The sequence below is a fragment of the Chlorocebus sabaeus genome, chromosome 5, assembly GCF_047675955.1.
Source record: "Chlorocebus sabaeus isolate Y175 chromosome 5, mChlSab1.0.hap1, whole genome shotgun sequence".
In the NCBI taxonomy this organism is placed as follows: domain Eukaryota; kingdom Metazoa; phylum Chordata; class Mammalia; order Primates; family Cercopithecidae; genus Chlorocebus; species Chlorocebus sabaeus.
Window position 1 is genome coordinate 49259664 of NC_132908.1, and position 144179 is coordinate 49403842.

Consider the following 144179-nt stretch of genomic DNA (forward strand, 5'->3'; position numbering starts at 1 on the left):
ACAAATGAGTGGTAGCATGCACTGCACTTAGTAGGAGGCATGTGGTCTCAGAAATTGAGTGGTAACTCATGGAGCAGTGTACAGTGTTGTTGCTGCATAATTCCTGGGAAGATACATCCCCTATACTGTCTTAGATTTTTCATGCTCAACATTGGAGCGGTTCATTGGATTCCATAAATAATATACAACAATGAACACCTACCCGATGCTCACCCATCTCAAGCTTCCTTAAATCTTGTTTCTCTTTTTAAACATATAGAAGGATACTATGCCTTGGCACTTTTGTAGTACCTCCAGTGATAACACTTGAACCCCACAAATCAAAGCTGTTTGCTTGAATATAAAAGAATGACAGAGAGGTAGAGAAAATAGACTGGAAAGCATTCACACCAAAAAAAGTGCCATGTGGCATTAAGCCCCCTTTGAGAACGTTGGCTACTACTTGTGGCACTCACTCTACCTTACTGCCTGCCTCGCCATGAGGAAAGCAGAGGAATGTTTCTGTTCAGTGTTGTGATGGATATGTCATCTAGCTAGCTACACACACAAACATATATTTACACATCTTACATACAAATATATGATAGGCATAAATCTGTATCAAATACATATGTCATACACACACGAATATTTGACCTAGAGCGAGGACATATCCATTCCATTTCTGGTTATCCCTCTTAAAAACAAAGAGATATTGAAACAAGCCGCCACCACCCCCTCTGTGCCTCAGTTTCCTAATTTGTTACATGAGGTTAACTCTGCCCTATCTAGAAAGGGAACCAAATGAAGTAATACACAGAAAACTGCTTTGAAAAGTCCAGAGTGCTATACACATGCCAGGGATAATGATATGTTTCACAAAAGAGCATTATTCCTTTGCTAAGAAGGGTATATCCACATTCACATTTTCTATCTGTGAAGGTTCTTCTTTGAAATTAAATTGAGACCGTAACCAACATCTCTCCCAGTGCTGCCTGAGGTTTTACTCAGCAACAAAGCAAGGGCTTCTTTCATCCTTCATCACATTTGAGTTCAAGCACCAAGAGGTACTTTTTACCAGTGGTGAAAATAGCTTTCTTTTCACAGCAGAAACACAGAAATGATCTCTCTCGATGCTAATGGAAGGATAAGGCTTGTTCTACAGTTGCCACCACACACACACACACACACACACGAAAAAAACACCTTGATTTGGCTTTGTTGATGGTGTGTTTCTGCACCAGGAAGATGGGAGTGGCATGAGAAAGAGGAGAAAGTACATGAAGCGATGGCTTCATTTATGCATATGAATAATTAAATATTGACATACATTTTCAAGTGGTCATCTTGTTCCATTTTTCTTTCAGCTTTCAGTGCCCCCTGGACGCTCCCCTCTAAAAAAAGTAGATTAAACCCTTCAGCCTTCATGCATTCAATTAATTCTCATCATACCTGCCTTATTTGGATGCCTTCAGTGCTTTTTGAGTTCATCATAATTCCCCAGCAGATCTTCTATAAATCTGACCCCTCACTTCCTCTCCAGTGCTTTTCCTGCTCACCTCCACAAAAGCTGTGTGTCCAATTTTGTTTGATTTTCTTCTGCTGTTTTGAGGTGCCCATGCTTTCAACCTGAATGGATTTTCTCTGCTCTCCCCTTGGCTGGAGATGTCTTCTACTTCTACCAGGATAACTTTTATCTTGGCCTGTTGAGATCCTACACAACCTCCAAGGCACATCTTAAATGCCCATAATTTCATGTAGCTTTCCAATAGCAGTCTCTCCCCTTTCTAAATACATTTTAACTTTCTCAGATTAAAAAACACACCTTTAAAATGGCTCTTAGAGGCACACAAATCATTGTGTCTGGTGGGTATCTTTTCCACCCCAATAAAAAATGAAAGCTCCTAAAGTTCAGAATGGCTTTGTTCTTTTATTATTTTATTTTTTAAACATTTGTTATGAAAAATTTCAAACATATACAAAATAAACAGAAGGCACTGTTTGTTTTTGCATCTCTCTGGGACCTATCACAGTGTTTTGCATGTAGCAGAGGTAAATTTAAGTAATTCAGGCCTCAGGCAAATGGAGCTGTCTGTCTGCACATCTGACATCATTGTCTCCTGGATGGTTAAGCTTTTCCTCAGTTACACACACTGACACACAACCCACACACCTGTAGGATCACAAACTACAAGGATTAAACCCGCTCATTGGCTTTAAAATTCAGGGAAAGTCTTTATCTTGAGGTCAGTTCAGATAATCAGTAAAGCTAACTATATTCGAGGGGATGGGGAGAAAACATTTATATATTTAAGAATATTTTCTAAGAGAATTCAAGTCTGGTTGTATATCTGTTTGATTTTCTTAGTAAGGCACATTTTTTTTATAAATGTGTAATACCTGAAGAATAACGTACAAATATGAGGGTTTTCTATTAATACCAGGTTTTCTTCACTTTGCATTAACAGTTTTCAATGTCTTCCCTTCTCAAAACCTCAGACTCCTAAAAGTCTATTTTAGATATTTTTTTTAACTTGCGTCTACTTAGCCCATTTTTTGCTACTACTGAGTGTGTGTGTGTGTGTGTGTGTGTGTGTGTGTGTGTGTGTGTGTATTTGGGAGAGCAGTCAGATCCTTAAAGCAAACCAGAATTCTGGAGTGATAGATTACATGTCCATGCTGTGTCATATCCAATTATCTCAAATTGACTGTACACTGCATTATTCTGTTAGTGCATGGAAGATCAATAAATATGGGGAAAATCCAGCCCAGCTCTCCACTTTCCCATCCGATTCTAGTAGGTCTGAGACGGATCATGCTACTGTGATGTGTACGCCACAGCTAAGGCAGGCAGGTGGTGCATAGACACCATTCAAACTTGGCCTATTCAATCCCAACTCCTCTAACTCTCCATTCATGCATAGCAAAACACCATCTGGTCCTATTTTGCCTCCAGCAATCACAGCTGACCAAAAACGATAATAACAGCTGTTGCAAAACAAAAGCCAAACAAAGGGGGTGGGGGGGGGGGGGGGAAGGAAAGGTTATATTGAAGTCCAGTGCTGAAAAATGCTCCATGAAGTGAGAAATGGGAAAGAAACCATTCAAATGTCTAAAGCTCACTGAATGGACACAGTGGAGGACTTCTACTTAAACTTGAGATATTAATCCATCTGTCTAGAAAGCCTTCAAACCTCCGTCAGGTGGTAATATATTGCAGAAATTATGCTCCATGAAGGCATTTAAGCTTTTGTTCTTTGAGTCGGGAACTCATGACCCCATGTCAGCTAAAAATGAAAATGCCTTATGTTCTTTCATCATACAGCAGTACAGGTTAATGCAAAAAGGGAACATGTTTAGCCAGAGTAATAAAATAATGTCTACATGGCATTGGGAGAGACAAGGGGTGTGTGTGTGCACGTGTGGTTGTGTGTGTCTGTGTGTGTGTGTGATGGAGGTGGTGGGGGTGAGGGGGGTGTCTGTAGACCACTTAAGAGGGAAGGCATTTAGGCCACTTAGGTGTGACACTAATCAGATACCACATTTCTCATGTCTATTTTTCATTATCCTGATTTATTTCTGACCTCTAACAAAAGAAAAAGTGCACCAAGTACTTACTTAAGTCTTAGGAATAGAAACCAGTCATACGTATAAACTGAAAAGTAAATGGATACATAACATGCTTTGTGAATCCTGAAAACAATAATATGGTAACAAGGTTGAGGGATTCTTTTCATGATTCTAGCCTTTTGACATTTTAAATATATAGTTTTGTCTGGTGATTAATTTTATAAACTGTAGTCATTAAGCTTTTTTTTTTTCCCTCTGGAATTGACCGTCACTGGCTTAGCAGCATTTAATCAAATGTGATAAAACCTAAGATTTATAAAAATCATTTAATAGATGTTACAACACCTGCTTCTAACTGCAAACAGTTGAAAACAGACTTCACTTGCAATTAAGTCTTATCACTAGTGACATTTTTTTCCAAGCAATACTTCATGGGTTTTCAAAATGACAATTACAGAACTAATACACAATTACTGTCACATGTAGTTTAGCAATTCATTTTGAAGACATTTGTCTAAAGGTTTCACAACAGAATATAAAATGGTTATTGTTATGTAATGTTAGTTTCAATTCACAGAAAATCTTTTACCATTCGAGCCCTACTTCTGCTGGGTCTGATGCTAGCAGATCATTTCTTTGTGGAATACAATCACTGCCTTGTAGCTGTAATTAGGCATCATTCTAAGGCTGTTTGAACACTGATACCTGTCAACTAATACATCTTATGAAAAGCTTCAATTTAGACATAAATTTTTCTACAGCAAGAAATCCATAAATTTATAATTAGAATCTCTTGCTGTTCAATATGTGTACATAATACAGAGTAGGAGAGGATTATGAAATATTGAAAGCTGAATTCATTATTCATAACCCACAACATACAGTAAATATTCTCTGAAATACAACAACTTTGAGGGATCCATATTCCATTATTTTTGAATGTCTCACACACAGCAGCTATGGAGCGCACCACGCACACCCTCATTCTTTCCAGATTAGGATTCTGGTCAGGGTTGACACTTGCTGTTTATAATTTTCATTTTATCATAAGCAGTTTAAGACTGTTGCCAGTGGTAATTTGCAATTTTTATCAAGACCTCTTCATTATAGCTTCTGACAGGACAGATGCTGTAATTAATCATGCAAGACAACTGGGGATAGTGGTCACACTGCTCTCAAAGAGGAACCGCTACAGAGCAAGAAAAGGGGGGAATAAATGGGCACCGAAATAATTATTTTGGCTTAAGAATTAGCATTCACCATCCATTTTAATAGTAATAACATTACAATACCCAGGTAGTTCTAGCCCCCCTGCCAAAAAAACAATTACTTTTTTCTCGCTATACTTACCTTGTACTTGCATCTTTTAAAAAAGACAATGACACAAATATTCCCAATGGGTTGTTTTGCTTTTTTTCAAGGATCTTCATTTCAGGCTATGCATTGCGTATTCTTGGCCATAAATATCATATTTCCAATTGAAAAATGGAAGATGATGCTTGGGCTGAAATGAAACTTGGTATGTGGCATATTTCCCCATCTTACATGTATTCAAGGAACCAAAAATGAAATCTGACATATCATTTTATTTGAAAAGTGAACAGTTTCCTTGTTGTTGCATTAAAATACAGTCCACAGTTTTTACTGAAATGTGTTTATTCTATAGCAAGATAAAAGCATTTTTGTTTTAGTTAAGCAAAATACAAACAACTTAATTGCTGCTATCATAACTCATAAAAAAGTATAAAACAGCATAAAAACACAATAAGCAACGTAGCAATGAATGGTTTATGTCACCAGTGTTTACGTTAAAGCCTCATTTAGGAAAACTTTACAGCACATGATATGAAAACTTACAACTTTGAAAGAAAATATTTACATTGATTATTCAGATGTGGTGTGCCTTTTAAATAGTCTACTGGTATTACATCATAATAAAAACTCTTGCTTTTTCTTTTTAAATCTTAACTTTTGTAATAACTGTTCTCATTTAAGTGCATTTCCCTTTTAAAAATACAGTGTTTTTATTTTTCGAAACTTGTCACTCAAAACACGGAATATAATATTCACATTTCTTTTCTTCTAATTGGAATGAATATAATGGGCTAACAGTGGCCATAGATATTGTTACAACATATACTGTGGTTTGATTTGGAGAAGTCATGGATAAAAAGTGTGAATAAGTCAATAATTGAATTTAATCACTTGCATTTTTTTTTCTGGAGAGATTTAGGAAAAAAATAAGAGCTTTGGCAAAAGTCTGTGATTTACATTATTTTTTTTCATGACAAAAAAATGCCATCAACTATTCACGTCATACAAATGTTTGTATGAAACTGGATCTTCATATTTCAGGTAGTTACAACTGTGCTTTTTATTTTTAGGGCTTCAGAAGTTCAGATAGCCTGGAAGTGTGGTTTACTCACTTCTAGAGAAATAAGGCCATTTTCTATGACTCAGAGAGGCCAGTTTATAGTCATCAATATGTCCCAGGATTCATTAAACAGTTTGATTCACATATTGTAGGTATAGCCTGAATAAATAAAAAAGGCATCACATAAAAGAGCACAGCTTTTCTCGTTTAAAAACAAAGGGATTTATAGTCAGCTAGAAGATGTTACTCAGCTACACTGTAGTTCTTATTGCCTATCTAATAGACATTTGAGAGGACCGTTTGATCTGTTACACATTTCTGCATAACCAACACCAACTTACAGGTTTCAGCCACATATGCTTTACCCTCCTATGCCACTCTCCTCGGTATACGCAAATCCGTCTACCACATGCGTCTTCAGAAAATACTGACCTGCGATAATACTTGAGTCTGTGTCTGAGACTGTATTTGCGACTGGTGCTGCTGAGAGGCTGGCTGGGGGCTCCCGATGGCAGGGATGGGGGATGTTATCTGAGAGGCGACGGGAGAGTGCTGCCGAGGAGAAGGCTGAGACTGGTGCTGCATGTGTTGCAGCTGCTGCAGCTGGAGGCGCTGCTGCAGCTGCTGCTGCAGCTGCTGTTGATTAATTTGCTGCTGGAGGTGCTGCTGCATGTGGTGCTGGAAATGCTGCTGTTGCATCTGCTGCTGGATTTGCTGATGCATTTGGTGCTGCTGGAGTTGCTGCTGCTGCATCTGTTGCATCTGTTGTTGTTGTTGTTGTTGCTGCTGCTGCTGCTGCTGTAACTGCATCTGATGCTGCTGGGTTTGCACCGAAGGGCTCACTTGGGTGGAGGGTGCTGAGCCAACCATGGTCGTTCCCATGGAGCTTATCAGTGGAGCCCCAATGTTCGAGGGCATGTTGGCTGCAATGGTGACTGATGTGACAATCTGGTTCATGGGGAGTCTCATGGTTAAGGGTTTGGGAGCGATTGACCTAGGGAGGGATTGCTGGAGAGTCTGAGGTGATGCTGACACTGTTCCATGTTGAGACAGTGGAGTGTTGAGAAGGAGGGAGGATGTCAGATTGGTCGACGCCAGGGTCTGCTGAACAGAACGGATGGTCTGGGCTTCTGCTGACTCAGCAGCAGCCTGCATTTTGGGGGAGAAAATTCCAGACTGTTACAATACATAAGTATTTAAAATATTTAAGCATTTTTAGATATTATAAATTGATTTTTTTAATGGCCACCATTATTCATGCCCTCCTGTATCTGTACTCTTTGTCTTGTGACTTTTTCACTCCTCCCAGATGTGGAGTCAAATCCCCTACCTCCTTGAGTCTGGGCTGCTCTAGTGCCTTTGCTTTGGCTGACAGAATGCCATGGCAGTGATACTGCCCCAGTTCCAAGATGAGGCCTCAAGCCTGCCCCTGCCATGTGCATGATGACAGACATGTGGCCCAGTTATCCACCCAAGAGTCAGTTCACTGCCATCCAGCCAACTATGATCAATGTGAATGAGTCCAGCCCCTCCAACATGCAAGATGACCCCAGACAGAAAAGCAAGACTAGCTGATTCTACCAAGCCTGGCCTAGGTCTGAAGAACCAGCCAGCTAACTAGCACTCTCTGAGGATAAATGCTCATCTTGTACCACATCACTGAGCTTTGGGGATGGTTGTTACACAGCACTATTGTGGCAAAAAGATAACTCATACATATATTTAACAGCAAAAATTCTTCTGCATTTACCTCTGTACTAAGGACCTTACCATTGAGTACCATATGTTTAAAGACAACAGAGTACAGGCTGCCTGAGTTCAAATGCAGTTCTCTGACTTAACAACTTTGTGACATTGGACAAGTTAATTTACTCATCTGTTCCTGTTTTCTTATCTGTAACATTGGGTTATATGGTTTCTTTCTTTCCTTCTCTCTCTCTCTCTCTCTTTTTTTTTTTTTTTTTTTTTTTTTTTTTTTTTTTTTTTTTTTTAGATAGAGTCTCACTCTGTCACCCAGGAGTGCAGTGGCACGATCTCGGCTCACTGCAACCTCTGCCTCCCAGGTTTGCGCCATTCTCCTGCCTCAGCCTCCCGAGTAGCTGGGACTACAGGTGCCCACCACCACACCTGGCTAATTTTTTGTATTTTTTAGGAGAGACGGGTTTCACCATGTTAGCCAGGATGGTCTCGATCTCCTGACCTCGTGATCCACCCGTCTCGGCCTCCCAAAGTGCTGGGATTACAGGCATGAGCCACCGCGCCTGGCTGGGTTATATGATATTTTTCTTGTGCAGAGGTCGTGAGAATTAAATGAACTCATATGTTAAGCATTTAAGAAAGTGCCCGGTCCAGTGTGTAGGAATAGCCACCTCTGATGTTTTCTGTTTGAACACATGTCATTATCGTAAGACACTCCCCTTCAGTGGACAGCTCTCCGCATTACAAAACTCAGTGCATGTTCCTGAACGGTCATGTTCTAAGGTCTTAGGGTAAAAAGCAACCTATAAATATTCAAATTTGTCTTCAAAAAACCATTAAATCACCCATAAAGTAGAATACACACAGTAAACATGTACATAATTCTTATATACTCTAGTAGTTAAAAATTAACAAGCTAGTCTTAAAGAAAAAAACACAAAGAAAGTCTGTATTTCAACACCTGGGCAGCTCAGTTGCACAGTTGTGCCTTTAAGATGCTGCCTTAATGGTAAATGGAGATGGGTGGATGATTGCAGAGTTCTTCCTTGCCTGTCTTCTTGCTCTTTTATGGTTTAATAGTAAGCTTCCATGAATTTCTTTGCTTGTTGTAAAGATTAAAAGGGATAGCAGAGTCATATCTTAAGGGGGGAGGTCTGAGGCTCCGCGTGTAGAGGCATAAGTTAAATGTGTATATGATGCAACCCTATTGATGTTTCTGATGCTGGGGCTGAACTCTCGCTCCTGTAAGCTCACCCCTTGGATGAGTTCTCCTCTCTTGGGCACAAAGATCGACTTCATTTCTCTTATATGACAGCCCTTATATTTGAGGACTAAGATCATATGCCTCCAAGTCCTTGCTCCCCTGATTCTTTCAGTTATTCTAACCTGATGTGATTTTCAGTCCTCACCATCGTGGAGGCAACGCTCTAGAGAGACATCAGTTGATTGTCTTCTCTCTTTACATTGTGGGATCCAAATCAGAACCAATTCTTTAGAAGTGGTCTAACAATCACTGTACAATTCGATGCTGCTTCCTGTGCGATCACTATATTAGCAGCTACTTCACACTTTGGGTTCAGGTTGAAATTATTCTAAACTTATACCTAAAGGACCATATTTGTTGCCTCACAGTTCTTTGAACAGAGATTTAGGATCCTCTCAAAGCGCATTTACTGAATTAAAAAACAAACAAACAAAACCCTATTTTAAATTTATTCCTTCTAAATTCTCTCCTATTGATTTTTTTTTCCTTTTTGGTGCCATTGAATTTCGTCTGAAAATATTTCTGAATCCTGATCCTAGCATGCAACGTATAAGTTTTAAGTTATCCCTTCTAAGTCACTCACAGACTTCATGAGCCCAATCATGGTTAATACTCCCTGAATGCCTTTTGAGATACTGGATCTTGGTTTAAATAAATCCATATACAGTCAATTATTCATGCTCTAATGCACAAAATCACCTATACCTGCTCTGGATAAATGAATGAATAAATGATCCACTTAAGAAGTACATGCACACTGTTGCTCTATTCACTTCACTCCATCTAATTAACCACCAACTATACTTTAATTCTTAACATCTGCAGCCCATACAGTCAGCTGTTCTTTGCCAATGTACAAGTCTGAGTACAACATCAGTATATCTTCCAGTATGTGTCTTCCAGAGTCTGAGAAAGAGGTTTCGCTATTGACCTGATAAATGTTTTCTCTATCTAATGAAGTGGGAAGTGTCCTAATAGCCGTCAACAAAGAGAGGAGGACCTCTGTTGATCTGATTCTGAGCAGCTGCAAATGCTAGATCTTGATACAAGTACTTAATACAGATAATAGAAAGAAGAAACAACTCAGGTGAAAAGAGAAAAAAGGGAATGAACCCTTTTAAAACGTCTTTGAGACCCTAGGTTGTACTTGAGACAGCAACAGTGACAATGAAATTGTATCTCTACTTGTCAGAAAAAATGTATCTAGAGCAAAAATATATTATATCAAATTATCCTTTCCAAAACCTCTAAAACCTATAAAGGCAAGAGAAAAAGCTAATTAAATGTTAATATAATGTAACAACTCATATTCCTTTGGATTAAGGTAATTATAATCTACAGTGACATTTGCTTGGGATATTGGTGCATTTTATAACACACCAGGGTCCACTGTATACTCTCTATATAATACATATAGTTTTTGTTTAGTACTTGGAATATAATGTCATTTTAAATGATCATGAGGTTTATTTATTTATAGGATATGGAACAGTTTGGTCAAAAATGCAATGCCCCCCTATCATAGTCATATAACCACAGGAGAATTTATAATATGATGTCAAAAAATGCCTGACAAACATATCTCCCAGTTTAAGCAGAGGACATTAACACAGGTCCCAATCCCTGACCAGAAGAAAGCATAAGAGCCTATGTAAGATTTATGTATATAGCTACATACACATATATAAAGATCAGGGAAATCTTTCAGAAACAACTTAGACTCGGCTGCTTAAGTTAACTCATATTTTCAGATCATCATTTGGGTAATCTCTAATGGAAACACCTAAGTTTACAAGTTGTTCAAGATGCCTTTCCATCAGCTTTTAGGGGAGCTGCAGTTCTGTTTTCAATGCTTGAGGGCTGTTTTCCATGCTGTAACTATTTCAGACCCTGGCCGCCCCTGCCCAGGTTTACCTTAGAAACGAGGCTGGCCCTGTATGCTGCCAGGGCCTTCAGGTATTCTTTTTTGGCAGCTTCTGTTTTCCTTTTATATACCTATTAAAAGACCACAATTAGCACCACCTTTAGCGTATAAATTCTCAGCTATAAAATAACTGCTGCACAAATTAGGTCACATAAACACAACTCACATAAAAAGGTTGGTCTCCTTGGCTTTGATTTTTAAATGTTAGCGTGTGCACACGTGCGCACATATGCGCGCGCACATATGCGCGCGCGCGCACACACACACACACACACGGATATTAAAACAAAACAGAACCCTGCCACCCTCACTGGAGCACAATTTTTATATTTACTATTGCAAATAAGAAAAAGATTTCCAGTTGCAATACGGATTCCTTGAGAATCACTTTTTCCTGAGAACAGCTGAAAACCTCATGCTAAGGCAATAAATAAGGTAGCAAGAAGAATAAGCTTTGCTGCAAATGGCTTACTTTAGAGAAAGTAATGAGTTTCTCCATCAATGTCTTCTTTCCCTCAGATACCTTTCTAAACTATACCAAAACCAGAGGATAAAAACAACAGGTAGAATGATGAAGACAGAAGAGAAAAGAGCAAAGCATTTCAACCTTGGTTTTCTTTTGGAGCAAAATTAAAAGTCAGAAATCATCCAAGCTAGGAGATTTCCATTAGTGACCCCACTGAGTTAAATAAATAAAATTCCAGCATATTAAACATGATTTGGGCTTCTCCTTTTCTTAAGGGGTCTGATAGTTGGGTGTTCGATCAACATGCGTCTTTCTCTCCAGAGTTTAAAAGTTAGGTGTGGCACTTTTCCAGTCCCTCAGAATTATATTTCTGGGACAGAAAATCACTCTGCTGTCCACAGTAATAAACTCAGTGCAAACTAACAAGAAATTTCTAATGTTGCACCATCCCAACAAAACAAGCTCCTAGGAATGAGTTCCTGAAATCAGTTCATGATTTGTAAATAAAAATCAAGGACTTTCCACTCTTCGTTCCTGAAAAATATTATTCTATTTTATCACTCATAAGGGTTGATCTATTCTTCTGTGCATATGTAAAAGTTAACTTCTATTAATGGTAATTGGAGTTTCATGCAAGGAGCAAGTGGGGGGACCGACCCCCAAGGAACCCATTCTTCTCTTCATTTGTGTGGAGGAGTTGCAAGGGGAAGGAGAGGAGACGAAGCCCCTAAGGAAGTATCTCCTACCAGCATGGCTAATTTCTGAATACCTCTCATACTGCCTTGCTTTAAAATGAACTTGGAATAAAATTTCAAATGCCCAGTGACAATAATGAGACACGCACAGGCAGCTTCAAAGTTTGGAAACCCACCAGGACAGCACAAGGGTTCAGAAAGATGATCAATGGAAAGGCAAGCGGGATGGACCTAATCCCTTTGTAGTGCCCTTTTTGAACAAAAGGGGAAACATTCCACATTATTTAAAATGAAAAGATTATCATCAAAAGTTTATGCTTGCAGGATACTGCCTGGATTTCTTCCAGCCTTCCTCTGAATGGGTTCTGAACATGCACCCATAAGCTGACAGAGAAATCAATATAACTGGAGAGTTGTTTAGATTTATACGTCTAGGTTTTTAAATTCCATCGCTTAGAAAAGGCTTTCAAAAGAAGCAATCATATTAAGTGAACACATGCACTCGGAAAAGGTGTGAGGAATATTTTAAATGATCATGAGGTTTATTTATGGAGCCTTGATGGGTCTTTGTCTCACCTGCTTTTGTTCTTCTCCAAGGCTGTCCCACATAGATGCTACAATTTTTGAGACCTCTCCAAAGGTTGCATTGGGGTTTTGACCTTTAATTGCAGCCTGTGTGTCTCTGAAAAACAGGGCATATGCTGACACTGGCTTCTGTGGCTCATTGGGGTCTTTCTTTTTCTTTTTCTTTGGAGTCTTGGGCTTCTTGCCAGAGTCTGGAGCAGCTCTTTTCTCTCCAATGGCCTGCAAAGCAGGAAGAAAATTCACTGCCTAGAATGTACTTGCAGAGAATGCAACAAGACTTAACTCAGATCCATAATTGTTCTTTGAAGGTTTTGTTAGGCATCATCAACAGATGAATCACCACCAAAACCGGGGGAGGGGTAAACTTGCTTGGAGTTAACCAGACAGCAGAGATTAGCATTTAGAACATCGATTAATGAGACCCAGAAGTATCTTCAATACATTCACAACATATGCTCTAAATAGCAATTATGAGTAATGAAAAACAGAACACTCTGTACCAGGCAATGCTATATATACGCTATACTACACATGTATACATCAGCAAAATATTTTGTATTTTCAGAGGTTTTAGAAGTAAAACCTAAATAATATTCAGGATGTTGATCAGATTCAAATATTTTAAATGAGGTCCCTAGCCATAGTCACATGCCATATATGTGATCTGTCTGAATTGATTTGTTTTTTGAGGCTGATTTTATTATTTTACCAGAATGTTACTTTGCTAATGGCTCTCCAGAAACTCAAATGGAAATTAACTCCAATTTCTATACTTGCTCCATAAGGACAAGGTCATCTTTATTTTCTAAAATAACAATAATTTTCTAAATATTAACAGCAAATGTAAAAATGTCAAAACTACTTTAAGTGAAGAAAAAAGTGAAATTGATATTCTCCATAAAATTAAAAACCTGTAAAAAAAACAAAAAACAAAAAGGAGCAATAGTTGATACTTAAAAATCACTAAGAAGACTAAAGAGAAGATGTTTGTTATTTGTGGCAAGTAACCCTGCTCACAAGAATGCTACCACAGAGACTCACACACATTCACCAGATGAACTCTGAGAGATCAGAACCATAAACTGATACGGGTATATTTTCCCAACTTAAAGATAACGCAGCTCCATATTCACCCGCTACCATCATCTAAGTTCACCGATCATTTAATATACTTATCAGAGAAGCAGGGAAATGATTTGTAAATGTTTTATTCCCCTGGATCACAATATCAAAGATAATTTTGCAGTTAACTTCACCAAGAATCCTGCAATGTTTGACAAAATCTGTTCTCAAAGCCAGCCTTGGGCAAGATCAACCAAGATAGATTCAAGTTACTAACAGATTGGCTTTCAATGGCTTGAATTATAATTCAAATTTTTCCTAGAGTATTATTTACTTTCTAAATGAGGGTCATTTGGAATTTTTCCCATTTACTAAAATTCTTAGTAAGGAAATTTTCTTAGAGAGCTCTGAACTCTCAGGGAAGAGTTAAGAAACCACTGGCCTACCTCTAGGGGAGCCTATTGTTTGCACTATTTAAGTGATAACAGCATCCACACTTTATCTGAGCAGTTTATAAGCTTCAGATGGTTTTAAGTCATATCTCTCTTCTCCTCCAAAATGTCATCTTTCATAACTCACACAATTAATTCAATAATTCTCTAGAGCCCATAGTCTTTTTTCTAAATTTTCAAAATAAGTGAGACTTGTTTAATTCTACTTAATGAACGTGAATTTCCAAGACAGTCAGATGCCTTTCAGTTAGAGCTTCACTTGGAGTCAAGTTTAACTTCAATGAAAAACATTATTTAAACAAGAAAAACTATATACAGACACACACATTTTTCTAGTTGAGTCCAACAACTATATTCTTCTCCTGGAAGAAAATCCGGCACTGTTAGTGCCACAATACCCTGACCAATGGCAAGATGCTATTACTTTCCAGAGGAGTTTTTTTTTTTCCAAGTGAGAGGAGTTCAATTTCATTCTCTGTAAAACAATATTCAAACGTCAAACACCTTTGATGTCTTTCTTGGATAACCATGATGTGCCCTAATCATTATTACTTTTTAAGAATAAACCAGAAACGTGGAGTCTCACAATTTAAATAAAAATTCAGAATTAAGTCTCCTAAGGAAATTTTTGTGTCATTGACAAAAGGGTTCGGACAGAATGCTGGAGAAAAAGATTTACCCCAAAGAGACATAATCAATGATAGTTTTAATCTTCCTTTCTCAGCTAACGTTCAATGAAGATAAATTGGCTTTATTGTCGTTACACAAAACCTAGACCCTCGCTTAAAATGGAGGAAGCTAGGAGTCCCATAGGAGGTCCTCTTTAAGACGACAATTTCTGTTTGGTACAGCGACAAGTATGAAGATCCGCGGACGTGTGAGTGTAGGGAAAGAAATCCCTTTGAATTGTAATGGCTAAGCGGTTACCTAACCCCATCTGTTCATATCCCTCAAGAGTCTTTAACCATTACTTCTCAATCCTCTAGACTGAAGTTCTGTGAATGTGAGAAGACTGTCAGTGCATTTACCATTCCTGGGCCCAATGGGGGTGCTAACATTATAGACTAAACCATTCATCTCGAAACCCCTTCAATTTCTGCAGTGTCACTCGAAACTCCCTCCCTGTTCCTCATCATTCTTAATCTTCTCTAGCTCCTCTTCTTCCTTTTGCTACTTAGAAATAAATGATGCTCAGGGTTCTGTCCTTGACAGAAGTCCTGGTTGATTACTTTCACATCTTCTCATCCATGTGCTGATGGTCCCAAAATCTATAGTTCCAGTTCCCATGAACTGAGTTCTAGACTCCAATGCAAGCACCTCAAATTCAACTCTAACATCCCAAACTCTCATGTTCCCCATGGGGGAGAACACTCCTCTCTTTGTGGGTTGCTCCTCTCATTTGCTGATAGCCATTCTGGCTCTCAAACTAAAATCCAATTTGTCTCTTCCCCAAATTCCAGTGGATCACCAAATCCTTAAAATGTTTATGATTCTCACTCCTAAAATGCCTGCTAACCTGGTACCTCCTGTCCATTCTCTCCCTTGATGAAACGAAACATAACAAAAGAGTCTTCTAATTAATTGCATTTTCTTTGGTCCTTTATAAGGCATTCTATATATATAGCCAAAGTTATCTCTTTAAAGCATAAATTACTTATGCCATTCCTTGATGCAAATAATAAATCATCTCTCAGCTACCAACAGAAGAAAGACCACCACATTTAAGCCATTTTATTCTTCAACTTCTATTTCTCTCTTCCCCCATATCAAACTTCATTATACCTACAAATAGGATGTATTTCCACTGTTCCTCACGAGCCCCCACCAAAATGCTGGCCTCTGTCTTCTGCCTCACAAACTTTTATTCATCCTCTTAGACCTAATTCAAATATCACTTTCTCAGTAAAGTCTTCCTCAAATCACTCTCCCAAGCAGAATCGATTAGAATCTCAGCACACCAGATACATCAATTATATCACTAATCACATCTGGAGCTAGTTTTAAACATTGCTATTCATCTCCAGTGGGAGTCTCATGAGCAGTAGTTCTCTTATACATCTCTATATCACAAGAACCAAACAAAATGCCAAGCACAGAGTAGGTATACAGCACATAATTAATGAGTGACTAATGAGTAATTATGTACTATTACAGTACTCTTTTTTATTATTCTAAGCATTTGGAAAAGTCATACCTGGAACGCAGTTTTTATTTCAAACTATGTATCATTTAAAATTACACATTTCCCATGACAAAGGCAAAAATGTAAGATGATGAGAATGAACTTAGAGATAAACATCACTGAAGGTGCAAGGCTGTCAAATGTGGCAGCAGCTTGACCGACACACTGGATGAAACTTGCTTACATGGACATTAATTTAGAACCAGAGCAGTTTAGAATTTCTGGAATGTCTAGAATTTCTAGAAATTTGTAGCAGGGAGTCCAAGCCCTCCTTTTGCAGATTAGAAAAATTGGGCCTACAAGAGTTAAATAACATGTCCAGTGCCTTACAGCTATACTAGGAGAAGCCAGATCTCTCAATTTCCAGTCCAATATACTTTCTACAGAAAATAAATGGAACAGTGAAGAAAAACAACAAACCATCATACATTTAAATGCTACTCCAAATCTATGAAGAAAAATAAGGCAACACCATGAATGAAATTCAAACAGCATGGGGTGATCCCATATTCTCTGGCAGGTTACACACTAAGGCAGTTCTAACTTACTCTGTTGGCTTCATCAGCATCCTCTTCATTGATGGAGCTGGAAGGGGAGGGAGTGGCCGATTTGCTTGCTGGAGGTGAAGGAGATGTGTGAGGCATACTGGTACCTCCCAAATTCAACCCCAACTGGGCGCTCAGCTGAGACTGGTTGATGGTGGTGAGCTGGGCAGGAGGCATGACCCCAGAACGCACAGCATCGGTCATGTGGACGATGGACCGCATGATCAGGGAGGGATCCTGCCGGTACTGGGACACTTGTGTGTGGTTCTGATCCTAGAAAGGCAGCGGCAAAGGGGAAAAAGATATCAGTTTTTCCAGATATCAGGGAACTTATTAGATTAGCATCTCCTTAGATAGGTTTGAACTGTTGCAATGTTGATAGGTCTGACCTATTGCAGGATGATGGTCTCCGTTCATTTATTAAATGTAAGGACCCATGCCAAGAAGTTGAAAGCTGAGAAGCACAAAATCCAAATATCTAGTCCAGAATATTTCATTATAGAACTGCCAGTGGATAAGGAAGGCAGGAAGGAAGGAAGGAGGGAGGGAGGGAGGGAAAAAAGAAGGAAGAAAGGAAATGAGCAAAACTAAATATAATCTTTAGCTCTTATTTCTGATTGAGGAAACTGGTAGCAGAGAAAGGAATGAAGCAGAGACTCCACCCATTCAGGCTCATCCATTAGTTTACCATCCTTCCCACACACATAGCTGTTATGAGAGAAGGCAAAGCCATTCTTTATTTTATTCTCCCAGAAATGCACAAGACATGCAGAGGATGGGCCAGCAAAGCACAGAGCTTTAGTTTCACAGAGCAAACATCTGTTTGCTTTAGGGCACCCTTTCTGTGAAATCCTCTGTGGTTAACCAGACGGTCATTCCGATTCTGAATTACATTGTCAGCGGCATCTGGAAGTCATTCAATGTCTTTTGGTTTGGATATCACTTTTTTCATTTAAACCTACTTTGTTTTCTTTTGTTCAATCCACCATGATTTAATGTACTAATGAGTTTTTTCATAAATAGTATAAGAAAAAAATCATTAAAAAAAAGATGGTAGAGATCATCAGAAATAGCTTTTTCTGAAACTTATTGCAGTTACTTTACATGAAACTTTCTCTGTTCTTGGTAGTCATACAGAAAGGCCTTAGAGTTGTTGCTGCTTGTTCTATTTTTTTTTTTTTTTAATTCCAAAGAATCAAAAAATGAAGACACGCTTTTCAAATGACTTACTTTAAGACATGTTATTTGGAGTGAGTCTGTGATTTTGCTGAAACCAAATTCTCTTGACTCACAGTGACCCAGAATCTAATTTTATACACAAGCCTATGAATTCTTAACTGTTCCTTTTTTGAGTCCTTCTGATAAGGCTTATTTTTGCTCTTTAAAGAAGCAGAATGAATTGTAAATAACTAAATTGGAGCATTTGGTTTCTTCGTATTAAATATATAAATGCCACTCAATAAGAAGATCTATCAAAGAAAACTAGTTAAATAAATCATGGTCTACCCATACGTCAAAGTGCTATGAAGCTTTTAAAAATAATGAATTAGATTTATGTGCATTGACCTAGGGCAGAGTTTCTCAATTTCAGCTCTCTTGACATTTTGGACCAGATAATTTTTATTGTAGGGGCTTGTCCTGCATATTGAGGGGGCTTGTCCTGCATATTGTAGGTACTCAGATGCATCCCCAGCCTCTACCCACTAGATGCTAACGATGTCCCTCCCCGTACCAGTCATGACAATGAAAAATGTCTCCAGACTTTGCCCCCGGCAGAGCAAAACCACTCCCAGTAAAGAACCACTAGCCTACCCAAGATACAGTACATAAAAGGCAAGTTAAAAAATTACTATATGACAGCCTCATTTCCTTTGAGGAAAAAAAAATGTGTATCCTAACATTAACAATGGTTACATTATAAGGGGTAGAATGGGAGGGGCAAGGGGGGGAGAGTTGCAACTTTTTCTATGTACATGTGTATGCCATTTTGATAAGCTGTGACCACAATACAAAAGTAAACAAAAACTAAAACACTTTAATCAGAAAAAAAAAAGAAGATAATGCAAGTGGTTAAAAGAGTCCGTCAACAAGTGTTAGAATATTAAATACATACATTTTCCATTTCTTAATAATTTCTGAATAATTACTGTGAAATCCTGGAGGAAAGTGTCACGAGTATCAGAACACCACACTCCCTTGTATCCCTGGCAATGTTCTCCTTCATTATTCCTACAATATTATGTTCTACTTGCAGGTGTCTTTCTGCAGATTGTGTGGATTTTATGTTATCCGTTCATCCTAATTATTATTTTTTTGATTGGAATTCTACCACATTTACTCATTTCTCCTAGAAAATCTGAGCTATCTGTTCAGTCTTCCATGTTCTCTTAAAGTTTGACCACTGCTCCCTGACATAACTTCCACCCCCAAACTACTGGTAATTATGCCATCTAGCTTATTCTAAATTTTCTTCTTCCTAAATGTCTTTCAGAATGCTTTTATTTTTTGTTTGTTTCTTTTTAGATGGAGTCTCACTCTGTTGTCCAGGCTGGAGTGCAATGGCACGATCTCGGCTCACTGTAACCTCTGCCTCCCAGGTTCAAGTGATTCTCCTGCCTCAGCCTCCTGAGTAGCTGAAACTACAGGCGTGCACCACCACGCCTGCCTAATTTTTGTATTTTCAGTAGAGATGGGGTTTCACCATGTTGGTCAGGCTTGTCTCGAACTCCTGACCTCAAGTGATCTGCCCACCTCGGCCTCCCAAAGTGCTGGGATTACAGGCATGAGGCACCGCACCCGACCCAGAATGCTTTTTAAAAATCTTTCCATCTTATTTAAATCTAGATGTTTTAAAGTATCCATAGGCAAATTCCAGGGCACATTTAAATGAAGTATTTTAATTCTGACTATATAATACTAAATTAGTTAACTGATATGGCCATGGAATGTGATCATCTGATTTCTGCAGTGTTCTCACTAGCAGAGAATTACTTTGCTCTCTTTGCTCCAATGCCTGTGAAAATCTGTACATATAGGTGCTCGACTGACTCACCCCACACCCAGAGCATTTTTTAGATGGCTCTCATGGCCAAACACAAGGCCAAGAAGTGTGTCTCCTCGGCTTCAGCAGCCCTTCCTGAATTCCATCTGCAATTTACACCTTTATTGTGGATCTTGTTGCTGGGGAGCTCCTGTTGATGGACAGCCCAGGTTCACTGCACTAAAAAGGAAGTTTTACTGTGCATTTATTACTATGTGCCAGCATTTGTGCTAAAGCTTCATATGCACTTTCTAATTTAATCCCCTAGATTGCTTTCTGCATTAGATACTAGTACTATACTCATTCTTAGACACATAAGAATGATTCCACAGGCCACCAGGCTAGCTAGTGAATGCTTGACCGAAAACCTGGGCCCTAGAGAGCCATGGTATCTTCATGGTAGAGGTGTGTCCTGGCAGAGAGAGATGAATGAGAGTCTGGGATCTCCACTGCCATCATCCCCCTTTAACAAAATCAACTCCATTTCCATTTGTTTTATAAATTGAGGTTCTGCATAATATTTCATTACAAAAATAAAACAAAACCAAGGTTCTTTTGCAGGGTGACAGTATGGAAACCATTCCTGAAGAGTACTGGTGGTGGGGCCAAGGCTTTGCCAAAACTTAGAATCATCACATAGTCTTCAGATCCAAAAAGATGCCATCTCCCACTGGACAAGATACCAAGGACCTCTAGACTATTTTTAAAGTAACCTCTGACCCACATAATTGATGCATCAAAATGTGCTACCACTCACCATGGTTCACAGTTAGTCAATAATAACTTCCTATGAGTGAAGATTATAGTATAAGAAGATCAATGGCTAAAGTGTCTCTTTGGAAATTCAAACTCCTTTAGGGCCACCAATTATTAACAACTCTCTTGGGGAACTTGAGGATCCTCAACAGCTCCAATCATTTTCCATAAAAGTAACCTTTAAAAGATGTTACCCTTGATCTTAGGACTACCACATAAAAAGAGAAAGATGTCAGCTCAGTATAAAAGTATTTATTGAGCACCTACTATGTATCAGGCCAGAGAATGCAATATATCAAACCTTATATCTTCAAGAACTAGGAAATTGCCATGTGATTATTTTACACATTAAACAAAATCCTGAATGGATGAACAAATTTACTACAACAAAGTGTAGGCCAGAATAATTTTTATATACTCCCACCAAAATTACTCACAATTTTTCCCAGTAGTAGTGACACAATAAGGAAATGTATAACCATGAATATAGCCCAGAGAAATTTAATGTGCTTTTGTTAATATTACTTCTCACTTAGAAAAACTAAGTCCTGAAAGATTTACCAGTGATCATTTAAAGGCAAAGCAGCTACTGGGTTATAAGAGATTGCCCACTATCATAACCAACAGTAAGAGTTGAATGCTGGTAGCTTTTTCAACTCCTTTCACAATTACATTTTATATGTAATCTTCCTTTATATCATTTCCTAAATTTTTCAGTATTTGGGAAAAACTCATTCTCTCTTCCTTGTCTTGTTTTGTCTTCTAATTGGCGATATTCGATAAGAGTTTCTCAACCTGAGTGGTACTGACATTTTGGTCTGGATGATCCTTTGTTGGGGGAGGGATATTCTGTACATCATAGAATATTTAGCAGCATCTCTGGCCTCTACCCCCGATACCAGCAGCCACCCCTGCCCTACCAGGTTGTGACAACCAAAATGTATCCAAACATTGGCAAATGTCAAAATCCCCTTCATTTGCAAACTACTGTATTAGACCTAAAATATCATAAAAATCATCTTCTTACAGGAGGCAGGTAGTGAATATTCAAAGCTTATGTTCTGTTCCTAAAAATAGAAATCATCCACATAAACAAGATTCCAATTTTGACAAATATTGGGAAGAAAATAAATAGGTTATACAAAAAAGAGTTATTGGGGAAGGATGGCTACATTTAATTGGGTCAATAGGAAAGGCCTCTCAAAAAAGATGGCATTTGAGCTGATGCTGAAGGATGAGGAGAAGCCAACTGTGAAGTGAAGGAAAAAGTATGTTCCATGCAGAGGGAACAGCATGTGCAAGGTCTGAAGTGGGAGAGAACTTGACATGCTTGAGAAATGAAAAGGTGAACAGGAAAGCTGGGTGCAGGGTAGGCAAAGTAAAGGGTGAAACACAATAGGCTTGGAGAGATTGGCCTAATTGTGTAAGGTGGGGAAATCATGGGATGCTTCCCCAAGGAGATGACCTACTATGCTGAGGTATAAAGGGAAGTAGAAGCTAACCAAGCCAAGGCATCCCAGACAGAGATGAACATGTACCCAAACCTGGGGCAGGGGCAAACATACCACCAATAAGGAAATGACAGTCCAGTGTGACTGGGCCAGGAAGAGCATGGCCGGCTATGAGGTTGGAACGGCAAGTCATGGCTATAAAGCGACAAGGTTTATTGTCTGGGTTAGGAAGTCTAGATTATTATTCACAGTGTAGAAGGCTGCCATTGGAAGTTTAAAGCATAGTATATATCTAGTGGGACTATTCATTGCAATAAATATTAACTGACCATACCTCATAGGCAACCAACTCATCTAAATCAATTGCAGACATTTCTATTTAGTTTAAATATAAATGTACAGCCTATCACCTCAATCTGTGTCTTGAAGAATACCCCAAGATTAATTTTTGCAGTCACAGAAGTTCACTCAGAATGGGTGGGCCATGGATCTCATAAAATGCTCTCACTAATAGGAGGGGCACTGCCTTCTATCTATTGGCGTGTATGATTCATGCCTGTGGTGTTCAACAAAGCCTTCTGGTTTCTGTATGTCTTGGTGTGGGTAAGGGAGTGTTTGGCTGAGGCTCGCCTCTCTCTCCACCTGATGAAAGAGGCTCTTTGTCTTTTTTAAACAGGAAAAATCCAATGAATGGATATTTTGGGTAGCAATCCCTCATTTTCTTAAATTGCCTGAAACCCAGTCTATTATTGAACATTAATCATTTGAGTGAACGGTTAAAATTTGAATAATGTTATATTAATAAGGAAACTTTAGATCACTAACATAAATGAAAAATTAAAATCACTCATGACCAATGGAATGCCAAATAAACACCAGGAAAAGAAAATAATACTGTTATAGTCAGTGTGGATACTGGGGCCTGCCTAAGGCTCTGGGCCTGAGCTCTGCTTTCTTTAACTTAAGAAGGCTAAAAGAAAGGTGTGAAAGACTTAATTAGCCCCAAACGGAGTCTTTCTCCTGGACTTAATCAAGATTAAAAGAGAACTGAAAGGTGAAAAACTTCCTTACTGTGTAAATCACTGTGTTACAATATCATGTTTGTACTTCATATGAAGGTATGTCTTAGGGTAGGAGGATATGAGAAAAGAATGGATAAAACTTGCTCTAATTTCCTTAAAAGAGAAAACTCTACATATTTAAATCTTTTTCATTCATTTTTTCAGGCCGGGAGCAGTGCCACATTTATCTTTGTGCTGCACACTTAGTAGTACATAGTTATACATACTATGGTCTTGCTTTGTTTTGTTTCTTTTTGCAAATCTAAGATACAAGCTTTCACATTGACATTTTATTTTAAACATTATACATTATTATTCTATATTACCTGTTTATACTTATTACAATGGTACTTACTTCCACTTGGGTTGATTTCATCATTAAAAATTTTTAAATTCTAATATGCAAATATGTTCAATGCATCTTCTATCTATACTTGCACATAAATATTCTCCGTAACGATCCAATATTAGGTTTTCAAAATAGAGCATAACATCCAATTAAGAAGCAACTAACCCAAATATATTAGAGTGTGACTAAATATATTTTCACTGTGCCAGTTTTTTAATCAATATGTCTGGAGAAATGAAGTAATTAAACAATTATCAGCAATAAAAATTATTTTGTATTCATAAGTATCAGAGTTAACTGCAAATAGGAAATGCAGGCCAGTAATTTTATGTTCAATTATTTAGTTATGTCCTATAGCAATGTTAAAATTTTATTTCCAAATTAACAACGATCAAATAGTTACGCATAACTACTACGTTTGTAACTCCAATGAACCCTGACACAGTCATGCCAAATGCATACCAATGATAATTACAGACCTGCGTGCCACAACCTTTATATTCATCAAAATATCTGCACTGAAATAGATCATTTTTACTTAACAACTACTCTCAGGGTTGTAATCAGACATTCCTACCCATGAAAGTTTTGTAAAAAACAGTGTTCCCTAAAGTTAATTAATAGTTTATTGGCAAAATAAAATTTTCAAGAGTTTATTATGAACACTTAATGGTAATTTACTCATGTACCTGTAACTGCTTTTGTTTTACCAAAGGGACAGCTCCACGCTTATTTTATTCAGTTCTAAATTGACATGTTAAAGAGCAATTCCATTTTCATAGCTGTTGATACTTTAAGCCTCCTCCCCTCCATTTTAACTTAGCAGTGTAGGTATGCTCTTAATAACAAGTAAATATCCTTTCATTCTCCTTTTATTCATTCATATATTAAACAAATGAAATGTTTATTGAGAGCCAAGTATATTCCAGGCCCAGGGATGACACCAAACAGACCCAAGGAGCATTTGCCTTCCTAGAGCTTCTATTCTGGTAAGGAGGAGACAAGTGGGAAGCAAGCAAAGGAAACCACTGCAAAGGACGACAAGGGCTGTGAATAAAAGGAACAGGGGTAATGGTATACAGAGTAATTCTCACTTCTCCAAAAAATATTTGAGCCATCATGTCAGTTTTACGTGGGAATCTGAGTGCTGTAAAAGGGTGTCTTTGCTGTCTCTGAACCATTGCTAAGTACTACAGTACTTAACTGTAGATGATCTATGTTAAAAAGAAGATACAGGGAAGTAAACCATGACCAGCTTTCTCATACCACTTTCCTTTAAATGTTATAAACCAAACAAGTAATCATGTGTCACACTGCACAAGGGTTAATTAGGTTTAGTGTAAGTCTGGAACACAGTCCTACTTTGACAGATGACCCTCAGGTTAACTTAGCCCTAAAGACAATTCCTATCTGTTTAGAGTCAGTAGTATGCACAGGACAAGAATAAAGAATCTTTATTTTAAGCCCAGTATGGTACAAGGCTCTACAAAGAAGGCAGCTTGTAAAAGTGTCTGTGGCCTGGGTATTTTTGGCAGACAATTGTCAAGGTATAGTAATAGCTAAATTAAAGTTGGCTTTTGACAATAAGCTTCTTTCAGGCAGCAGTCGGACTGAATCTCTGTAATTCGTTGAGGGGACACTGGTAGTCTAAAAAAGAAAAAAGAAACACAAAACAATTTCACAAACAGTATAATCAAGCTCTAATGATTAAAAACAGGCCAGGTACAGTGGCTCATGCCTCTAATCACAGCACTTTGGGAGGCCAAGACAGGAAAACAGCTGGAAGCCAGGAGTTCAAGACCAGTTTGGCCAACTGACAGCAAGGCCCTGTCTCTAGAAAAAATTTTAAAAACTAGCTGGACATGGTGGCACACACTGTAGTCTCAGCTACTCAGGAAACTGAGGATCACTTGAACACAGGAGATCGAGACTGCAATGAGCTATGATCACACCACTGTACCTCAGCCTGAGTGACAGAGTGAGATCCTCTCTCTAAAAAATATGTAAAATTAAAAAAAGAAAAAGATGTACAGCACCTAGTAGGTGCTCAGTAAATATTCATTGAAGGTTAATATATGGTTTCAGTTTTTAATTTAGACTTCGCGCAGATAGGTCTTATTCCATTCAATGTGTATTTTTGCCTATGTAAGTTGTGACTTTTATATTGTTAATTTATAGTAAAATAGCTTTTGACCACAACTTGACCAAAGTTATTTAATCTGTAAAATAAATTTGTAAGCATTCAATTTGTATGAGAAATTGCTGGTCCCCCCATGGCTAAATAGTCATCATCCTGTGGACTTTAGCTCCGCAGCCTCTATTGACAATGGCAATGAACGCGTTCATAACAATAATAAGGGCTTGTTTTAATAGAACGTTCCATGCATTAAACACATTAATGACCCATGAAATAACTGCTTTATCTGTAACACATTAAAGCAACATTGCTAAAAACAATGCATTAATTGAAAGTCTACTATTTCTCTTAACGTAAGATTTTTTGAAGTATAAAAATGGCATGAAAGTCATTTTCTTAAAAACAAATATAATAATTCAGCTTCAAAATTAGAGCCATGCCAAATGATGGTATAAAAACTTCTAAAATAAGCTTGGTAATTTTAGATGTAATATTCTGATAAATTGCCATTTTTCTATCAGAAATGATATCTGTCTGGACTATGACTTAAGAGTCTTATGAATATTTTAAAAGCTCATAATTTTCTTCTCTGCATAAGTGTCTCCTACAGGACCTTTTCCTCTCTTTTTCTCTTCCCTTTAACAGGTACGAATACTACCATACTCAAACACTTTCCTTACTTCCATCTTTTTCAATTTTCTAATACTCCATTTGATATTGCTAGAGCACCACTATAGCATTTTCTGTAAATATGTGTGATCACAATTAAATCCAAGGTAGTATCAAACAGAAAATGTCAGTCCTCTAAATATGGAAATATAATATATGAAGAAAAGTATGTGAATTATCAGTGTGTTTTATAAATTCTCTTTTGGGGGGCATACAAAATATCAGACCAGAGACAATTATTTTACTGTCTGTTTCTTAGATATCAAAGAGAATTTTGAAATTCATCAAAGCTAACCTTCTGTTATGTACAACAGGCTAAGCTGAAAAGAATGTTAACAAGTTCAATTTTCATTCAATCAGCACTACTGCTCTCTGAAATGTTTCATTGCAGGAAAGAAATAAAAATAATCTATATGGTAATTATGAGGATGAATCCCCCAGTAACTTTCAGCTACATGAAAGGTCAGTTCTATTCAAGATATTTTATCAGTCCCCTGCACATACTCCTGTCCTGTCATTTTAAATCTGAACAGCATTTTATTTTCCCATTTACAGCTACCTGCAGAATTAAGTACTTAAGCCAAATAAGAAAAAAAAAAGAAATGTTGAATGCTGGCAAAGGCTATAATAGCATAGAGATAAATCGTTCATCTGCTCTCTCTCAAGCCTCTGGGGCTGCAGATTTTTCTTCTCCTGGTGCACTGTGGGTATTCAAAACTTGTTCAACATGATTTCATTTCATTTCAGGCACTGCCTGAGAAAACTAAATTACAGAATCAATCATACAGAAGGTCAGAGTGAGACTTCATTACAAGTATTGCATGCTTGCATGAATATCTTTCATTTATGACTGACCCAATATGTCACAATAGCTGTCTAGTAAAAATAATCCACTTTCTGAAATTGATGTACTACTGATGTCAATGCTACTCAGCAGGCCGGGCAGATTATAGAGAGGTGTTAAAAAAAACATACACACACAACCCTTTGGAACGCACATTGTAGATTTTTAGAATTGCAATCTTTTGTAGATTAAAACAATTTCCAGATGATCATCTGAACTGACAATAACGCTTAGAGGTGACAAATTTTTAACCAAAATATACGGTTGATTTTGACTTGCCAACCGCATCCTGTTTTAAGATACACATATTCACGACAAGCAAATCAAGGTTGTTCTTTGAAGTCACAAATGCATCGACATTCAATTTTTCAGCCATTCGCTTTTGAATACTGGGGCATTATTTGCATATTTTGAAATGTGAATGCTAATCACTGGACTCTTTTTAATCCCCCTTTTTTTGTTCCTGCCTTCTGTTTTTAAATATAATGGCATAAATTTAAGGAAGATAAACATGTTGTGCTTGTTGCCAACAATAATGCAGCTAATCAGTAATGTGACAAACTGTCACACTTTCTAAAGGAAAACCGATGAAGCTCTGAAGAAAAGCTGGTTCAATACAACATCAACAAGCTGGCTTTTCTTCTTATATGAGAGTCTTCATTCACCATGGCAATCCTTAACAGACAGCCATATTCATTTGGATAATAAAACTTCTTACTTGCATAAGGTATGAAATATCCACACACACTCAGAAGCTGAATGCATGATGTATAAAGTATTATTTATTATTTTTCTGGTGACCTTCCTAAGGGAAATCTCTGAGGACGCTTCTGTGGAGTGTTATGATGTAGCCAGCCAACTCAGTTCCCGGAGGGAGATAGAGAAGAACCTTGACATAACCAATTTTTAACCATGCCTCTGGCGATTCTGAATTCAAGTTTATAGGTGAACATGTCAGGTAGTACATAGAACAAAACCAACGACACATTGTATTCATCATAATTCTGTCCTAGTACTTTTATTTTTTCCAACGTTTGTGATTTAAAACCCCATGACATTTCTTCAAGGTGAAATTCTACTAGAATTTTCAACAAGATTAGTTTGTTTCAAGCCAAAATAAATATCACTCAGGTTCAGCAAAACTTCAAAAAGGCACCAATAAATGTGATGAGGTCCATGTAAATACCATGACAACAGCCTGGACTTAGCTAAAGTACCTATACTTTTAAAAATCAATGAAATAATTCAACTGCTTTAGTGATTAGCCATACATTACAAAAGAAGCATTAAAAATTGAGTCCTCTTTCCCAACACCAGTCCGTGAAAGCATTGTTCTTTAAGTGTATGTGAACATCATAATTATTTTATGATTCCATCTTTAGTTCTTTCCAATATAGTAAATTCAATTGACCATGAAATGAAATTTCATAGTCAAAATGCCTCCTTTACACTTTTTTATGGCAGCAATAACAGTTTTATAGCTTTAAGGCAAGGTAATTCATCAGATGTTTAATTTAAAGGCAGATTCTTATATTATTAATAAATATTTACCAATTTAATAAAGTACACATTTTAACATACATTTAACTATTTCTGCAACTTAAACAAGCCTCACAGAGCATCTATGAATGACGGTGAACCCTGGCAAACTTCCTTGGTGACTAAACACACCTATTTTATTTTTATTATTTTCTTAGCAAAACACTGCAAGCCTGGCTGTAGAGAAACAGAGAATAGAACTCTCCATTCCACTGTCAAAGGTAAAAAATATAAGAAAGTCCCCAGGAAACAATTATTTGTGATGTCGAGTAACGTTTATGAATACTTAATGACTATTTCCCGACTGTTCACTGAATTCTTTTCTGACAACAACAAAAAAAGTACAAAATAAAAACCCCGATGTTCAGCTCAAACACAAAAGATCACAGGCAAAGAAAATTATGTTGCTGCAATCCTATTTGGGAAAGTAATCTTATATTTCAGAGAGCACATTGAATCTTTGCACCACTAATCCACTACATGTTTTGCAATCATATGTTGTTATCTAGAGAATTAACAATGAAACCAATAAACATCACTGGCATGGTCCTAATGTGCAGAGAAATATGTAAACAAGCAAGAGGATTTGTTTTTTGTTTTACCAACACATCTGTTTCTTTTTATCAGGGTTTTTTAAAAAAGCCCTATAAACTATTAATCTTGTTTTAAAAATGTCGACTTAGTACCTCACCTAGATAGACACAAATGCATTATATGCTATGATGGAAAAGAAAAAAAGAAAAATCCCAGCAGAAGAGTTTAAAATACTTAAGCAGATTTACTCTAGTGATTGCTGACTATAATTGCACACTAAGAAAAATAGAACCAAAATTATTGCATTAGTTATCTTGGCTCTCTGGAGTGCCTTATTCGATGTTTATGACAATAAACAACACAATTAGGTGTATTTCACACAATTGCTTGTTCTATATTTTTCTCTGCTGGGTATAAGCAATTATACTTTTTCCCTTTTTTGGTGCCTCAGTTTGGTATTTCATTTGCAGTAAGAGTAAATCATGTATTGTAAGCATTATAATTCTAAAAATTCAAAAGACCTAGGCACCTGATAAGGACTTCCATTTCTAAAATCTTGCCTGGGCAAACTTTCAACTCAAGCACACCTTTGTGTTAAACCAACAGCAAGGCAAGATTGGCTACTTCCAGACCAATGAATTGGACTTTAAAAAAAAATCATTTTAAATCACCAGTATCTTTTTGGATCATCTTCTTTTTGGTTACTATCAACCAACCCAATACCCTTTTGTTCAATACCAGGCAGCGATCCAGTACCTGCATGTAAATAGCACTAGGATCAATCCACTAGGAACAGGCAAGAGCACGTTTCAGAACATGGACTCTCAGATCTTTACCATGATTTGTGCAAATGATAAAAAATAATTTAAGTAATAAATGTGGGGCCTACCATATGTAACCCACTGCTATGAAGTACGCCATCTTGTTCCACGAGATTTCTTGAGATTGTAATGGAAGGGAGATCCAGGCTTTGAGGGGGAAACTGGGGTGTGAATTCACTTCCCTGGGAAGGCAATGGATCGCTGAGGGCTTGAAAGGGTAGCAGTACATCCGGCATGCCTAGGGCAGGGTCTGACTCTGGAGGAGGTGTGATTGGCGGAATTTCGAATTCCTCGTCCCCAAGGCTTGGTGTATGGAATGTCTGCTAAAAGGAAACAAAATATAGATATCTTCATATTCTGTTCCTATATCTTATTCCTCCTGGGAGGGAAAGAGAAAGACATTGCATGAAAACACTACATACATATCTAAGCCAAATATTTATTTCTCAAATGAAAACATCTTAAACACAGATTTCCGTACATAAAGTTTTGCTGATCATTCTGATTAAAGATTTAAGTCTCGTTATCATATGGTTTTAATGGAGTATCAGTATTAACAGTTTTTTAATGCCTACTTAATTAGCAACATCTGTCTTTGTTGTTAGTTGGAGCATATAACAAATTGCTACTTTATTGATATGTTAGTGAAACAGTTCAAACCACTGACATTATGCACATGCTTTATAAAATGCTGATGATTTTGTGGCATGCACACACACACACACACACACACACACACACATTAATCCAGAAGTGAACATTACATATATTTACTTTCTGCCACAACATATAAAACAAGTAATATTAAATGTGTAGTTTGCTTTTTTAATTTCCTCATTGGTATATTCCCAAGTGCAGTGACTACTTCTATGGAAATTGTTACTATGTGTAATACAATGTTTTATATAGGGATTATCACAGCTCATATTAAAAGATGCCAGCGCTTTTATTTAAACTATAAGGACGGTTATTTTCTTTTACATGAACATTTTAATATGCATTTATCTGAACATTTTCTACCAGCCTTCTACTTTTTAAAGATGATCTAGAAAGCATAGAGCTATATTGATATAGAAATACTAACTAGATTTGATGCTGTTCACCTACTTAGACAAGTATTATATCTCAAGACCTAAATAAGTCTTAATGCATTGTTTTTCTTCACTGATACTGAGATTCTTAAAGGCAGTGTTTTAAAATAGGGCCTCGTGATATAAATCAGGGTTGCTCTACCCAACCACACTAACCATTTTGGGGGGGATTTTTTTTGGTGAGAGGTTCTGGGGGAGTGGCAAGGTCTAGGTTTTTGGGGGTTTTTTTTGTTTCTTTTTCTTTTTCTTTTCTTTTTTTTTTTTTTTTTTTTTTTTGGTCAGGTGAAGGGTTTGGGGGACTACTCGTATTTTTTTATTCCTAGCTCAGAGGGTCAAATGTATAGTTCATTTATTATTAATAGTATTTGAAAGAATGAACTGGTGCAAGATAATTTGAGTCTGCTATTAACAGTTAAGAGGACTAATTAAGTGCTGAAAATCATCATTCTTCAAGCTATCAATCATGATATAACGTAATGACCACTTGAGAGAAAAGAAAAACTCAAGAAAAAAAAAAAGCAACAAAACACATTTCTTACATATAGAACCTGTCAAATGTTATTTGTATCTCACCAGAAAAAAAGAGGTCACGAGCTATGGCAGTCTATGGTGGGACAACTGAACATCTTGAGGTTCTTAGCAGGCTCAATATATGCAAAACATCATAGCAGAATAATACATTTGAATGCTAGACTAAAATATTGGATTTTCTGACACATGCATTCTAATAATGACCCCAAAAGCTGTCAGTTTCTAACTGTGGAACCCCTAGTTCCCAAACACAAAGGGATGAATTGGCCACAAACGTGGTTGGCTAATGAACATAACCCTATGGTTGCATTTGCCGTTATTTTGGCACTAATGTGGTCTAGTAACAGATGCAACTGTAATTTGTGACTCATTTGCTACCCCATTACTGCTTAATGAAATCTAACATATCACATTAACAATACGGATAAACACTCATTCTTGATATGTGGCATTTGGCTGTTTTCATTACCACTGTAATTAACACTTGAAATATTATTTCAATAAATATTTAAAGTACTTTAAAAATGGTCTGGGTAATCATGACACAGACAGAAAACATAAAGCAAATGTGTGAATTTCAAACTCAGAGTATCCTAGTCCCTGTAGTGTTATCTATAGGACAATATCCATGAGAAGGGAATTGGTTTCAGGCACAATTTAGAGTTTACAGCATGCAAACCCAAAGTCTTCCTGAATTAGTTTACACTCATTAAAATGTTAAAAAAAAAAAAAAAAACAAAACAAAAAAACAAGTAAATTTACTTTTAATGCAGTGACTGGGAAATTAGGCACATGCTATAATGTAGCATTAACATTTACTTGGGCTTTTTTGTTCAAGAAAAGATGTACAGAAAAATCATTACATAAGATTACTTCCAAAACTAACATAAAACATGTCTATGCTAAGCAGTCACAATTAGGCAATTAGGAAGGTTTTTATTTTTGTTAAGGAACAGAGAGAGTTGTCATATGCAATATGTCCCTATGGTGTAATTTTTTTAACGACAAATTAATTTCAATTTAGGATATTACAATATCCTAACCTAATATAATAATCCAATGAAATAACCAAGAAAATGTTAAAATGTTAAACTACCTTTAACGACAGATAATATATTAAAGTTTAGCTTTCCTTAGAGAAAAAAGGAATCCAAAATGCTGGATATCTAAGATTATAAAAAAATAACCATACATGGCATCAACAACAACAACAAAAAGACACACTGACTTTGGTAACTGTGCCATCTGACCAATATCAGATTAATCATTTAGAGTTTATGCGATTAGTTTTTACAGATATTGACTTTTCAATGTTTACCTTGAACATGTTAAAGTAGTATGTACATGGTTAAATACCATCTGTACTGAAATGTTCAAAACATTTGTTCCTTTTGATAAAAATGCAAATCTGGAGAACTGTTGTATCAACATATAACAGCCAATGTCTGACACGGTGAATTATCACAGCTGGAATTAAATTGTCTCTGAACAGCTGCTGGCAGTAGAGCTTTCATCAATGTTTGATTCAAATGTAGGGAAAAAAAATCCTACAGAATGAAACATCATGTTGTCCTTACAGATGGGGTTTGTGTTCATTATCACAAACAACACAGCAGCCAGTGCCAAACAATATTCCCTTATCTAAGCTGTCTTCTTGGTTAGAGAGATGATGGTCACTATAAAAATGATTAATCTAGGAATACCCTTAATTCTTGATTCCCCATTTATTCTAATAATTTCTCAAAGTTAATTTCTTTCATAACACTTGCCTCCCTTTACCAAGATCATTTATGAAGCCATTATTATTTTCATTCTCTGGGGTCAAGCTAGTTCAGTTTCCTGTATTTGAATGTATCTGGAAAATGAGGACTTTTTATTACATGAACCGCAAGAGGAAATGTTCCATTTGGGTCAATTTCACTTCTGTTTGTTCTTGTTCTAAAATCTTAAATCTCACACAGTCTACCATTTTTAGGAAACCATTTTTTATCTAATCAAGATCGAGGTTTTTCTGGAGGGCAGGCCAATGAGACCAAACAGCAGTCCAAAATCAATAATAGGAAATGCAGTAAAAACGTCAGCAAGAAGACGATGCTTGTTTCATCTGCACCCATAAACTGAAGACAGAACCAGAGACAATGAGGTGCTGCATTTAGATTCCATCACCCAGTTTCCACAGCTGCAACCAAGTCTTGGAGCATGCCAGCCACTCATTCATTCATTCAATAAATATTTATTGAGCACCTACTACTGCCACGCACTGTAACGGGCTGTGGGGATCTAGCAGCAAATTACAACACTCATTTCACATCACCCCAAGCCCCAAGAAACTAAAATACTCTTCTGTCACATGGTTTCCCAAACCATGGCAACTTAATGACAGTTAATTATCCCTAGATATATGTGAAGGTAAAACAGTTTCCATTAAAAGTCACTTCTAGCCTGGTTTCTAAAAAGGTAACCACTTATCTGCTTAGATACCAACACTGTATGTGTGTGTGTGTGTTAACATATATTCTTATATATATATTTTTTTTTGTTTGCATGTTTTTAAAATTCAAAAGATTTGTATGAAGTTACTATCATTAGTAACAGTCTACAGAAAAGTGATAAAAGACTTATCAGGTTTTCTTTTCCAATAAGCTTTTCTCATTTCTCCTCCAAAGTCGTTACCTTGTGCCACATAAGAGAGAGATAAATTTGATACTTTGTTTTTCCCTCCAAGCCTGTTAAATTATCTCAATAACACAAAAAACAGGAACAAACACATTAAGATAGTCACCTACCTCACTGGCAGTGAAGAACGCATTGTTCGCCTCGGCCATATTCATATAGTTATTATTATTTCCAAACTGAAAGAAAACAGATTGTTTTATGTTAATATGGGGCATAATAAAGCATTCTGGCTGTGATTTGGAAAGAATACTGGTGTTGCTAAATAAAAGAGGGTTTTATCAGCCCAAATGCGAACCACGGCAAAGGCTTCAAGGCACTATGCTATGCTGTCAGCTGGTTCCCTCAGAAAATAAAGCACAGAGTTAAGCTAACTCAATAACTCTATAAAATAGTTTCGTTTCTCACCAAGACTAACTGTGAAGGGAGAGGATTACAAACATTAAGCCAACTGGTCACCAGCGTGTGTTGTTTATTGACCTGGCATTTGTGAGAGGTGAGAAGGGAAAGAGTTTCCAAGAAAATCACCTTGACACATTTTAAAAGCACGTAAGGATTTTATAGCTTACTTTTCAAGAACAGATGTCACAAGTGTGGGTAGGTTAAAATGTGAATTAAAGGGGAATAAAATTCAATTCCCAGGACTCAAATTCTATTTTCTAGTGAATGGGGTGTGGCATGAATATAAATAAATTATAAGACTAAAGAATATTTTTAAAATCTCCAAACAGAGCTTAGAGCAATATCCATATCCATCAGAGTTGCTGAAAACAGTGATATTTAATCTCTCAATGTAACATTAAGTGCAAAGAGGTTTAAAAATAAGCGGGATCTTATGAACACAGCAATTTTTACTTCATTCCCTAACACAATGGGCCATTCATATCACAAATAAGACCGTATCAGTATTTCAGACTTAAGCTCTTTACTTCTAGGGACCTGTTATCAAAATGTAAAACTTGGATTTTGGCAGAAATGTATTTTCAGGTTTGAATGGTCTAAATCGGCACATTTTGTTGCTTTAAACATTCCGTTATCAGTCTGGCAATATGGAAAGGCTCTGTGATCATAATAATCTAGAGCTATATTATTTTCATGATTTTTAACTGGTGAAAGAATTTCCTTTTTATAAAGTTTATTGTTTCCTTCCTTTAATGCATCAAATAAAACATAGGTTTGGTCTCCAAAGGGTGAAATATATATATCTATTCTCTAATGTAAATAAAGCTAGTAATTATTTAAAGATACAATTTTCCCAAGGAGAGCGAGAGATGGGTGGATGGAGATAAACGGGTAGGTACATAGAAAGATACACAGATAAATATAGAGAATACATAGAATATGGAGAGAGACACATAGATATGGAAGACTCATATAATCCTCTTCCTCAATAAACTAACACTTACTTCTTGGGGGCTCTCAATCTCTGAGTCCGAAGGACTTACACCCAGAAGCAGGATTGGCATGCTACACTTTTATCATGTCAGGCATCCAAGAACTAAGCAGGATTTATATGAAAGACTCTAATGGTTCCAGAGTATCCCACAACAGCCAACACACCGAAATACACATACAATGAGCCATCCAAAAAGCTCTCACTGAGCACTCAGCTTCATTTAGGTAAACATCTTTATAAGGATTTCTGAAAGATGAATTGGCGCTTAAGAAAGACTTTTATCTGGTTTCTCTGAAGGCATGTGATGTCACACGCACACTCACACACATATTTTCCCTTGTTTTCCTACAATGTTAAATACATGCAAGAAAAAGTATTATATTTTAAGTATTTTATTTTCTGTCATGAAATTTTTGATGAATGAATGATGCTAGAGTCAAAATCTCAGGTCTCCATGTAAATGTTCCTTTTGGATATTTATGAGAACCTGGGCTCGAGATGAGTATTCCGTGCACCAGTCCTGGCCCCTCCAAACCACCTAACAGCCTATATCACAACTTCAACGTTATTTAAATGTAGGTTTTGTTGGGGAATTAGAAATCCATTTAAAGCAAACAGCTCATTATCAGAGAGTATTTTTTTAAGATTAAACTTACTTATTATCTAGTAGCACCTAAAACAACAAAGAAAAATAAAATGGCTATTAAACTAAAGGCCTAAACAATTGAAAAAACAAATTAAGCTTAGAGTGAAATAAGAACTGGGTTAGAAATCCTCTTCTGAACAGTTAGTATGCGAATGTAATTACTGAAGAAACTACAGCTAATCAGCTGTGAATTGTATCCATTAATTAGTATTTGCCCTGGAGAAATGAGAAAAATCAGTAACAACGCTGGCACCGCGGTGCACACTGATGAGCTGTGCAGGCCACACGGCGTTTAGTCAAGCAGGTGGCTCCAGTGGTCCAGGTAATTTGAAAAGCTCTCACCTGAAGTACTGAGCTAGAATTACAAAGCACTCCTTGCATATCTTTTGTATCTATAGAAGGCCTTAATTAATGGCTTTTAATCTGGAGACACTTGCGGATCAGGCGGGAACAGTTACAAATCATTTCAAATAGAAGTAAAGGTTTCTATTCTGTATTGGGTAAAACAGCCCCTCTACAAAGGGGGCTTTAAATACTGACTTATTGCAGGCAATTGTCTTTCTCCTGCACAGGTACCTGGGATCCTAGTTCAGTGTAGCAAGGTAGTTAGATAACATACAGGACACCCAGTTAAATTTATCAAATAAACAGCAAATGTGCTTTAGTATAAGTATATCCCACACACTATTTGGGGTATACTTACATTAAAAGAACTATATTTTATCTAAGATTCAAATCTAATTGGGTGCTGTGTATTTTTATTTGGTGAATCTGGCCACCCTACCATGGTGGTTAAACAAATCAGAATGAAAGGGTGGCATTTTCATTTGATTACCTTACCTAGTAATGCTAGCTTGATCTTATTTGTTTTCTTTTAAAATGTGACCTATGAATCCTGCTTTAGTCATTTGGTGTAAGAACAGATCTGAGTCTGAGAGAAAAAGTGCTCCTTTGGGGCAGGTCTCTAATATAATGACCTCAGAACAATTAACTTTAAGTGAATTGTGTACAATTAAATTTACTTTATGTTCTAAGAGACAGTGACATCAGTAAACACATTATAGTACAAAAACCCCGTAGGTCCATGGGGAAGGGGCCTTAACTGTGTTCACTGACATCTCCCCCAGAACTAACAATGCCTGGAATATTACAAGCACTGTAGTACTTGTTGAAGGAAGAGAGGGAGAAAGGTTGATCACATATAAACTTCAATGCCTCCTAATCGCCCATCCTAACTGAAGTCATTTTCACTTACTTTTTAAAGATAATAGTAATAAATATTCAGCCCAGTGACACCCTCTACATACTTTATTTCATTTAGTTTTCCAAACTGGGAAAATTTTCCCAATACCCAGTAAGATAATTATCATCCCTATTTTATAGATCAGAGGACTGAAGCTTCTAGGGCTCAAGTAACTTGCTCAAGGTTATAGATTCAGCCACAGAAGTCTGGCCTCCTCCCTACCTCATGATCTCTATCACTTCCATTCCAGTATCCGCGAAAGCTTGAATATTTCACTCAGTGATCAATTCAGTTTTACTTTTTTATCTATTTTACTCAAAGCTAGAATTTCCCAGAGGTACTCAAGTCTAATAAAATGCTCCTCAAGAAATGGTTCCATGGTCCAGTAGGTTTGGGAAAGGCTGACTTCTCTTTGATGAGTCACAATGCTTGCTATAAAGTTAAAGGCTCTGAGAAGTCTCGCAGTTCCTTCATCCAACAAATATTTATGTGCCTATTATGTACAAGGGGCTGTGCTAGGCACTGGAGGCAATATGATGGAAAAGATGACAAGATTTCTACTTGGATGAAGCTTACATTTTTCTTTAAGGGGGAGACAGGAAACAAACAACAAGCTGTGGATCACTTCCTTTTGTTTCCCCTGCAATATCCTGTGAAACCACAGTTTGGGAAGGCTTGTTCTAAGCCTTTTATTGCCAATATTATTTTATTTTCCCTGAATCTTTCTTAGGAAAGCTAATATCCTAATTTTGTACCATGGTAAAATGTATTTGTTTTATTAATAGGAATCAACTAAATACAAATTTTTAATTATTCATTCTAAGTCACCTTAACTTGGTCTATTTCTAAACTTTCTAGCTTATAACCCTCCACTGATGTTCCCTCAAAGATCCCCTACTCAACCATACATGGGGCCATCTCTGCAATTTCAAGAGTCAAAACAAAATATTCCAAATAAACTAAATGAATATCAGGTGAAGTAGTTAATTGTTCTGAAGGTCATATACAAACATTATTAAAGAAATCAGCCAATTCCAACTGTTTTAAAAACACATAAATGGTCACTGGGAATCAGGGGCATTTGGCATTTATGAGGCACACTCGTGGTGATAGGTCCTCTTCCATGCTGATAGGCTGTAATAGATGTGATCCCCAAAGATAGAGTCCCCAAAGATATCATTATAAAGCAGAACTAAATTACTGTGTTGAACTTCTGTATCTTAATAATTTCATAAAATAACATCTTCATTATACTTGGAGGTAGACTTGCTTTTGCTGCTTGATGAGTAATTATAGCTTGGGCAAATACAATTTATGAAGGACGTCAATTAAAAAGGAGCACCATAGGATTTTTTAGAAACTTATTAAGGACCATCGTGTTCATGGCCTGTTTCACCGTGTGAAGTGCCAAAGTAAATTAATGCAGATTGTTAAGTCTAGCTAGTCCAGCAAAGGAGCCGGAAGAAAGTGGAACAGCCCAGACAAAAACCCATCTGTAATCACAAGACGAATACTTCAGCTTGATGCGTCCACACAACATCATTTTCACTGAAATTATTTTGACACCCATGTGAAGAATTGTATAGGCTTCTAATAAAGCAGCATTAACTACAGGGTCTCAAACAGCTAAATGGCACAAACTTAATCCTAAACAAAAAAAGATAATCCTTCGAATTCTCTTTTCTTCTTCTCCCATTAGATTTGTTAGCAGACACCATCCAATTTGATGCCTCACTATGGACATCTGTCAAGTCGCTTACACAAATGAACTGTGCCATGATGGATCAAGTGTGCCAAGCATGGTCACATGCTGGCGGAGGCAGGACTGCAAAGTCCACACACACGTGAAGGCTCGGTTAACTACCCCCTGGAAGAGAACTTAGGAGAGATGATCAAGGTTCAACCATTTTCAGCATTAGTAATCTGTTTCAAGACATAAAGCCCAAAGGAGTGAAAACAAGCCAATACGGCAGATGACGATGAATACTGATGATTATCGCGGATGGGTCTGGAGCACCACATTAGGAAGCAAAGCGTGACTTTGTGACTAAAGACCATCGACACCAAAGGCTGGGGGTTCAACTATACTCTAGAAACAAAACATTGCAAACAACAGGCTGTGAGGTATAATATAGGAATCTATATATAATTATATATAGATATGTATACACACAAGCATATATGCACACAATTCTGCTAATTATATATATACAATTATATAGATTTACACACACACACATACATATAATTACACACACACCCATCCACATGATAAAACTCCTAGATGAGGATCCCCTGAGCCCCACACTCATACATCCAACTGTCTACAGCACTTCCAATTGGAAGTCAGTAGGCATCTTAGACCTATGTCCAAAACTGGACTCCTCATCTCCTCAAAGCCTGCTCCACCCAGTCTTTGATGGGGAAATGACACACTTCTGGTGACTCAGGCCAAATATCATTCTTGAATCCTCTCTCCCTATCTCCCCTTCCTTCATCCAATCATCAGGAGATTCTGTTGGCTTATCTTTCCAACTGTACCCAAAATGGACCATGTGTGCCTGCCTCTCAGGGTCCACCCAGGCCTAAGCCATCCATTCCCTCCTGGACCTCTGCAACTACCTTCCTAGCAAGTCCCTCTGGTTCTACCATACTCCCCAACAGACTATCCCCAACACAGAGACAAAGAGGCCCTTCGAAAATCTAAGTTTAGCCTGGGCAAAATAGTGAGATCCTATCTCTACTAAAAAAAAAATTAGCTGGGCATGATGGCATACATCTGTAGTTCCAGCTACACAGGAGGCTGAAATGGCAGACTCGCTTGAACCCAGGAGTTTGAGGCTGCAATAAGCTATGACTATGCTACTGCACTCTAGCCAGGGTGACAAAGTGAGACGCTGTTTCAAAAAAAAAAGAAGAAGAAGGAAAAGAAAGAGGAAAGGAAGAAAATGAAGGAAAGGAAGAAAGAAGGGAAGGAGACAGGGACAGAGGAAAAGAAAGAGAAAGTAAGGACAGAGGGAAGGAAGAAAAGAACGAAGGAAGGAGGGAAGGAAGGAGGGGAGGGAGGGAGGGAGGAAGAAAATCTAACTCAGACCATGTCACTCTTCTGCTCAAAACTCTCCGGTGGCTTCTGATTCATTCAGGGGAGATGCCCAATCCTTACAATTGCCCCTTTCTTCTTAACTTTTGGCCATCATCCTTCCCCTTGCTCACACTCCTCTAGCCTACTGGCTTCCTATTGTTCCTTCACCACCCCAGACATGTTCTCACCCCAGGGCCTTTGCACTGGCTATTTCTTCTGTCCGGACTATTGTCCCCTTAAATGTTCCCAGGACTCGTTCACTCCCTGCCTTTGGAGTCTTTTCTCAGATGTCACCTTCTCTCTGACTACTCTCCTCCACCCCCAACACTCTCTATCCCTCTTCCCCAAGTCTACTTTTTCCATGAATAGTTTTCAACATCAAATAATATCATTACTGCCTTTCTCCTCCCACTAGAATATAAATTCAATAAAGATAAAAATGTTTTGTCTGTCTTTTACACTGATGTCCCAGTAAGAAGAAGAGTGTTTGGTAAATAGCAGGAGTCCAATAGGCACAAATGAATTTCTGGGTGCAAAATAATGATACTCAGAACTGCCGTCCAAGCCCATCCAGACACAGTACTTGAAATCCAAGTGAAAAAAAGATGTCCAGCAGCCACCACCACTAGTCACTCCCCAAACTACATCTATGGGGAAAACATGGTAACATTAAGTCTTCTGTGTTATAATAAAAGTCCTATTTTGAACCCTAGAACCATCTGCCTAGAAAAAGGCTTTATTCTAGAGAATGCACTAACCTTTTTATAGAGCCCTAGGTGGATGGGGGTTGGGTAATAGGGATAGGTGCCTTCGGTGGCTGAGCACAAACTGCAATGAACAACACAGATTCTGGCCTGCAGGCAAAATGCTGAGAGAAGAGAGAACCAACAGCGTAATGTCAATGGGGGCAAGGATTCAAGTGTTAGATTTGACAGCTAATTTTTTTTCTAATTTAAAATTTCCTCTTCTAAAAACAATTGCTTTCTATTATAGGTCAGGGTTTCTCCAAGTGTTGTGCTAAGGACCACAGAACAACCAGATGGCCGTTAAAAATGCACATTACCCGCTCCCCACTCTGGATTTACCGTAGCAGAAGCTCTAGGCGGTGGGACCCTAATATATGTATTTTTAACCAGCTTCAAAGGAACTCCAAAGCACTCTAATATTTGAGAACGACTAGCCTAGTTCATTTTAGACTAATGTGGAAATTCCTTTTTTTAAAATAAACGTTTCTACACATCTCACAGAAATGCTGATAGAGCACAAGCTGTTTTGTTTATAGCAATGAAGGCTTGGCACACATATTTACAATCTCCTCTCACTTTCCTGGATGACAGGGACATGCAACCATTTGTGAGGTGACCATCCAGCCCCTTCTACCCATATCACCAGGAGGAAGGATGGGAACATCCAAACTTGGATCAAGTAGGAACACAAGTTCCACTGTTGGATTCTTCAACAAGTTCTGTGGACCCACACAAGTAACAACAATGCCTAAACATATGGACTCTGCTCAAACACGGAGGCCTTGGGATTTTCATGATCTGGACACATTTGAGTCTGTGAATCGCATAACCATCTGGACTAGTTAAAAGTGGCAAGAAAGAAAAAACACCCTCTCAAACCCAACTGCACTTGTTTAATATCAGGAAAACAAATATAAGTAGTAGTGGATACTAAGGTTCCAGAATTAAGGGGGCTTTTTTGTTTTGTTTTTGGGGAGTTTTTTGTTGCTTTTTTTTTTTAAGCAAAAATGGGGCCATCTTTGAGATTGGCCAAGCAACCAATCATCACCAATATTCGGAGAACAGGAAGAGAAGGCCTCTGATCTCTGATTTTCTTCAAATACACACCCACAAAAAAAGCCAGTGGTAACACACATGCTGCCAAGTGACTACACCTTTTGTGTTAATTCCAGTTTGTCTTCCTCCCTTCTCCCCGAAAGCCTTACCAACACTTAACTGAGTCCCTATTAAATGCTACTTAATAGGATATATTTAGTGGAATATATTATCTACTTCTCTGTAGATGCAGAGAAGGGGAAAATATGATTATTGATTTTAAGGGATGAAAACTCAATTGGGGTGATGAGACAAAAAAAAATGTATCAAGCTAAGGGCCAACTCAGTGACAAGAGGCTTGCAAATCTAGGAGGAGGAGTCAAAAAGGAATGGCCTTTCAGAGGAACAAGACGTTTTTCAATATATAATTTCAACTTTCCTTTTAGATTCAGGGAGTAGATGTACATGTTTGTTACATGGGTATATTGCATGATGCTGAGGTTTGGGATATGAATGATCTCGTCATCTAGGTACCAAGCGTAGTACCCAATAGTTAGGAACAAGTCTTTAACCAAGAAAGAAGGCAGACAGAGGGGCAATCCCAGGCAAAAAGCAGGGAGTGAGTGAAACCTCAGAGCTACTTGTACACAGCCTGTGTTCAAAGAACAAAGCAGAGAGCAATTTGGCTACAGGAGAAAGGGAAGAAAGCTGGAGGAGATGGTAGGAAGCCAGGCTCTGGTGGGCCTTGAAGGCTCACCTAAATATTTTTAAATATATTAAATAGGAAAGTCCACAAAGGATTTTGTTAGAGGAAGGAGGCAGAGAGAGAGAGAGAGAGAGAGATGTAAAGCCCACACCTGAGCTTCTCAATAGTGTGAGATGCACAAGAGTAGTACTAAGAAAGGCTGGTGCCAAGGAGACCAGTGAAGAACACTTCAAGGCTGGCAGAAGGTTGAAAGTGTCTAGACTGGGCAGAGACAACAGTAGGAAGAACAAAATTCAGAGAGCACTTTACCAGGAGTCAGACTAACTTTGAATTTCAATCCTAGCACCAAACTAGTTGTGGGATGGCAGGCAAGCTGTCTCACTTGTTTTAAGAACAAGTTCAGCTTCCAGCTGAGCTACTTGCTAGCTGTCAGTGTGTACAAGCTGTTTACTCTCCATGTGTTTCAATTTTCCCATCAATAAAACAGGGAAAAGAACAGTATTTGCCACATCACAGGGGTTTTGAGGATTAAATGGGTAAGTGCAAATAACGTCATCTTTTCTTTTTCAAAATTTTTTAAATTTTTTAAGAGACAGAGTCTTGCTCTGTTGCCCAGGATGGAGTGCAATGGTGCTATCATAGCTCACTGTAGCCTCAAACTCCTAGGCTCAAATGATCCTCCCACTTAAGCCTCCCGAGTCACTTGGATGACAGGCATGTGCCACCATGCCAGGCTTAAAGTCACCTTTTGTATCTATACTAATGGCCGGGTGACATTTCAACGAGTTTTGAAGAAACCAACAGAAACCAAGCATATCTGTTTTACAAACTGCTGTAGCTTATACAACAGTGCAAGAGAATTTTACTATTTAGAGAACTCCAATGGCTTCCCAAAGGCACTTAGAGTAAAATTCAAACTTCTTGCCATGGGCTTCGAGTCCCCATATCATCTGGGTGCTGGCTGCTTCTCCAAACTCCCTCCTAAGAGAGCAGCTCCCACCCACTAAGCTCCAGAAACACTGTACTGCCTGGTCCTCAGTTCTTTCTCTGGGTCACTCATTGCACCTGCTGTTCTTGCCTGGGCTGCTCTCCATTATATCCCTATTTTATGTAGGTCTCTGCTCAGTGTTCACTCCTCAGGGAGTCCTCCCAGGTCAGCTTAGCTAAAATGACCTGTACATGCCATTCTCGCCCCTTGCCCATTCTCTTCCTTTATAGCTCATCAGAGATACAAAGTCACTCATCACTGACTAATGTACTAGATTTATTTGTCCATTTACTATTTCTCTCCATTCTGGAATAGACAGTCTATTTGTCTAGTTCAATTCTGTTTCCTTGGAAGAGTATCTGGGCCACAGGAGCTGCTCAGTATGTTTCTATTGAATGCGTAAATGAGTGAGCCAGAAACATCCAAATTCAAAGCCCAGCTCTACCACTTACAAGCTGAGTATCATCAGGTAAGTTGCTTTATGTTACATCTCTGAACTTCTGTTTCCTCATTTCTAAGGAGGAAAGGATAGAACTACATGGGACTGGGCTTTGCAAGAAGAAGGGAGACAACATAAACTCCCAGCAAAGGATCTCATACAGAGAGGCACTTGATAAATGTCAGAGTTGGAAATGAGAATCCTGGGAAGACAGGAGTTCAATGATCTGGGGAAAATGAATGGGTCATTGAAACATTTTGTATAGCATTTATTAAGTGCCTACAGTATAAAAGATACAATGGTAAATATTGGGCTAAAAATAAGACCCAGTTTCTACCCAAGAACAGCTCCAATAGACAAAACAGATATGACTCCCCATGACATGGAGGAGATACTTGAAGTACTCCCCCTGGAAAGTCAGCAGAAGTTTTCAGTAAGAGGAGCCATTGGAGTGGGGTCTTGAAGGATGTGTAGGATCTCACCTGTAAGACAAAAGCACTCTGGTAGATAAAACTACTTGGGCAAAGGGCTACTTAATGTCATCAGAATGAGACTTGCATACCAAGAAATGAAGATGTATGCACTCTAGGCAGGAAGGACAGAGAGAAGGCTGATATAGGAGCCTGCAAGTATACACTGTGCTTAGGAGAGGGTTAGTTTGAACATGCTTATTAATAAAAGGAGACTTGCAAATGTTTGTAGGTAGGGAAGAGACTAAACACAAAGGAGAAGGAAGATCAGACCATGACAGCAGAAGATAGAATTTGAGGCATAATTTTCAGAAGGTAAGAAAAATGTCTATTCTGCATGTCTTCTCTTGTATTTGGCAAACCAGTGGGCATCTCCTATAAAATGACAGCAACTTACAAAAGAGATGTGCTTGGTTTGTTTTGGTTTTTGTGAGAATCACTGAAATGACAGCTAAGAGAATCCATTAGTCCAGATGGAAAAGGTGGTTACTTTCTCTGATGTTGCTGGACTTGAGAAGACCCCTTCTCCATGGACAGATAGGACATGCAAGCTTCTATTACTAGCAGTATCCTCTCTTGGGTTTAGAAAGGCTTGTGACCTGTTATAAATCCTAATATCGCTGGGAGGTATAACAACTTAGGTCTCATCTGCCATGGGCACTTTAGTGTGAATTCATTCATAATAAGTAGTTCTACCGATGCACACAGTAGGTATTCATCTTCAAGGATGCTCAGAAAACAACTCTTCGGAAAAGCCTTCCTTGGCACCAGCTTCCTTTCCCCTAGCTGGACTGGATTCTCCTCCTTTAAGCTCCAAGGCAACCTGTGCATTGCTCTAAACTATGTTAAAATGATCTATTTCAGTGTCTGTCTCCCCGCTAGAGTCCTTGGGAGCACAGGCAATGCCTCATTGGCCATTGCAACTCCAGGGCCAGGCACACAATAGGTACTCAACTGATAATGCAACGGCCTCAGGATCAACCCCAGGGAGGCTTGCACTTGGCAGCTTCAATGTGGTTAAAGACACTTGTTACTAAGCCATTTATTTTTCCGTGCACATGATGCGGTCCACATCAAATTCAGGTGAACCATTGCAATTATGGTTGCCAAAGTACTATCAAGCCTTAAAATAAAATAGAAATAAAAAGTCACATAAGATAAAATTTGAGTTATTTTCCTTGTACTGCCAGACTTTGTAGTTCTTGCTGCAATCCAGTGACTAAGGACCTTAGAGACTTTCTGCTGAAAACAAACTTTCAGGCCTCTAATGACATGACGTATTTATACTAGACACCCTGAGTAAGTCTCCTGGGCATCACTTCTTGCACAACCATGTGAAACTTCAAATGTACAAAAGGAACAAAAAATTAAATAAAATCTTCCTCAGTATTTTTAAATGAAAACCTTTTAACTAATTACAAAATTTCTTTAGTTCAGTAACTGAACTCTTTCACTAACCAATAGTAAAAACACATGCTCTCTAATTTCAATAAATCCCTCTAAGTATGAGTTAGTGTGAATTCCACCAAAACATCAATGACTTCCTATACTGTCTTCCATTCTTTGATTTCTAAAGTATAAAACGTAATGCTCTTAAACCATAATCATGTTCAGGTGCCAAAAATGAATGTCCTAATACACAGATGCAGATAAAGCTATAAACAGTTATAAACAGATAGGTATAAACATCAGTGATTCTCTACCGGGGCAATTTTATTCCTCAAGGGACCTTTGATAATGTCTGGAGAGAGTTTCTTTATCGTTAGGACTTCTGGCATCCAGGGGATAAAGGCCAGGGTGTCACTGAACATCCTACAGTGCACGAGGCAGCCTCCTGCAACAAAGAACTGCCTTATCCAAAACGTCAACAGAGACTGAGAAACTCTGATATAGATCAATCCATACATTACACATAAATTTGAGACTTGAGGCATTTTACAATAAATATTACAGAATCATTGCTTCTACACTATCCAAATACAATGTATTCTTTCTTCAAGAGGGTATTGTGTTGCCTTTGGATATATCTATTTACAAGATTACTGGCTGCAATTAAAGATTCTCTTAAATTTGTTTCAAATATATATCAACTAGTAGGTTCTCAGCAATGAAGTTTTCCATTTATATAAACACCTAGTTGCTTTTTTTGTTCCTGCTGAGAATAAGCCAGGAAACAAATAGTTTAACATGTTCTTTTAAGGCTAACATTTTTAAAAGATCAATAAACCAATAAATTTTTAAGTATTATAAGGGACTGAATGTGTTTATTTTCCAGTCTTAATCATATTTGATAAACCAAATACCTAAAGCCTACTTAACTCACAAATCATCAGTGATAAGAAGTTCATAAGCATATATAACATATAATCATTTAAGCCAAACAGGATTATATCTGAGGTCTATTAATGTCTCTTAATTCACATCTATCATTGTTTAAGAGCAAGTCTAAGACAGCTGATAAGAAATTATGGGAATCTATGAAACCACTGGTACCAGTCTGGCTTTAGAAACATGTCAGGGCTAATGTTTTACTACATAGTGGCAGAAAGCTTTTGCTCACACTGCAAGAATATCTTGATTACTTACATTTTTCTGTGATTTTATGATTGCCAGAATTCTGTAGGGACAACTGTTTACCAGATGGGTGATCATATAGCTTTCATTAGTTCTCTGTATTTTACCAGTTGTGTTTATCTAAAATCTTTTACTAGGAAAGAGCTCACATGAGGCTCTAAATCCCACTTCTGATGAGGTCTTAGGGCAGGAAGGACAGAAATCACATTCCTCCCAACTGACTATTCCAAAATCTGTAACTTAAGATTTTATATCTTATATTTATTTTCAAAGAAGGGTCTTTGCTAAACCTATATTTTAATTAGTTTGAATATGTGGCTAATGTCTTCTTAAACATAACCATAAAATAAAATCCCTTCAAAGTAGGGGCTGTTGGCTTTCATCTTGAAGACAAATAACAGAATTCAGTCAAGATGTAAATTTTAATCTGGTGTTCAGCTACAACTTCTTTTAGCATTTTATATAAAATAACCATGAATTTAAGTATTCCTAAATTAGGGAGGCATTTTCTTCTTGGGATCCCAAAGAGTCACTGTATACTAATACATTTAAGATTACCTTAACATTTCCTTACAAACATTTAAAAAGATGTGATTATTCAGCAATCTGTAAGTAGCTCTTCATAAATCATATATTAAATTTTACTCACCAGCAAAAATCAAATTCTAAAAGAGTGACTCAATTGTATTTAGGTGAATTACATCAAGTTGTAAACGCAAAAGTGACCAAAAGGCAGGTAAAACAGATGTAAAAATTCTTAAAACAACCACAAAAGGGTATCAGTTAGGGTGCATTTTAAGCTAAAGACACTATATATACTTTCTAAATATTTATTAACCCTCTGGATATGCCACAGTTAAAAATGCAGCATATTTGGAGAGAAAATTCTTGCTGAGAAGCTAAAAAAAGGGAGGGGGGCACACTACTTACCTTTAAAGTAAAATGTTAGCACCTTATTTACAGCAACTCTTACACAAAGTGTACATATTACCATACACACTGGCTCCATTTATTCCTAACAAAAAAGAATTATTTTTCTCATCGTTACTAGTGGAAAAATATATATGGCACACAGGAAAAATTACGACACATTCCATAGTGCTGGTTAATAACTGAGGGGAACAGTAGAATCCATCTATAAAGCCAATCTATAAATTTCTTTGGCCATAATAAAAATAAGTTAGAGGTATGATTTTTTTTAAGAACTGCAGCTGCCTTCATATCAAGATTAATATTGAAAATAAACCCCGTATAATAGGGCCCCTGGGATAAGTAACAGATTCCTTGAGGGATGTCCATCTGGCACTAGCCATAAGCCGCTCCCTTTTCCACTGTGCTAAATACTCCAGACCAAAAACATGCCCTCCCAAGAAAACCTCCCAGGAAAACCACGCCTTCAACAACGACGCACATCGCCCACACTGTTTCACTTCCATGTTTTAATGACTTTAATAAGATTATAAGGAGGTGACACCGAATATCTTAATGCATAACTGAAAATAAAAGGGTGCATATCAAAGGAAAGCCCTCGACACAAGGGATCAGAATTCCCCACGGAAAAATAAACCCTCCAGAGAAAACATAAAATATGTTACATTAAGTTGAAGTTCTTGACTCTTGCATTGCCTAGAAGAGGAGAGCTGGGGAAACGCCACGGGCGTACCTCATTCCAGCACTGTACAATTATAAACTCCCTTCATGTGCCTTGGTGAAATGAGCCGAGATGAAACCTACGTGTTGCCTACCCATTCACTGTTGGGTAAAATGGTAAAGTTGCTTCCTCTACTAGATAGGGCAGTTTTTTTGTTTTGTTTTATTTTGTGTTTTTGTTTTTGTTTTTGAGACAGAGTCTCGCTCTGTTGCCCAAGTTGGAGTGCAGCGGGGCGATCTCGGCTTACTTCAACCTCCGCCTCCTGGGTTCAAGTGATTCTCCTGCCTCAGCCTCCCGAGTAGCTGGGATTACAGGTGCCTGCCACCACAGCCGGCAAATTTTTATATTTTTAGTAGAGACAGGGTTTCACCATGTTGGCCAGGCTGGTCTCAAACTCCTGACCTCAAGTGATCCTCCTACCTCGGCCTCCCAAAGTGCTGGGATTACAGGCATGAGATGACCCACAGGACAGTTTTTTTAATACAAGAAAAGTAACTTTGACAAGGAAATATTTAATTCCTAGTGGTAGAACCTGAAGTTAGCACTTAATGTGGTCAACTGGAATTATATACAATGTTGCTTTGTAACAAATACTAACCAAGGAATCCTCACACTATCCTTGAGAAATTGGAATGATGGAAGATCCAGATAATAACATGGGGTTATATAAAGTGGCAGTAGTTACTGAAGCAGAAAACATATTTTTGAACCTAAACAAAATTTAAAAACAATATATTTTAAAAGGAGCCTAAAGTTCATCATACCTTATGGACTACAATACTTTGGGAAAATTTCTTTAAACAAAGTCTTTCCAAGAGTTTTCATTTATCAAAGATAAATATTCTAGAAAGGTTTTGTGTCTCAAATTTGTCAATTTAATTTTAAAACAATTCTGAAGCAGTTTGAATGACAAAGGAAAATAGTCATGGTATAACAGAAAAACATGATTCAAAACCATATCCAGTTTGATAGAATTCTTTTATTCTTTTGCTTTTCTATGCTTTAAGTGCGTTTTAACATTAGGACCTACTAGTTCTGCAATCAAAAAAAAGTATATATTTATTTATAATGAAACTGCCCAAGAAGGATTTAATTAATCTCCATTGGCATAAATCATGTAAATAAACATAAATTCTGAAAATAACAAACAGCAATAAACAAGTTTTACTGTTGATTCATTTACTCATTCTTACAACAAATATATTCTGATTAACTCCTATGTGACAGAAAGTTTGCTAAGGTAGTGAAAAGACATTAGGGAAAAAAAAAAATCTATGCCTTCATGGAGCATCTAGCCCAGTGAAGAGAAATAAGATAACAGTCAAATAACTATAGATATAAGTGAATAAATGAATGAATGTGAGACTTCTCCTGTGAATTATGCCATGAAGGATACAACTGTTTATGAGAATGGAAATTAGTTCAACCTCTATGAAAAACAGTATGGAGATTTCTCAAAGAACTGAAAATAGAGCTACCATTCAACCCAGCAATCCTAGTACCGGATATCTACCCAAAGAAAAAGAAATCATGATATAAAAATTACACCTGTACTTGTTATGTTCACTGCAGCACTATTCACAATAGCAAAGTCATGGAACCAACCTAAGTACACATAAGTGGCTGACTGGATAAAGAAAATGTGAGATGTATATATATATATGTCTCCCATGGAATACTATGGAGTCATAGAAAAGAATGAAATCATGTTCTTTGTAGCAACATAGATAGAGCTGGAGGCCATTCTAAGTAAACTCAACTCAGAAACAGAAAACCAAATACCACATATTGTCACTTAAAAGTGAGAGCTAAACAGTGGGTACACATGGACATAAAAAATGGAAATGACAGACACTGGGGACTCCTAAAGTAAGTCAGGGGGTAGTGAAGGTTGCAGAATTACCTATCAGGTACAATGTTCACTATTTGGGTAACAGGTACACTAGAAGACCAACCCAACCAGTTGGGTTGCAATACATCCATGCAATATAACCATGTAACAAACATGCACCTGTACCCCTTGAATCTAAAATAAAATAAAATTAACAAAAAAGGAAGCATCTAGGGTGGAGAATAAATAAGAGTGGGCACTGTCAGATCAGTTAGGAAAATCATGCATCAGACCAGATGAGAGATGGTGATAGCATGACCCCAGATGGTAATGGAGAGAAGAGAACAAAGATGGGAGAAGCTGAGTCATGGATGGATCCCACGAACTTCCTTAGGAGTGTTTTCCCTGAACTTGATGATGAATTGAGAGGGGTGAGGGAGAAGAACCATCAAGGAAGTTTCTAGGTTTGGGGCTGGCATAACTGGATATGTGGTCATTCATCAACACAGGGGAAGCTGAACAGAATCAGTCTTCCAGCAGTGGGCCAAAGCACGGGTGCATTTTAAACATTGTTGGGGTTGAGGTGCCAAGATATGTCTATCATTTACCAGAAAAGTCTGGAATACAGTGACCTTTTCATGTGAGACTCTGTGAGACACATGGGTGCTGGTGTTCAATGAATGAGGCTCCCCGTACTGAGATTGGGAAGGGAGAACCTCCTAAGTGAGATGAGAAGAGGCCTAGAAGAGAACCCTGTAGAACACCAATGTCTGATGACCAAGACATGGATCCCAAAAAGGAGCCTGAGAACGGGCAGCAGGGATGTGGAAGGGAAGCCTAGCGAGGGTAGGATCCCTGACATCAAGAGAAGACCTCACTAAGGAGAAAGTGATGCCACAAACGCTTGAAGTACAATGAGGCTGAAACAGATCTGTTGGGTTCAATGACATCAAAGACACTTTGGTATTTATCAAAAGCACAGAGCAGAAGCATAAAGGAGGGACGGCACCAGTTGCCCTCCAGGAGTTGTGAAAACAGGACAAACATGCATGTACCTACACAGAACAATATCAAAAATAAATTCAAATACTCAACTCCAGTTTTGGTGGGAGAATGGGAAAGTGGCTGAGAGTAAGAGGGCCTGCTATAGCCAAAGAAGAATTATAGATATAAAGAAATTGTGGGCCAGGTGCAATGCCTCATGCCTGTAATCCCAGCACTTTGGGAGACCTAGGCAGGAGGATCAGTTGAGCCCTGGAATTCGAGACCAGCCTGGGCAACATATTGAGACCCCTGTCTTTCCAAACACATATTTTAAATTAGCAGAGTGTAGTAGTGAACGCCTGTAGTCCCAGCTACTCTGGAGGCTGAGACGGGGGGATCACTTGAGCCCAGGAAGTTGAGAGTGTATTAAGATATGATTGTACCACTGCACTCCATCCAGCCTGAGTGACAAAGCAAGACTCTATGTCTTTAATTAATTAATTAATTGATTTTTAAAAGAAAAGAGAGTGGTGACCATCCACCATATGATCTTGCTTTGTTCTTAGGGGAAAAATAACAAGCATTATGCCTCTAGCATATAAATTGTTCCTCTGTAGATAAAGAGTCCAAAATAGTACATAAATGAAAATCCTTGGAACAAATGGACAAAACTATTTTCTTATAACAAAGCAGAAGATGCATCTTTTGGGATTAGTGAGAAGGCCTTGTGCACCATGGGATGACAACAGTTGTACAACTCAGAAACTGTTGGCTTCTGGTAGTGACATGCATGGCGCCAAGCTCATCGCCCAATCCCACATTCCTCTCCATCAGGGCCACCAGAGCAGCTGAGTCAGATGGAAAAAAAAAGAAAGAGAAAAAGAAAAAGACATCCCTTCATCATGAATGGTGGCAAAATGAAGAAAAATAAGCTTCTTCAATACGCTTTCACTACTAGGGAATGTCATATATCATAGCTCTAAAACAGGGACATTTCAAAACTAAACACACACGTATTGCGCGAGAAACACCTCCATCCCCAATTTTATATACCCACATCCTTTAAGTATGAGAAAGTATCTGAATGTGTTCATAAGAAAATGACATCTACTAAAAGAAACAGGATTAAAGGATAGTTTTTTTCTCTAGGACAACAAAATGTATAAGCCCCAAACTACCGTTGTCCTGTATCTTCTCAATAAGGTCTTGAAAACAAGAGAATCAGACAAGGGTTTGCAGTTAAAATTGACACATGAAATATTAACTGGGAATTTAAGGAAATTTCTGACAAAACTTGAAACCATTGTTCAACATAATTTGGTTCTGATAAATGTTGATGTTAGGATCCTTTGAAACTGACACTTGTGTCTGTGGGGCAATGTGAATTTAAGTCTGTTATTTTGGGAATCAAATATTTAATGACTAATAGGGAAAAGCAAATTCTTCCCCATGATTCTGATACATCTAAAAAAAAATGAAACTGACCTACATTGAATCCTTTCCCCTTTCATCTGAGGTCCTATTAGTTACCTCAAGTAAGCCAAAGGGAAACTTCCAAGGGCCAAAACTTGACAATGAGTAACTAATTCATTGTGCTTTCTGCATATGGATATATCTGCCTATGTATCCTGGTACGTATATTTTATATCTTGACTACATTCCACATTTTCCCAACTTCAGGCTTTCTCTTCCATTGGAAACTCTTCTTGCCACTTCCATTTTAAAACACCCTGCCCCTAGCCAGTGGTCCCCTGCTGAAATTCCATGCCTTCATCAGTGTCCCATGTAAACCACTTCCCCTACTGCAGGAACTTTGCTCAGCTCAAGCTACCAGATTTACTGACCCCCTTCTCTGGAATGTCCAAAGCTCTTCCTTTCCATCTCTTTTGATGACACAGCCTGTGCTGATAATGGTTAATTCTTCCTCTGCTCCATTCCACCACCCCCATGCCCACTACAGTAGAAGCTTCCAAGGGCAATGATCATCTTATTGCCATAACTTTTCTGCAAGTCTAATGCTTTATCCATAGAAAAGACACAAGAAGTGTTTGGATTTAATTCTTCCTTCTTGCATAAACTTTCTTTCTAGTGGAAGAGGCAATACCAAGTATAGAGAAGGAAAACAAAAGTCAGGAAAAAGATTCAAATCTTGGTATTATATTTACTTGGGTTCTAGGAAGCAAATAAAAAAAAATTGTCCACAAATCTATGACTGACTCATTTATTCAACAAATGTGTACTAAGCTCTCATTATGGAATAGACAGACACACAGAGGGAGACAAACAGACACACATACGACTAATATACCTTGGAGACATAAGCATAAAAATGTCTCTCCCAATAGGCATGAGCTTTTTTATTGTTAGGTTTCTGACTCAGCAGAGCCTCTCCAACCACTCAGCACCTGTAACTTTTCCTATCCCATTTCCCCACAGCAGCTCTGCTGAGCTTTCAGCACCAAATCTCACCCACTCCTCGTCTAATGGACTTTGTCCCTCAATGCATAAACAGAGGCCATGAGGTATACAGTTCTTTTGCAACTATCACCCCAAACCAGAACCTCAAATCTTCCCCTTGTTTTCCTTTGCCCAGCAAAACATGTTCTTCATCTGTGTCCTGAATCCCACTCCACAATGGTTTGGTTTGGCTCTGTCAATTTACCTCTCATTTGATTCTTCAATTTTTCCCACTCCACTGTTTCCTCCTAGCAAAATGTTCCAGTCCCATTCACCCTTAGAGTTAGGAGAGCAAACACTGCTGAGCCCCTCTCAAATTAATCTCATACCTCCCTCTCCCAAGCCCACTACCTATGTGTCCATCTCCACATTGTGATCTGTCCCCCTACACCTTTAACCCTCCTAAATCTGTCTTCTTCTATTTAATAAGCTGTGATCATTAAGTCTACTGTGGACTTCTAATCTCCACAGCCCATGGACATGTCTATAGGTCTCTAGTATCTAGGTCTCAAATGATCACTTTTCCCCGTCTGACATTTTCAGCTATCACCCTCTGGAAACAGTTATTTTCACTTGGGAACAGTCACTCTAAGCCAGTGATCTTATCCCCTGGAAAGGTTTTCAGCTTCTTCTTAACACATCCTCTAAAAACTCATCATGTCCCAATGCATCAACCACGAATGAATCTCCAGTTTGAATATCTTTCAGTATACTGAGTTGCAAATTTCTAACTCTTTCTGAATATTGCCTTGGATGACTTACTAACAACTTATATTCAACAAATCAAACACAGAGCTTATCTTATGCTTATGCTCCTATACAGAAATCCATCACTCTATTAAATTTCCTTTCCAAAGCCACCACCTTTGATTCTCTCTTATCCTCCACATGTGGTCATTCAACTACACCAACACATAAACATCTTTCACATCACTGTGTATCTTTCTAATGGTACCACCAATCCTAACCAATCTTCAGATGCCAATTTCCCCCCTTCAAACCCTTCCTCCACACTGCACCTAGAGGTACCTTTTGATATAGTTTAGATTTGTGTCCCTGCCCAAATCTCATGTTGAATTGATGACAGGCGTAAGCTACCGCACCCAGCCTATGATGTGATTTTTTAACGCAGTATGCCAAGGTAGGAGGTGACTGGATCATGGGGGAAGATTTCCCCCTTGCTGTTCTTGTGATAGTGAGTGAGTTCTCAGGAGATCTGATGGTGTAAAAGTGTGTGGCACTTCCCCCTTCACTCTCTCCCTCTCTCCTGCCACAATGTGAAGAAGGTCCTTGCTTCCCCTCTGCCTTCTGCCATGATTATAAGTTTCCTGAGGCCTCCCAGTCATGCTTCCTGTTAAGCCTGTGGAACTGGGAGTCAATTAAACCTCTTTTCTTCATAAATTACCCAGTCTCACGTAGTTCTTTATAGCAGTGTGAGAATGAACTAATACACCTTTATTTCCATTTGTCATTTATATTGCATTGTTTAAAATAACGGAAAATACTGGAAAGCCTGAGGACTAACATAAAAGCCATTTCTCACCCCACCCTCAAGATGAACGCTTCACAAGGGGGAACTAAAAATTATATTTAGTATATTTTTTTAAATTGAAAAGTATTCTGTAATCATTTTCTTCACTGATACCTTCTCAGATGTAATTTTTGTTTGTTTGTTTGTTTGTTTTATTTTGAGACAGGGTCTTGCTCTGTCACCCAGGCTGGAGTGCAGTGGCATGAACATGGCTTACTGCAGCCTTAGCTTCCTGGACTCAATCAATCTTCCCACCTCAGCCTCCTGAGTAGCTGGGACTACAGGTGCACACCACCACATCCAGCTAATTTTTTTATTTTTTGTAGAGACAAGGTCTCTCTATGTTGCCCAGGCTGGTCTCAAACTTCTGGGCTCAAGCGATCCACCCACCTCAGCCTCCCAAAGTGCCAGGATGACAGTTGTAAGCTACCATGCCTGTCCTAAGATGTGATTTTTAACACAATATGCCAAGGCATGGCTACAGCATAATTTACTTAATCGGTTTTTCAGTAGGGTTAGTCTTCCAATATGGAAGTCTGATCATACATATCACTGTCAGGGTTAAAATCCTTCCACAGTTACCCATAGCCTAATTAAAACTCCTTTCCTTATCGAAGGAAAAAGCCATTTACAAATCAACATCACTTTGTTTACACAGCCTTATTCCCTTCTGTTCCTTCTGCTCCTCTACTCCATTGCCAACCTCATCATCTCTACTCTCATAATCCTTCTCTTCTTCTTGGTTCTTCCAGTCCCTTTCATAGAAGGATCCTTTTCTGTTAACATCCAATAGGGTGAGCTCTCCTTCCTCCTGCCCCTACACTGAGGCCCTTTCACACTGCACTATGATTGGTTTCTTTGTCTTTTTTCCTAATTAAGCTGTGAGTGCCCCCAGTAGACATGTAATCTTACCACACAGCTAAAGACTCACAACAGTTCCCCAAATCTGTGTTAAATAAATAGGAGTAATTTTTTTTTCATTTAGATTTATCAGCACAAAAGGACTTATTGTGTAATATTTCTAACAAGAGCTCACACGTATTGAGTGCTAAGTATGTGCTGGTATGTATAACATTGTTTGATCATCAGAATTGCAATTTTACATGTCTTTGGGTAATTAATGGACTAATCTGCTTGTCCCACCCACTGACTGGAAATGTCACAAAGGAATTACATCTCTTTTTGCTCCCTCTTTTGTTCTCAGTATTGGATACACTATGTGGAACACTGTTGACGCTAAATATGTATTTTCTGCATAGATGAAGAAATGGCCCTGTGAGGTCACTCGCAGTGTTATCTCCATCCTTAGAGAGGGGAACTGAAGCAGAAGTACTTTGGTTGGGGTTTCACATCAAAGATGAGAAGATGACACGCCAGTATGTTTCAATATTCTGTTCTAATTTTTCTAATGGCTTCTTGCCTCTCATGAAAGAAAGTACCATGGCCATAGATGAAGTTGTGCTTGGGGCTACACACCACATTGCCAGGAGCAGTAGGAAGCATTGAGCTTTTGCAGGACTCCAAGCTGAACAGCTTTACTAGGCCCCTTGACACAACAAAGGCTGACTCTGAAGCAGTCCTCTTCAGTTGTTCCTGTCTTTGTAAATGAAATCTATTTCTCAAAATGGGTCTGTACAATGAATTCTAACATTAAAATTACTTTGTCAATATTTGGGAAATTTTAATAGTGCTGTGTTGTTGGTCATTTTTCAAACTTATATATATATATAAGTTTGATATATATATATATTAGTTATATATAAATGTGTGTGTGTGTACATATATATGTATCTATATTCCTTAATTTTTTCCTTTCAGGTAGAGTGTTCATGAGAACCTTAATTTTCATATACTGAATCTGAGACCTAAGACAGATGGCCAATCAAAATTAAGTTACTCTTCATTTTCCCAGCTGAGTTAGGGCTCCACATGTTACCAGGTGTTATCAGATATGACAAGAAAAAAAAGGCCCTATCTTTGCTTCTGATTTGCAGGATGATGAAAAGCCCCTTCCTTTTTTTTCCTCAACAGTAGATTCTTTCAACTCCCAATTGTGTTTTCATGAGAGGCACAAGGTAGATCAGAAAACCCAACTGCAAAAAAAAAAAAAGTTCACTCCAGCTTTCATTCTGAGAACAGTCAGATCAAAAGAACTTTTCTGAAGGCAAAACAGGTGGGTTTTTCCCCTTTATACTTACAAGTGAAACAAACATGTACTTTGTACTTTCACTGAACACAGAACAAGTGGACAGAACCAAGCTTTCCTGTGCTTAGTCAATATTCATACCCACAAAGGACTCCAGTCCTACAAAAGAAATAGGCGCCTAGAATCAGTGACTTATAACTGGGGCAATGGGAACAGGATCTCAATAGCAGTATTTCAAGGAACTTGTGCAGAATAAGGTGCATGTGAGAAAGACATGTAAGGTAACACTGAGAACTCTTTCACCTTGGACATGCATATACATATATGGACAGTCATACCTACACGCACATCATATACCCACATACACATCAGCCCTCTTCCTCTCAGAATCCAGCTCTTTGGGAAAGTGAGAGTGCAATCTTTATTCAAGTTCAGCGTATCCATAAATTGGACCATAAAATGAAAGTGGTAATGGTGAGTTCCCAGGGGAGGTTAAAAAATAAATGTGTATATAAACTACAGGGTGATGCAAAGCAATAAAGTACATTTTATGCCAAATATCATCTGAAGAGAATTACTTACTGGCAAGAATAAAGAGAGAAAATTTGTTATAAATATTTGACAAGCCTAAATGTTCTCATTTGTTCTCCCTAGCCCCTTTTTTCTCACAAGAAAATGTCCTCCATATCTACTTCCTTTTATCCTACTGCATCACAGAATCATCTTAAAAACACTGCCTAAAGAACATGGCTTCTCATCTAAACAGCCTTTGCTTCCACCTCTTGAAATCCCACCTTTCCTACAAAGTCTCCCTTTTCATTTGGAGTAAAGGTGGTAATTATTTCCCAAACTCCTACCCATTTAAGCACATAATTACCCAGACAGTTCTTCAGTCACTGCCACACTCCTTATATTCAATGTCAATACTTCAGATGCTTTTCCACTGTTGATAATTCTCCCTGTGGGCACATGCTCTTTAAACATTTATCTTCACCAATATTGAAAGACTTGAATTTCATATCTTAGGAGAACAGATATTTTCTGACTGATAATCCAAAACTCCCCTATAACCCTTTCACCCACAACTGCAATAATAATTTTATTATCTCTTCTTCCAACTCCCCAAAGAATCTTCTAATACTGACAAACAAATCTGCTTGTCATATGTGGCAGCTAGGCTAATTATTTTCTAAGAGTCATGCTCCTTTTACCATGGTATATAATTACGGGCTGTTTCCAACCCCCTTGCATTTTGATGGGGATTGGGGGGCAGGCAATTTAGCTCTTACTAACTAGTGCAATGTGAGCAGAAGGACGTGTCTCACTTTGGGGCCAAAGCAGCTGAGCAGGTGTGGCTTCTCCACCTTCTCTATGTCCCGGTCCACCCCAACTGGGTGTTCGAACCTAAGACAAGATGGCAGGGCCTCCACCAGCCTGGGTCCCTCCTCCACTGCCTACCAGAACAACCTTGATGTTAATACTTGAACAGGAAATACACCTCTATTACATTTACCTCATTATACATGGTGGGTCTATCTGTTAACAGCTGTTATGATATTCTAACCGAGCCAGCATCTCCTATTTATTTATTTCTACTTTCCATATCCTTTAAGGCCATCTCAGTAGTTCTACATTTGTTAGATTATTCTGTGCCCCTCTTGTCCTTCAAGTTTCTGACTAAATCCATCTCTCTAACAAAAACTTGCACTCAAGATCATCCTCTCAACACTTTGAGGATGTTTCTATTATATTCGCTTACATTTGGTTACATCACCCATTCAACCTCTCCATCAATAAATATTGACTCAGCACTCTTACATCAGATGCAAAATTATTTCACCAATCTGATTATATGATTCTAGAGAAGAGAGGTATTTTTTTTCAGTTTGTTTGCTCTTTGGTGACAAACCATCTACATGTGGCATAGGCCAGTAAGTATGAGTTTATGTCAACTGGCTAGTAATTGGCTTGGTTACACCACAATTCTCAGCACCATACAGGTAGGAGAGATCTTCCATGGAGAAGTGACTCTCCTAAAATAGGCGTACTGCCTGCTGTGGGTGAAAGGGCCATCGGTTTGCAGTCTTGGGCACATGGGTTCAAATCCCATCCACTTGCTGGAGTTAGGTAAGTTCTTTATAAGGTCCTTCTCTACATTCTCATTTCCTTATCTATAAAACAAGATAATACTGATGCTAACCTTGCAGAATTGTTGTCCATCAATTGATAAAGCAATGTGAGAAAACCCCTTTTACCTTTAAGACATCATAATACAACTTTGAAGGGAGTTGGGAGCCCAGAACATGCTTATGGAAACAGAAGAGCTTCCTAATTCCTCAAAATGCCCTGATGCCTTATGTTCTCTTCAAAATTCATTTCGTCACAGGATACAGAGAACAGCCATGTGACTTTCCACTAATGATTATCAAATAATTTGCTAGTGAAAGAAAGGTAAGTACCAAAGCTACCACACTGGACCAACTTTTTCAAATCTCACCAGGCCTAAAGTGTGGGGAAGGCAGACCTTAATAACAGTAGCATTTATTGGCATTTCAGTACATTTCACCTTGATCATAACCCTATTGGGGAAGTATTATTTTCTCCTCTGGTTACAGGTGCAGACTCTCAGAGAGGTTTAGTATCTTGTTTTAAAATCACACAGCACATGCACATGTGGTGTATGCAGAATTTGAAGCCAGTCTGTATAATACCAGATGGTATGCTCTTAACTACCACCACGATGTTAACACATAACTCATGCCTTTCCAGAGTACAGTTAACACATATATAATCTCCAAATTCTTCCACTAGGCACTTGATCCTAAAATTTCACCCAAAATTCATCTAGAAATTCTCCAAATTAAGTCATGGTTGAGAGGGAGGAAAAGATTGTCTATAAATCTCTATTTCAGTGTAATGAAATTCGGATATTACATTTTCTTCCATTTATTCTCGCTAGAATTTACTCTCGCCTCCACCCCATCATCAACAATTATCAAATATTACCATCATGAACCATGGAGCAAAAGAAAGAGGTGCTATATCAGTTTTACTAAATGCTGTTCACAGAAAGAGTATCAAATTCTACCTATCAGTTTCTTTTATTCTTTCCTAACTAAAGACTTAAAAGCCAAATAAAATAGTAACCGGGAGCTTAAAAAACATGTAAAATACCATATAATCAAGATTGCTTAAATGTATAAAACTGTCAAGCAGATTATCCTTTATGCAATTCAAATGAGCCTTTGGGAGACAGAATTAACTGAGGGCAAACAAGAGCTTAACTTTAAAAGACAAAGAGTTGGCTTATATCAAGTTGACACTTCCAGATAAGATACTGCATTATACCAGGTTATACTTGCAGTAATAATTTTTGATTGGCATATCATTTGCCACTAACTGCTGCCTGGCTTCCACAGAGCACACGCAACATACTATAAACTGTTATGAAAGATGTCTTTGTATTGTTCAATATTTACAGGGTACGTTATTTTATAAATGCTCCAGTTGGCAGAAGTTTAAAAAGAAAAAGCATTAAAACATTTCAGATCAAAATGATCCCCTTTGCCTTACAAAAGAAGTACTTTCTAAAGACAGGTGACAATTCTGTTCAGAAATTTTCACACCAAGGCTAAGTAAATGTTCAGCGGCAAAAACAGAATTGCTTTGTTCAGCTGCACAAACAGATTTCTACATTGCCTCTATTTGCGTATTCCTGAATATCCTCTTTCAGATCCCACTTTTATGGGAAGCAAAATCAATTTTCTTTTGGACAAAAAAGTGAGATCTGGTCTAATGATTTTAATCTTTTAAATAAACATGAACTGAACTTGGAGCACAAGCTTTTCCCTTAAGAAAAGATCTTTGTTGCTCAGAAAGATCTCTTTCAACCCATGAACAGTTAATGCCCACGACAGTCTAACCTGGGAAAAAAATGGAAAACACGTATTTATACCTATGTTATTTCTTTGTTAAAAAAGAAAAAAAAAAGCAAATGTTTAAAAACAAAAACAAAACCCCTGCAATCATATTATCTTGCCCCAATGTAGACTGATGTTAAGTTTAATTTTTGAAGCAAATTAGGTTCCCCAATTCAATTTTAAACAAATAGAAAATGAGAAACAGAAAACTATAACATAAAACTTTTATTGCTACTTTGCTAAAAAAGCACACTCATGTTTATGAAATAGAGTCTCCCTCAGCCTCAAAAGGGGAATTATTCTGAAAATCGGCAATACTTCAGGATCCTCACAAACACCAGCCCAGTGTAGCCGTTCTAGGCCTGTTTCAGCCCTGCTAATAGTTATTGTTTGTACAACTGTAACTAAGTACATTACCAACCAGTTGTTCAATCTATATAAATTTAAGAAACACACATTGCCAAGGAGTGACTCATATATCAGTCTATTATATGCTACAGGGCTGACTGTATTAAACAAATCACTCTGCCTACAGCTGAAGAATAGAAGCTATATACAGAGCAGAGGTTATTGTCTAATTTAAATCTTGGCTTGCTTCCCAGTGCTGTACAAGATTCCAATTTGTGGAAATGTTGCTCTCTGCTACTGCCAGAAAGGCTGCAGAAAATGGTATTGGGAGCCTTCCAGAAATATGTCTGCAAAATGCCAATCAACAAGTCACTAAAGATTAACAGTATGACTGTACCAAATTAATTTAAATTATAGAAACATATGGCTAGGATGTTTGCTTTGCACTTAAGACAACACCTACCTCACGAAGAGCTAGGTTTATTCCACAGTACAAAATAATAGCCCAATGTTCATATTGCTGCAAAATGTGATCATCAACTAATATCTCAGGAGTTAGATGTTCTTACAGAGTCAGTTTTTCTTTTAATGTGTAGGGCCTTATCTTTAATATATTCAAAACATAGGGGAAAATACTTTTCATAACAAGGTATTTTTCGCCCGCAAAGATATAAAGAAAAAATCAACATTATTCAGCAACTGAAAACAATTTGCTCTATAATGGCAGGAAAATTCTAGCTTTATTGAGATTCTCCATAGAACCCAGAGGATGATGCGATCTACCGCACATTATTCCCCATTCTAAAATATGATATTGGGCTAAGAATTTAATATACGGCCAAGAGAAATTCACCAATTATGTGACCAAATCACGAAAATCAAAAGACAACACAATTTCTACCCCGCCAGCTGCTCTCAATATATATGATATTCATGCTGCCTCTCCATTATTTTCATGGGAATCTTTAATATATACAATCACGTCATCAACCAAAAGGGGGGAAATCAATGGTACTTCAAGCCGTAGTTATACATTAGTGTACACTGTATTTCAACTGAATAGGAAGGGAACTGTTTTATGTTTCTCTCCACCGCTTTTCTATTATTGCCTAGCTAATGGAAATACATCAAACAAATGTTCTACAAGAGCAATAAATATTAAAGTTGACCTATCCATCTGGGAAAAATGAGAACAATACTGCTCACTTTTAGCCCAAATATGACACTGATAAATGAAGCGATGAGATTCCATCACACTTGCAACAACCTGGGCTGGGAGCCCCCGCGTGATCCTGGTACCAGCAATTTTCTTCATTCATCTTCATTAGGCAGTCACTTGACCTGCCTCCCAATATCCCTGTCAAATCAGAACCTTGGTGGGGGGTGTGGGGGAGGTTGTATTTTCTAATAATGTAGCAAAAAAATGTGCTCTTTGAGTTTTTAAAAAGGCCAGAAGGCCTCCATGAGCAAGAAAGGGTGCAAACAAGTCCTCTGGAAACAATGTAACTCATGATTAAAAGGGAAACCACAGGATAAAACTGGTCCATGCACATCCCGCTTCCCCGTGCATCACCACGGTGGCAGGGAGGGCCTCCGAGTGTGCGAACGAGCACACCCCGCGCCATCAAAAGACAATTACGTATTCAAATCAAGGATGTATGCGGGGCCTTATCACAGATGTAGAAATGCTTTCCATTTCCGTCCTCAATCACAGTTTCAAGTGAGCTGGAACAAGAAAGGAGAACATTCTTGCCCTAACACAATGAGCGAGTTTCATCACATTAGCAGTTTTACATTACAGTCCCATTATTTTCTATTTCAACGGCATAATAAGAGAGGTGCTGATTTGATTATTCCGTAATAGTGAAAATGAATACCAATGCAATATAAAATTGCTATTATAACACAAAGCTACTAATATGATTCACAAGACCCCCTGAAAATTAGGTTTTATAACTATGATCACAGGGGAAAAATTAGAAAGCCAGTAAGCAACAGAAGGGAATTAGGTGCTCCACACCAGAGCCTTAGCAATGCAGACAGCTGCTCAGATGAAGCCAGGCAGCATTTACTTCGAAACGACATGCAAAATCCAGTCCTTGCAAATTATTTGAGAGGTTTTCCTTTGTTTTTCTTCATGGCAAGTGTTCCAGATACTCAAAACGTTAACTAAAGCTGCGTTCAAGTACAGTATTAAGGCAAGGTTCTCTGGTTCATAAAATAAATACAAGACAAACAAAAAAAACAAAAAATCATAAATGAGATGACGCTAGGGAAAGTATGAAGAATCTATCACTTCAGGAATCAGATTCTTAGAACCAGATTGATTCTAAAAATCCACAAGGAACAAAATTGCCTGAGGATTTTGGTCAAAGGACTTTTTTTAGACCTGGCCCTCACCCTAAATAACAAGGATGCTAAAACTGGTTGTGATTATTTCTAAACCAATGTCCTCCACAGTAGTCTGGAAAGATCTGAGACCCACCCCAGCATACTCTCACCTGGACGCCATGGTTCTACTGAGCTGAAAATATGTTTTCCCTATGGCTTCAAATACATACCTGCCTAGACAGGCAGAGGGTGAACACAGATGCTGCTGAGCAACTTTCCAGCCACCTTGGTACAAGGAAAGGATGCAAAGCTCTTTATAAAAGCTCTTTCCAAGTCACTTCTCCATCAGGTTCTGAGAGTGCACAATCTGAGATGAGCAGAAAACCAGGACAAGAATCAGTCTTTGACCTGAACACAAGGGTCGCTGGCTACAAAGTGACAACTACGAATTTCTGCTTCTGATCCAATGTAACATAACGTTTATGTTGGCGAGAAGTTGTCCATCTCTGCAGAGACAGGGAGCTCTGATACTGGAAATGAAAATGCTTTTCATGGTTCTCTCCTCCAAATAGAGGAGATTCTGCTATATTTAAGAGATTCTTAAAAACGTATTAATGTTTAATCTGTAAAGGAAGTCACATTGCATCAAATGTTACTCTATATCTCTATGCTTCCTTCTCCTGTGTTTTAAACATTTAGGTTATTAGAGGAGGCAGCACTATGACTGGAGCAAAAACCAAAGAGAATGTAAATAAAACAGGTACATCCCATGCACATCATCTTAGCCTAGGCCTTAACTCCTGGCACAGACTTCTTATCCAAAAATACCCTGTTAATTGAGGAGTATGGGTACCAGCTAATCGGCATCCGATCATATGGAGCAATAATATCACATGGCAGTGTTTCACAGGGTTTCTGGAGAATATTAAAATGTGGCCATATTTCCCAAGCTGGGTACCACAGGAGTATTCCAAGAGTTATAAAGGTGAAAATCTATAATCCTACTAGATATCAAAGGCTGATCAAGACCTTCCTACTATTATCACTGGATTTTGCTTTCTCATTTCCCTCTTAGAATAATGCATATGCCAATATATCTTAATAATAACAACTAATGTTTATTAAACACCATCTATATTCTAGACATTATGCTAACCACTTCCCATTCATCATCTTATTTCTTCCTCACAACAACCTTAGAAAACAGAAACTATCATATTCTAAGACACCATTGATTATAAGAGCTAATCTAATGACAGACATGTTAAAATGTGAAAAATATGTGTGCCTAAGTCAGTAACATGCTACTATTATTACCATGCCCATTTATAGCTAACTTGTCCAAAGTTACACACAAGAAAGTCTGGACTCAAACTAACAACTGTTTGAGTCTGAAGTCTTAAGTGCTAAATAAGTAATCTCCAATTATTTATTACTACACACCTCTGCCAAAGATTTTCATATAAATAATAACAGTTAACACTTAACATATAACTTGCCATGTGCCAGATACAGTTTAAAGCGCTTTCCATATGTTAACTCATTAATTCCTCACAACAGCCTATGAGACAGGTACAATCACTGTACCCATTCTACCGAGGAACAAACTGAGCACTTTGGCCAAGCCTACGTGGTGATGCAGAAAAACAGGTCTCCAAGTCTACACTCTGAGCCACTGTACTGTCTCTTTAATAACATGGGCACCCACTTCCAACATATGCAGGTTTATTTATTTATAAACTATAAACACAGTTACCACCATCCTGATGTATTATGTGTATTTCAGAACATACCAAAAATTATACTTAAAAATGATAAATAAAAACATACAGAGTGCTGGGCATGGTGGCTCATGCCTGTAATCCCAGCATTTTGGGAGGCTGAGGCAGGCGGATCGCCTGAGGCCAGGAGTTCGAGTCCAGCCTGGACAACATGGTGAAACCCTGTCTCTACTAAAAATACAAAAATTAGCCAGGCATGGTGGTGGGCGCCTGTAATCCCAGCTACTCGGGAGGCTGAAGCAGGAGAATCGCTTGAACCCAGGAGGCGGAGGTTGCAATGAGTCGAGATCGCGCCACTGCACTCCAGCCTGGGCGACAAAGCAAGACTTGTCTCGAAAAAAAAAAAAAGAGAGAGAGAGTGTTACTAATATTTTCTTCTCCAATCTTAATGCTCACTTCTTAAGCTATGTGGATTATACTAGTGAAAGTACGGCATTAAGCCACCAATGTAAACAGATTCCTTTTAAGAAGCCTCCCTATTGAGAATGGTCTATAAGAGACTAAGAGACAACCATGTCAATAACTAAAGTTCCTTCTGCCTTCCCTCCTGGGGTGGGCTAAGATGGACTCTTCTCACCATCCCCAGTTACCAGCAGGAAGGCAGCAACAGAATAGGGAAGTAGGGTAACACAGTTTCCTGTACTTTAAATACCCCCACCAAGTAAAACTTGAGCCATGCCAATGACGGAGAAAGTGGCCGCATTTTCCCAGGTGACTTAGTAATACACAGTTTTCTGGCGCACTGCAGCTCCATCCTTTCCTAAAAGTTCCTTCCAAGCCTAGAGTAAGACAAATAGCTAAGTGCTCCTGAGTGCCTACTATTTGCCAGGCTGTATGCAGCACCAGGAACACAAAAATAAAAGCTATGGCCATTCAGGAACAAGATTTCAAAATCAAAAATAGGAGGAAAATCTAATGTGGATGGAAAAAGCCACACTTTTGCATGCTTCAAGTTTAGCTTCCATTTCTAAAATATCTGTCCTCATATGTTAACCAGAAAGCCAGTTTCCAGCAAGACAAGCAGCAATAAACATTATGCAAGTCAAACCTACAAGAATGGGTCTTCAAGAAAGGGAAATAATTTTCAGTCAAAATCTAAAACTATTCTCAACCAAAAAAAGCACAGATTGAGAAACTAATTCAATAGCACAAAAGGAGAATTACCATTGATCCAGGTTGCCATGTTTAATAAAAAGCAGTAAGGTCTTAAAGAACACATTAGCATTGAAGTTCAACCAAATAAATTACTTTGTCATCAAAATGAAGAATCCCAGAAAGTTTTCTGAAATATAATTTTTAACAAAACTAAGAGAGCAGAGGAAGTATTTTTTAATATTACAAATTTTTTGACACCAACATAAGATTCCATGATATCCTAAAGAACAATGAACCCAGGTAATGCAGTTTCTAGAAATTTTAAAACACTGTCAAATAATATTGCTTCTTGCATTAAGTATAACATTAGTTTGCTAGAATAATCCTAACAATGACAATACAAGTTACTTTAAATCAGGGTCAAAAAACTTTTTTCTTAAAGTGCCAGATAGTCAATCATTTAAGCTCTATGGGTCATCCATAGACACACTGCAACTAGAGAAACTATATCACCTCTGTTGCAACTATACAAAAAGCAGCAAAGCAACCACAGAAGACAAACAATACATAAACAAATGAGTGTGACTCTGTTCCAATAAAATTTTATTAATAAAAACAGGTGACTGGCCCATGGGTAGTAATTTGCTGAACCTTGGTTTAAATTCTTATTTGTATCTTTTTTTTAAAGATGATGTTTCCTAGGGTCTTTCCATCACAAAAATTATGTTTTTATTAAAGTGATTTGGGAAGTATTAAAATACAGAATAAAGAGCAAGCCTTGGGCTATGAAGTCAAATAGGAGTGGGTTCCAGGACTGATGTGTGACTTTGGGAAAGTGATCTGCCATCCCCAGGTGTCAGTTTCCTCACTTGTAAAATTAAGATGCTGACAGCCCTCACCTCACAGGGTCACTCACTGCAAGGACCACACAGGTGAATATGCATACAGCACTTAGCATAGTTATGGATAACCCTGCACCTACCCTATTATAGTAATTGCTATCAACTTTCTTCTAGCTTATCGTTAATGATACTATAAAAACACCCAGCATAACGCCAGCATAAGGACATGCTTATGTTGAATGAATGAGCAAATGAAAGGAGGGAGTGCGATGGCAAAATTTTACCTTAGTTTCCAAGCTAAAGTACAACCTGAATTTTTTTAATGCTTTACAAAAAGGAAAGGCAATCAGAACCAATAATTAATATTTAAGCTGTATTGATAGGTTTTCTAGGGAAAATTCCATAGAATTTGTTCTTCTCCAACTTCCTAAAATAAGCAATAAAAATTTTTTTAAAGAGTTGTTATTTTAAGACATTATTGAACCAAAGAATGTGTTTATGGTAAAAACATACATGTTGTAAATTAATCAGTTTCAATATTATAAAATAATACCTCCAAGAATAAATGTATCATATAATCTATGTATATCATGTCAGATAGTTTAAATAAATATATTAAATAAATACATCATTCCGAAGTCCATTTTATCATTGTAAACTCCAATTGTCATATTCTGGTATTTGCTCTCCAAAAGAATCATCATTTTCATATTCACTACAGCATGAGATGAGATATTTAATAAATAATAGGTCTTCATAATCCAGGGGTTAAGTCGTTTCTTTTAGCAAAATTGAATATGAGGGTAGCATATGCCAACCGTTCCTAGTTGTGCAACAATTTTTGTGTTGGGAGAGGATGACAAAGTCAAGTATTTTCCCATAAGAAGTTCACACTCTAAAATGAAGAGAATGAGAAATGCCTGTGTGCACACAACGTCCCACATACACACATTAGTTAAGAGACCACAGCCATGCCCACCCTCCAGATCACATGACATTTCAAAGCAGAGATGAGACTTAAAGGATGGAAGAAATGGGATCACATGACATTTCAAAGCAGAGATGAGACTTAAAGAATGGAAGAAATGGGGTTTGTTTCATGGATGGGGTGAAGGAGGCTCTTAGGGGCCTATGGGAGGACAAGTAAAGGATCAATGAGCTAGAAAGGCAAGGCAAGGGACTCGATCTCGGGAAGTGGAGAGTGGAGATGAAAGAAGTCCAATAGAATGGCAGTCACTGGAGATACATTTAAAGAAAAGGGTCTTTTTGTTTGTTTGCTTGCTTGCTTGTTTGTTTGTTTATTTGTTTGAGACGGAGTCTTGCTCTGTTGCCCAGGCTGGAGAGCAGTAGCATGATGTTGGCTCACTGCAACTTCCGTTTCCCGGGTTCAAGCGATTCTCCTGCCTCAGCCACCCGAGTAACTGGGATTTCAGGCCTGCACCACCATGCCCGGCTAATTTTCGTGTTTTTAGTAGAGACAGGGTTTCACCACGTTGGCCAGACTGGCCTTGAACTCCTAATCTCAAATGATCCTCTCACCTTGGCCCCACAAAGTGCTGGCATTACAGGTGTGAACCACCACGCCCAGCCAAGAAGAAGGTCTTTTAAAGAAGTAAGATAGGAAGATCCGTTAAAGAGAGAACTGCATGGGAAGGAAAAGGCCTGGCTAGGATTCCCTGAATCTTCTCATTTCACTACTCTCTTGTTAGTCATCAATGCAGTTAAGAATCAAGGCAATCAAATCAAATCACGTAGTGATTAATTTGTGCCATCAATAGCTCTAATTTTGTTAACCTCTCATTCCAATAAAAATAATCATCTGGTTAATCCATTTCTTCAGAGGGATTACTTGTTTGCTTGTTTCTTCAGCTATAATAAACTCTGAATGCCAGAGTCACCAAACTAAGCATTAAACAAACTGATTGAGAATTTGGAAGCATAGGAACAATTACAGATGATGCTAGACAATATCACTAGATTGGGTTTTCATGAAGCTCGTGACTGGATTTTGCCACAAAAAGCACTAACTGCTGTGGCTTCCAGAGAATGGCCTCATGGATAAGCCCCAAGTTCCAAAAACTACAAAATAGTCAAAATCACATTCAACTAATTAATAATTTTATATCACAACAAGAATTAGGAATCTCTAGAAGGCTGGGTACAGTGGCTCATGTCTGTAATCCCAGCACTTTGGGAGATCAAGGCAGGCAGATCACTTGAGCCTGGCAGTTCAAGACCAGTCTGGGCAACATAGGGAGACATCATCTCTACAAAAAAATATAAAAATTAGTTGGGCATGGTGGCACATTCCTGTAGTCCCAGCTACCCAGGAGGCTGAGGTGGGAGGATTGATTGAGCCCAGGAGATTGTAGCTGCAGTGAGCCATGATCACACCACTTTACTCCAGCCTGGGTGACAGAGTGAGACCCTGTCTCAAAAAAAGAAAAGAATTTCTAGGAAAGTCTCAATTTTTATCTAAACCTATCTGAAAATTCAATGATGAATTTTATTAACTTAGTCCTGAACTGACAGTCCTGGTCAAAACTGCAATCATTGTAGGACAAGAGCCATCATGCTAAATGCTAAGGCTATTTTATACACATCCAATATTTTGGGAGCACTGCAATTAAAAGTCTTCTCACACTAAAGCCAATGCACGAAGCACCTCTCAGTTTTAAGCTCACTAGGCTGATGCCTGAAACACAGCAAAATGCTCGTGCTCCTTTACACACATGTCCAAAGGTCTAACTACCAAAAGACAGATTAAAAGAGCATTTTCCCCCAACTAATGGAAGCAAGTCCAAGGTGAAGAAAGAGGATAGAATGAGAAGGTAAACCATCTCTCAAAGGTGAGAAATCAACACAGAGTCAACCAATGTCTTCATCTCAACCCAACCCACCAAGCAATGTATCAGATTGGATTGTAGACAGATTAGAGACTCTATGAAAGGACTGGCATGCACAACCCAAGGACCTCCTGGATTCTTGGCCCTTCTTTTAAAGAAGTGGGGTTTCTAGATAGGAATAGAACCCACAGAATCATGGAAGTCAGCCCCCTACCATCAATTGTTCATCACCACAAGCTTATTGGTCAGGTTCATAAAGTGATCCAGACTCTTTAGAGGCTACGGGAAGGGTAGAGATAAGAGGACACTTATGCTGGAGTGGGGAATTATTGGAGAGGCCTCCAGCAATGAGATATCACCTATAATTAAATTAAAGATTTAAAGAGTTCTGACTCTCCTTAGAATGTCCAACATCCACTGCATCTAAGAAGCACTAGTATTTATAATGTAGTATTGTTTATGTTAAATTCTCAAAAAAAAAGTTATCTTGGAGGTTAATGGATTTAAGTAGCTGGAAACCCTGATCAGAGCTGCCCATAGAAATCTGAAAACTGCTCAAACAGCCGAAAGCTGACAACACAACGGTGATGGACTCTCAAAGTGAAGAGACGCATAGAGTTCCCATGTAACGTTAAAATGTGTGGCAGTTCACTTCTCAACTGGGGCACATACACACCTAAGACCTACATCTTAAACGTTTGCAGAGTTACAGAACAAACTGGATTGTGTCTCAGACTGTCAATTGATTCAAAGAATGGGGATAGAAAGGGAGCCATAACAAAAAAAAAAAAAGTGTGTGTGTTGGGGGGGGCTGTTTTGTGTCACAGCAAACAAGGAGATCCTGTGTAAAAGACGTTATCAAAATCATTAATGCCAGAGGGTGGTGGCTCATGCCTGTAATCCCATCATTTTGGTAAGCCAAGGCAGAAGAATCGCTTGAGGTCAGAAATCCAAGACAGGCCTGAGAAACACAGTGAGAGTGAGACTCCATCTCCACATACACAAAAAAATCTTTGCATTAAAAAATGAAACTAGAGGCTTTAAAGAATTGCTGCAGGCTACGTGACTTAAAGAATATAAGTTATCTGCCTTCTTTGTCATCAGGAGTGCTTCTGTGATTACATATAGGAAGGCAAACCTTAAAGGAGGCAACTGAAATCTTTATTTCAACATACTCAATTGTATTCACATGGCTTAGGAAGCAAAATAAGTCACAAATAAGCAATATTGCTTCAAAAACATTTTTTTAGAAAAGATATATAATAAATTATTTTCATATTAATAGAGCAAAGGAATACCATGAATAATCCAAGATACCAGGTAGTCCAGAAGTCAGATACTGAGAAACGAAATACATCAGATAATTTTTAGAGTGTGTCTATGATCTTAATTATATTTTACTAAGCCTAATACTAGTTTTTTTTTTCTCTTTTAGAATTTCTAGATTACATTATTTGAAAGTAAATACTGTCTACAAATCATGTTAGGGAACAGAATTCTGAGGAAGGAGTGAAGGTAAATCAGAAAGCTGAACTATATTACAATTAAGCTATTATGTTTGCATAACTATAACAATATTATAAATGAGCCTGAGGTTTGTTACTGAACATGTTTAATATTTGATCCAAAATATCGAGCAGTTTTGACTAAATGCTATAAGCAAAGAAATACACTATCATAGCAGGACTCCTGTAAGTTTCCATTGTATAAGAAAATGTTTCCTTTGTTTAATTGGAGAGTCAGTTAATCATACAAATATCTGGAGACATTATTATGAAGGCTGATTTGGAGGAAATGTATAATGCAGATACTTTCTGGGTGTGAGTATTGAATTCATACAACCACTCTGGAAAACAATCCAACGTTGCCAAGTCAAGAGCATCCCCTAAAACCCATGAGTTCCACTCCCAAGTAAAGACATGAGAACAATTCTTGCACATGTGCAGCAAAGTGCATACACAAGGGTGTTTGCAGGACCCGCCCATGATAGCAAAGCACTGGTAGCAAATCAAATGTTCAGAGGTAGGATACTCAGACCATGGAATACTATACAGTGGCAAACCAAAAGAAAGACACCTGCATCCACTTAGACGACTATTACAAAACTAATATTGAAGCAGGGAAAAACAAGTCAGAAAATAAAATATATAACATCATTCCACTTATAAAGAAACCAGGAATATGTACAACTAAGTAATATATCACTAAGGGATAAAGAGATGTATGGGAAATTTTTATATAAAGAAAAAACAAGGGAATAATAAAAGTAAAATTCAGGAAAGTGACTATCTCTGAGGGCAGGAAGGGAGGGAGTTACAATTGAGAAGTGCACAGAGAGAACTTCAAAATTATTGATAACTTTGAACAAAGTTGGATGTTAGACAAATAGGTGATCGTTTTATTACTATTATTTAAACATACTCATAATTTAAAATCACATGTATAGCTTTGTATGTATATATTATAGATATAAAAAAAATCAGAGGTATAAAATGCAATGAAAGAGTGTAACAGCCCAAATCTCTAGCATACTGCCAATCAAAAGATGATTGTTATTCATAGAGTATCTCAAAAAGGAACATTAGACTATTTCCAGAAATCCTGATTGCTTTATTATTCATTTATTATTTATTACCCCAGGAAAATAAATTTTAGGAAGGTTCTACTTTGAGTGTCTTTCTTCTAAGTTGCAAATGTAAATAAATGCTTATTTGGAATTATAACTATACTGGAAGCTGATGCTGCAAATAAAGCTATTTATATATAGCTTCATCATTGGTTTAAATGCTTGTCATTGCAGCCTCATTACAAAGAACATCTACAAGATTTTTTTCCAAGCTAAGAAAAAACAGTGCTATAATAAGGTATCTTACATTCATGGGTAAAAATATTCCTTTTAGAGAACATAATATAATTAGTTTCTATTCCAAGTCTGTCAGTGTGCACTGTTAACCTCTGACAATTATGCATGAACCTTTTAATTAGCATGTTATCTTTGGTGCAATTAATAACTTGCACTTCATGTTATAGGCAAATTAAAGTTTTCCCACTAAAACCAAATTCTTCAGCATAGTTCTAAAAGTGTTTTGCCATTTAAATGAAATTTTAACATTCAGACCTCTTGCTCCCAAAACACATAAACCATTTTTTTCCAAAGCTAGACAGTTTTTCTCTATCCACGTTCTTTCAAATATTTTACCTAAGACAGAGAATCTCATATTAAATTCAATTTCACACTTGCCAATCACACACGCCCACTCACAATTCCTCCTGATGATGCAATGTGGCCTAATGTATATGCGTATGCATGTACATGTATACACACAAACATGCATAATGTTTAAATACATATAAACACATGCATTGCTAGGTATTGGTTAAAACAAACAGGCTTGCAACATACCAACTTATTAAACATAATGACGGATATTAGTAGTTTCACTAATGTAATTAACCTTTAGGTTTGAATTATCAAGTTCAAAGTCTAAGACCCACAGCAGTGGTTCTCAGGCTGGTACAATAATGTCAAGTCATGGTATTCAAGAGATGAGTCTAAAAGGGTCCTCAGACCTGCCCCTCCAAGAAACCAGAGATATTTGCTGCTGGTAATGATGAGGAGGGGGTTTTTAAGTACAAGATCAGCTCTATTCTTTCAATCCCTAGAAATCTGCCTCTGCCTCTTATACCTCAAAAAATATCTGTTGCATTTCCAAGGGAAAGAACAATATGTCTTGCTGTTTAAAAAAAAAAAAAAAATGCTGCTACTTACAAGATAAAAGGCAAGGTGTTTTATTTGTTTTTTCCCCTTTCTCTTAGAATAGGCATGAATAATCTCAAAATATTTGTTTGTCAATAAAGTGATTACAATAAAGTGATAGACAAGACATAAAGATTAGAGAAATGAATCAAAGTAGTATTTGGGACCAGGGTCTTATAAATCTAGAGTAAGTATGTTGAGCAGAAATAGATACTAAAAATTTACATTAGAACAAAATAAAAATGGATTTAGTAATGCTGGATTAAAATTGGAAATAGCTATTTAAACTCATGACCTTAAAGAAAATTTGTCTTGTCCAACTGCGGTGGCTCACGCCTGTAATCCCAGCACTTTGGGAGTCCAAGGCAGGTGGATCACTTGAGGTCAGAAGTTTGAGACTATCCTGGCCAACATGGTGAAATCCCATCTCTACTAAAAATTACCTGGGCATGGTGGTGCATGCCTATAATCCCAGCTGCTTGGGAAGCTGAGGCAGGAGAATTGCTTGAACCTGGGAGGTGGAGGTTGCAGTGAGTTGAGATCGCACTACTGCACTCCAGCCTGGGAAACAGAGAGAGACCTTGTCTCAAAAAAGAAAGAAGAAAGAAGAAAGAAGAAAGAAGAAGAAGAAGGAGGAGGAGGAGGAGGAGGAGGAGAAGGAGGAGGAGGAGGAGGAGGAGGAGAAGGAGAAGGAGAAGGAGGAGAAGGAGGAGAAGGAGGAGAAGAAGGAGAAGAAGGAGAAGGAGAAGGAGAAGAAGGAGGAGAAGAAGGAGAAGAAGGAGAAGAAGGAGAAGGAGAAGAAGGAGAAGGAGAAGAAAGAGAAGGAGAAGAAGAAGGAGAAGGAGAAGAAGGAGAAGGAGAAGGAGGAGGAGAAGGAGGAGGAGGAGGAGGAGAAGAGGAAGAAGAAGGAGAAGAAGAGGAAGAAGAAGAAGAAGAAGAGGAAGAAGAAGAAGAAGAGGAAGAAGAAGAAGAAGAAGAAGAAGAAGAAGAAGAAGAGGAAGAGGAAGAGGAAGAAGAAGAAGAAGAGGAAGAGGAAGAAGAGGAAGAAGAAGGAGGAGGAGGAGGAGGAGGGGGAGGAGGAGGAGGAGGAGGAAGAGGAGGAAGAGGAGAAGGAGAAGGAGAAGGAGGAGAAGAAAAGAAATTTTGTCTTCTAGCTCTCTCTAACTGGGGAGTCATTTCTACCTTCCAGAAGCATTTGAATGGAACACCTTGGTATCATGCAGGGCACCTAAACTTTGGATGGCACTATGCTCTATCGGAGGAATCGGAGCTCCTCGGATAATAGCTGACTCCACGTATTGGGTCATGAAAAAATCAAGGTCCACTGGAACTTGTGATTCTCAGAAAACAACAATGCTTTCAGGAATTCCCGGGGGTAATACTAAGGGGACCAAAAAGGACATTTAAAGGGACTCTTGCAGGTCATGCTGTGACCATCTGAGCATCGACAGACAATATGAATTATAATTAATTAGAACAAGTGCATCCCATAAAAGCTGAGAGTCCAGGATACTCAAAGAGAAACAGTAAGGACGGCTAGGCACAGTTGCTCATGCCTGTAATCCCAGCACTTTGGGAGGCTGAGGCGGGTGGATCACGAGGTCAGGAGTTCGAGACCAGACTGGCCAACATGGTGAAACCCTGTCTCTTACTAAAAACACAAAAATTAGCCAAGCGTGGTGGCAAGCGCCTGCAATCCCAGCTACTCGGGAGGCTGAGGCAGGGAAGTTGCTTGAATCTGGGAGGTAGAGGTTGCAGTGAGTTGACATTGTGCCATTGCACTCTCGCTCTAGGCAACAGAGCAAGACTCCGTCTCCGGGCTGGGGTGGGTGTGGGGATGCGGGGGAAGAAACAGTAAGGCCTACAGAAAACACATTCGTATCATAATACCAAAGAAGAATGAATATAAGATGTCCTAAAAATAGATGGTGAAGTATTTACAGATTAGGATACTCTGTTTCTCCTATGAAGCATGTGCTTCTTTATGAGGTAAAAATCTGCATTTTTATGTGTATTTGTAGGAAAGAATGAATGCAGAGAATTGTAACCCAAATAGTTCCAGAAAAGTAGGAATATACCAAGAAAACATGAAGGACAGCAGCAGTAGTTTGAAGAGTGAGTCAGAAGGCCTCAAGTAATTTGAGAACCATTAGCCTATATTCTAATGACTTGAAAGTTTACTGCATGGAGAAAAAATATTTAATGTAAAGTCATGTTTGCCTTTATAATTTCAAAGAATACTTAAAGCAGTATGGGAAATGCCTAAATGGACACATTCAGAACTCCTGAGGGAACTAGCAGAACACAGAGGGGAAGAGAACTTGGAATCAGATATTCCACGTTAGAGCACCACGTTGCCTATTCCCCAATTTTAAAAATGATCAATCCTGTCATATCTGCCTCCCAGGGTAAGTCTGAGGAACAGTCCCTGTGGTTTATGTTTGTTCGACTGTATTTGCAGGTCCATGTTTAAGACAGTTTGCCCATGAAGATAGCAAGATACTTTTTATGACCCCATCTCAAAATCAGGACACATTCTGATAAAGACACATAAATATTGGCTCAAATGGATTTTGTTTTACCTGAATGAAAGGGATGAAAATTTGCCCCAGAAATAGTTGACCAAGTACCAGGAGGTTTCTAAAGGAAAAACTAGGAAGCTGACAGATTGAATGTTCAAAATGATTCCAACCAAAAATGCTCTATTACCCAGAACTTGACTCCAGAAGTAATCCAACCAATGTGAACCTCTGTTTTCTAATTACCCAGAGCACAGTTGCTGCTCAATACATCCATTCATGCAACAAATGCCATATTCATGATCCCATGCCAGGCACATTCTATGTGCTTAAGATGCAGTTAGTGACAAGAGAGGCCAAAGTCCATGCCCTTGGTGATTGGGGATAAGCAAAAGTGGATGGCAATAAATAAGAATATTAGATGAAGGAAGTAAAATAAGACTATGTCACTTAAAATGACTTGGTGGGTAGCATACTTTTGAAAGGGAAAACAGGAGAGGCTTCTCCGAAGAGGTGACATTTTTGAGCTGAGACACAAATGAGAAGGAGTTGGTCTTACAAAGAGCTGGGGGAAATAATTCCTTGTAGAAGAAAGAATCAATGGAAAAGCTCTGAGTTAGGAATGTGGCTGGCATGTTATTAAAAAAAAAGAAGAAGAAAAGAAGGCTTAAATAAAGTGAATGCCAAGAAGTGTTAAGATGTGAGCTTGCAGGGGAAGGAAAGAGCTAGAGAACACGGTGTGAGCAATGTAAGCGAAAAGAATAAATAATACCATTCTTCACATCCAAAAGCCGATCAGATTTCTTTTTCCAATGCCAAAAATACACGTAAGTACACAATGTCACGTTGCACACCACTATGATGGAGCACAAGGAAAGAAGAGCTATAATGCAAACAAACAGCAACTGACTCTCCAGGGAGCTTAAGAAAAAAGAAGTCCAGACACCAACATAAAAGGCTGAATAAATCACAACCTTACTCAAAGAACAATATTAAGGGCATAGGCTGTAGAAAAGGCAACTGGTTCAATGCTTCTCATGCCCTCTGAGAGCTATCACAATTAATGGCATCATCTTCCAAACAACAGGTAATACAATGTTACTTCTGTGTTACAGAAACATTTGGGTTATAACTGGAGATGTATGGTATATTCATCACAAAGATGATAATCATTTTCTCTCTGCATATTCAATGTACAGAAATCCCTAGGAATAGGCCTCTGCTTCCCAAATATTCATGCAACTGGAATTGTTACGAGGGTAAAGGCATGAATTAAAATTATAGAAATCTAGATGAAATGGAAATTGAAAATACACTAAAACCTAAAGTCACCTATAGTTAATATAGGATAATATATGCAAAGTTCCTAACAGAGTACCTACAGTCTTACAAGGGCTGAATAAATGTTAGTTTCCTTTCCAAGTAAAAGTGACCTGATTTTTCTGTGTTGCTCCCACTTGAGATCTAAAGCTAAACCTCTACTGAATAAAAGCAAAGTGACTTAGAATTGAGATAGAAAAGCCAATCTAAAACTGAAGAATCTAAAATGTCAAACTTTTAAAATAAGGGGATGTTCACTGCTTATGTGACTCATTAAAAATAAAAATACCTAGTGATTGTGAATTTAAAACTGTAGACTTATGATTTGTGCATTTTTTATATATGTTATTCTTCAATTAGAAGTTTAAGAAATAATAATGGGAGGCCTATATTAAAACATTTATATAAAAGTTTCTCAACCATAATGGAATTATCAAGATGTCTAGGATAATTTGAAAGTATGTCTCTATTTCCCAGAAACCTTGACTTTGAAAAGTTAAACTCTAAATATCTGTACAGAAAGAAGTATTCTGGGTTTCGTTCATTGTAAGTCATTGACCGCTGCAGAAAAGGGAGAGCAAGAGATTTACATCCATTTTTCTAGACGTTTTATATGCATTAGACCTGGCAATGAACTTGAGGTAGGTATTACTATCTCCTTACTTCTAAGGGAATCAGAATAATGTAAACAAAGACATGGAGCTAAATAATGGAGTCAAATCCTGGCTTACTAGGCTCCAAATCCATGTTGTTCCACTTTATCAGACTGCCACCCAAATGTTCGAGTTTAACAAATTCCAAATTATTGGGGCCTAAATAGACACCTTTTTGATTTAATATTGCCCTTCCTCCCTCGTATTCTGAATATCATGTCAACCACGAATGAGAAGCCAATGCTTACAAATTTAACTTCACATGATGAGTTTTGAGCCCAACTGATGCCTAACCACTAAACCACTTATATAACACACGTCATCATTGGAGAAGCCATTTAAGAAATGAGAAAAATAGGTATTGTTTTCTCTGTATGGCTGTAAAAGCTGAGATAAGAATAGTTTTGGCAAGTTCAATAGAGCCGAAAATAGAAGGCTTGTGAAGGCTATGGGAGGATGAGCACATTGGAAGAAGACCAGTAGGTCAAGAATCTAAGAAGAGGTATTTATATGGGAGATACAAATTACCTTGAAGGAAGAGCAGAGCCCCAGAAGAAGAGAAACAGAACACAACAGCTAACTATAAAAGGACCCAGGGCCGGGCACGGTGGCTCATGTCTGTAATCCCAGCACTTTGGGAGGCTAAGGTGGGCAGATCATGAGGTCAGGAGATCGAGACCATCCTGGTTAACATGGTGAAACCCCATCTCTACTACAAATATAAAAAATTAGCCTGGCATGTTGGTGGGCACCTGTAGTCCCAGCTACTTGGGAGGCTGAGGCAGGAGAATGGCGTGAACCTGGGAGGAGGAGGTTGCAGTGAGCCGAGATCACAGTCACTGCACTCCAGCCTGGGCAACAGAGTGAGACTCCAGAAAAGAGAGGAGAGGGGAGGGGAGGGGAGGGGAGGGGAGGGGACGGGAGGGGAGGGGAAAAAGGACCCAAGAGAATATAAGTTCCATGAAAACAGAGCTCGTCTGTCTTGTTTTGTCACATTACCTATTTGATACTCAATAGGTAATTTAATTTCTGAGTGAATAAATTAAGCAAATGAATAACTTAAAAGTACAGCTATGAATGTAAAAAAAAAAAAAAAAGAAAGAAAGAAAAGAAAGAAAAGAAAAGAAAAAATTAAGTGGGGAGAGGCATGCCTATGGCCTTGTCCTTGGTCCTGAATAACTGTTTGGCCGGATAGTACGGTTTCCTAACCCTAGCTCATGGTGTTCAGATTCTACTAGTTTTTCTTTGTTTGAATTTTCCATCTTTATGAAATTAAAAACTATAATTTTTGAGCTGCAGAACAAATCATTCCATGTCTCATTTTCTGAGTTTACATAGCTGGCTGCATGTACTTTCAACAATTCTATCATGCTTTGACACTTAGAAATATTTTCCCTACCGGCTTTGGGAAGCTGGGCGGTTTGTGTTTACCATCCTCCCCTGATGTTATGCTTTAGTTTAAAAATAACAGTCATTATCACTCAATTATTCAGTGATCAAGTGTAACACCAGGTGCAAACAAAAGTTCTGACAACACTAGAACATGCTCTTGTTACTGCAAACGATTTAAGAGCTTTGCATTTATGAAGCTAGTGATCATGTTACTCTAAATTAGAAGCAAGTAAAACAGAAAAATGGCATAAGCTAAATTTCTTCTTTTCGTTTTTTTACTTCCTTTTTTCTTTTTAAGGATACCTATAGCAAACTATATTAACTTTCTATTTTCTCCACTATTTGCACTAGCATTAATCAACATCCAAAAAGTGTACAAATTATTTTAATTTATCTTTATAATCAATCTTCTGAAATGTTAACTTGAAAATATAAACAGCATAATTACTTTTTTTCTCTTTTCTTTGCCACTTGAAATGTGTGCTTGTGCGTGTGTGTGTATCTGAATCTGTATATGTAAATCAAATACACACACATATACTTGTTTTAAAAAAATCCTCAAAGAATCAATCACATATTACAGAACTGAAGGAATATTTGAGCTCACCTGATTTAAAGTGTTGGTATTGTAAAATCACTTTGAAATTTCACAGTTATTCAAATGGTAATGAATATTAATACCTAAGAAAATCAATCAAAAATTAACATTAAGACATTTAGATTTTAAAAATCATCTCATTTAATATTTTTTATCCAGTTTCAAATTTCAGAAACTAGGTCTATATTGCCCTATAGATCTAACTAGCACTATAAAAGAAAAATTACAAAGATTTCCCAATAAACAGACACATAAATGAAAACTTTTAATTGCAAGAGAAAGGGAACTGGATTCATCAGTTATATGCATTTAGAAAAATCTGTCTCATTCATCAGCAGCAATGAAGGAGAAAAGCTGGCAATAGAGCCAAGTATACTTACTTTCTAAGTAGCAAATAATTGGAGGCATTTACAAATCTTTTTCACTAAAATATACATTTTTTGCTCAAACTCCAGATTTCTGACATTTCCTCATTCTACTGATAATGACTTCATGTGAGCAAAATGTAACGAAAGATTGAAAAAAATCAGGTATATGCTAACCATAAAGGTTTACCAGTATGATATATCTCAACATTTATATACTTATTGGTTGATATAAACAAATATGCATATCATACATATCATGTAAACAGATGAGCAGATCAGTGGCTGGGGGTAGGGGACTGACTGCAAAGGGGTACAAGGAAACTTTCGGTGATGGAAATGTTCTATATTTATCTTGTAGTGGTTGTTCACAACTGTACGTGTTTGTCAAAACTTCCAACAGCACATTTAAAATTGGCAGATTTTATTGTATGTAACATATCTGACTCCCCGAACAAAAAAGCCAAAACGCTGTTATACCACAACACCTAAAAATAATTCCTATAGAGACTTACCTACATCATGAACACTCAAATATTAACCATGACCCAAGAAAACACTATAAAGTGTGCATAAACAGTGATTCTCCTATAAAATCTACACACACACACAATATGTTAAGGAATGAGTACAAAAATTAGGGTAGCTACCATAATACATGGCAGAAACAGATTTCCTACCCCCTGCCATAACTATCACTTACCAATGTTCAATCAAATTTAAGAACTGGGGGAATTTCGGAGAGTATCCTAATTCACTTCCTCCAGATACCACCACTCAAAGATTCCCATGGTTCCCAGAGCCTTCACTTGACATTCATACAACTTTGACCAGGAAAGAAAGGTGCCCCACCTCCACCTGTGCCTCTGCCTCCATACTAGAAAGGATTAGGCAGAGAAAGAGATTCAAATATTGGAAGGAAAAGAAGGTATTGGGAAGCCACGATGGTTTGTTGGGGCAAAATATTCTCTTGTCAGATGGCTCTCTTCTCGGTGGTGCCCCAGCCCACCCTCAAGGGTGGCTATAAATAGGAGAAGAGAAGAGCACTAATAAAGATGATTGTAACATAATTAAATAATTTATGAAGGATAAAACATCAGAGTCATGAGAGCTCTGAAAGACTACATGCATCTTACATACACGTTGAGTATTAAAAATCCTAGCTACCCTCTGCAGTGATGCCCCACCGAGAAGACTAATCCATTGGAACTATTGCAATCTGATCAGATTAAACACACCAAAGTCACTCTGAAAGTATGAAGGAAAACTCTAAATTAAGAACAAAATAATACTTTAAAAATATAAACCAGTTTAAAAGTATCAAAAACACTTCTATTTAGTCCATCTCTGATCTCTCTCCCAAACCTCGGACCAAAAGAGACACAGATTTTTGCTTCTAAAAACAAAGTATATTTTACCAACAGGATAATATATGTGCTTTCAATTTTATTTAATAAAAAGTAGGGCAAAGTAAAAAACAGGTGCCTCCACAGATGGAGTATACTAAAAACATGTAACACTTCTGATAATGTTGAACCAGCCCCTCCCCTTTTGGAATATGAAACATCCCGGAAAAAACCTGCATTTTTCAAATATTGCTAAATATTTAGAGTCTAAAAAGATGAGATTCATTATTTTGCACAGTAACACATCTTCAAATAATATTTCAGGCTAGTTTTGAAGAACTGCAATTGATATCTTTTCCATATATACTTAACCTCCTACAGATTTATTTGATTCTCAATAATTACTATTCTCTGGTAAAAGGCATATGTTATTACAGTACACTGCACTCCCACAAGCTGCCCATTCAGTGTATTTTAATAAATCTCTGCCAGAGCTGTATAAATTTGATCCTGTTTAAATTTAATAAGGATCAGAATATATCAAAGCACAAATACCCATGGGAGAAATAGATATTTTGCATAGTTATTGAATGGCCTATTCAGGGGTACAATATGTAAGACCCAGACCATCAACCTTGAATTAAAAAGAGAGATTAATGTGTTCAAAGCCGGCTACTTGTTAAATAACATATGAAATTAGTGTTTAATAAAACATCTTCTCTATATTGTTGCTAATGGTATCCATCCTAATATAGCTTTAATATCAATATTCTCATACAGAATTCTAATATTTACAAGAATTGTCAGCAATGTATTTCTTAAATATCTACATTATCTTGATAAAATGCAACACTATATGGAACAGAGATGAAGAATACCTCATAGCAATCTGGAATTGCTGAGCTTAATGTTCATTTGAATAATATAAATAAAAAGAACAACCACTTTGCTGGATATAGTTTTCACAGATTACTAGCTTGATGATCAATAATGAACTGCTTTCCCAAACATTCTCTTCTATAGCTGGATATGTTTCTGATTTGAATCATATTTCAATAATCATTAACATCCTGTGGTTGAGCAAATCATTTCCATTTTTTCTAACTAAAATTTACACTTGAGTGTAAACACCAACGGCAATGATTAATGAGCCTGGATTTAGAGGCTGTTAGAAGATACAGGGAGCAAAATGTCAGGTATCAGGAAATCCTTCCTTATAATAAGGACAACTCACAAGACAACTATTGCCAGGAAGATCAAAGGGAAATGGTATCATGAGAGGCATGTAGAGCCAACCTGTTCTAGCGCTAAATGCACCAGACAGATGGATGGGCTAATCCGTCTTCAGTTATCTACAAATACTGTGGAGGCCACAAATTGTTTAAAACCACTGAAACTGACATTCACTCATGCATGTTATATTTGAATCTACACCTCATTATTCCCAACCACTTTCATCTTATTTAAACTAGAAATGCAAGGGTTAGTTCATTCATCAAACTGATAAAATACACTATCCAGTTAGCCTGTCCAGATCCATTAGAAACCTCACCAGAAGATTAGGTCTTACTTTCAGATAGGTAGTTATCAGTTAACAAAGGCTCTCCTCAGTGTGCTCGGCTCCCAAGCTAGGTTGGCCCTAATCATCCTCCACTACATCTTCTATGAGTATCGAAATCCTCTCTACCCTCTTCTGACTCTTCTGTCCTCTGCCGGATGGGGTTCAGTGAGAGAAACTCATCCTAGCTAAGCAGACAAGCAAAAAAAAAAAAAAAAAAAAAAAAAAAAAAAAAAAAAAACACATGGTTGGGCAATCAGCTATTTGTCACACTGAGAAGACATCACTTCTTACCAAGTAAGAAGTAGTAGAATGGGCTTGGCGCTGTGGCTCACACCTGTAATCCCAGCACTTTGGGAGGCCAACATGGCAGGATCTCTTGGGCCTAGGAGTTCAAGACTAACCTGGGAAACGTAGTGAGAGCTTGTCTCCTCAAAAAAATAAAAAAATTACACGAGCAGGGTGGCATGCATCCACAGTCCCAGCTACTCAAGAGGCTGAGGTGGGAGGATTGCTTAAGCCTGGGAGGTCAAGGCTGCAGTGAGCACGGTGAGCCCTGGTCACACCACTGCACTCCAGCCTGGGTGACAGAGCAAGACTCTGTCTCAAAAACAAAAAGAAAACAAAAGAAGAAGGAGAAGTAGTAGCAGTAGATGAGCTACAAATACAATGCCCCAATGGCTGAAGGAAACTGAAGTATGAATACAGATATGACATGTCCCATGTATCTAATTTTATAAAATATCGATATATAAAGTCCAAACATAAAGAGCAGATCCATAAGACTAATGAGCATATTTAAAAGTTCCTGAAATCGTATTTCTAAATATATTTAAAAACCAGCATTGGTTGAATGTCTTCAGTTTTCCAATAAAATTGTGTAATTTATTATGCTATAATTTTTCTTAAAAACTTTTATTTTAAAAGCCCAGGCTTAGCAGCCTGGCCAAGACTAGCACCTTATGTTATACAAAATACAGTGCTCTGCCTCTTAACAAATATAGATGTAACCACTGCCAGCTGTTTACAGCAAGCAAAAACTGGGAAACCCTATTAGTTGTTATGTTTGTTCTTCTCGTGTTAATAGACTCATGTTCAATGACAGCTCTTCTTCCTAGATCAGTGTCTGCCAAATTTCAGTTATTTGTATACCAATTTCATGAATTTTGCCATTTAAAGCAGGTCCACACTCTTCCTTATCCAAAACCTTGGGGCCAGATGTATTTTACAGTTGAAAGTTTTTAAGATTTAGAAGAGTAATATGGTGCATATTCCATTTACATAATACCTCTATTGGTCTGAGGCAGCACCCCATAATCAAACATGTGGACATTTTTATAGCAAAATGTCTGAATATTCACATAAAGATAAATACAAAAAAAAAGTTTCATGTGAATTCAGGTCAGGTTTTGCTGCAAATGTGTAACCCTAAACTTTTTTTTAAATTTGTTTTTCAGAGCATTTAGAATTTGGAATTATGGCTAAGGTATAGCATTGTGAGCCTTTATTTTTCTTTTTCTTTTCTTTTTTTTTTTTTTTTTTTTTTTTTCTGAGATGGAGTCTCACTCTGTCGCCCAGGCTGGAGTGCAGCGGCGCAATCTCAGCTCACTGCAAGCTCCACCTCCCAGGTTCATGCCATTCTCCTGCCTGAGTCTCCCAAGTAACTGGGACTACAGGTGTCTGCCACCACACCTGGCTAATTTTTTTTTTTTTTTGGTATTTTTAGTGGAGACAGGGTTTCACCGTGTTAGTCAGGATGGTCTCGATCTCCTCACCTCGTGATCCGCCCATCTCGGCCTCCCAAAGTGCTAGGATTACAGGCATGAGTCACCGCGCCTGGCCAAGCCTTTATTTTTCTTTAATTCATGCATTTGCATAAAAATTAATGTGCTTTTTTGTTAACAAAAGGAAACTTTATGTCATATCTGGAAAACCAGTATTCCTTTCCATAAATAGCACAAAACCACCAAAAGAAATATAATAAATACAAAATAATCTATTTAATTCTAGCAAACCAAAGCTACAGAAGGGTTTGTAACTGGGTCCTGTATGATCTCCTCTGTTTCTCCCTCTCTCTATCTTCCCCTATAATGTGTCTCAATCTCTCTGCTAAAAAAGAGCTTAGCAAGTATTAGGTGTTAAAGACATATTCGCACCAAACTGAGAATTTCTCACTGATGTAATAAGGAAGTCTGAAAGGAAAATGGAAATGCTTTCTATGTAATTCAATATGGTTTAAAAACATATCCTTGTAGCTAAAAATCAAGCTACATCCTACCAATGGTAGAAGCCCAGCACCACCTGCCTAACTTCCCTCTATCCTATACCAACCAGCACACCATGTTTGCTCATGTCCCTGGCCAGCCCTACCTTCTCTGCCAGACATTTGGAAATATACAGGGGTTGTAGTATTCAGTTGAAAAAAAAAAAAAAAAGTTCCGTGGTATAAGACCACAGGGGTCCAGAAAGTGCTTCATTTTACATAAAACCCATTTTACTTTATGTTTTGCCTTTGTGCAAGGCCATCTGTGCCGACGACACTGTTACCACTAGAGTACCTAAATATGAGTGCAGTGACCAACTGTGCATACACAGCTTCAGCGGATGCAAGTATGTTCTATCCAATGATCCTGGGTCCCTTCAGAGGCCTTTGGATGGTTCTGAGCAGTAGAACTCAAACTGTGATCCCAGGAAGGCAGCATCAGCGTCACCTAGCAACTTGTTAGAAATGCAAATTCTTGGGCCCTACCCCAGACCTACGGAATCAAAAACTCTGGGTGTGGAGTGGCAATGTGGATTCTAACAAGGCCTTCAGGTAACTCTGATGCTCAGTGAAGTTTGAAAAGCCTGTAGGTAACGAGCCTCTGGAACCCACCTGTTGGTTTGAAGGAATCCCAGATCAATCACCTCCTCGCCTGCGACTTTGAACAAGTTATTTAATTTCAGCCATGCTTCCATTTCCTTTTCTGTTAACTGGGACATTAATAGTACTTACCTTATAGAATTGTGGAGGATTAAATTTATTAATACAGATAGGGTACTTAGAATCGTTCATGGAAATACTGCACAAATATCAATAGTATTCCATGTAAGCTACATAAAACCTTTATTTACAGCTAAAAATAATATTTTCTCCAAATAATAAAGACAATTAATAACTACAAGCTTCATTTGACATTTAAAATGCGGTTCATGGGCTTTGTCTCCTAATAAATTGGAAGTGTGGAACTTCAGCAGAGATAGCCAAATGTCAGGCCACAGGCCAGATGCAGACTTTAGACAGTTTCCAAATAGTGCTAATATTTAAAAATTTTAAAATATCACAGAAATCAAAATTTCTGATTCCCCTTGAAAAATCAGGACCTCGGACAACACTACCTACGATTCCCTAGAGCTACTGGCAGGCAGAGTAGAGTAGCAACCACCTCCTTTGAAGAAGCCTGGTCTCCCACAGTCTCACACAAAGGGACAGGTCAGCTGCAGTCATGCACCATCTTCCTCATACCTATGACACGGGGGTTTGTGAGCCCATCCTTCTGCAAACTCTAAGGCCTCTAAGTGTGTCCTCTGTGACAGCTGTCCTACTGGGAAAGCAAGGGAGTTCCCGGGACATGGTCTTTCATGCAACAACTGAAAGAGTCCCAGGAAACCTGGGACAAGATGGTCACCCTATCTACGCAGATGGGTCCCAGGTCTACAATCCAAGTGTCTCTCCTCTCTGGTCCCTGTTTCCAAGTACCATGAGAAGCATTTGTTGTTGTTGTTGCTGTTGTTGTTTGTTTTTTGCAAATCCCACTTTTGCCTCAAAACACACATTCCTTCATGTTTACAATGTGCTGTTCAAGCACTTCTTGGATGAAGGCCTCCTCTATAGCAGGCACAGTCCTGGACACTGGAGATGAAGCAACAAACAAAAAGAGACAGAAATCTCTGCCTTCACCAGGTTATGTTCTAGCATGGAGGAAAGAGAGAATGAAATGAATAAGGCAGAGGGAATGTTGAATGGTGGTAAGTGCCTGGAGAAAACGGAAGCAAGGCAGAAGGATGGAGAATATCAGGGAAAGCAATGAGGTGCCCATTAAAGTCCTCCCTGAGAAAAGGGACATCTGAGGAAAGACTTGAAAAGAATGAACAATTGAGCCATGAAAAATATCTAAAGCAACAGTATTTGGGGCAGAGGGAAACAGGTCAGGGCCTTGAGGTGGGAGTGTGCCAGGGGTTTCCAAGTGGTCAAGAAGAGCTGGGTATGCGACGGGAGGGAAGCAAGACAGGCCTCGACGAGGTCAAGGAAATAATGTCCACCACTGAGTTAACACCAGGCTTTCCTCTGAATGAATCAGGGAGCCACTGGAGAGCTCCAAGCACAGGAGTTACAGGGACCTAGCTTACTTATTTTTCTCAAATATTCATCGACATCTAGTTGTCTTGACTTGTTATTCAAGGAGGGCCAATCCAAGGAAACTAGATTCCCCACCTTCTGTAATTTCAGCATCCCCTCCCGTTGAAGACAGGAACCACGTTTAACATCAATGAATCCTGTGGGAATAAAGACTGACAGGGAATCAAATGGCAAAAGGGAAGACTTACCTCAGTTTATCTATGGGGATTTATATACTGCAGGCTAATATTCTATTTCACTGGAATATTTGTGTTTATGAAGACATTCTGATGAACAAGACTTTTTTTCAGTTCATGAAATTTTCAACATAAAAGAACCCTGAATTCCTATTTTGAAATCCATTGTGCCATTTTTATTCTGCCTGTATTTTAATATAGCATCAATATTTAACTACTCATTAAATGAAGTGTGACTTTTATAGTGAAAATGTCAGTCTTTGCAGTTCATTAAATTCATTTAAAGTATAGCTGCTTGATTTTTTTTTTCCTGGAAGAATAAAAGAACTGTGAATTGAAGACATAAACTTTAAATTTAAGCATGTGTTTTCTTCAAAATTAACATTCAGGATCTGTAACATTATTCACGAGATTGAGGGGCTGTTTGCATCTTTCTGCATTTACTTAGTGACTGTCGTCTTTTATAGAGTATAGAGCTGTTTATCACAGTTGGATATGACCAGTGGAATGTCACTGTGGACATTAAGATGTCATAAGCTATTATGAATCTCTAGAATTCTGCATGTAGTATTAAAAAAACATTATCTTGAACTATGGCATCAGAAGAAATAAACCCTGTAAGATGTGAAATTTAATAACTCACTGAATCCAATAGGGCCTAAAAGTGGTCTATTTCAGTTTTAAAAAATAATTCTGATAAGACTTTAGAATGCCTGAAAGAAAAGGATATATTAAAAATGGAATTTGAGAAATGAATTCAAATGAATTTTTTAGATGTTTGCAATTCTGTCTTCCTAAAATTACTATGATTTACATGTATGGAGCAGGAAATGCAAATGGTTTCCAATCACCACGGGTACGTGTACTCAATTACAAAGTCTCTTAATGAGCATTGAGAAGCTTTCAGCATTCACTGAACAAGACATAAACGAAATGAACTCTTCGGTGCCCTCCCCTTCCCACAGAGGGCTGAAAGGGACTCACTCTTGTTACAAGAACACGGCCACTCCTCCCTCTCTTCCTCTCCCCAGTCCATCCCTCACCCCAGTTTCAGCCACCATCCAAACAGAAATCGCAGCATGGCCCTTGAAGCATATTGAGCTTAAAAGTGCCTAAAAGATAAAGCCTAAACTGCAGCACGACAGGCAAGACCTTTCAAAATCTGGCCTCGACCCTCCTCTCTGGGTCTCCTTTCTGAGAACCCCTATTTTCTGCCGTTTCACAACTCCACAGTTAAGCATGACGCTGTTTTCCCTCCCTGGCTCACCCACCCCAACGTTCTTCTTCTGTGATGGTAACCTCTCAGAAAGTCTCTTGAGTTAGAGTGATCATTATTTAAAAATAAAATAAAATAAAATCCTACTTTGTTCTATTCTGGTTTCAAAAACCTGAAAGGCAAGATATTTGAGGGGAAAAAAGAGAACATTGTTTTGTTGCGTTTTAAAAAATAAATTTGCAGAACCTGACAATCCCATGCTTTGTCTGTGCTGATTACATTGCAATCTAATCAGGTACAGTAAATAAAACGACTTGAGAATCTTTCTGATGAATGCAAAGGCTGATGATATTTTGTGGGTGGAGGGCTATCCATGTATCTTCTTTTCGCATACTAAAGATCCATTTAATTAAATTTGGGGAGGGGGGTTCTCTTTCTTTTCCTCTGTCCTTTTTTCCTGAAGCTCTCCTACTGGAAAGGAAATGGAAGAAAACCTTATGTGGAGTCCTGAGTGCCTATCTAAATTACTAAGACAATAAAGCACATACAAAAGAAGATCATGGAATTCTACTTTGGGTACCTGGACACTTGCTGAGAGCATGCATCCTGCCATCAGTAACATTACCATCTATACTCCGAGGGCAAACACTAATTTCAAATCAAGAGCAATGTCAAGGATTTATCACTGTATCCCACAGCATCTTTGCTATCAAAGACAGTTGGGGCACAAACCTCAAAGGCAATAACTAAAAAGAGGGGCTCATCTCACACCTCTACTCCTCTCCAACATTGGGAAGTCCATTTGAGTTCCATAGAGTGCACATGCCGAAATGCAAGTGCGTGCATGTGTGCATGCACACACACACACACACCATTCCAACATTTTCCAATATTTTGTCACTCCCTCTCTTCTTTGTTATGGGTAGTAGCAGTGATAATGTACTTTAATGGAAACCTGCCTAATGAACCCCAAAGGAAAACGATTAGGGAAAAAATATGCAATATATCGCATTGAAAGATGCCCATAATTAAATTACTTGTTCCTGTTTTTAAATAGAGCAAATATTAGTCTGTCCACAAAGAACTAAAGGTTTGTTTGTTTTAATCTAGATCTTCCAGAATTGGCTGTTCAGGAACTGCCCATGTTGTCCAAAGTAGCTACTTATTATAAGAATTTCCCACTGCCTTTAAAATATTCTCTGACATTCCCATTGGCTTAAGTATTCTCATACTTTTCTGCCTAAATTTGTAGTTTCCCAAGTTTAATTACCCCAGAACAATCTGGTCATCAATAACCAAATAAAAGAAGATGGCATTTTTTTCCCTCATAAATCTATTCATCAAGATTCGACCAAGCCTGCCTGGAATGTCCAGGGAAAGCTTCAATAATCAGGGAGAAATGAGTTGCAGAAACTCAAAGAGAACAGAATAGCCAAGGCAGGAGATTACGAAGCCAGGAGATGAGGGCACACTGAATTAAACATTCTTAAGCAGACTTACATACATAATGAATTGGTCAATTCTGTCCAATGTTTCTGAAAGAGATTACCCTTCCAACAAGCCAAATGAGTGTTCAAGGATGGTAGCTCGGATGGATTCCTGAACAAAATAAGTGTTAATCACTTTATCTCCCCCAATCTTTTTGTGAAGAAGAGCAACTTTTCATTTCCATAAAGCCTTGAAATCGCTAGCTGGCAGGGGATGGGGGTGGTGGGGGAGGGCTGGTTAGAGGATACAGACAATGAAGTCCCTGAAAGGGGGGATTTCCTGACAATAAAACCCTGATCAGAGCCAGAGAGGGGACATTGTTGTCTTCAGCACTCCCCTTTCCTTTGGGAATTCCAGGCCTAGTAGAGAGAAGAGGGTCACAGTGACAACTGCTTTGGGAAGGCTCTAACCAGGTAGTCTTTGCAATTTACTGTTTGGGAAACGCTGGCCTGCAACAACACATTTTCTTGGAATGTGTTCTTTTAAACAAATTGCTACAGACTTTCTTAAGACATCCTGTCAATTGTTCCAAAAATGTGTAATCAGCTTATGAAATCTTTAAGCAAAGAACACTAAATGTTAGCATAAAATCTCATAACTAGTTATGTATCGAGATTCTCCTACACGCCAGGCACAGTGCTGGGTACTAAACACATAGCAGTGAACAAACCAAACACAGCGGTCACTACTCTCTGGAAATCACAGTTGAGAAGGACAAAATTGCTTCTTAAGTCTCTGTGCACTCCATGCCAGACACAGTAGCCATCCCATAAATATTTAAGGAATGAATGAATAAAAAGACTTCAGAGCTCGAAGTTCATGTGACTCAAGATTAAAAAATATTAAAAAAAAGTAAAAGTAAAGAAAAAACTAGCAGGTATACTAGGAACAACCAAACACACAAAATAATGAACCGGAGTGTGCTCCCACAATATTAGGAGAAACGGAACAAGAAATCAAAATCCTTTACATATTGCTTCTATTTATTATTTTAATATCATCATTGCACAGAACCAGTCATTGGTGCTATTTTAACAATTCCTCCCAAATAGTTTTGTGACTTAGTTCAAGCACCCAGAGACACAGCTGGTCCCCAGTTGAGTCAATTCCCCTGTTGAAGGACAACTATTTCCTCGAATGAACAAAGATCTTCTCTTCTCAATCCGCTAGATCACACAGCTTCATAAGTTTGAAACGTAGTTTTGCTAACCTAGAGCTATTCTCTAACAGAAAGAGGGAGACGGAAAAAGAAAACATTTGCAAGGTGCTGAAACAGGTGTAGATTATTTTACCTGATCCAGGTGCCTCCTTCCCTGGTGACTATCTACTCCTCAGAATGAGTGCTGGCCTTCTTAGCTATTCTGAGGAACACAATGATGGAGGCTCCTTTTAGCTCCATCGGGCCCTAGAGAAATAACTGCCCTATATTTAGATAAATGCCCTTTGTAACAAAGGAATAACTCATCCCAGTTAGCACTTGCTAAATGACAGAACCAGAAAGTTTTCCACAATATTCTTCTAGCTCAGTGGTTCTGAAACAGGGCACATTTGGCAATATCTAAAGACATACTTTGTTGTCATAACTGGGGGTTCTACTGGCATCTAGTGGGTGGAGGCCAGGGATGCTGCTAAACATCCTACAATAAACAGGAAAGTCCCCCAAAACAAAGAACTATTTGGCCCAAAACATCAACAGTGCTGAGATTAAGAAACCCTGCTTTATACATTAAACAAAGAACAGTGGGGTCATCTATCAGTGACCCCAGATAGTTCTGTTAAAATATTCTGAAGTAGGATTATTCTAGAGTCTATGTTCAGCAACTTATCCACATGTTAAAAACTGACCTGATCTTAAGATGTTAGTAATATTTTAGAATAATGATGATGATAATGGTAACATTAATGAAATGCTTGGTATACAGAGTTACAGTCCATATTTACAATGACCCTATGTTACAAATGTTATTAGTGTACTCCAGAAGGTAAGTGTATTAATCACATGCAATAACTCTACAGAGTAGGTGGGTTTATAACCCCCTAGGAGGTGTGTGCTATGGGCAAGACTTGATCTGTTCTTTTTCACCACCATCTGTCCAGCACCCACAGAGTGAAATCTCCATTTCAGACATGATGATGCTGAGAGGCTCGGGAACATGCCAGAGATCACAGGGCCAATAAATGGTGGAACCCCGGTTCAAACCAGGCAGCCTGCCTGGTTCTCTAGCCTCTCTCTCTCGCACCCTGCTGGCCGGCCAATAGCTTCATATGTGGAGTCATTGAAACCCATCAGACCTCTTGAGTCTAACCTTAGATAAGCAGAACCAACCCAAGGGGGAAGGAATTAGGCTGCTTTCCAAAGTTACCAAAAGTTTCCCAATATTCAAGGCACTGATTAAACAAACCAGTGACCCCAAGACAGTGGTGAAGTACATTTGTATTGCCAGGAGCCACTTGAAAGCAATCTAAGAGGGTGGCTGGTTTTATAAGAGGTTAACTGCTTCTCTCAGTTTGAGCAGGACTCATGTGGCACCAGCCACCAGGCAGGCTTCCTGAAGCTAAAACGGCCACTTTCTCAAAGGACAAATGCCCTGCATGAGTGCAGAAACTCTTTGCAACCACTCAGGAGCTAACTCAGGGATCACGGGATTTACATGTGGACCAGATGACAACTTGGCCACTAGTCCATTGGACCCCCAATGCCAAGTTAACCTTAGTACAGTCTTTGGGTAAAATCTAGATCAATGCTGATTATGTCAGGAGGTCAACTTTCAGGAATTTATACTTTCTGAATGATAAGAGAGCTCAAACATTAATTTAAAGTTTCAGAGAATATACTGATTTTCCTGTTTTCATCATTTCAGTAGATTTTATAATTCTAGGGGGAGATATCCTATCAGAAACAAATTCTAGCAAGTACTGTAAATAAAGAATTGTATCCACCTTTATAAAAAGACTAAAAGAAGAAGAGATAAGAGCTTGTTTTTAGTTTTACAATATTGACATAGTAGGCTTTTTTTTTTTTAATGTGGAAATTTCCCTTTTAGAACGATAAGAATAGTAGCCTGGACACTATACAAACATAGTTATTATACTTATAAGTACTTTAAGTATTTATTCATAGCCTGTCTTTCTGTACAAAGGAAGTGAGGTGACTTTTAAAAGCGTATTTGATTTTTAAAAAGTAAGTAATAGGTGAATCAACACAAGGAAAAAGTAAATTTGAGAAAACAATAAAGCCTAGATGGCCAGCACAAAGGAATGCATATCCTACTGCCCTAGACAGCTACTTAATGGGTTTCCTGTTTGACTTCAAGCTTCTTGGCCATCAATGCAAAGAAAGAACAAGAATGGTAAGATTAGTACCCAATAAGATACAGCAAAGTGGATTTTTTCCAGTTCTTCTTGATATAGTAACCTAAGAAGATTCTCTGTAAATCATCATCTAAAAAGACACCATGAGGTGTAATGGGCTATACATTGTAAACAGAATTTTTTTTAAAAAATGATGTTCATGAAACTATTACTCACGATCCTCTCAATACAAAGTGAAGCCTTAATCAGTGTGCAGTTCAATAAAGCAGAGAGGGCCTGTGAAGGCAACTGTGAAGTGGGGCGCCACATAACGTGCCATTGTGAGCATTCCGCTCTCTCACAAGTCTGGCAGAAATCTCTCATCAAATTAGGTTATCTGGATGAACGGAAGCATGGCATCTTCTTCAGGCCATTCTCTTCAGATATATTATTTCTCCCAACAGATTTTATTAACACAAACTGGGCAGCAGGGACTTCAAGAAGGACAAAAATCCTGTGTGAAAACCATTACATATATCGGCAACTTTTATCATCAGGAAAAGCATCCCAGAAGTCAAATTCTAATGTATGGGTAGTGTTACAATGGAAATTTTAGTGTGCAACTGGAATCAGGCCATGAGTTTTGTCTGTCATCAAAGGTATCTGTTAACTTAGGGCTGAACTGCCCTGCCCCACGCCCCACTTTTTTTTTTTTTTTTTTTTTTTTTTTAAGACAGTGTCTCACTCTCTTGCCCAGGCTGAAGTGCAGTGGCATGATCTCAACCCACTGCAACCTCCGCCTCCCAGGTTCAAGCAATTCTCTGGCCTCAATCTCCTGAGTAGCTGGGATTACAGGTGCCCACCACCGCGCCTGGCTACTTTTTATATTTGTAGTAGAGACAGGGTTTCACCATGTTGGCCATGGTTGGCCAGGATGGTCTGGAACTCCTGGTGATACGCCCCGCCTCGGCCTCCCAAAGTGTTGGGATTACAGGCGTGAGTCACCATGCCTGGCCCCATTTTTTTTTTTAACTATACTTCTCTTTTCCCTCTCTACAACTGAATGGTCTTTCTCCCTTATATAAGAATCTTCTAGATCACTCCAATCTATTACACTCTTCTTGGTCTTCTGTTATCACTTCTTATTCATCTCACTAGCTTTTAACTTGGCTAGGTTTTCCTTTACTTGGTTTCTGCCTTGGACTTCCACAAGCTTCACCCTAATAATCATGCAGCCTAGAAAAACATGGAGGAAGGAAAACACTGTCACCTGCCATCTTGTGCCTGCTTAAAGCTCCACTATTTTCAGTGTTTAAACTATGAAGAAAGGCTCAGATGATTAAAGCTGTATAGTCAAAACTACAGTGTCTTACAGGAATCTAGGATTGAGACAAGGTATAAAAAGAGGAACATGTAATATACTATTTTACCCCATTGACAATTAGAAATCACTAGCCAAAGCCAGGATTAGGGAGGATATTCGAAAAGTTATTAATGCAGACAGAGCAAGGCTTTTATGCCACCAAGAAAGTTATTTATTATAAACAATGGGTTTGGAGTCACATGGACAATAGCTATTTTAAAAACAACGAATATCTCCAGGAAAGGTGCAAAAATATAACGGCAGGCAATCCAGGCAGGCAATCCTAGTTTGTGGTGCTGATCTATTACCACTGCAATGATGGTCAATAGTGACCCTGAGCAGAACTCAAACAGTTAAGAAAACTCACCAGCTGTTTTCCAAAGAATTTTATTTTTGCTTAAGGTGGTAAGTTTGATACTAAATATAGAGGGTGTTCAATGTCAAGTAGAGGACATAGCAATTTACCCTGCAGGCCAGTGTTCCCAGTGTCTACTATCCATATTAGATTAACTTAAGTGATATATGAAGAAAGTTTTTTAAAGTTTAACAGCTATGCAATTATTATATGGGTAATCTTTACACATTGCAAGCAATACAGGGTCGCCACATGCAATGGTGATACAAATTAAAAAGTGGGTCAATGTAAAAAATTATAAATAATAGCAGTGATAGGTAGATATAGTGGAAATGAATATGGCAAATCTGAGAACGCATTGCCCTAAACAAAAGCAAGACATTGGAAGTGTTCAGAAGGAAGATGATAGCTGTCTAAGCTATCCTTTAGAAGATTAAATCAGAAGTAAAGCATAGATTTCACTGAAGGTGAGAGAAGATGACAAGCAGGGAGCAAGGCCTGGGCTAGGATACTGATGGCCGAAAGAAAAGAAAAAGATTATCAGAAGGAAAATCAAGAAGACATGAAGACTCCCTGGACTAAGGGAATGAAAGAAACCAAGTAACCTAAATTAATTTTGAAGTTTTGCACCTGGAAATGATGTGGCACTGAAAAAAACAGATATTCAAAGGGGAGTTTGGGGGGCAGTGGGGATACAGGTTGCCCCCTGGCTTATGCTGGATTTGAAAGTACGGCAGAGAGGGAGCAGTCATAGCCTGGAGAGAGCCACTATGCAGGAGATGAGAAATGTAGATCACAATAGAGATGAGGATTTGAGACCCTGGGGTAGATTGCAAAAATGGCCACAATTCTCCACACCTCCGTCTATCCATGCCCTTCTGTAACGTAACTTTGTGGTTCCTCCCATCAAGAAATGGATTCTGTGTCCTCTCCCCGAGAACCTGGGCTGACCCAGTGACTTGCTTTAGCCAGTAGAATGTAGTAGAAGGAACAGTGTGCCATTTCTGGGCCTGGAATCAAGGGTTCTTGTGTACTTTCCTGCTGTCTCAGAATACTGACATCGTGAACAAGCCCAGGCTGGCATGCTGGAGGTGAAAGACACATGCCAGAGAATTGAAGGACTCCGGTGGACAGCCAGCCAACCTCCTGAAGCAAACCCTCCCTGCCAATCTGCAATTGACTGCAAACACATAAGAGAACCCAGAAGAGGAAAAGTACTGCCCTTCTGAGCCCAGCCTAAATTGCTGATTTGCAGAATCACAAACAAAATATGTGTTTTTGAAGTCACAAAGTTTAGAGGCAGTTTATCACTAGTGATTGATAACTGATACAAACAACACAGGTCTGCCTAAAAAGTGTAAAACATACAGAGGCAAAGGAGTAAGAGGTCAAGATTTAGGAGGATATTCCCAATCACTGGGAAGAAGGGGGAAAGCTGTAGACAAGATCACAGGGCAATGGCGATCAGAAACATTCAAGGATATAATATCAGGGAACCAGGAACATGGGGGCAGGGGACACAGAGGATAAAAGTGGGGTTAGAAGTCAAGGATTCATCAAGGAAGTATAGCACTGGGCTTAGCAGAGCACCTGCCTAGAGAAGACACTGGTATTTTTGCAAGAATGATTGAAGTTTGATCTGTCAAGGCAGAGCTTGCTGGAGAAGAGTGAGAAGATGGTGTCAGTAACATAACAAGGAATAGAAGTGGTCTATGGAGTGTTGAGGAGGGCCTGGGTGGGAAAGATATGGAACCCCAGGTAAAGATTACTTGTTTGAAGAATCATTCAGAGGGATGTTGAAGACGAGGTCAACAGAGTTGGACAAAAGTGTAAATGTGAATGGTCCTTTCTCTAGGACCCTACAATCACAAGTGTGGCAGGGACCATCCATGCTAGCATCACTTGGGAACTTGTAAGCAATGCCCACTCTCAGGCCCACCCCAGACCTATTACCTGTCTTTTATCCAGATCCCCATGTTCCATTCAAGTATGAGAAGCTCTGCTCTAGGAAGTACAAAGACAAGGAACTGAAGAGCATTTAATGACATCTTGAGAAAGTCATTCTGTTTTTGAATTCCCTTTCAAGCCCCCAGAAAAAAATAAGACAAAGTCTTGGCTTGGTGCTAAGCCATCTTCCACACCTCCCTAACAACTTGCAAATCTCCCTTTTCAACAGAGTTCAACAGAGAGCAGAGCCTTAGGCAAGCAAGGTCTCCAGTGAGATTTGAAAAACACTGTTTACACCCCTTTTGTGTTTATTTTTAGGATTTTCTTTTATGTGTGGAAAGCAATAAGGTTTTCCATTTGCAGTAGTCTTAATTTCACATTGATTTGTTTAAGAGGAAAAAAGAGGTAAATAAAGCTATGTAGCATATAATAATGTGCATGCAAATGAGAAGACAGCAAAAGTTGTTACAAGTGAGGCAGCACTTAAAGCGAAGACTGGAAAATCTGTAGTGGAAGTCAGAAGACATCTGGGCACATTCGAAGGTAGAAAGGCAAGAGACAGGAAAGATGGGAGCTGTTTGCAGAACCAAGAATATTCAACAAGCAGGAAGGATTGTTGGAAGGATTTATCCCAGAGCAGAAATTGCCCTCTCTGGGCCTGGAAGAAAGAAAGAACTGGTCCCTAAATGGGTGAGGATGACAAATGAGAGATCTAAGGCAGATAATATCAAATTCTTCATAAGTAAAAGATTGGAGAGCCCCTCTAAAACGAGGATAAGTTGGTTTGACTGGGACTGGAAAAGAGTATGAAAGACTTGGAATATCCATTGTGGACAATGCCCAAGAGAATAAACAGATGAAAAGGATTCGGCAGCAAAGACCCAGGGACAGTCAGGCAGCATTAATTTTTAGTAAGGAAAATGGACACGGTTTATCCCAAAGCTGAGAAATGAAACTCTAAGGCTGACACAAAAAATACACCAGCAAAGAAAAGGGGGCGGAGGAGATTAGGTAGTAGTGGCAAGCATAGCTGACAAGTCCTCATAGTCAAGGTTACATAAAGACTCAAAGGTTGGCCAGGTGCAGTGGCTCATGTCTGTAATTCCAACACTTCAGAGGGCCAAGGTGAGAGGATCACTTGAGGCCAAGAGTTCAAGACCAGTCTGGTCAACATAGCGAGACACCATCTCTACAAAAGAACTAAAACTTAGCTGGGCATGGGGTGTGCACTTGCAGTCCTAGCTACTCAGGAAGCTAAAGGAGGAGGATTGCCTGAGCCCAGGAATTTGAGTCTGCAGTGACTATGATCACACCACTGCACTCCAGCTGGGGCAACACAGCAAAACCCTGACTCTTAAAAAAAAAAAAAAAAGTTAATGGAAAAGCCCAGTGGACTGGACTGTGGGAACAAGATTCTCAGTGGATATAGGGATATAAGGAGTGAGAAATAAACTAGGTTTGATCAAAAAGGAAAAACATCATTTTTTTAAAAACTGGTTTTTAAAATGTCAACTAAATATTAACTAATGCTCAAAATTTTGTTACCAAGAGCAGGAACTTGATAAATGGTGCTACAAAAACTCAGGAAAATTTTTGAAAAGAAGAGAAATTTGGGCCTAAAATGCAAGTAATCAATTAAAATTAGGACATAATGATATGGGGTTCTTGCAAAGAACATAAATCACTGGGTATTTTAAGCATGCGGAAAATAAAATCCCAAAACTGAAGAAAGGCCCGGAAAGATATAAATCTTATCACAGTATATCTCTGTCACCAAAAGAGGATCCTCCAAGAAGCACATAAAAACTAAAACTTTGAAGTTTAGGAAAAACAAGAACACTACAGTATATATATAAAATTTCAAACTTTGAGATACCCCAAAAGGGTTTCTCAGACCTCACCCATCACTCACTCATGCACAGCACACCTGCTGAACTACCTGGTGTCCCTTCCTCTCCACTCACTCCTTCCATAATAATTGAGAGTTTCACTGGGCACATGGCCAGCCACAATATAAAATACATTTCCTGAGTAACCAGGTGTGGCCATGTGATGCAGGCTAGCCAGTGAGATATAAGCAAAGTGACATGTGGCAGCTTCTGGAAACCTTCGTTTACCCTTGATCCACTTCAATCCCCTTCTTCCTTCTTGCTGGTTGGACCATGGAGGTTGACTGGAGGTCAACCTTGAGCCATAAGGATGAGGGTCACAGGATAGCTAGAAGCAGCTTGGCTCTTCAGTATTTAAGAGGCCCTTATACTGGCCTTGGACTACTTCCCTCTAGATTTGGTCAAGGAAACAAGAAATGAATATCTACTTCATTTAAGACATTGCTGTTCAAGATTTTTTCTATTACATGTATATTGAACCCTAATGTACCCTCTTTGCAGTTATGGGGGCCTCCTATTCCTTGACCAAAATTTCTTCAATGGCCTGAATACTTGGATTAAAAGCAGTCACTTCAATACCTCATTTCCCTCAACTCCTGTTCTTCTCTCATCCCTGCCTAGGCAAAATCTGCCACCAAGTCATCTTCACATCCATTGTTTTCTTCCTGCCACCAACATATCAAATACTGATTTAAAAAAATTAAAAATAAAATGTAAACTTAAACATTTCTAATAGGGATCATCACAACTGCAGTCCAGCTCCTTGAAAATGGACAAGTGACTTCACTGTGGCATTCCTATTGCCTAGAAGTGTCTGACGCATAGTATGTCAACACATATTCACTCAAATACTAAACTACAACCAGATCTTCTGCTCAACAGTATTTTTATTCATCTCTAGTTCACTTCTTACCACATTTTATGTGCCAGGCACTTCTCTAAATGCTAGATGTACTATGTGCATCAAAGTAAACACATCCCCTACCCTCATAAAGTTTACATTTCAGTGGAAAGAGATCAACAAGGAGCAGATGAATAAATGAATAATCAAGAAATTCAAATGGAGTATGTGCTATGAACAAAATTATGAAGGTAGAGAGATATTAATTAGCAAGATGGGGAAAGGATATTTTAGAAATTGAGATATTTTTAAATGGTCAGGACATACTTGAAGGTGACATCTGGGCTCAGACATGAGGGCTGAGAAGAGGCCAGCCAAGTGCAGACATTTGGGGAGAGGGCTCCAGACAGAGAGAACAAGAAGTTCAAAAAGATGGGATGAAGGCTGGTACCATTAAAACACATGAAGTGAGGGTAGAGGGGAGGAGTGGTAAGAAGAGGAAGTAGGAAAAGTACACAGGGATAGATCTCAGGCTTGTCAATCAATTCCCACGCCCATACATATTGTTATCTCTCTCTCTCTCCTCTCTTCCCCAACATTTTTTTCTACTGAAATAGATATACACTATACATATGTGTGTGTGTGTGTGTGTGTAGTACAATACATATTTCTCACTCTATATCCATACAGCCACTGAGAATCTTGTTCCCCCAGTCCAAGCCACTGGCCCTTTTCCTTAACTCTTGACTTTTTTAAGAGTCAAGGTCTTGCTGTGTTTCCCAGGCTGGAGTGCAGTGGTGTGTGTGTGTGTGTGTGTACATATATACATATATATACACATGTGTGCACATATTTATATATATATATATGAATCTTCAGCCATCTTCTGTTTCTTTCCTATTATTGCAAATAAATAGTTACCAAGCCTTCATTTAAGGATTTAAGGGCTAACTCTCCTTTATCTACAGTCTTCGTTCCAACAGCAACTGACCACCCAATCCATCATTCAATAGCTCTCTCACTCTCTCTCTAATCTCTTCTTCACACATGTTCAGATATTGTCTTGAAAATATCTTCTCATTAGCCCCACTTCAAAATGTCACCCTCTACCTATACACACACACATATGTATGTAAGCACATACATATGCAAATGTACCAAGACACACACATACACACATTGTTTACTAGTACCTACTCAATACAACCTAGGATCTTTCACCATTCTAGTGTCTCCACAATTTGTTCTCAACCAACCACATCTCCCACCATGGAAAGAGAAAATCTCATATCCATAGAATATCCAGGTGACCTATAGGTTTCTTGAAGGCAGACCACATCCAATCTCAGCCCCAACAAGAAAGGCATTCCTAATATAAATGATATTTATGATATCTGCATTACATAAACACAGGCTCATTTTGGTTTCCACAAAGAATAATAATAAACATAGACAATGGAAATCTTCAGAAATCTTCAAAGTCATCAAGCTTCACTCCAGTTAGCAGTTTCAATGGACTTTGCTTTCCTATCCTACACCCACATTCTCTCATTGTGACATCAGCACTGTTTATCCTCCGAAGAACGACAGCTCCATACTCGTAGCTCGTGTGGCTTCCAAGAAGATGCCAGTGTCCAGCTCCCCCACTGGCATGCCTACATGGCTATGAGCCTGGGCATGGGACCCAAGTCTATCCAATAAGACTTGATCCAGAAAAGTTGCTGAAACAAGCAAGAAAGCATCTCTCCCTCTTGAGAAGGCTGAGCTGTGAGAATGTAACTTGGAGCTGCTGCTGGACAACTTCCCACTGCTTGAGTACAGCCTGGCTGATTTAAAAAAAAAAAAAGAAAAAGAAAAGAAAACGATGAAAGAAGAGCTAATATAAGAAAGCCTTGATAGCATCCCTTGAGACTCTAGATCCAGCTATGCCTGAAACAAAACTTACAATCCCTTTTCTATTTAACTCAGTTTCACTGAAATCTTTTTCTCACTTGCAACCAAAGCATTTTTACTAAAACAATCATTTTAACCACTTTTGCATTAAACTTTTTTATTAGAATTTTTTAAATAAGTCAAATAATAAAGGTTGAATCTCTCATTAAAGATAAGTTGGCATCAAGGAGCGGCATGAAGGATCTACCGAGTATATTTTATTAACTGTTCGATATTTCTAGATTTAACTCATCCCCTTTTGCAAGAAGACCAACTTCCAACCAATCATATATATTTCATAAAAGTTTTCTAGTCAGGTCAGCATTTTGAACTTCTACTTCCTACACCTAGGAGATTTTTTAAAGAAACTGTAGAATTTTTATTATTCTACAGTAAATCCCTTGCTTATTACAAATCAGCTGTAGAAACTGCTGGAAAAAATCTCACAATATGGTAGTTACACTACATCCATTTAAAATAAATTCAATTTTAAAACTCACTCATCACCATATTTGACACAATTCTTCTGCATAAACAATTTAGTCAATGTAGATAAGGCTACATGAAATTTGCAATATTTGGAATAGAAGGATCCAGCTTAAAACCTCACTCCCCCAAAAGAATGAGTGTAGATCATTCAAATATGAATTTAGAGTAAAAACTCAAATGTGTCTTCATATTAGCCCATTTGTGTATCTTCAAATTCTTCCTTTATAAACAAAGCAAAATTGAATTAAGATTAAAGATAGAATGTTAATCATACAAGAAGGGCCATTTTCCAGGGCCTGGTGTGTTTTACACAAGCATGAAACATATTTAAGAGAACATGGCCTCCCTGAGGAAGAGATTAAGGATACAAACCTAGGAAACAAAGAAAATAAAACGATCTACCTCAAAGGGATAAGATTAAACCTGTGAGAAGCTCATGCAGACCTTAAACGAAAGCCTCTACTCCTTATATTTTTAAACAGTGGGTTTTTTTTTTTAGAGCACTAAATCCACCTTCAAAATACATTTGAATTTGTAAGCATACTTAACAAAAATCCTATCCTTTCTTATTAACCATACTCAAAACAGATTCTCTAAGATAGTTATGACACCATTAACATTTCACAAAATCCAAAAAAATATGTTTCCCAGAAAAATAAATGTTTTCATTCATGAATGGCTAATATGGTTTTAAATTATGTTATTGCAAATTTCACATCATTCCCCCTTAATAACCATTTAAGAATGCTTCCTTCCAAATAACTATTAAGAGAGAAAGGATGTTTCATCATGCAAACACACACACAGACACACACTCCTTGTTTATGTCATTGTTTTTAATGGTGCAATAGGATTTCCAAATTCTCCGAGTTTCACATGTTACTTCCTAAATTACTGGAAGCTGAACTGGCAACACCAGCCAATCCTCAAGTCCAAGGATGTTGTCCTTGCTTTTCCTGTCACCTTCTTCTTGAAGGACTCAAATTCATTTCCATTGCTTTAACACAAACAGAAAGACTCCAACTTTGGTTGTTCAGCCCCGAACTCTCTCTTGAGTTCCAGTGCATGACTCTGTAAGAATATACCACTGAAATATCCAAAATGAGCTTGATCTGGTTATCTTTCCTCAAAACCAGCTTCTCTTCTCTCTGTTCTGCTTCCACTCAAGGTCTTACCATTCGTCCAGGCCCCAAATTCAAACACCCTCAATCATTTCTGCTTCCTCTTTCTGCCTTCCCAAGTCGAGAGGTTCTGTTTAGTGCTTTCTTTTCTTTTGCATCCAAATTCACATCTCCTTGATTCAAATCCTTCCCATATCTTACCTCAACTGGGTGATGGTATCCTACCCAGTCTCTCCTACTCTCGCCGGGGCCTACACCAATCTACTCAAAAGGTCAGATCCATCTTTACAAAAGTAAAACTCTAACCAAGCCATCAGTCCACTTAAAATTTTTCAGGCGAGGTGCAGTGGCTCACGCCTGTAATCTTAGCACTTTGGGAGGTCAAAGGCAGGAGGATCACTGGAGGCCAGGAGTTCAAGACCAGCCCTGGCAACATAGCAAGACCCTATCTCTGCAAAAAAAATAAAAAGAAAAAGTTAGCCAAGCATGGTGAACACACACCTGGGGTCCCAGCTACTCAAGAGGCCTCCCAGGAGGCCTGAGTAGTTGGGACCACAGGTATGTGTGGATCTCTTGAGCCTGGGAAATCGAGGCTGCAATAAGCCATGATCACTGCACTCAAGCCTGGGTAACACAGCAAGACTCTATTTCAAAAAATATGTATGTGTGTATGTATATTCTTCGAATGCACTCAGGTGCAGACACCGTTGACTGTCTTTCCAACAGTCTTCTTCCTTGCTAACAGAGCATAACACTAATTAATTATGCTCATGTGGCAATGCCCAACCTCAGGGATGATGCTGGATTGGTCTAAACTGATCACAGTAATCTTCCTCTTTGCTAGTGAGTGGCCTAGGGTTGGTACACAACCCACTTCTGACCAGTAAGATAAAAGAGAGGGTCTAGTGGAAAAAGTTTTCCTTCTTGCCAACAGATGTACAGGAAGAGAAAGTACTCATTTGCTACCACTCCCACCACCATCACCTTGCTTCTCATTTTGTGTTTTCATGTGAGGATGTGACACCCAGAACTACAGCAGCCAACTTGTGGCCATGGGAAGACTGCTAAAACTCCAAGGACAGCAGAATAAAAAGAAAATCAAAGAAGGGCTCTTAAAGACATCAATGAACCATCCAAGACAGCCTAGCACTGCCAACCTAAAGACTTCTTTGAAGATAAACTGGTGTCTTTTATGGTTTATGCCACCGTTTGTTGAGTTTTCTGTTATCTGCAGCCCAAAGCACTCTAACTGATAAACTTAGAAAGAGCAAACTCTTGACCTTACCACAGAAGGCCCTCTGCATGATGTGCTACTCAAAGTGTAGTCTACAGACCCACAACCTTGGCATTGCCTGGGAGCCCAGCCCTGGGCCCATGAATCAGAATCTCCAAGGGTAAAGTCCAAAAGTCTGTGTTATAACAAGCTCCCAGCTGGTTCTTGTGCATGGTAAAGTTTGAGAAACACTGCTCTACAAAGTTATCACAAATTACTTTTTACCATCTCAGCTACTACCCTACATAGGATGAGGTGCACTTGATCTGCAATTTGTCTGGTGACAGTAACCTTACTGGGTTTGAGCATCATTTGTTGCTCCTTTAGTTTCTTCTCCTCTTAATCAAAGTCTTCAAACATGAAGCCTCCAGGACCTGAGAGGATTACAAAGGTCTGAATATAAGACAGGCTGTGAAGCAGGCCGTGATGAACTACGGGGTACAGGCACATCTGAAGGACACCGAGCAGATGTTGTCATACAAGGAAATTGGTTCAGTGTTTTCACATTTCTAAAGAAAAGCTGGAATCCAGATTTATATGCAAAGTTTTTTAGACATAGACAACCAAGGTTGTTTTAATACTCTGCAGATTAAACAAATTTTCAAGTGGATTCATATCCACCTGAGTTTGTGACATGAAGTAGAGATTCCTTGAAATATCGACACATACTTTGAAAACTGTGACCACATACATTCACTGACTTCATTTAAAATGACTAAAATTAATTTTCTTTGGCTAACTATATGCTAGTCTCTACTGAGCACAGGGTCTTCATCAATAGCCTAGCATCTGGAGTGGTCAAATAAAGAGTTTGTGGACCTCTAGTTAGGGGCAGCAGGACTGTTTTATCCATTAATCACTATAGACCACACACTTAGAACTGCAAGCTTCTCATGGGTACACAACAATATGAGAAAAAAATAAACCGGCCACACAACACCAGAAAACTACAAAATTACAACTGATAGATGTGAAGCTAAATGTTTACAAAATGTAAACGTAAGTCAATGGATCCATATCAATTCGGATATGGTATCATATTACATTAGATTAAATGCAGGAAAGTGGATGCATTTTAATGTTTGATGGGGCATGGAGGGGAGCTCAGATCAATAGTGCTTAGAGCTGCCAAGGTTCTAAAAAGGCCCTGGGTACCAACCTGAAGCCAACCATTCTGTGGTAAGTCTAGTCTTCACAGGTGTCATAAATTTCTTTACGCAGCTCTACTCCATTCTATTCAACTATCTACATAGTTGGACATGGGAGTAGAACTGTCCACATAGCTGCACATAAACCATAAATGACTTATTAAAAAAGTATGTTTGGATCCTCATCTACACATGAATTTAAGACAAGAAGTGCAAGAATCAGCACACAAGCAAGTTTTGAGGGTCCCACATAATGATTTTAATTATTTTTTGTTAATTTATTACAACATTTAAAATACATGATAATTCACATAAAAACCCTGATTATCATCCTCTTGAAAAAAGAATTGTAAAGTATAGAGATATTGGACCCAAATGTTGGCAGGGCAACAGTCTACTAATGCTGATCAAGGCTACCCCTTTAAATGGGGTATGTTCTCTACTTGGCCACAAACCCTATCTCCATGTAGGCTAATTTACTGCCCACCCCCCCCGCGCCACCGCCAAGAGACAATTGAGTTTATGTTCCCTGGTCTAAGGCTCTTAGAAAAACCTTATTTCTTTTTCACAATGTGGCTTCAATATCTTACATGAAGACTTGTCATGGTAGGATATAGGAATCTCTCAATCTCTCAATCTAAGTAGAGTTTCAATCAAATTCCCCTCTCAATATGTTCTCAATTTGAACCATGATCCCCAAGAAGATGGACAAATGACAAATTACCCTTCAGTTTCTTTTGTCCTTCAAGCTAGCCAAGCCAGAAACCCAATCAGGTGGAGTCAAAGCACTAATATAAGAATGTCTTAATTAAGCAGAGTGATCAATAAATAATACACATAATAATTAGAAAGCAAAGTCTGGGACTGATAGAATAAAAACAACATAGCACTGATGTACGTAAGGATAAGAGGTCAATAGCCATAATTCAAAAGGAAAAGCCCTAAAAATATGCAGAAATAGCTAGTAAATAGAGTTTAGTCCAAGTTCGTTAATAACCCACTATATGATTTCACCTCACACCTACATTAAATACAGTATCTTATTTTGGGATGGCAGAATTCTGACAACTACAGGTTGAGTATCCCTTATCTGAAATGCTTAAAAGTTTCAGATTTAGGGGTTCTTTGGATTTTGGAATATTTGCATAATACTTACCAGTTCAGCATCCCTAATCCAAAAATCTGAAATCTGAAATGTTCCAGTGAGCATTTCCTTTGACCGTCACATCAGTGCTCAAAAAAGTTTTGGATTTTGGAGTATGTTGGATTTCAGATTAGTGCTACTTAAATTATATTTGCTAACTGATATTCTCTGTATTATTTTCTTACTGGTGAAAAGACAAATTGAACTCAGGAAAGAAAAATTACAAATATATAGTCAAAGAGTCACCAGTTCATTTGAGTAACATGATGAGTTTTTATTTCTTAATATACGGGGTTTAATTTGTTAACCACACCAGAAAAAGAAATGTTCAAACAGTCAACTTTCTACTTGAAATTAAAATGGAAATTAGCCCTTAGGAAACAGTGATGACTTTAAGTTTATACATCAGTGGCTGGTTCATGAATTATTAACTGATTTTAATGATCCTGGCTATATTTTATTTGAAGTTATTCTCCTACTTGCAACGACTTTTGAACCCACAAAACTCTTTCATCCATTCTCCATAGACACAGTACACTTTCATGAGCGCTGACATTTGAAAAGGATCCATATAGTCTCAGAATGTAAAGATAATACACATGCATATAATTTACACAAAGGACTCTGGTCATTTGTTAAAGAGAGAAATGAATGAAACCCTATTATTCACGGTTTGTAAATAAATTTAAAGATAAGCGCTAACTTTCACTTGTTAAGCCTAGAGCCAAGAGTTCTGCGTTTCTTCTAAAGTTTCCCAGATGGTCATTAAAACAAGAGAGGGCAGAAACATACTTTCTTTGAAATCCATCATTTCCTATCCAGAAAGATAATACATGTCATCAAAAGTTAAGTCTTTAGAGATTAATTAATAATTTGAGTATTTTCTAATAAAATAAATGCATGTCTTTATATGCTAGTTTTTACATTTTCAGTATAAACCTATATTGAACAGCACCACTTCAGACACACAAATTAGCTGTGAAACAAAATGCTATAAACCTTTAATTAGCACTTGCGGCTTTATACCCATAAAGTTAATACTTCCTCTTCTACTATATTCTCTGTAAAGACAAATTATGGAAAATTAAATTGTGTTTTTCACTTCTGAAAATAAAAGTAGCAAAATATAGTATTGTGGCTCAGTTTAAAGATAGTTATATTTTTACCTGCAAGGAAGTCAATACAAACATCCCTTAAAATAAGTATAATTTGATTCCTACCAATATTAAGCGCTATGTCTAACTTTTGTAACTTGGGTACACACAGCACTGATGACGATCAGATTGCTAAATAAGTAAGAAAGCAAGTTATTTCAGGCAAATAGCTGCATTAAGAAAATACGACAGTGAGCCAACTTGCATCCACACTCCTGAAGCTGAACAACATCTCAATAAATAATGTCTGTTTTCAAGCTTTATATACCCTCCCTGAAATAAATGTTCTGAGCTTAAATAGACTCAAAATAGCCTTTCTCAGAAAATAAAAAAGAGACACACACAAAACACCCCCAATTTCCTCTGGTCCCTTGAAGTACCCTTGGGATCCCAGTGAACAGAGATTTGCCACGCATTGCAGTCACTGCATTTGTACAATAGGTTTCTATTTTGGTGTCATTCGAGTGTTGCTGATCTTAAATCAGAGAAAGAAGGAGTTACATTAGGCAAGGTAATGGCTTCCAAAAATAAGAGCATGCCCAGTTTATACAAGGCTTGCATCCACATGCTAAGTTGTAAGGAGATAAATAATACCCCACTGGAACAATTAGGTGGATTCTCAGAAACACTACATACTTAATTAGGCTGCCTAAGTCCCTGACTGAGCATACATGGGGGACTTTTTAAAGCATTTAATAACCTGAGTAAATCCAAAATCAGGGGACACAAACTAATCCTTAACTCTGGCTCCAGCGATCGGCCTTTTCTTGCCTCTCTTTAAATGCTTAGCGTAGCCCTTAGAATGCGGACAGCAGGAACGCTCCAACCACCAAAGGGTTAAAGCACAAGGAATAAAGTCCCCTCGATCTATATTTGTTGGGAGGCCCCTCTGTGCCAGACGCGGAGCTGGGCGATGATGACACTGGAAGGTGAGCAAGAGAGACCCTAATGGTTTTTTACAAACTTCAGCACTGGAGTTGGGAACGGAGTATAAACAAATAGAAAGGAACACGAGCCTCCATCAGCCACGGGGCACAGCAAACTGTTCCTCACTCTAGATGCAATTCCTCCTCTTCCTGTTATTTATTGATTAGTTTTGTTTAGCACCTTTCTTTTAGCAGACTCCTTATTTCCTCCTGTTATCCAAGCAATCATAAACAAACTACGATTTGAAAGAAAAAGGGAGGGAGGAGGGAGGAGCAGGAGGAAGGGTAAAGAAAACCACATTCAAAAGGTACAGGCCATCCAGAGCCCGACTGTTTCTCTGAATTTCGCCCTCAGGGTGATGTTTTCGGCAAATTCGGCGCTGGGGGCTTCAGGGAGGACAGAGGACACCGAGGGGTGGTGGTGGGAGGGCGGGGGGGAATTCCGCGCTGCCCGGGTACCAGGGCTGCTGCGACTCTCGCCCGCCTCGCTGCTCCGAGCGGCGCCTGCTGCCCTTCTGAGGTCCACCTAGCCACCTGGAACGCTCGGTCCTCGAAGTTGGCGCAGGGGGAGGTGGAGAAGGTGAGGTGACCCCAGGGTATGGTGTGGAGGTCTCCAATCCCGATCTCCCAGAAATGCAAAACTTACCACCCCCGCCCCAGAAAAAAAAAAATGAGAGGAGAGAAGCCACTTAACGCTAAGCGGGGAGGGGCGGGCACCCCGGTTCCGAGGTCCAAAGCGCCCTAGCGAAAGGGCAGCAAAGGCCACCTGCGGGGTCCCACCACTTACCCCACTCCCCTGTCCAAGGCATACTCAAAAGTTTGTTCCTTTCCGTCCGTAAGCGGCCCTGAGGCCGGCTCTCGAGTAGGTGGGGGAGGTAAGAAGGACTGGGAGTGGGGGAGGGCAAGATCAGCGGACCAGGAGATCAGGGACCCCCTGCGTTGCCCCCCACTCACTCCAGGGGGGCTGCGATCGTGTTTACTAATAACAGCAACAAACAATCACACGGGAGCCCCTCTTTCAGTCCTCGGTCTCTCTTCGCTTCTTTGATGCAGCAAAGGAGAGTCTGGCGGGGAGATGGGAGGGAGCGGAGAGGCTGAGGGGAGCGCCGGCTGGGGGACAAAAAGCGGCGTGGGATGGGGCAGAAACAGAAGCGGGGAGAGCTGGACAGAGACGAAGGCTCAAAGCTAAAGGAGTAAACAGGGGAGGAAAGAGGCCAAAGAAAAGTACAGCAGGCGGTGAGCCCGAGCGCGGGGCGCGCCCGGGATGGGGAGGTGGCCCCCGCCCACCCGCCCCCCGGCCCGGCCCGGTCACCTTGCTGTAGCCGTAGTACCCCAGGCACTGCGCGAAGTCCAGGCTGGCAGGGTCCCCGGCCGCCGCGGGGTAGAACCTAACATCCATGCCGGAGCCGGGCCCGGGGCCGGGGGCCGGGACTGGGGTTCGCCGGGGCCGGGACCCGCCTCCTCGCCGCCGCTAGATCCACCGTCGGGGGCGCCCGGGGGTGGCGCGCGGGACTCGCGGTCGGAGGGGCGCCGCGACCGGAGCCCGAGGAGCCCGGGAGCCGCGGCCGCGGCACACAAAGGCGCGGCCACGCGAGCCGCGGGAGAGCGGGAGGCGGCCCGGGGGACGCGCCCCGCCGGGGCACCGAGACAGCGCTGCGCGCGGGCCGGGCGCCGGGGGCGCTGGGCGCGGCGCGGGGGCCCGGGACGGCGCGGCGAGTTCAGGTGCGCTGGGCGAGGCTGGGACGGCGGCGGCGGCGGCAGCTGGCCCCGCTCCTCCTCCTCCTCCCCGGGCGGACTGAGGAGACGAGCCGCGGAGACAAGGGGCCCGGCCCCTCCCCTCCTTCTCCCCCTCCTGCCTCCACCGCCGGTCCCCTCCCCGCGCCGCCGCCGCTCCGCCCCTCCCACCGCGGGCAGCTGGCGCGCCGCCCGCCCCGCCGGTGCGCTCCTCGGCCCGGACCGCCTCCGGGCGCGCCCACCCCGCCCCGCCGGCCCCATCACCCCCGCCGCGGCCTCCCCCTCTCCGGGGCCCCTCTTCTCCCCACCTCGCCCCCCTTCCCGCTCCGGTCCTCTTTGTCCCCGCTGCCTCGGAGCGCTCCTCTCTCTCCTCCTTTCCTCGGCCGAAACGGACGCCAGCCCTGCGTCCCGTGTGTCCCACCCTCCTCCTGCGCGACCACCGCTTCCCCGGGCCCCAACATCCCCAGGCCGTCTGCTCCCTTCCTGTCGCTTTCCTCCCCACGCCCCGCTTCCTTCCTTACGGGTGCCTGTGCCCGGGCCCCTCTCCTCCACCCCGCCTTGCCTTTCGAATGTCCCCTGCGTGGACACACCTAACCCAGACGCCAACCTGCAAGAGTGTCTCCCGGTAGCCGGGAACCGGGACCCCAAGTTCACCTGTAGGATTTCCCAGAAGGGGTGTTGGGGCCTGACCTTTCACAGGTAGGCAGACTTGAAGCTTCCCAAGTGAAGCCTCGTGTCGGTTCTCTTCGTATTCTCTTTGCTCTTGTTTGTATTCGAAAGGCATTTGAGTAACTGGATCTAGGCAGATCATTCACTGCTCTTGGAGAGAAAATGTCCCTATTTTCCTAAAAGGTCCTAGCTGATTAACTTCCCCACTCTGCACTCACCCACCCCCTCTTTATGTTTTTATCTTTCTTAAGCTCCATCTTTTTATTTATTTATTTTCTCATCGGCTTTATTGCTTTGAGTTAATCTGAGAGTTTGGCCTTCAGCCTTGGCGAAGGGAAGAGGCTTTATACTAGATGGGAACGTTGTGGAGAGGCCGTGAGATCTGCCCCCTCCCCAGTTTTGTTATCTGCGAGCCACTTTAACCAGAACGGAGACATTCTGAAATATTTCCTATGACACTCGCTAACAGTTTCGTCCCCTGGTCACACCTTGCTGGCCCAGGGCCTGAGCTTTTTCAGACAAGCATGACATGGGTTTTCTTTTCATTTCTTCTGTTCTCCAAAGTGGATCGGGCTTGCGACACCTGTGTGTGTACCTTCGCTCAATATTATCTTTCTGGAACGGAGCAGAAAAAAATAAACTTCAATTAGGTGAAAGTTTCTGTATTTGCTCTTCTCTTAGCAAAAACTTGGGTCAGGAGACTGCATGAGAGAGCAGTGTGTACTCAGAAAAGAAACAACTGCTCACATTGTCCCTGGGTTGACTCCTATCCCCACCCTCCCTAAAAAGCTTTGGTTTCCCCTCCCTAGTCTCCATTTAACGTTGACAACCCAGCGGCGCTCCCTAATGGCCCAGCAGGTTGCACAAATTGACAGTGAGCTGAGATATTATCAGGACAACACCCCATTGAGTAAGTTCTTGAAACGCAGAAGTGGAGGCCCTTTCTGTGGGCCACTGGGCGCCTGTGGCCTTTCCACCAATCAGAGCTGGAGGTTGCAGTGGCCACCTGTTGTCTCGCAAGAGAACATCTTTTAAGTTTCGCTATTAGTATTTAACAATAGCCTATAGAGCACGATCTGGTCACAGGAGAGGAGCAATGTGATGATCTGGGGTACCAAAAAAGAATTTAAATTTTTTTTTTTTTTTACAGATAGCTCTTACAAGGAGCCAAAAGTCTGGAAAGCTAAGTTTTTCTTTGCAGACTCACAGTCCTCACCTTCTGCTCATTCTGTTTTGCATCTGGAGCAATCTGAGCTTGATTAAAGGACGAAGAAAAGTATAATCAAAGTTACAGAGACTAAACCTGAACTTGTAATCAGACTTCGAGGATCAGGAATATAAATACGCTTCGCAGTGGAAACCCGCTAGCTGCAAGAATGGGAATTGCAAGTGGGCTGATGTACTGCATTCAGCTTTGGGCGTGGAGCCTAGAAAATGAAGCGAGAACTTTACCCCTAAGGCTCTCAGGAGTTAGGAATGCTCAATGACAATCCCTAACTTCTGGCCATTGTTTTGGAAAAGTCTTTCTCTTAAATTTCCCTTCCCTGTTAGGATGCAAATGCTTTTGAGAAGGGAACAATACTCATCCGTCTGCATTTTATTATTTGATTTAGGATGTAAGGTAAGCAAAAGATCTGAGTTTAGATTTTGATTTGGGGGGAGGGGAAGAATCCGGGTGATGAGCTGAAGATGTGTATGTTGAGGCATTTAGAATGAGAAAATCACTGGAACAGAAAAAGGGCATTGGGGAAGGCTGCTAACTTGACGATTTTGCCCAATCTCCACGCATTTGGCAGCTAGCTTTATTTATTTATTTATTTATTTATTTATTTATTTATTTAAGTACCTACCATGTGCCAGACATGATTTTAGGCACTTGTGAATGAGAAAGAGGATTCGATTCCCAACATGACACATATAGAAGTCCTCAAAGAGGACTATGAATTGAGCTCTTGGAACACAAAATACACACGTACTCACATGCACACGTGTATACATACCCTGAACCATCCCAGTCACCTGGAGATACTGACATGGCACAGCCACTAGCTGCTGTTGAGAGAAGCAACATGAGAAACAAACTCACATACAGTGTGAAGGATGCCAGCCTTTACATCCCCATGGTATTTGTATAAGAAGGCTCAAGGGACGAGGCAGTGCACACTGATAGATCATTGCTGAATCCCAAGAACCTCAGACCGTGCTTGGTACGTAGTTTGTTTGCAGGAAATAAATATTCATTAAAGAAAGAAAGTTTAGAAAGAACATGGGAAGGAAGAAGGAAAAAAAAATCAGAATGTTTTAATAGTGTAATTTATTTGCAGGGAACCTTAAGGCAGGATTTGAGAAGAGTGTATCCAGGGCCTCTATGTGAATTAGAACAATCTACCTTGGGTAGGGTGGGGGCCTTTTGCACCCTGCTGTTGTAGACTCTTCGTAAATATTAAAACTAGGATCCTATGTGGTTTCCTTTAGAAATGATCTGATTATACTCTCCATTGCTTTCGCACTATCATCTAATTTTAAGGGTTCCAGTGGTTTTGAAGACTATCCATTAAAAACTTTAGAATGATGCTTTAAAAAATTAAATGCAATTGTAACTGTCATGGTATTTGTTATCTTAAGGGTGTCACTGTTTTCAGTCTGTCAGCAGTCTTGTTTCTGTAAGCCATAGACAAAGGTTTCCTTTATACTGGATTAGCCTTGAATTTGAAGAAACTTCTCCAAGAACATATCTTAAATATGCTTTGAATTTATGCTGAACAATGCTAACAGTTATTGACTTAGAAGGGCAGCAGAAGAATCAATTCTGCAGCCAAAATGCAACTTCTGGGCATAAGAAAATTCCTTTAGGGTTTTGAGATGATTTGGATCAAAACTGTCCATCTTATTATAATGCTTGATGTTTCTAATTAAATAGTTGATGTCATCCAAGAATCCCTTAAAAATGGGGAGAAAATACACAAACTTTACGTTGTGGGAAAACTACCTTACATCTTGACAGAAGCTGAAACCTTTCTCTACTTTATCTGGTTTCAAATTATGCAAGAAAGTCCCCACGAGGACTTCATTAAACCTGCCAGAGTTTTATAACCAAAAACCTCACTGGAACCCCCACTTTTACAAATCTATGAAAGTAATTTAACCCCTCCGTGTTCTGCTTGCCCAAGATGAGACGCAAATACTATTAAACAGTATATACAGTTTAATTCTCTTGAGTTTGGGTGATGAAAATCCTATCCAAATATTATGATCCTTGCAATATGTAATGTAACCAAATTATTGGTAGCTCCAAGTGGAAATTAACAAGGCCAGGGCTACTCACATTTCTTCTCATCTATTCTCATAGTAACAGCTAATGTATTATATTGCTAAAATATCTTATATTCAGTTTTATATCTGAACTTGGTGTTGTGTCATAAATCGTAGCATTCCTATCCAGCCTGGATTCTTAATATGTGTATCCTCATGAAATTTAGGAGATTTTCCTATCTGCGAATCAACACTTCACATGCATAGTCTAAACCACATGCAGATAAAAGCAAGTCAGAACCTACCAAGACTCTCACCATAGTGAACCTACACATGGTATAGAGGAAGAATTCTTACCTGGGGGACCTGATGACACATCACTAGTGCAGGACATAAAACGAATCACCATAGAGGGATCCACACAAGAATTACAGTGTGAAAAAAATCCCGAAGCATAGCCATTGTTTAGCTTCAGTTTTCAGTGAATCTAAACTCTTCTGGTCTGAAGATGTGAACTATTTTGATATTTTTACTTTGGTCAAAAAATACAGAAATCCAAAAAATACAGAAATCTGGGGAAATGGGAGAAAAATAAGCAAACTTTTCCTTCACGATAACAAATATATATTCAGTTGTGTACATGAGGTTGTTTCTCATATTACTACAAACAATTTTAGTCCTATTGGTCTCTGTATTACCAGGCACAAGAAGAGCTCTAGAAAACTAATCATTTTGTCAGTTGACTATTACTTTTACTAAGAATAGATACACCCAAAGGTTCTGACAGATATATAGTAATTATGGAACAGTAACCTCCAACACCTTGGTAGCAAAATACTATTAAGCCAAGAATTCATTACCACAAATATGAAATGCAGCAAGTATTTGCTTGTGACCTAAGTAGGTCTTCAGTAAAGCTATCTTAGAAACCAAAATACTCAACACAATCAGGAGGTGTGCAATTTTCACTGTATTTGTACTCTGCCTTTAAAAAAATTATATTCACAGAAATCCTAAACTGTCGTCCTGCCTGTTTTCTGAAATATATTCTATTTATTTTAAAGTGAAAGAATGACCTCTTTTGCAGGAACAATTTTCAGAGACAGCATGTTTATCAAATGGTTTCTCTGCTTTCATAAAAACAATTTATTTTCACTGAACTCTTCAAGATAAGCATCAAAACCAGGAAGAATGTACAATGAAGTTTATAATTTCACTCCAGAAACAAATACTGGGTAGTTTTTCTTTTACTTAAGTGAAAAACATTTTTTTTTCCGCCAAGGAGACAAAGGTACTAATGGGGGAGGGGGTTTATACGGGAGTGAAAATCAGGAAGTCCAGATAGTCTTCAGCAGGAGGGGCCCCTGGTGTCCACAAAGACCACCGACTGGACAATGAAAGCTGAAGACCCAGTACTTTCTTCGCAAATGGGTGGGGATCAGTCCACAGTTTTATTCTTCGCTAGGGGACAGCTATAGAGGCATTAAGGAGAGAAAATCATTAGGCAGATATTAATGAAACCCTTCCATAAGAGATCTGTATACCATTGCACATAAATATCTCTCATAGTTGGAGCTTTGGATGACAATCCTTTCTTTGATAAGCGTCCATGTTTCTAGGCTTAATTTATATGACATGTTATTTTTTAATAACCATAGAACAATAAAATTGTAAAAATAACCAAGAAATCAACGGAGTCTAATAAAGATTCTGTTTCTTAAGAAATGGAAACAATTGCATCTGATCACAGAACAGCCAAGAACTGGCAGCAAAATAATCTCTCCTAATTTACATAGATCTGTGTGTGCCAAACAGATGAGTGTTTGCTTTTCGAGTAATAGTGCAGGTGCGTATCCTGCAGTGACTAAATCTCTAACTCATCAAACTGTTTCGCTAGAGTGGGACATGCCCTCTTTTTCTGGAACAGTTTCAAGTTTTCTCCCCAGCATTCCAGCCACCTGTTTATGGAGTTCATCCTCGGGAGAAGATGCATGCAATTAGAAACAAGAAAATGAAAATAAATGACCTTGTTTGTTATTTATAACAAAGAAACTCAGCAAAATTAATGCTGTGAAGCTTGACCTCCTGACCCTGGAAAAAGAGCCACCTCATGGCTTTGTGGTCAATGGACAATAGTCTGGCAGCTCCCATTGTCCAGTCACCGTGACTTTTGAATGGTCATTAAAGCCATATATCCAAAATATTAAATGTTTTATGAGTTAGATTAGAGGATTTGCACTTTTTTAAATGCGTGTTTTAAAAACTGAGGTTAGTTAGCACGAGAGATTTTCTTTTTAAGGAGAGCAGGTAAAAATCATTTAGCTTCATCCACTCCCTCTATCCTGTATCAACAACATGTTGAAGGAAAGGAAAAGATTTAAAAATTTTGAACTAGTGCTTTGGGAATTGAGGAATGGTTAAATATATAATAGAAATCAAATAGAAAGGTGGCTTTGAAAGTGGTTCAGGGAAAACATTGTGTTTCCTCCCTGTTGAGGCCACAGGGAGGAAAGGGAGAATTACAACGTTCTGTTACATAAATGCAGTGTGGATGATGCCCCCTAGAGTTGTGCGATGAAATAGTATTGCTGTTTTCCCTTCCACCTCTTATCCCAACCCACACATCCTAGAAGCCCAGAGCAGGCAGGAAATGAAGGTGGCAATGGAGTTTTGAAGACTCTTCAGAACCGGTGCTTGGGTGGAACATCTTGAGGTAGGATGGCTACTGAAAATGACACTCTAGTAACTTGTGTGGGTGATTCTAAAGTTGGCCTCCCCTACTGCCTCTTGCCTCTTTCCCCAGTTGGTCTCCTCCTTCATTCACCCACAACAAATCCATGAGCGTCCTGGATTAGTCTAAATCTTACAGTAAAATCTCTGTTTGATTTTTTTCCATCCAAGTTGCTTGTTTATTGGCCAATCTGCCCAGTGCTACTACATCTTTAATTGTTTAATTTTTCCCTAGGAGGAAGTAACTATTTATTTAAGAAAGATCTCTACTATTCCTTAAAGTATCTTCTTCACTGTGAAATAAAGTCAGTTTCATAAGGCATGCAGATTGTCATGCAAACACCACCCTCAGCATTCTAGATCATACCTCCTCACTTTCCCTTTTCTTTCTGATCCCCTGAGGGTAGCTCATTATATGCCCCTCCCTACCCCTTCTTGGGGATGCTGCAGCCATAAATCTGGAGAGATCGTTAGAATTACAAACTCTGGTTGGTGTCTCACATACCTACAACAACAACAACACAATTATAGCCACTGTAGAGCCAATGTCCTGGTTAACGCTTGTGTAACTGGCCAATTCTCAGGCCCAGAGAAAGGAGTTTAAGGAAGTTTTTGGATCTCACCAGTCTAAAACTTCTTCTGCAGTCTAAAACCACATTTCAACTATCATTTAACTGAAAGACTGTGCCCTCTTATTCTGGAACCATCACTAACTGAATTCCCTGTGTGCTTAAGCACCAAGTTAGAGAGCTGTGTTCAGCGCCAGCGAGAAAGAGTAGAGTGTGATTACCGCATCTTATCCACAGCTGAAACCTGTGTCATTTATTTTTCAACAAGTGTTGACTGTGCCTTTCTAACTATATGGTACTACGTTTCCACAAGTGGGAAAAAGCATGATCCCTGTTTATACTAAACATGACAAGACACGAGGAAAGTAGTCATATAATGAAATATTGTAATCAGTGCCATAGAAAAAGCATTCTCAGGCTAGAGTAGTCAACAACATTTATTTACAGAAATTGTTACAGGTAATATGTTAGTGTGCTGCTTAGAAAAGGGGGGATCATTTATGATTAGGATAATCAGAGGAAACTTCACGGAGAAGGCATTTGAAAGTAGATAGCATTTTGGGGAGGCAAGAGGGATGAAAAAATATTCTAGTGGAGGGAGGTTTTGAACACAGTTATTAAAGAGAAAATATTCCATGCGTGGTGGGAATTTTGGGTGGCATCAGCCATTTGTTGGGCAGATTAAGCTTCAGTAACAAATAACCTCTAATATCTTACTGGGTTACCAGCACAGACGACTATTTCTCGGCCCCCGTTCCAGTCCACCACTCATCAGCTGCTGTTCATTTGCACATCTTCATCTCAGGACCAAAGCTGAAAAAGAAGCTTCTATCTGGGGCATGTGGGTCTTGTAGCAGAGGAAAAAGAGAGAGTGGAAACCCGCTACAGCTGTCAAAGTTTCTGGTCACATCATTTCTGCACACATCATTCCCGCTCACTTTTCACTGGGCAAAGCAAATCAGATGGTCAAGCACCATGTCAATGGGGCAGAAAGTATGATCCCTCTGGAGGGACTGGCCTGGTAAAGAGTAAGGAGGAGCCCCCTATTTTGCAATAATGTAGTCGGTGCCATGGAAAGAGTGTTTTAGAGACCTACCAAAAGTTTCAGGCAGCGAGCAAAATTGTTTAGCAGGAGGAGTGAGTGAGTGTGGAGGGGAAGAGCTTGGTGAGATAAGATGCTGGGAAGTCATAGTGGGAAGGAGACAGGCTGGCAAGTGAAACATTACCAAGTTTTGGAGGCCGGGCAGCTGAGTTAGATTCGATGCAAGAGGATGTATGATGGCATGAAAAAACGCGGCTGTGAGTTCTGATCTAAAGTTTGTTTTGACCCATATAGAGCAGACTCATTTAACATTTAATTAGTTTATACTGTGTGTCAGTTGTGTTGGCATGTAGACATTTGCATAGATCTATATTTTAAATTTTGATCCTCCTGACGCCTCTCTGGGTTAAATAAGTATTATTCTCTTTGTTAAGCTGAAGGAGGCTCACGGAGGTTGAATGACTTTCTTAAAGACACAAAACTGTGATGCAAAGTGAGGTCTTTCTACTGCATCACTGCAGGGCAAAGAAATTAAAATGTCACCTTTCTTTAGTATTGACTTGTTATTCTTTATCTTCTCCTTATATACACAGTCTGAAAGCAAGGTTAATATGATGTTTTTTCTCCTCAAGCAGAAGTTGCAATTAAAATGATGTTTATATAACTACTCCTTGCATAATACAACTTTATAAGTGAATAAAAAAGAGACAGATCTTTAACTAAGGTATTTATTATAAAATTTTGTGACAGAGACAGTTACTTCTAACCAAATATATAATGCTCCCCACTATGTGTTTCTCAGTTTTTCCTGCTGTTAGGTGAGGAAAAGCTGAGGCAATTAAGAATTGGTATTCTTCCTCCATATCTTTCTTGACCTACTGTGGTGTCCTGGGAAGACACATGCACCAGGTGTAAGAAGACAATTCATGCCTCAGAATTCGCATGAGCCAAACCATGTCTTGATGGTATTGTACTACAAGATATCCAGTGTCTATTTGTTACAGCAGCGTAGCCCAACCTATCCTGATTAATACAGATCCTTCTGACTTTAATTGATACAAGGAAAGTGACCGTACCTGTCTTGCACATCCTCTTATCCCTACTGCTGAATACAGGACCTCCCACATAATATATGCTTAATAAATTTTGATTAGAGGAAAATGAATGAATCTCAAATTGAGTCTGGACTCTATTGTTTGTTTAAACCACTTATTAACTGCTTTTAGAAACCAGTGGTTGATCAATCTTTCTGATATATCATTTCATCAGATCACTCTTCAGATCAAGACTTTATTACATATTTAATAAATTTAAAACTCCTTCCTCTGACATTCAAGGCCCTCATAATCTCACCTAGATCCCTATAATTTTACTAATTTATTGCTCTAATCCAATTTAACCTATCACTACTGGCCTGTGCCCCCTGGTCACTATATTCATTGTTCTAGGGACAAACATCATGTGTTCTTAGGCAAATCATTTCAAGTCTCTGAGCCTCAGTTTCCCATTCTGTAAAATTGTTATTTGTAGCAAAAGACATAATGCATACAAAAAGTTAAGTTATGCAAATTTATGAAAATCCAAATTTATTTTGTACTTGTTGTTGGTATATATTAAATTGATAGATCAGAGGAGTGACATTAAAAAGGGTGTTGCCATTTCAGTAACACATTTGTCAAAATCTCCCATGACAATCTTGCAGAGAATTGCTGTCTAGGGAGAAATGGTAAAAGAAACCAGGGAGACCCTGTTGGTTACCTACTCCAAATTCATTCCTTTTTTTTCTTTCCTTAACCATACCTCTATTTTATTTAAGTTCTGCCCTTCTCCTTGGGACCATATTTATCCAGGGAGGATCCTTTATGATGGCCCTATTTTCACTGTCAATGATTACTGTAGTCATGGACTCTAATGCATTTCTGGTTGATAAGATGTGGAAAAGAGTATAAGAGGGCTTCTAAGAAGGGTTTCCATGCTTTTAAAAAGAAACACTCAGAAAATATATAATAACTTCTTCTTCTGGACAGTGTCATGTCTTGAAATGTTGCAGCCAGCTTATCAGCATGAAAGGATCTCTAGCCCGGGGTCAGAGCTGACACACTGAGATGAGAATGGAGGGGCAGAAACACGGAAAGAACATAGATCCTTGACGATGTCAGGAGTCACTGATTAACTAACCCTGGAGCTCCTCCTGTCCTGATTTCTAGTTATGTGAAATAACTCATAATCTTATCTTTTGATCCAATTGAGTCCTAGTTTTCTTTTACATGCAATGGAAAGCAGTGAAACCCTCTTAGACATGCTTTATGAGTCCACTAGGGTACCCACAACAAAATACTATAGGCTGGGTGGCTTTCATAACAGAAATTCATATTCTCACGGTTATGAAGGCTGGAAGTCCCAGATCAAGGTGCAGTAGGTTTAGATTCTCCTGAGGCCTCTCTTCTTGGCTTACAGACGGCCACCTTCTCGCTATGTCCTCACATGACCCTCCCTCTGTGAGTGCACATCTCTGGTGTCTCTTCCTCTCTCATAAGGTCACAAGACAGATTGGATTAGGGCCCACCCTAAGGGCCTCATTTTAACCTAACCACCTCTTTAAAGGCTCTATCTCCAATTTTTATTTTTTAGATGGAGTCTCTCTCTGTCACCCAGGCTGGAGTGCAGCAGTGTGATCTTGGCTCACTGCAACCTCCGCCTCCTATGTTTAAGCAATTCTCCTGCCTCAGCCTCCCGAGTAGCTGGGATTACAGGCACATGCCACTACGCCTGGCTAATTTTTGTATTTTTAGTAGAGACGGATTTCACCATGTTGACCAGGCTGGCCTCGAACTCCTGACCTCAAGTGATCTGCCCACCTCGGCCTCCCAAAGTGCTGGGATTACAGGCGTGAGCCACCACACCCAGCCGAAATATGAATTTTGTCAGGGACACAGTTTAGCCTATAACATTTGCTCAAGAAAAAAAAAAAAAAAAAAAAAAAAAGGAGTTTATTTTAAAATTTCAGAAAAAAAGCTTCACAGAATCCAAGTGTACATTATCAAAGTCAAACATCCAGAGAACTGGGAAGCCAATAGGCAGGTATTCTCTTCATATTTTTCCCTCTTCATGGCTTCAAACTTATATTTCTCTCAGCACACATGCTTTGGTTTTTTCTTTCTCCTCACCCCTCTGCTTATACAAAGTTCATCATGAGTGCCAGATGATGGTAGCTTCAGCCCCTAAGTCACATGACACTTACGTTTGGCTACCCCCAGCTAGCAAACTCAGGCTCCTTACCTCTTTGCGAAATTCTTGAGATAGAGAATCTGATTGGCCCAGTTTGCATCAAGTGCCTACCCTTGGTCCAATAGGCTGTGGCCAGGGGCATGGGTCAGGTGGTACACAAGGGCTGCCTCTTGTGATCTATGGCTAAGTTAACTCACCCAGAGGACTTGAATGGGAGTAAATTCTTTAGCAACTCTAGTGGAAGAGGGTAATGTGGATACAATTATAGTGTAGTCAAATGGATTTGAAGCAGATGAAATGGTCATACACAAAGGTGTTGATTCATTACTGACAGGCTGGAAGACATCTTTAGTAAAGTCCCACTTTATCTTGCTCTCGGTTCTGATTCATTTCTAATGTTTTCAATATTTTAATAAACAGATTAGGACATAGAAAATATACCTACTGAACTCTCAGTTTAAAAAATGATGGAAACATTAGTTAAGATAGTTAGAAATGAGATTCAGACTCAAAATCATCTTAAAGGGCTAGAAATCTGGGTAGAATCAGTAAGATAAAAATTAGCTCACATAAATATTAATTTCCAAATTTGGATTTCAGTGTTCCCTTGCAAAGTGATGGAATGGAGTTTTCAAACTGAACTCTTAAATAAATCATAGCACTCTGGATATTTGTCTCTCTTTCCAAGAAGGAAGTCCTTTTTTTTATTATTATACTTTAAGTTCTAGGGTACATGTGCACAACGTGCAGGTTTGTTACATATGTATACATGTGCCATGTTGGTGTGCTGCACCCATTAACTCGTCATTTACATTAGGTATATCCCCTAATGCTATCCCTCACCCCTCTCCCCACAATAGGACCCGGTGTGTGATGATCCACTTCCTCTGTCCAAGTGATCTCATTGTTCAATTCCCATCTATGAGTGAGAACATGCGGTATTTGGTTTTCTGTTCCTGCAATAGTTTGCTGAGAATGATGCTTTCCAGCTGCATCCATGTCCCTACAAAGGACACGAACTCATCCTTTTTTATGGCTGCATAGTATTTCATGGTGTATATATGCCACATTTTCTTAATCCACTCTGTCACTGATGGACACTTGGGTTGATTCCAAGTCTTTGCTATTGTGAATAGTGCCGCAATAAACATACGTGTGCATGTGTCTTTATAGCAGCATGACTTATAATCCTTTGGGTATATTCCCAGTAGTGGGATGGCTGGGTCAAATGGTATTTCTAGTTCTACATCCTTGAGAAATCGCCACATTGTTTTCCACAATGGTTGAACTAGTTTACAGTCCCACCAACAGTGTAAAAGTGTTCCTATTTCTCCACATCCTCTCCAGCACCTGTTGTTTCCTGATTTTTTAATGATTGCCATTCTTACTGGTGTGAGATGGTATCTCATTGTGGTTTTGATTTGCATTTCTCTGATGACCAGTGATGATGAGCATTTTTTCATGTATCTGTTGGCTGTATGAATGTCTTCTTTTGAGAAGTGTCTGTTCATATCCTTTGCCCACTTTTTGATGGGGTTGTTTGTTTTTTTCTTGTAAATTTGATTGAGTTATTTATAGGTTCTGGATATTAGCCCTTTGTCAGATGAGTAGATTGCAAAAATTTTCTCCCATTCTGTAGGTTGCCTGTTCACTCTGATGGTAGTTTCTTTTGCTGTGCAGAAGCTCTTTAGTTTAATTAGATCCCACTTGTCAATTTTGGCTTTTGTTGCCATTGCTTTTGGTGTTTTAGACATGAAGTCCTTGCCCATGCCTATGTCCTGAATGGTATTCCCTGGGTTTTCTTCTAGGGTTTTTATGGTTTTAGGTCTAACATTTAAGTCTCTAATCCATCTTGAACTAATTTTCGTATAAGGAGTAAGGAAAGGATCCAGTTTCAGCTTTCTACTTATGGCTAGCCAATTTTCCCAGCACCATTTATTAAATAGGGAATCCTTTCCCCATTCTCGTTTTTGTCAGGTTTGTCAAAGATCAGACGGCTGTAGATGTGTAGTATTATTTCTGAGGACTCTGTTCTGTTCCATTGGTCTATATCTCTGTTTTGGTACAAGTACCATGCTGTTTTGGTTACTGTAGACTTGTAGTATAGTTTGAAGTCAGGTAGCATGATGCCTCCAGCTTTGTTCTTTTGGCTTAGGATTGTCTTGGCAATGCAGGGTCTTTTTTGGTTCCATATGAACTTTAAAGCAGTTTTTTCCAATTCTGTGAAGAAAGTCATTGGTAGCTTAATGGGGATGGCATTGAATCTATAAATTACCTTGGGTAGTACGGCTAATTTTCACTATTTTGATTCTTCCTACCCACGAGCATGGTATTTTCTTCCATTTGTTTGTGTCCTCTTTTATTTCACTGAGCAGAGGTTTGTAGTTCTCCTTGAAGAGGTCCTTTACATCCCTTGTAAGTTGGATTCCTAGGTATTTTATTCTCTTTGAAGCTATTGTGAATGGGAGTTCATTCATGATTTGGCTCTCTGTTGGTCTGTTACTGGTGTATAAGAATGCTTGTGATTTTTGCACATTGATTTTGTATCCTGAGACTTTGCTGAAGTTGCTTATCAGGTTAAGGAGATTTTGGGCTGAGACAATGGGGTTTTCTAAATATACAATCATGTCATCTGCAAACAGGGACAATTTGACTTCTTCTTTTCCTAACTGAAATTATTTCTTTCTCTTGCCTGATTGCCCTAGCCAGAACTTCCAACACTATGTTGAATAGGAGTGGTGAGAGAGGGCATCCCTGTCTTGTGCCAGTTTTCAAAGGGAATGCTTCCAGTTTTTGGCCATTCGGTATGATATTGGCTGTGGGTTTGTCATAAATAGCTCTTATTATTTTGAGATATGTTCCATCAATACCGAATTTATTGAGAGTTTTTAGCATGAAGGGCTGTTGAATTTTGTCAAAGGCCTTTTCTGCATCTATTGAGATAATCATGTGATTTTTGTCTTTGGTTCTGTTTATATGCTGGATTACATTTATTGATTTGTGTATGTTGAACCAGCCTTGCATCCCAGGGATGAAGCCCACTTGATCATGGTGGATAAGCTTTTTGATGTGCTGCTGGATTTGGTTTGCCAGTATTTTATTGAGGATTTTTGCGTCGATGTTCATCAGGGATACTGGTCTAAAATTCTCTTTTTTGTTGTATCTCTGTCAGGCTTTGTTATCAGGATGATGTTGGCCTCATAAAATGAGTTAGGGAGGATTCCCTCTTTTTCTATTAATTGGAATAGTTTCAGAAGGAATGGTACCAAGTCCTCCCTGTACCTCTGGTAGAATTCGGCTGTGAATCCGTCTGGCCCTGGACTTTTTTTGGTTGGTAGGCTATTAATTATCGCCCCAATTTCAGAACCTGCTATTGGTCTATTCAGGGATTCAACTTCTCCCTGGTTTAGTCTTGGGAGAGTGTAAGTGTCCAGGAAATTATCCATTTCTTCTAGGTTTTCTAGTTTATTTGCATAGAGGTGTTTATAGTATTCTCTGATGGTACTTTGTATTTCTGTGGGATCGGTGGTGATATCTCCTTTATCATTTTTTATTGCGTCTATTTGATTCTTCTCTCTTTTCTTCTTTATTAATCTTGCTAGCAGTCTATCAATTTTGTTGATCTTTTCAAAAAACCAGCTCCTGGATTCATTGATTTTTTGGAGGGCTTTTGTGTCTCTATCTCCTTCAGTTCTGCTCTGATCTTAGTTATTTCTTGCCTTCTGCTAGCTTTTGAATGTGTTTGCTCTTGCTTCTCTAGTTCCTTTAATTGTGATGTTAGGGTGTCAATTTTAGATCTTTCCAGCTTTCTCTTGTGGGCATTTAGTGCTATAAATTTCCCTCTACACACTGCTTTAAATGTGTCCCAGAGATTCTGGTATGTTGTATCTTTGTTCTCATTGGTTTCAAAGAACGTCTTTATTTCTGCCTTCATTTCGTTATGTACCCAGTAGTCATTCAGGAGCAGGTTGTTCAGTTTCCATGTAGTTCAGTGGTTTTGATTGAGTTTCTTAGTCCTGAGTTCTGGTTTGATTGCACTGTGGTCTGAGAGACAGTTTGTTATAATTTCTGTTGTTGTACATTTGCTGAGGAGTGCTTTACTTCCAAGTATGTGGCCAATTTTGGAATAAGTGTGATGTGGTGCTGAGAAGAATGTATATTCTGTTGATTTGAGGTGGAGAGTTCTGTAGATGTCTATTAGGTCTGCTTGTTGCAGAGTTGAGTTCAATTCCTGGATATCCTTGTTAACTTTCTGTCTCATTGATATGTCTAATGTTGACAGTGGGGTGTTAAAGTCTCCCATTATTATTGTATGGGAGTCTAAGTCTCTTTGTAAGTCTCTAAGGACTTGCTTTATGAATCTGGGTGCTCTTGTATTGGGTGCATATATATTTAGGATAGTTAGCTCTTCCTGATGAATTGATCCCTTTACCATTATGTAATGACCTTCTTTGTCTCTTTTGATCTTTGATGGTTTAAAGTCTGTTTTATCAGAGACCAGGATTGCAACCCCTGCTTTTTTGTTGTTTTCCATTTGGTTAGTAGATCTTCCTCTATCCCTTCATTTTGAGCCTATGTGTGTCTCTGCATGTGAGATGTGTTTCCTGAATACAGCAAACTGATGGGTCTTGACTCTTTATCCAATTTGCCAGTCTGTGTCTTTTAATTGGAGCATTTAGTCCATTTACATTTAAGGTTAATATTGTTACGTGTGAACTTGATCCTGTCATTATGATATTAGCTGGTTATTTTGCTCACTAGTTGATGCAGTTTCTTCCTAGAATCGATGGACTTTACATTTTGACATGCTTTTGCAATGGCTGGTACCTGTTGTTCCTTTCTATGTTTAGTGCTTCCTTCAGGATCTCTTGTAGGGCAGGCCTGGTGGTGACACAATCTCTAAGCATTTGCTTGTCTGTAAAGGATTTTATTTCTCCTTCACTTAAGAAACTTAGTTTGGCAGATATGAAATTCTGGGTTGAAAACTCTTTTCTTTAAGAATGTTGAATATTGGCCCCCACTCTCTTCTGGCTTGGAGCGTTTCTGCTGAGAGATCTGCTGTTAGTCTGATGGGCTTCCCTTTGTGTGTAACCCGAGCTTTCTCTGGCTGCCCTTAACATTTTTCCCTTCATTTCAACTTTGGTGAATCTACCAGTTATGTGTCTTGGAGTTGCTCTTCTCGAGGAGTATCTTTGTGGCGTTCTCTGTATTTCCTGAATTTGAATGTTGGCCTGCCTTACTAGGTTGGGGAAGTTCTCCTGGATAATATCTTGCAGAGTGTTTTCCAACTTGGTTCCATTTTCCCCATCACTTTCAGGCACACCAATCAGATGTAGATTTGGTCTTTTCATATAATCCCATATTTCTTGGAGGCTTTGTTTATTCCTCTTTACTCTTTTTTCTCTACACTTCTCTTCTCTCTTCATTTCATTCATTTGATCTTCATTCACTGATACTCTTTCTTCCAGTTGATCTAGTCGGTTACTGAAGCTTGTGCATTTGTCACATAGTTCTCGTGTTATGGCTTTCATATCTATAAGTTCTTTTAAGGTCTTCTCTGCACTAATTATTCTAGTTATCCATTCATCCATTGTTTTTTCAAGGTTTTTAGTTTCTTTGCGCTGGCTACGTAGTTCCTCCTTTAGCTCTGAGAAATTGATCAACTGAATCCTTCTTCTCTCAACTCGTCAAAGTCATTCTCCGTCTAGCTTTGTTCCATTGCTGGCAATGAGCTGCATTCCTTTGGAGGGGGAGATGCGCTCTGATTTTTTGAATTTCCAGCTTTTCTGCACTGCTTTTTCTCCATCTTTGTGGTTTTATCTGCCTTTGGTCTTTGATGATGGTGACATACTGATGGGGTTTCAGTGTGGGTGTCCTTTCTGTTTGTTAGTTTTCCTTCTAACAGTCAGGACCCTCAGCTGTAGGTCTGTTGGAGTTTGCTTGAGGTCCACTCCAGACCCTGTTTGCCTGGGTGTCAGCAGTGGAGGCTGCAGAAGATAGAATATTGCTGAACAGCAAGTGTTGCTGTCTGATTCTTCCTCTGGAAGCTTCATCTCAGGGGTGTACCCCACTATGTGAGGTGTGAGGTGTCAGTCTTCACCTAGTGGGGGATGTCTCCCAGTTAGGCTACTCAGGGATCAGGGACCCACTTGAGCAGGCAGTCTGTCCATTCTCAGATCTCAATCTCCGTGCTGGGAGAACCACTGCTCTCTTCAAAGCTGTCATACAGGGGCATTTACCTCTGCTGAGGTTTCTACTGCTTTTTGTTTCACTGTGCCCTGTGTCCAGAGGAGGAGTCTACAGAGGCAGGCCAGTCTCCTTGAGCTGTGGTGTGCTCCACCCAATTCGAGCTTCCCTGAGGCTTTGTGTACCTACTTAAGCCTCAGCAATGGTGGGCGCCCTTCCCCCAGCCTGGCTGCTGCCTTGCAGTTAGATCTCAGACTGCTGTGCTAGCAATGAGGGAGGCTCTGTGGGCGGGGGACCCTCTGGGCCAGGTGTGGGATATAATCTCCTGATGTGCCGTTTGCTAAGACCCTTGGTAAAGCACAGTATTATGGTAGGAGTTACCCAATTTTCCTGGTGTTGTGTGTCTCAATTTCCTTTGGCTAGGAAAAGGAATTCCCTTCCCCCTTGTGCTCCCCAGGTGAGGTGATGCCTCGCCCTGCTTCAGCTCTCTCTGATCAGGCTGCACCCGCGGACCAGTGCCAATTGTCTGACACGCCCCAGTGAGATGAACCCGGTACCTCAGTTGAAAATGCAGAAATCCCCTGTCTTCTGTGTCACTCATGCTGGGAGCTGGAGACTGGAGCTGTTCCTATTCGACCATCTTGGGAGCACCCCTCCCGCCCAAGGAATTCATTTTTAATTAGTCGCATGCTAAAGTTAGTTTGGCTAAGTAAATGTTTTCCTAGGGTTAGAAGATTTCTATAATTTCAGTTTCCCTTTTGTTTGCAGATCAAGTAGTTTAAATGACCCAGTAAATAATCTGGAGTCACCACAGTTAATTCATCAACCTTGAAAATCCTTGAACCAAGAGGCCCCTTGATACTGTAAGGGAAGGCTACCATAATTAATAGCATAAGTCTAACCGGGGTACCATACCTTTCCCTATATTGCTGGATATTCTGTAAGCTCGGCTTTCCCAAATCAGGAAACAGAGATAAGGGTAAGCTCACTTTCCAGCTATTTTGTTATGCCTTTTTTATTTCTTTCATCTTTTGGAAATGACCTTATGAATTTCTTCTTATTATGAAACACATCTTTATTAAAAACCAGAGTCCAAACATTACAAAAAAATATGTAGCATAGAAAGTGAAATGAAATACTACATAACCAATGTAAATGATTAGGTGACTCTTCTTTCAGATTACATTCCTAAGCATTTTCTTAAAAAATTATCAATATTTTTATTTTAATGAATATAGGATCATGCCCTACATATTCTTTTGTAATTTGCTTTTGCCATGTAATAATATGGCCTGCAGGCTGTAATGATAGACTTGTTTGTTGCAGAACAATCCATTAGCCAAGAGCAACTCGAAAAGTCTGACAAAATATTCGACTGATTTGGTTTGAAGGCATTAGAGAGCTACGATGTCAGCAAGGACTTGAGGGGCTAATATTTTTGAGAAAAGGGAAGTACAAAGAGGTGTGCTCAACATTCAGTCTGCTTTGCTCTCAAGGTCTTTAGCTGATTCACAAGTAGTGGCTGAGAGCAGAGAAGCTGAGCTAGGCTTCTTGCAGTCTTATACTGAGGGAAAAAATTAGAATTCAGAGCCCTATAAGGAAAAGAGTCCGTGATAAGCATCCCAAGGTTTTAGTTGACATCCACCAAGGGCTGTACCCTAGAACGTAGGGGTGAACCAGAAATAGACCAACCCTCACAAAGAACAAAGTCTAGCTTTGATTAAACATTATCCCTGATTGGATTAGGTGATCTGCCTCTATGCTAACCATTTACTAAAAATAAAAATGAATCTTCTTTGAAAGAAAATAAAATTACCAAGAGGCTCAAATTATCTTAATCTTATGTACACATCTGGCATCTAATTTCAAACTACCAGTCATTTAAGGAGACAAGACCACATGATTGAAGAAATAGATGAGAGGGGCGGACCCTAAGAGTGTCTGGATATTGGAGTTACTAGACATAGACTTTAAAATAACTGTGATTACGTGGTCATTCTCCACTCACATTACTCAAGAGATACTTAGTACATGAACTTAGCACATGAGCTGTGTATATAATACTCCCTCCACAAATATTTAATGATATGAACTGATAATACAAAATAATGGTACTAATATATTTGCAATTTTAACCTAAGTAATGTATGGGCAATTGGAGTTTCAGAACACCCTATTAAGTCTTATTGTGTGAGGGCTCCATTAAGTCACCTCAGGTATCTTGAGATGATTTAATGGAGCCCATAGACACTAAGTTACATGGAGAAAGTCACTCTCTTTTCTGTTTTTCTTTTTAAGAGAAGGTTCTCACTCTGTTGTCCAGACTGTAGTGCAGTAGTGCAATCATAGCTCACTGCAGCCTCAAACTCCTGGGCTCAAGTGATCCTCCTGCCTCAACCTCTTGAGTAGCTGGGACTACAGGCATGCACCATCATATCCGACTAAGTTTCTAAGAAAAATTTTGTAAAGACAGGCTCTCACTATGTTGTCCAAGCTAGTCTTAAACTCCTGGCCTCAAGTGATCCTCCTACCTTGGCCTCCCAAAGTGCTGGAGTTATAGGTGTGAGATACCTGGCCCCTTTTCTATTTCCTTTTAGTACTTCTGATTGTGTCATGGAGGAAATCTCAGCTTGGTGCTAACATGTCTTTTATACCATCCTAAGGCTATTTGATAATTTTTTTTTTTTAACAGAGAAAGATCTCAAGCTTGGTAGTCAATATCTTGGTATCTCTACTGTGGTGTTCTTAAGGAAAATGCTATGGGCTCCTTTGGACATCTGGTAAAGTCTATGAACCCTATATCAAAATAATGCTTGTAAATACTTACAATAAAATACCTAGTATTACAAGATAAAGAATATGTTGAAATAGAGTTCCATCCACCATCCTCTTGCCACTACAGTTTGTGATTGTTGTATTTATTTTCACGGTTACTTTCTACTTATGGAAAGTGCAGTCAGTTTCTGTTTATAGCCATGACATACAATTTGCATTTTAAATACACTTATTTAAATAGGGAAGATGAATTAAGGAAATAAGTAAGTAAAAGTAGGAAATATGACAAAGCTAAAAGTGGTGTGCTGTGATTGAGTGAAGAATGCAGACTTAACCCAAGAGGTGACTTTAGTAATGGGAATTTCAGGCACCCTTTCAGGTCGGGGACTGCACTAAACCAGGCTTGACACAAGCCTCACTTGTCCATCAATGTCCATTGATTGAGCAGCCCCACCAAGTACCAGACACTCTTTCAGGTGTGGGGGCAGGGCATCGAACAAGGCGATTTATTCTCAAGGTGTTTACATTGTAGGGAAAGGATACAGACAACAGGCAGGCCAAAACATTCGATTAAAAGGTAACTTCAGATACTGATTTTTGTCCTGAAGAGCAAAAAGGCGACTAGAAGGGTGACTAGAGAGGTGACTTGGGGTAGGTGTGGGAGAGTAGTACTGGGGTTCATGGCTTGGCCTGGGGCTGCGTTAGAAAAAGACCAGGCTCCCACTGCAGCAGTGCCCGGAAAAATGCAGAGACAAGCCAGGATTTCTGGATCATTACCATGAGGAAAGGAATAAATGTGTGTTCTCTTTCAGTTGCTCCTCTTGACACCTGGGTAAATGGCTGTTTACACAGGCAGATCACCCAGCCGCTCCCTCAAAGGTAAACAGCTGCTTCCTGCCTCCCCTGCTAGCACAGATTGGGGCCCTGAAACAGTGTGTACCCAGGCGAAAGAGGAGGTATTCTCCATTAAGGTTTTCATTCATTCGTTCAGGCAAGATTTCTTGAGTGCCTCCTAAAATTCAGGCACCAAGGTAGGTACTGGGAACACAGTAAGGAGCAAGAAAGAGGTCCCTCCTCCCCAACCTCTGTCTCCTCTCCACTTAGAATCCAAGCTAGAAGTGCCTCAGAGTCTCAGGCCACTCCTCTCATGGTACAGATGGAAATATCCGAATCAGAAGAGGCAAAGTGACTTGCCCAAGATCCGGAGCTAGCCCACTTCAAGCAAGTCAGGTCTCAAAACGATGTCAGCTGCTTTCACTGCCTACAACCTCACTTGCTCAATCTTGATCAGTATTTGAATTGACACTTTTTAGTGTATTCTCCATTACTAAACTATTATGGCTTAGGTAAGGAGAAACCAGAGGTCCACCCTACAAGCACACTGAAATGTAATCCAATTCTAAGTCCCTATATTACAATATGGACTGTTGTGACTGACCACATTTGCCTTATAGTTACCTTCTTCCGCAGGGTTATGCCCAATTTCAGTTTTCCATGTTGAAAAATAACTATAAAACCTCCAGTTGGGACAAACATACATTACATTTAAGCATACCTTCCATTTTTTATAATGCCTTATATTTTTAATTGTTTCAATCACTGTGAAATTAGCAAATGTTCATGAGCACCCACTGTGGGAGCTCACAGCGTGGGAGCTCCGCCCCAGTGGAGGTCTTGGGATTTAATGATAAACCAAAGACAAACATATGCTCAATCTGGTCTCTGCCCTCATATCTAGTCTGGGAGGTAAGCATTTGTCAAATAATCGCACATATATGATTGTGTATGTATGTATAAAACTAAATGCTTTGAGTTGTTTAATTTAAAAAAGATCAAAAAGAGGTTTGCTTTGAGGAATGAGATCAAGGAATAAAAACTAGTCACTTAAAAAAATTACATATATAAACATAAATTTACCACCATAATAGATACTTGTGTTAGTTCAGGTCCTCCGTGACGCACACTAAGACGGGAATAAACAGGTAAGGGATTTATTGGGGAAAATGCCTGTGAGTGAAAATTGGAGGTCAAGCACAATGGCTCATGCGTGTAATCCCAGCACTTTGGGAGACTGAGGTAGGTAGGCTGCTTGAGTCCAGGAGTTCAAGACGAGCTTGGGAAACACAGCAAAACCCTATCTCTACAAAAAAACGTACAAAAATTAGCTAACTATGGTACCGCTTGCCTGTCGTCGCAGCTACTGGGAGGCTGAAGTGAGAGAATCACTTGAGCCAAGGAGTTCGAGGCTACAGTGAGTCATGGTCATGCCACTGCACTCCAGCCTGGCCAACAGACCGAGACCCTATCTCAAAAAAAAAATAAACGGGGGGAAAAAAAAAAGAAAATGGTGGGGGGAGGCTGGAGAAGGCCAGGAAAGCCATCAGACAGGGAAGCAGTTCTGTGAAGAAGAGAGAGGAGGATGGGTGGATGGGTGGCCTTAGATTCAGTGTCATCCTAAGGAAGTTCTGGCAAAGGCACAATTGCCCATCAGAAGAGTCCCACTTTTTCAAGGATGGAACTGGCTTAGTTTTCCTGCTGGGCTTAGCTATAAGCTGGGAACAGCCATTGGGAAGTGTGGTCTCTGAAGACATGTGGTGATGGATTTGGAGTACAGCAGCTGGGACTGTCCATCAGAAAGAGATCTATGAATTACATGCTCATTGCCACTGCAATGCTACAATAGAGCAAAACACAATAATAACAAGATAAATTAGTGGGACATGATCTGGTCTAGGACAATGAAGATTGTTTCAGAAAATAGTCTCTTGTCTTACATTCATGAGAGAAAAGTGCAATGTTCCAGAAAGAAAGTGGCAAGTGCAAAGGCCCTGTGGCAGAAGGCAACGTGGGATGGTCAAGAAACTGAAAGAAGGCCAGAGCAGCCTAATGGAAAGAATATAGGAGAGAGTGGAATGGGAGGCTGAGAAGTGAGCATTGCTGGGGACCCCTACAAGGCCTTTAAGCAGAGGACATTATTTTAAACACACATCTAAAACTCACTACTTACACAACAGACATAGGGCAGAGGATGTAGTACTAGGTGTGTGCCTGGGTTTCCAGGTGGCTGAACTGTAGCACGACTGGTGGGACTGAAGGAGTGGAGAGGCTAAGGCCTTGATGTCACCTACTTTTGTTAGGATTAGAACAGAGGTCACAAACTGTTGGACCCCATGGCAAATTTAATTTTCTTTTTTAATTTTAATTTTTTTATTTTTTGAGACAGAGTCTCACTCTGTCATACAGGCTAGAGTGCAGTGGCACGATCTCAGCTCGCTGCAGCCTCAACCTCCCTGGCTCAAGCAATGCTCCCCCACCTCAGCCCCCTGAGTAGCTGGGACTACAGGCACATGACACTCCACCCGGCTAATTTATTTTCTTTTTCTTTTTGTAGAGATGGGGTCTCACCTTGTTGTTCAGGTTGATCTCGAATTCTTAGGCTCAAGCAATCCTCCCATCTTGGCCTCCCAAAGTGCTGGAATTACAGGCATAAGCCACTGTACCCAGCCCTAAAGGTAACTTAAAGATGTGTTTACTTTGACCCAGGCAGTAGTTTTAAAAAGTTTTAATTTGTTGTTCAGATTTAAAAATTGGACAATTTCTACATAAAAATCTGAATTACTAATGTCTCTTAAAAAAATAACATCTAGCAATGGTAGGCCCACATTCCTGCCTGAAAATAATTAGCTGGGAAAGAGTAGGGACTGCCCACTTTAGACATGGTATAAATAGCATGGGAGTTGATCAATAAATATTTGCTGAATGAATGAATACATGAATGAAAAGTCAGAGACCTATAGGTCATCATGGACTGTGGTAAAGGAACCTGTCTGAGCCTGAAAGAGAATGTGATCTAAGATTAAATCCAGGATGTGCTGGTAAATGTTTAACAACCAACTCTTCGGGGAGAAAAAAAAAGTACCAATTTGTAGTGTTTGCCGATTGTTATGATGTAAATACTCCCATCATGACCAATTTCAAGCTACCAACGTGCTGACACTGAACTTGGAGTTGGAAGGAGATGAACAGGCATAATCAGGTCTCGTGAGATGGTCCAAGCTGGCCCCAGCACACCACTGTTATATATGAGGCTAGAATTACCACGTAACTGGAATAGCAACTCTCTGGACCATATGCCTGGAACATAGCAGGTGCTGAATAAATGTTTGTTGATCCAGGAACTGACTGTGTTGAAGCCCATGGATGGGAAATCATTAGAGAAGGCAGGTGAGAGTAAAAAGAGGGGCAGAGAATTGGGGGTGAACCGTAAGTCAGAGGAATGTTGTACATGTTTTCAGATCCCTCACTGGTCAAATGAAGGCAAAGGGTTCGAGCTCTCCAAATTTTTAGAGGGACATGATGTAACTCCATGATATAAGTCAATGATTTTCAACATTAAAAAGTGTAATTATTTTTTCAAACTAAATATTACAAATAAATTCTGAGAAAAGGAAATGTAAGTCTGTTGAGAACCCTGATCCTGTAACTGGTTTAGTCTTTCCTGAAGCCACTTGTAGTAGCCTGTTCACATGGGGACTCCCCAGTGAACATTTTCCCATATCCACACTCTTGTGAAGGTCCTTCACCTTGAATCTGGACTGGACCTATGACCTGATTCGACCCATAGAATGCACAGATGAGAACAAGCAGGTTTCTGGCGTAAGCTCAAAGGCACAGTGGCTTCCAGAGCCCTGAGCTACTAGTAAGAAAGTCCAGCTACCGTGCTGGGAAGGCCATGGAGAGAGGCCATGGAGAGCTCATAGAGAAAGAGAGGGACCCTGAGACTACATGGAGCAAGGGAGAGGAACACCCCTCCATCCCAGTGTCCCAGCTGAGCCCCACTCCAAACCCATCTGCCAACTGAGCACATCTACAAGAGTAACCACCGACAGGCCAGCACAAGCCCAGCCGAATCCAGTTCAAATTGCAGATTGTAAGCAAATAAAGTAGTTGATGTTTTAAGGTTTTTAGATGATCTTAGAGTTTAGATTATGTTAAATATGTGAGATCCCTAAATAGCCATAAAAAAATTGATCTGTACAATGGAGAACTGCACAGCTATTAAAAGAAGAAGGCAAATCCATGTTTACCGACATGAAAAAAAATCACTAAGATTTACTCTAACGTGAAAAAGCAAGATTCAGAAGAATCTGTGGGGTATAGTACGGGATTTACCATTGCATAAAAAAGGGAAGGTAAGTGTGTGTGCGTGTGTGCATGCGTGTGTGTGTGTGTGTGTGTGTGACTGTAAATTTGTAAATGCATAGAAGATTTCTGGAAAGATACTTAAGACATTAGTAACAGACTGGAAGACTTGAAGAAGAGGGGAGACTGTGTATCCTTTTGTGCATATTTTCATTGTATATCCTTTTGTACATATTTTTACCTTGTTTGCAGGTGTCCCTTATTCAAATCATAGAAATAACATTTTAACAAAAAAGTGAGGCCTGCTTATATAATATTGCACACAACTAGCTACCACACTATGGGAACACACTATTATATTAAACTTGATGATTCCGGTTTTGCCTAAATTTTACTCAGACTCGAATACAAGAATAGAGGAAAGAATTTAAAACCCATCTGGCTAATGCATACCCTTGCCAACTATTCTATTAGAAAGGAAGACAGCAGTGGGGAGGTGGTTCTTACCATAGAAAAGTTCTTGGCCTCCCTGGTGCCTGAGGTTGGGTTCTCCAAGAAGCAAATTCAGAGTGAAGGATCTTAATGAGAGTAATCTATGCGGGAAGTGGTCCCAGGAAGCACCAAAACAGAAGTGGAAAAAGGACACAGAGAAGGAAAGGAAGTCACTGAAGGGGCTGTGAGTTACCATTGTGGGCAACTGGGGTTTCGTCCCGCTGGAGACCTCTGGGAGACACTGTAGGACATGTTTCGGAGGTGGCCCATCCAAAGTGGGAGGAATCTGGAGCATTTATCCTCTGCCCCCAGGGGCATCAATTCTCCAGTGTTTCCAGTCGGCTCTGCTTGCTGGCGGAGACACCAGAGCAAGTGCTGGCTGGGGGAAGTTGTCAGCGTGTAGAGGAAGTGAGTGCTGAGCAGATACAGGCCGGGCACCGTCAGTACATTTGCTTACCTAGACAGCAAAGCCACGGACAAAATATCGTGTCCTTATGTGGCAGGAAGAGAGAGAGCGAACCATACAGGGAACCATACAGGGAAGTCAGGGAAGTGCATTACTTTATGACAAGTTGATTTTTTTTTTTTTTTTTTTTTTTTGAGATGGAGTTTCAGTCTTGTTGCCCAGGCTGGAGTGCAGTGGCGCTATCTCAGCTCACTGCAACATCTCCCTCCCAGGTTCAAGCAATTCTCCTGCCCTCAGTCTCTCAAATAGTTGGGATTATAGGCACCTACCACCAAGCCTGGCTAATTTTTTTCATTTTTGTATTTTTGGTAGAGATGCAGTTTTTGCCATGTTGGCCAGGCTGGTCTCAAACTCCTGACCTCAGGTCATCTGCCTGCCTCAGCCTCTCAAAGTACTGGGATTACAGGCATGAGCCACTGTGCCAGCCGACAAGTTGATTTTTTTAGTCTTATCAGATGTTCTCTAGGAGACCATAGGAAGCTACCTTGTCTACACATTACACCTCTGTAAAAGAGGAAGAAAGGAATTTCCCAGGGACTTCAGCTCCTCTGCACTTCTGCATTGTCCATGTGAAGGTGCTTATTGAGTATGTATCGTGGTGTCTTGTACCTCAGTGGCAACAGGAAAGTCCCGGGGCAGGAAGTGAGTGGTACATAATGCAGGAGAGGGGAGAGGAGGTGCCTGATAACCCCGAGAGTCTGGGAGCTGCTGCCCCAGTGAGCCCCTCCATCTATAACACTGGTGGAAACTGTAGTAAGCAGGCTTTGCAACAGTGGCTCAGAGTGGCTCACGCCTGTAAAAAATCAACTTGTCAGAAGGGTGCATGCCGATGTTAGGGCCTCCCATCCAAAAGCAAGGCCAGGATGGATCCAGGGTGGTGAATAAATGAAACCTAATCCAGGACCTAACAAAGGAGACTACGTCAAGTCCAAGAGGAGCGCCCTGACACTTCCTAGCATCACAGAGCACGTTGTACCACACTATGCTATTTCACCAAGGAGAAATTTCATAAACATTTTTAAAAGTAGATTCTCAAGACTAGACGTTATTTTAATATTGCTTATTGACAATTATAAGGTAAAGAATGTTGGCAAGCAGGTAGAAAAGAAAAGTAATTACTAGCATCCAATACTGGTTCTCCAGAAATAGATCATAGTGTACCAGCCAATTTCCATTTTTGATAAAATTACTTTGCTGACATACATTGATCTAAGCACTGCTGCTGGCCACGCCACTGATAATATTTTTCTGGATAACATGCCAAAACACAGGTGAAATATTTTTTTTGACTGTACAGCAGATTTCAATCAACTGTACTCAGCTCTCTAGAGATATGCCACAGGTGCTTGTTTTTACTCTTGTGTTGGTTGTGTTCGATATTCTTTCCTCAGTGATTTGGAAGAAGATGTAGCAGGCATACTCACATTTATGGAAGGAATCATTGGCATGCTTGATGGTAGAATCAGGATTCGAGTTGTACTGACAGGCCAGGATGTTAGGTCAGCACCAACCATATGCTATTTAAGAGTAATAGAATCTGTATTTAACATTAAAAAATCAGTTGTGTTGGTACAGGATTGGGAGTTGCATTGACAGCAATTGAGTTGGAAAAGACCTGGGGGTTTTAATTAACCCAAAGTTCAATAGGATCCCACAACAAAACAGCTTCTTTTTTAAAAGCAATTTTAGGCTGCAGTAATAAAAGTCTTATTCTCAGTTGAAGGGCAGTGATGATCCTAATAGATTCTGTGAGGCTACATCTGGAGTATTGTGTACTCAGTTCTGGGTGAAAGAGTGAGCAATTACATACAGGAGGGATTTCGAATGCATGTCACACAAGGACTGGTTATCAGCATTTATCAGGGATAAATGCGAACAAAATGATAATATTTTACAGGAATAATAGTGACCTCCATCTATTTGACGAGCGTTCAGGTGTAAAAGGGAGTAAACCTATTCTTTTTGCTCTATGCTTTAGTCAGCTATGGTCACATGAATACTATGTTGGCTTGTAACAACATCTATTTATCTCTTATGCATTCGCAGATAAGCTGGAGTTTGTCTGATCTAATGTAGGCTTGATTGGGCTTGGCTCCAGGTCATGACTGGGGTTCAGGTTTGCTCCATGTATTTCTTTTTCTTTGGGAATCAGTAGGTGCCCATGGGAATATTTTTCTTACAGTGATAGAAGAGGCACAAGAGGGTGCACACATTAAAAGCCTCTGCTGATATCATGTCTGCCAATATCCATTGCCCAAGTTAAGCCATCCTAAATTTAAGGGGCTTCAGCCACTATGAGGCTGTGGGAAGGGAACTGCATGTGTTCCTATTACAGAGTAGTGGAATAAATAATTTAATTTATTCCACTCCAGAGTAGCAGGTCAAAATGAGGGTCAGTGGTCTGAAGCTATAAGAAGATAGATTTTGGTAATAAAAAACTGGATGATCATTGGAACTGTCCAAGGATGGATGCAAATTACTGAAGTCTTTGTCCCAGAAAGGATTAGACAGAGTTCAATGGCTCATTTCCCAAGAGCATCCCAGATGGAATTCTGGTGTTATTTGGAAAGTTAGAGTTTGAGCCAGTCAGTATCTTTCCTACTGTAACATCCTCAAATTCCATAGTCCTGTTCTATCCCATACTCTTCCTTCTGACTCTGACATCCTGAGGCTTTTACTCTCTGTGCCATTCCTTGGGGAACCTAATTATATATGGCTTCTTTGTGTCTCTAAGAGATTCCATGAGTATTTCTTGTCTTCCTAATTGCTTTGGAAGCATTTCAATGTTGCAGGCTGAGTCTTAAATTTCTCTTGAATTGCTTAAAGCCATTAGCTCGGTATCAGGCACCAAGCCTTTAGCATGGCATTAAATTATCACCCAACACCCAGTGCAGCCTCAAACCATCTTTGTAGCCTGTCTCCTACCTTTCCCATCTGATTATCCAGCCAATTTGAGATACCTGTCCTACCCGATACATAGCTCCTGCTTTTCAAGGCTTTGCTCACTTATAGACCATTCTCCTTGTCCTCACATGTCTAGACCCCACCCATCCCACCCAGTGCAACCAAATGCTACCTTTTCCAAGATGTTTTCACTGATGCTCCAATCAGAAAGAAGTCTCTCTGCCTCTTCTGAATGGTCTTAACACTTCTCATGGTATTTAAGACGTTTATGGTACAGAAAAGTGATTCTCAAATCTAACTTTTAATCAGTGATGACTTGAGAATACTTAAATCGTACATGCCCAGGTCCCATCCCAAGATGGTCTCATATTACTACTCTGGAAACAGAAACTCCAAGTAATAGCAGTGTTAGCAATAAAGCAGGAACTCACATAGCAAAGCGTATGGAAATAAGTTATTCCAGGGTTGGTATGGCAGTTTAATGATGCCACCAAGAACCTAGGCTCTTTCTTCCTGATCTGCCATTCTCAATGTATCAGCAATGTCTTTCCTTATGGTTGCAAAACAGCTGCTATGGCTCCAAGCATCACATCCTCACACCAGCATACCAGGCAGGAACAAAGCAGGCATAGGAAAAGTGTTCTTCTCCCATATCTCTCTTGCTCGAGAAAGAGAACCAGGAAGTTTCCTACAGACATTTCCTCACACCTCATTGGCTGGAACTGGGTCACATGCACATCCTTGACCTATCATTGGCAAAGGGAAATGGGCCATCAAGATTGCTTAAGGCCAAGCAGGAACCACTGTTGGGGTTAGACTGTCCTGAGCAAAATCTAGGCTCTGAACGATAGGCAAGAAAGAAGAGGGGATGGCCACAACTTCCCTTACATGGTGAGTAAGAAGAGCAGCTTAAGTAAGTAGATGCCCCTATGGGACGGTAATCTTGCTGTGGGCAGAAACATGTCCATGCACACAGAAGCTTTAGGAATCTTCAGAGAGGCTCCATAGTCACTTGTGAATCACTTGAAGCCTCTCTCTCCGAGTCATTGTCTTGAAAGCTGTTTTTAACTGATTACAATGCATGCAGCTCCCATGCCCCACTTATTTTGGCTTTTGAGGATGTTCATTTCCCCAGAATCTCCAAATATAAATCAGGTTTTCACAGAGCCCTCACAGGTATAGAAATCATCTAAAGATATGCTAATGATTTGGGTTTCTAGAAAAATGTACATCTATGAAGGAGGCATGGATTAAGCACAGGTAGCATGTATGATTTTTTCTTTTCCTTTCATCACCTGTAACAAGGCAGGATGGAGACTGAATGCATCAGACAAAACAGGGATCAAATACCAGTTTCAACATTTGCTGCCTGTGTGACCTTGGGCAAATTCTGTAACCTCTCTGAGCCTTGGTGCCTTGTTCTCCTCATGCATAAAATGAACCCTCCTGCAGGGATGATATCTAGACCAAGACTGATAATAACAGTAATAATGGTTACCCTGTCACAGGTGTCCATTCCATGAAAGGCCTGATTCTAGGCATTTTATACACATCATCTTTTTTCCCCCCGCAGAAACATGGTCTCACTGTGTTGCTCAGGCTTGGGTGCAGTGGGGCAATTGCAGCTCACTGCAGCCTCAAACTCCTGGGCTCAAGTCATCCTACCATCTCAGCCTCCTGCCTGAGTAGCTGGGACTACAGATTTCAAATAATTTTTTTTTCATTTTTTTGTAGAGGCTGAGGTTTTGCCATACAGCCCAGGCTGGTTCTCAAACTCCTAGCCTCAAGTGATCCTCCTGCTTTGGCCTCCCAAAATACTGGGATTACAGGCATGAGCCACTGCACCTGGCCACTTCATCTTCACAAAAAAATGCAGTGAGTTAGGGGCTTGTGTTGCTCCCAACGGTTAGAGTATCAAAGGGACCAACCCGAAGTCACAAAGCTAACTGG

At 39.3% G+C, this 144179-nt stretch overlaps 1 protein-coding gene and 1 long non-coding RNA gene across 3 annotated transcripts; one reads left to right on the forward strand and one right to left on the reverse strand.

The window, feature by feature from the left end:
• Positions 1–5115: 5115 nt before the first annotated feature.
• TOX3 (TOX high mobility group box family member 3) lies at positions 5116–112859 on the reverse strand. Of its 2 annotated transcripts, none has more exons than XM_007993127.3 (7): positions 112353–112859; positions 34406–34471; positions 30066–30320; positions 16800–17069; positions 12547–12774; positions 10800–10880; positions 5116–7072 (listed from the first exon to the last, which is right to left on the reverse strand). In XM_007993127.3, exons 1-7 carry the CDS (start codon positions 112437–112439, stop codon positions 6341–6343), a joined length of 1719 nt encoding a protein of 572 aa, XP_007991318.2. In that variant the 5' UTR covers positions 112440–112859; the 3' UTR covers positions 5116–6340. The 2 variants fall into 2 exon arrangements, with proteins under 2 accessions (XP_007991318.2, XP_007991324.2); XM_007993133.3 differs by having other exon boundaries at positions 30066–30317; positions 112353–112657.
• Positions 112860–113045: 186 nt separating this feature from the next.
• On the forward strand, positions 113046–116652 carry LOC103232809 (uncharacterized). Its single transcript, XR_497273.3, has 2 exons — positions 113046–113473; positions 114594–116652. It is a non-coding gene; the product is annotated as an uncharacterized lncRNA (long non-coding RNA).
• The last annotated feature ends 27527 nt before the right edge of the window (positions 116653–144179 follow it).

Coding starts and splice junctions, on each gene's coding strand:
- TOX3 (XM_007993127.3), bottom strand. CDS start 112,439: ATGGATGTTAGGTTCTACCCCGCGGCGGCCGGGGACCCTGCCAGCCTG. Junction 34,472..112,352: donor GGTACTACGGCTACAGCAAG/GTGACCGGGCCG, acceptor GTTTTCTTTCAG/TTTGGAAATAATAATAACTA. Junction 7,073..10,799: donor GGGCCAGCCTCGTTTCTAAG/GTAAACCTGGGC, acceptor CCCAAAATGCAG/GCTGCTGCTGAGTCAGCAGA.